Source organism: Sorex araneus, chromosome 10 (genome assembly GCF_027595985.1).
Source record: "Sorex araneus isolate mSorAra2 chromosome 10, mSorAra2.pri, whole genome shotgun sequence".
In the NCBI taxonomy this organism is placed as follows: Eukaryota; Metazoa; Chordata; class Mammalia; order Eulipotyphla; family Soricidae; genus Sorex; species Sorex araneus.
Genome location: NC_073311.1, coordinates 10318190 through 10462368, shown reverse-complemented (window position 1 = coordinate 10462368; position 144179 = coordinate 10318190). Strand labels below are relative to the sequence as shown.

At 40.3% G+C, this 144179-nt stretch overlaps 1 pseudogene; it reads left to right on the top strand.

Annotated features, from left to right (window-relative positions):
• The first annotated feature begins 34274 nt into the window (after positions 1-34274).
• LOC101540709 (mediator of RNA polymerase II transcription subunit 6-like) lies at positions 34275-134703 on the top strand (annotated as a pseudogene).
• Positions 134704-144179: the final 9476 nt, after the last annotated feature.

The window sequence follows — 144179 nt, the reverse complement described above, 5'->3', positions numbered from 1 at the left end:
TAAAGGCAATAATTATTTCCTTTTTCTTTTAGATTCTATTTTCTCATAAAATGCTGATTAATAATAATTATATGATGGCTATATCTCTAATGGAAACACACCAAATATTACACTTTTCCTTCTCAAAAGAAGCGACTTGGGGTTAGAAAACATCTTTTCTAAAGAACACTTGTAAATTCAAGCAAATACTCCAATCAGTATCTTAATTGCTCACTAATGTTATAAGAGTAAATTATTTTAAGTAATAAAAATGAAAGTCTACACATATTTATTTAGCACTTACTCTGTTACTGGTCTTGGGTTAGAGGAGGTGATACTCACCAGATTCACATTTGGTGGGACCATATATACAACTAAACTAAATACAAATCTAAATATAATTTATTCAGAGACAGGAGCCAGTTTTTTTTTTCTTTTAGACTTTGGTGCATACTAAGCAGTACTCTGGCTTACTCCTGACTTAGTGCTCAGAGCTTACTGCTGGTGGTACTCTGAAATGCTGAGAATTAAACTGAAGTCTGCTGCAGGGAAAGTAAATTCCTTAACCTCAGTACTATCTTTCCTACCTCTAAAGATTTTATCTATCCCATAAGGGAGGATGGAACGAACAAGGTGAGAGACTGTCTGAGTTCCTCATGTCAACCAAGACCATCCAGTTCCAGAAGGCTGAATCTGAACGTTGGACATGGGAGTCTCCCAGTGGGCACTTCCACAATGAAACTGACCACATCATATTCAACTGACGATTTTGCCTGACTGATGTCGCTGTTGTCCCAAAATTCCAAACAGGATCAGACCACCATCTCCTTCATGCAAAATTCTACTTCACGGAGCAGGGAGAAAGGGCTGCAAAGTTTAAGAAGAGATCTCCCATAATGACCACCAACTGGGAGCTCTTTAGCACTACTGCAACAATATAGTAAGATGCCATTGTTGACAACATCTATGAAGAATACGAGCACCTCCAAGATTGTGCAAGGAATGCAAAGAGACAGAAAGCCACAAAAAGTCACCTATCTTTGGAAACTCTTGAGCTCATTCGCCCACATGGTCTGTCTTGAGCCTCAGGCAATTACAAGCTAATGTCCGAGCTCAAAAGGCTGTGGAGAGAAGTGGTAAAGGAAGACCTCAAAGAGAGAAAAGCAGCAGTGTTGTCCGATGCAGCAGAAGCCAGGAAAAGTATTCTTGACACCCACCTGTCCTTCACCAACTATAAGACCAAGATGACTGCCCTCCAACGTCCTGATGGATCTATCACATCTTCCAAAAGGGCAATGGAAAAGGTTATCCATGACTTCTACTCGGATCTCTTTGATAGCCATGTCCACCTGCCCACATACCAAATTCCACAGGATGGATATGTCGTTCCCAGCGTTCTCCCTTCTGAAATCTGACACGCCATTTCATTAGTAAAGAAGTGTACAGCACCTGGTCCAGACAAGGTCAGACCTGAACACCTGAAGAATCTGCTGCCAGTACTCATCAATATGCTGGCTCAGCTCTTCACACACTACCTGTCTGGATGCAAAGTTCCATCCCAATGGAAAATCAGCAGGACCGTCCTGTTGTACAAGAAGGGAGACATCCACAACATCGGCAACTATCACCCAATCTGCTGTTGTCTGTCATCTATAAGGTATTCACTCGAGTCATCCTGAATAGGATTCACAGACCACTAGATGAAGGACAACCATGCTAGCAAGCTGGATTCCGAAAAGGATTCAGCACATTCGACCATATCCACACAGTGACCAAGCTCATTGAGGTCTCAAGAGAGTTCAAGATGCTGCTCTGTCTAACGTTCATTGATTCTGTTGAGACTGAAGCAGTCATCGAAGCCCTAGCCAAACAGGGCATTCAAACTCAGTACATCAAGATCTTCCGGGAGCTGTATTATGGATTCACCACCAGGATCTCAGCATTCTGCAAAGAAGTGATCATCGATGTAAAGAGAGGAATTCGGCAGGGCAACACCATTTCACCGAAACTCTTCAGTGACACCCTTGAGAATGTCATGCGACCACTGGAATGGGAAGGAATGGGAGTGAAGACAGATGGTCAGCAACTACACCACCTCTGCTTTGCTGATGACATCGTTTTAATAACACCAAACATTAGCCAAGTGGCACAAGTGTTGGCCAACTTCGACCATGAGTGTGGAAAGGTCAGACTGCAACTAAATCTCACCAAGATAATGTTCATGAAAAACGAACTAGTCCCTGATGTTCCATTTGCTCTCAATGGAATGAACATCTCCAAAACTCCAAATGCAACAGTTATATATACCTGGGTCAAGAACTCAACATGAGGAATGACTTGGTGCCAGAACTGTGCAGGAGGAAGAGAGCAGCGTGGAATGCCTTCAAGAGCGTCGAAGAAGTTGTTAAGAGGACGAAGAATCTCTGGCTCCGGGTACATCGTTTTGACTCTATCTTTCTTCCGGCACTAACATGCCTTAGAGACCTGGGCCTTACAAAAACAGGATGAGAATGCTATTCAGGTATCCCAAAGAGGAATTGAAAGAGCTAAGCTTGTAGTATCATGTTCCACCCAAGTGAGAGATGGAATCCAGAGTTCTGACCTCCATCAACGATCAAGAATCAGGGATGCTGACTGGGCACCAGCCCCGGCTGGGACTGCCCCGGTATCCCGCAGCTGTTTCAAGTTCAAAGCACATATTTTTTTTTTTTCCGCGCCAAAAGTTCATACCTTCTCAAAGGACCCACAAAATGTCAGAACGAGCGGCAACCAGAGACAGCTTTAGGATTTGGGGTTCCAGCAAGTGCTTGCACCCATGTATGGAGACTGTGAACTAAGCTTTTGCCCCACGCTGGCTAACGGAGGAAATATCCTTCCTTCTTGGTCTCTCTCCCCTCCGTGAGAAGGTGTGGTGTCCGACATTTTGTGGGTCCTTTGAGAAGGTATGAACTTTTGGCGCGGAAAAAAAAAAATGTGTGCTTTGAACTTGAAACAGCCTCGGGATACCGGGGCAGTCCCAGCCGGGGCCAGTGCTTGGCTCCGGTCAGGTTTCGGCCCAGGTGCCCATGCCTGTGCACAGCCGGTGGATGTGGAACGAGCGGGAACCAGAGACAGCTATAGGATTTGGGGTTCCAGCAAGTGCTTGCAACCATGTATGGAGACTGTGAACTAACTTTGGCTACATGCTGTTCCAGGAAGGGAAATGATTCATTTTCCAACTTAAATCTTCCTGGACTTAATTACTATAATACAGAAATTGTAAACCGTGTGGCCACTACTGCGGCCGCGCAACATTTTATCGCTTCATTCTCATAAGTGGAAAACTTTTTATCAAATATTTCCTTGTTAATAGAGCTGTATTCTTGGGGGATAAATTCCAACAAAAATAGTGAGTCTGTTTTGAAACTCTAACAACAATAGTGAGTTGTGTGTTGAAATCTGGAATGTAATCAAGGTAAAGAGAAAAGGAAGTGAAATTATCACTCACGCAGGGGGGGTTGGGGGTGAGGGGTGGGATGTATACTGTTTTTTTGTTTGTTTGTTTTTGCTTTTGTTTCTGTTTTGTTTTTGTTTTTATTGGTGGTGGAATAGGGGCACTGGTGAAGGGATGGGTGTTTGATCATTGTGTAACTGAGATATAAGCCTGAGAACTTTGTAACTTTCCACTTGGTGATTCAATAAAATAAATTAAAAAAACAAAAGAATCAAGGATGCTGTCTCATTTGCCAAGGTGTCAAAAATCAGATGGGCTGGACGACCTCTGGACTAGAGCTATTACTGACTGGATTCCACGAGACATCAAAAGACTGCATGGCTACAAGATGGTCAGACTTCTTCACCAAGACCCTGAATGAACGGTTTGAGGTTCTTCATGTTCCTGGAGCGAGCAGACGCCATTGTACTACACTAGCACATGACAGGGATGAATGGAGACGTTACTGGTGCCCACTAGAGCAAATAGATGAATAAGGGGATGACAAGTGATACAAATGGTAAGGGAGGATGTAATTATCGAAGAAAGCTGGCATTTGAACTAAAATCTTATCATGAGGAAGCTTCATACTTTCTATGTTATGGTTTAGATAATTAAACCAATAAAGAAACCAGGTAATATTTACATATTTTTAAATGTAGTTTTTTTATATTCAATTAATTGACTGCATGTATTTCTGAATTAGTTTTTGTGACAAAGTTATTAGAATCAGTCAAAATAATTATTGTATGCTATTATATTGGTATGGTCCTATCAGCATGATATCAGCATGATACTATCAGCAAGGTTGCTAAAATATAGGTTATTTTCCAAATATACTAAATCTGAACCTCCTGGTACTACAGTTAATGGTGTTCAATAAGGCTTCCATGTGATTCTGGTTTAAGTATCATTATATATTCAATTTAATTAGAGGTAAAACTCAACCATGTAGCGTGTACTATAGTTATAAATGTACCTGTCTTTTGTATGTGAAGCATTACAAGGCAGTATAATACCACCAAGACTCCCATTTTAGAGATGAGAAAATGTTGGCTTTAGAGAGGTTAATTTACTTGATTAAAATTCCCACAACTAATCACGATCATGATCATGAAATCCCGTTGATCGTCAAATTTCTTGAGCGGTCTCAGTAACCTCTCCATTCCTTCTATCCCTGAGATTTTAGAAGCCTCTCTCCACTTGGCCTTCTCAATGATGCTGCATTGGAGGCTCTTTCAGGGTCAAGGGAATGAGATCCAGCTGGTTACTGGCTTTTGCATATGAATACACCATGGGAAGCTTGTGAGGCTCTCCCACATGGGCAGGACACTCTCAGTAGCTTGTTAGTTTCTCCCAGAGGGAGAAGTAGGTTATAAAATATCGCTTCTGGGAGTTGCTTTTAAGTCTCTGGATGTTGGGTGTTAATGGTATTACATACACCTGGGTTCCTCTGCCAGTTCCTTCATGCATGAGGCTTGTCCGAACATGTGGAGAGGGGCCCTGAGCATGGCTGTGGCTAGGTTCCAGAGGTCTTCGGCCACCGGGAGTTCTGCTAGAAGTGGGGAGGGAAGCTGAAGCCCATCCCCTCCGAGGGGCCCCCGGGGAAGACAGCCAGGCATGCGGGTAAGAGACTCTCTGCCAACTAATAAACTCACACAACTAATAAATGGTGAAAACCAGTAATAAATGCTACTTACCTCCTTTTTTATTTCTTTTGTTTTTTTTTGGATCACACCCAGTGATGCTGAGGGTTACTCCTGGCAGTGCTTGGGGGACCATATGAGATGGGGTGGGGGGAAATTGAACCCCAAGGTGGCCTATCAGCAAACACCCTAGGGCTGTACTATCTCTCCAGTCCCCCTCTTTTTATTTTTATTTATTTATTTTTTTGCTACTTGCCTCTTTGAATATAACCAGATTATCTCAGCCCCAAGGAAATTACTTAAAGGTATATTTTTTTGCAAATTGACTATTTAAAGTTAAGTATTTTGGCTACTTAGAGTTAACTACTTGAATTTCCATTATAAACAAAAGTCAGGACTGGAGGGATGGTATAGGGGTTAAGGTGCTTTGCATCTGTCTGAATTCCTGACACTATTGTGTTCTCGAATATTCACAGCAAAGCCCTGGAGTCCTGAAAGCACCACTGGAGTGGCCCAAGTAATTTCCAACAACCCAGGGCTCAACCGCATCTTATCTTCAGGCATTTAACCACTGGAGAATCTCTAGGAGCAGCCCCCACTCCCTGAACACTGAGGCTCCCATCAAACAAAAGGGAAAAACTATGGTAATCAATCTCACTCCTGCACTCTGGACTGGCTGCTGGCAATTCAATTTATAGAGGGGGAAAAATGGGAAAAAGTGACTTCTGTACCTGACTTTCTCCTTCACTTCCCTGCAGTCCTCACACATCTTCCTTAGATTCCTGGGCCAGAAAACACCGGTGGACAGATCTAATCAGTTGCAGACAAATAACACCATAGCACTTACCAAGGCCATAGTTCAAATGTCACTTGGCTTCTTCCAAGCAGGCAAGTTAGAAGTGGGACAGCTGCTTAAGATAATAATCCATTTGCTACCATTACATTAGCACAAACCACTTTTGCAAATAAACAATTAGGATTTAGCCAAGCGCAGAGAGAAAAACTAGCAACACATTTATTCTCTCACTTTGGCTAACTACCTTATGCCTAAAGTGGGCTGATTGACAGGAAGTTGGGAACACTCATTCTTGCAGTCCTCTGCATAGTTAAGAAAGCATCAAGGCCTGAAATGAGCCAGCCCAATTCAATCCTAAAATAATTCCAGGAACTAAGGATACTGAACTTTTTATCTTTAAACAGTGCTATGGAAAGTGCCATTAGATGGCCTGCCATGATTGCTACCAATTGCTACCAATTGTTTCGCAAACAAAATGAGGAGTGCAGTTTTTCCCCTTAGCTGAGTACCCCAAGAGATAGCAACAGTCCTGTTGTAGAACACTGTCCAGAAGATATTTGGGATGCATTTGCAAAATATTATGTGGGCATATTTGGATACAGTCTTTGTTATCAGAGGGTTGGCACTGTAACTTTTTAAGTTTATTTTTATTAATATTGACAGCCTTAGTTTCTAATAACGCAAAAGGACATGGAATCAGACTTTGACTATTATTCCTTTAATAATGAGAACCCTGAGTTCAAAAGCTAAAATTTTAAACACACCAAAGTTAATACAAAAAATCAATGGGTAAACCAATGGCATAATAAGCACAACTTTAAAATTCAGCATTGAATTTTCATTCAATGAAATCACTGTTAGACAGATTTCAGTGTTTGTGCAATATAAACAAATAATGAATAACATTCATATAATTTTATTATCAAAAGTTTCCCCCTCATACTTAGTTTTTTTAAATTTTTAAGTTATTTTATTTACTTATTTTACGAGCTGGAGTGATAGCACAGCGATTGGACCTTCGCCTTTCATGCGGCCAATCCATGTTCAATTCCTCTGCCCCTCTTGGAGAGCCCAGCATACTGAGAGTATGGAGCCCGCACAGCAGAGCCTGGCAAGCTACCCGTGCGTATTGGATATGCCAAAAATAGTAACAATAAGTCTCTCAATGAGAGACATTACTGGTGCCCGCTCAAACAAATCGATGAGCAACGGGATGATGGTGACAGTGACTTATTTTACATTAATAGCATTTTTTTTATGCTTCCAGTACTGCTCTGCCCTGCCCACCATCACGTTTGCCATGATGCCACAACCATGATCTCAAAGTCCCTTTCCTCTCTCCCCCCAGGACGTTCCCTCCCTTGGCATCCTTGGATCAGGGTTCTATTAACCATATCTCAGAGTTTGTTTCCACTGGGGGTTGTCTAATCCTTGTTTCTTTATACTCTACACACGAATAAATAATCCAGTATTTTTCTTACTAACTCTTTCTTAACCCACTTCATTTAACATGACTTCCTCCAATTCTATGTCTCATAGCTGAGTAATATTCCATTGAGTGTGTGGTGTGTGTGTGTGTGTATGTTTGTGTGTGTGTGTGTGTGTGTGTGTGATGTGTGTATGTCACAGTTTCTGTATCTACAAATCTGTTTTTGGCCTTAGCCATTCATGTTGTTTCTGGATGTGGCTATTGTAAACAGTTCAGTGATGAACATAGGTGTGCCTATATTCTTCTGGGTTAAAGCTCTTTTGTTCTTGGGGTAGATGTCACAGAGCAGAAACACAGGATCATGTAGAAGTTCTACTCTGAATTTTTTTTACAAGTATCCAAACTATTGTAAGGGGCTTAACTAAGCAACATTTTCTACCAGCAATAAATGATAGTACCTTTCTCACCATATCCTCACCTGTACTTTTTGATGTATATCATTTTAGCTCATATGAGGTATTTTATTTCATTTGTCATTTTGATTAACATTTCCTGGTAATCAGGGTAATCAGTGCCTGTTGGCTAATTTTATGTCATCTTTATCTGTGCATGTCCATGCATCTCCTCTTCCCATTTTTCTCATGGGGTTGATTTTTAGTTATTATTGAGTTTTGAGAGTCTTTTATATATTTATGTCTTGAATGTGTTCTGAATTTATGTCTTGAATATCAGTACTTTTCATTTACCTTTTTTAATTACGTAAGTTTTGCCCAGGTACGGTATGTGTATGTGCAGGTACACCTCACTTCAGTAATAAAAAATTAATGTGTCTGTATTAACAGAGTTATAAAGTGACTGTCCCACAATTCTGGAAATGTGATGAAAATGCCCTGTTAACTAAAGTAAATCATTTCTGCATTTGGAAAAAATGAAGAACTTTATTTATTTGTTTGTTTGTTTTTAAGTTTCAGGACTGTGTTGGGGAAGAAAGCAGACAGAGAATATTCAGCAGCTTCTTGTGATTAAATACAGACTTTCTCTTATAAATTTTTGACAACCAGAATATCTTTAAAAGAGCAGAAATTTACATCTGAAGTAAGTTAGGGAAAGACAAAACACTTCTCTCCAGATAATTTCCAACATACTGACTGATTGAAGGCTGCACTATACTTTGGAGGTCTGAGACCAAATGTATGGTAGGTGTGAGCAAAATGCAACCTTTCATATTAGAAATTAACTTTCATAAAACGTGGTAAAACAATGTTCAACTCAGTGTCTGGTTGTAAATAGCCTGGACTATTTATCAGCATGTCTTCAACAAAAGCTGGAATTTTAAATTGGGTGGGGAACATTTTAGAACTTTATGTGAAATGGAAAAGTGTTTTTGTTTTTGTTTCCAGGAAGAAAGTCATTGTGAGAGTTTACTTCTGGCCAGTAGAATTTCTTTCTCATTCTTTTTTATTTATTTATTTATTTATTTTTGGTCTATAATTTCTTGATTTCCTCCAAAGATAACTCTAACAACTTTTCTGTTAGACTTCTTCACCTAACCTTTGTTGTTCCTGCTTATAATGCAATACATTATTTTTTGTAGAAGACCAAGCTTAATATTCATTTGTAACCCTTATGCTATTTAAAAGCTACTGTTTCAGTAGCCAGCAAAACCAATGATGTAGGTAGCCCTTCAGCAATCTCTGGTCAACAAAAGAAATGAGCTGATTGGCTAGGAGCAGAAAACTGTTTGCCCAGATGGATCAAGAGCTTGCCAAGATGGGAGTATTTTTCTGGGAAGTATTCAGCATGGCTGTCCTGTCTGGTCTGTCTCTATTCCATTGTTCCCAGCCTCCTCCACACTAATGCCTTGGATTGAGACTGGCTATGCACCCCCTAAGTACTAATACTAAGAGTTGACTTAGTGATAGGACCTAGAGGAAATGCAGGCCCCCGCTGTTCTTTAGCAATGTCCTTGCATAAGAACAAATGTGGATTATTACTTTTATAATGTTGATGTCAGTGGGCCCCACGGGTGACTTAAATGAAGTGGGGAGGAGAAAGACGGTCACTTTCTCCCCAACTGCCTCTACCACCCGGGACCCAGAGTTACTGGGTTCTTGTCTCGCTCTCGGAAAAGAATTTCAGGAGTAGACAAGCAGTGAAGTAAGTAGATTTTATTTAGAGGTTTCTGAGGGAAGGAGGAAGGGATAAGTGGGAGAGAGAATAGTGAAAATAACGCGCTCAAGAGAGAACGCGGGCTTCTCCAAGGGTGGAGGAAGCCCCTACACATAACCAAGCTCTAGACACAAAAGTATGAAAGCATAAAAGTACACATCTCAAGGGGTGGGATGCGGGCGACACATGTGCTTGGGCGACACGTGTGCTCGGCCACGTGGGCGCAAGCAGCACATGGGCTCAGGCAGCATATGCGTGCACTTCCTTTGTTCAAGGTGTCTTTCATAGGGTTTCTTCAACCTGCCCCCACATGGGGTTTCCTTCCAGGTAAAAGTTTGTTGCTAAGGTTACCAGGGAGGTTGGGAGTGGTGATGGCCTTCTTTGGGGAACTTCCTGGGGAGGATCCATTATCCTCAGGGTCTGCTGATGGTTTCCTCGGGGTCTTTTGTTTTCTTGAATCTGCAAGTCTTAAGAGTCTCCTTCCCAGAGACTTGGTTAAATCTCAATTTTCATTTCTATGGGCCTTTCCCTACCTACCTGCCTACATCAGTGTCAGCTCAGTAGAGACTGCATTGCTACAAAACACACAGACACAGACACACACACACAGACACACACACACACACACACACACACACACACACACACACACAGACTGTGAAGGACTGGCCCAGGAATTCCAGGACAGGCCACAAGAATCTATTTAGCTTTCTTAAGATTTTTTTTACAGGAACCTGCATTGTAAAATAACTTGTCTATCTGTCCCTGAGCAAGGAATTTGGAACCAGGCACCCTGGGTTGCAAAAAGGGTGGTGGTCAGACCAGATAACCAGATGCATATCATAAGGCCTATATCACAAGACCCATGTCACAAGACCCTGGACTGCCCCCAGAACCAGGACATTCCTGAATATTGGCGCTAATACTGATCTCTAAAACCATAGGCTAAGGAGTAATGTCCTTTTAAATGGATTGGTTAAGAAAGTTTACAATGTTACAAATCTATTGGCTATGAAATGCGCGGGCTCTGCTGTAACGGCCGGAGAAGGCCTATATAAGCTCTCCTTTGGAGAAGCTTGGGGTCTTTGCCCAACCTGCTGGACCTGCATGTCCGCATTGGCGGCTGGACCCTGGTTAGCCAGTCTCACAATAAACCCTGCTTGCTGTTTGCAGTCTCTGGAGTCTCTTTGTCGTTATAGGGAGATTTCGATCCGTGCCCTAACAGAGACAGTAAATTATAACTTCTCTTCTACTTTTACTAGTTCCTCCCAATAGTGTGTGATATGTCTAGGCTGATGGGTTGTTGGGTGGGATTCTCAGAGAAGCTCTTGTTTAGAAAGGAGATGTGTTCTTACCTTTTCTACTTTCTTTTTTCCTGGAACTCAAGGTAATTGTGAAAATAGAAACTATAGACTCAGGAGGATGTGGGATGAAAATAGAAAGATTCTCAATTCTTGATGATTTTTGAGCACATTACCAGTCCCAGGCTTTCTATCTTCAAACTTATGTGAAGATAAATGTATCTATATCTTTTTAAAGGTGTTTTTATGTTTTATTGTTGTTGCTGTTGTTAAATGCAATTGAGCCTGGTGTATTGCAAAAGACACTCATGTACATAATCAAGAGTAGCTAAATCCTGACCTTTACTAACCCATCACCTTTACTCCTTTCTAAACAACCACCCTTAGCCTAATCCCCAATGGTTACTCTCTTTCTGGTTTCTAATCTCTCTTTGGTTTATCACAGGAGAATTAGAAGGACCCCAAACTGCCAACATCACCGAACATAGGCATCCAGTATTTGTAAAACCTGAACCTTTCTTTGCATGTAGAATCCAAAGAGCAGTAGTCAATATTCTCTGCTGGTTTTAAGTAAAACGATAAAAAAAAATCACTTCTATTTTCACAAGGAGGAACAAATAAAGCTGAGTTTTTTAAAAAAGCATGTGTCTTCTTAATGGTGTCTCTAAAAAGACAGTTTTGGTAGAAATTCCTTCTTCCTTGAATTAAGAATGGAATATGGAAAAGAAGAGAGAATTTCTCTAGGTAAAGTTTATCCTGTTTATCCTGTGCTTTTACTTTCACATCAGTCTTCAATGGTTTGTCATTTCTACTTCTCTATTATTTTATTTTATTGTTTTTTTCTTTCCCATCCCACCCCTTTTAAAAATTACTTTTAAGAGAGAGAAGGAATGAATAGATGACTTTTAGATCCTGAGTCTTTTTCAGCAATACATGTAATTCATCTTTAGCTGTCTTTTAGCTGGTAATTCTGAGGTTCCATTAATCCATGCAGGAAGACATGTTCTTTACATGATGAAAGAATAATGTTCTCTACCATGTAGTGAGGTGCAGGAATGACGTCAAGAACTCAGGTTGGAGGGGCCAGAATGATAGTATGGTGGGTAGGGTTTTGCTTTGCAGGTAGGCAATCTAGGTTGGATCCCAGCATTCCATACGGTCCTCTAAACACGGCTAGGAGTAATTCCTGAGAGCAGAGCCAGGAGTAACCCCTGAGCATCGCTGGGTGTGACCTCCAAAATAAAACAAAACAAAAAGTCAGGTATGTGAATAGACTATGTCACCCTGCTTACATTTTACTCTGTAAGAATCCTAGACTGGCATGCATCAAATCATAAATGAACATATATATTCTTTTGTTATTTACATATGTATTTCATTTATTTTATTTTACAATGACTAAAGTATAGAAAGTAACAATTTGCAGAGGCCAGAACTCAGGATTCCTACCCTGTTCGTCTCTTCCATAAAAGGGTAAATAAATACTGACTTTCCAGAAAATGAAGTTAGGTACCTTGTCCACAGATGTCAGAATTTTATTCATCCTGTCTATTATCTTTAAAGAAAACTGATGGAAATGGATTTAGATCTTCTTGGTCGCAGCAAAATTGATTTGAACAGACCTCTCGTAAGCACTATTTATTTTTCTTCCAAGTCAGATGACGGATGTTCTGCATTATTTTCTAAAAGATTTGTCAGAGTTGACAATTTTGTCAGGATTATCTATTTTGAAAATGGAATTTAATAGTTCTTCATAATGATTGGAGTAAGCGTCTAGAGCTTATATTTCAAAGCAGTGTGTGCATATGTGCCTGTGTGTAGGAAGGTGTGTGTGTGTGTGTGTGTGTGTGTGTGTGTGTGTTGTGTGTCCCAGGCTTTGTGCCTATGGGTGATGAACCATGACTTTAATCAGTTAGTGCCGTGTGCACCAAATGAGACACTCCATGTCTAAGAAACAGTTTCTTACCCAAATGTCTAAGATTCAAACCACCACATTATGGCTCTTTAAAGCTTCATTAGTGTGCTATATTGCCTGGATTTGTTATCTTGCATTTCACTTCATGTGTTGCTGGGAAACACATACTCTCAACAACATACTCAGGTTTTTTCAAAATGTGGACGGTGTTCTTATATTATTGCTGGTGAGGAAAAATAAGCAGCAAAATGTAGTCAGATGACTCCTTGTAGATCCACTACAACCTTTGTAAAAACTGAAGCTCATTTTTCTTGAGTTTTAGCTTATTATAATGTGTTGAGTCAGCAATTAATTGACTTTTTTCACATACTTGTTCTTAATTTTTATTCTATCTCATATGCCATAAACCACCCTTTCAACTGTGAAATGTGGGGTTATTTTCCATATGTACACAAAATTGTACAATGACCGTTACTATCAAATTCCAGAGCATTTTAATCACCTCAGAAAAGTAGCCCATTACTTTTTAGATCTATTGCTGTTATTTTCAAAGTATAGGACAGAATACCGAGTTAAATTTTAGAAGAGCCACTTCAGTATTTGTATCATGTGAGTGAATGTTTGTAAACTGAACACCAAAAAAGAGGAGAGTCAGCCAGCTACCATAATCAAGTATTGTGACAGATAAAGGAAAGGAATGTAAGATACCTTGTCACTTACCAAGAATAATTACAGAATATAAAGCAATCGTTATTACAATTAAAATTTTAAAAACAAAAAAAAGAAAAGTAGCCCAAGGGGCTGAGGAAATATAGCTCAAGTAGTGTATATATAGCTCAAGTGGTAGAGCCACTATCTGTTCATGAGAATCATTAGTTCCTCAGAGTTTTCCTCACATCCTCATATCAGTGTGTGACCTTGAACCTTTTGGGCAGGTATGGCTAGAAATTGCCCTCGGTTCCCTGAGCTCCTCTCAGGTTGCCTTTTACAAAGAAAGTAAGACCCATACTTACTAGCATCTTCTTTTAACCCTAGCAATTATTAATCTTACTGTCTTTGTTGGTTTGTCTATTCTGGACATTTCATATGAATGAAATCATATAGTACGTGTCATTTACTGCCTTTCACAAAGTTTCTTTCACAGAGTCTATTTTTTTTTGTGGTGAATGCTTAATTCATCTTTATAGCTGAAAAAATTTCATTGTATGGATATACCACACTCAATTTGTTAATTCATTTGGCAGTTTATATTTTGGGGCTTCTCTAAATGTTTCTATGTACATATTTTGCGTGTGTGAAGTTTTCAGTTCTCTTCTGTATATGTCTGGGGTAAGATTGCTGAGCTATATAGAATGAATGTGTTTAATATTTCTTTCTTTTTTTGTGGTGGGGTGGCGCTTGAACCACTCACATGGCAGTGGTCAGGGACTATTCCTAGCTCTGTGCTCAGGGGTTACTCCTAGCATGCTTGGAGGACCCTGTGTGGTGCCAGGGATAGAACTGGGCCAGCTGAGTGTGAGGCAAGTGCCTTAACCCTTATATTACTTCTCTGGCCTTGTGTTTAACTTTGTAAGGAATTTCTGTAATTTTTTACAAAGAGGTATCATCGTTTTATGTCCCCAGAGCAGTATGTATGAGGCTTCCATTTTCTCCACATCCCTGTAAACAATTGTTGTTGTCACTGTAGTTATATTAACTGTACTAGTAGTCAATGTGGTACTAAAGATTTTTTAACAACACAACGAGATGGATTTTGAGGACTTGGGACACTTTCTAAGCCTGGCTTCAGTGTTTCCCAGAAAAGGAATCTTTGTCCTTACTAGACTTCCCTCATTTCATTAATCTGTCCCTTCTCTGTGACTGACTTTCTGTAGTTTATGCTTAGTAGGAGAGAAACGAAGGCTTGAGGCTTCACATGAAAAAGAAGTTTGGGGGAGTTTTATTTTCAGTGCACACAGAAAATTTTCCAGTTTTAAGCTCCAATTAAACTGAAACTCTTTCTGTGGTTTACATCCATCTCAACGAACTTAGAATCACTGTCTTCTCCATCTATTCTAGGGTATTCTTTACTTCCCTGTTCGAGGCATTACATTTTAATAGTGATACTCTATACTAAGTATAGTCATAGTTCTTATTATGCATTCTATGATTTAATCCCTATAACAACTCTGTGATGCAAGATGTGACTGACTCAGAAGTTTTGGTGCTAAGGAAATTGAAGATGAAGAGTTCATTTTCTTTGGCCATACAGTAAAGTAGGACTGACTGGGGAGAAGGTGTAATGGAGGACTCGTCTGCTCTAGTATTTATTTTTTCTTGACTTCTTCACAGGCTCTGAAAGTTTGGAGGACTCACTTAGACTGGAAAATGCTGAAAAGTGATTTTTTTATTCCCCCTCCCTCAAATGTCACAATAATTCCTGAGGGAATTAGAGAGCTAAGTAGGTTTAGGATGACTTGGTTTTATTTAATTATAATTTTAATTATTCCATTAGGCCATTTATATCTCTGGAGTGAATTCTCTCTTTTTTAAATTTTTTTCTGATAATTAGAGAATACCCTTAAAATTTTTTTTCATAATTTGAGCAAGATCTGATCCACTGGGTCAGTTCAGGTCAATTAAGTTTGAGGTTATTGGCCTGGCAGATGAAAATAAGCAAGGCTAATCTCATGCACATAACCTGACAATCATAATTTTTTTTAACCTGTGAAGCAGAATCCAGAATTGTCGTTTTTTTTAAGTGAAGAATGGCTTGTCTGAAATAAAATATTATACTCACCACACATTCTATGCTTTCGCTGGTTTGTAAAATGCATTGTCAGAATAAATGGTGATGTTAGGGTGGACTCTGAATTTTATGTCAGACTGGAATTAAATGAAAAAGAAACTAAAAACTCCAACATTCCAGTAGGAAAGCAAAGGAGCCTTTATTTTTACGATTATTTTTAACAATTCCAACCTGCCCATCCACCCCAAACCCACCCTCTAAAGAGAAAAAAGGAAGAATTTTAATATGTGAGGAATGTAGTCATTACCATTTTGCATGTACCAAAAGGTCTACTATTCCTCCTCAGTTTTTGATTCTTCTTACTTGCAAAACTAGAAAGAAATGCATTCTTGACCCAATTAAGAAATAGGAAAAGGGTAACAGATTTTTTTTTTATACTTATTCTTTATAAGAGGCGTGTGTGTGTGTGTGTGTGCTCATACACTTTGAAAATTTTAGGGGAAAGTAGAAAATAATAGAAAGTTAATTTAATTTGGTATGCTATAATAGCTAACCTCTGAGTACAAACTTGACGTTTTTATGAGTAACAGTTTACTAAGTAGACAAACATGAGCTCAAATAAATGAACCCATTAATTTTTTAAGTCATTTAGCTCAGATTTTTGCTCATAACTCTATTTCCTTTAAAAATTATTCTTTTTGGAAAGGGTATAATCAAGGGAATTTAAAAATGCTCCCTTTAACACTACGAGTTCATATAACATTAGGGAGAAATGTTTTTCTGAGTTTTAAGAAATACTTTTTTAAAAAATACAGTTAAGGGGTTGGAGTGATAGCACAGCGGGTAGGGCGTTTGCCTTGCACGAGGCCAACCGGGGTTTGATTCCCAGCATCCCATATGGTCCCCCGAGCACCGCCAGGAGTAATTCCTGAGTGCATAAGCCAGGAGTAACCCCTGAGCATCACCGGGTGTGACCCAAAAAGCAAAATAATAAAAAAAAATACAGTTAATTAACAGAGTTTCAGATATTTCTTCTCTGACAAGTTTAACATTAAACAAAAAATATTACTTTAACTCAAACAAAATTTTAAAAAATAGAGGCTCTCAACGTCTCCTAGAATGTTAAGATTCATATTTCTTCTTTCCTGCATATGGTGTGTGACCAATACTCAGATGCTTCTTGTAACTAGAATGTTTTTAAAACAAAATTAACATGAATTGCTTTCTGTTAATTTTGAAATTGTCAATGACTGAGACATTTGGAAGTGTATTCAACTCAGAAATATATATACATATGTATATTCTTATTCCTACACATTTAATTGTCTATCATGGAGCTATAAAATCCATCAATTAAACTTATTTCAAAATATATTTTATATTTTAGGCAGAGAGTCTCTTGCCCACACTTATGGCTGTCTTCCCCGGGGCCCCTCGAAGGGCATGGGCTCCAGCTTATCTCCCCACCTGAGCAGAGCTCCCAGCGGCCAAAGACCACCAGAACCTAGCCACAGCCATGCTCAAGGTCCCTCTCCACATGTTTGGACAAGCCTCACACATGAAGGTACCGGCAGAGGAATCCAGGTGTGTGTAATCCCATCAATGCCCAACAACCAGAGACTTAAAAGCAAGCTCCCAGATATCTTATAACCTACTTTTCCTTCTGGGAGAAACTCGAAAGCTACTGAGAGTTTCCTGCCCACATGGGACAGCCTCACAAGCTTCCCATGGTGTATCCGTGTGCGAAAGCCAGTAACCAGCTGAATCTCATTGCCCTGACCCTGAAAGAGCCTCCAATGCGTCATCATTGGGAAGGTCGAGAAGAGAGAGGCTTCTAAAATCTCAGGGATAGGACGAATGTAGAGGCTACTGAGACTGCTCGAGCAACTTGAGGATCAACAGGATTTCGTGATCGTGATCATGATTTTATTTATTTATTTATTTGCTTTTTGGGTCACACCCAGCGATGCACAGGGGTTACTCCTGGCTCATGCACTCAGGAATTACTCCTGGAAGTGCTTGGGGGACCATATGGGATGCTGGGAATCGAACCCGGGTCGACTGCGTGCAAGGCAAACGCCCTACCCGCTGTGCTATTGCTCCAGCCCCCGTGATCATGAGTTTTTAGTAAAATAATACATTTTATTTATTTATTAAGTATGCAGGCCTGGGGTTGGAGCGAGCACAGCGGGTACGGTGTTTGCCTTGCATGTGGCCAACCGGGATTTGATCCCCAGCATCCCATATGGTTCCCAGAGCACCTCCAGGAGTAATTACTGAGTGCACGCATGAGCAAGGAGCAACCCTTGTGCATCGCGGGGTGTCACCCAAAAAGCAAAAAAAAAAAAAAAAAGTATGCAAGCCAGACTGTACATTCTTCCTTTGTTCCTCTACTAAAATTCTTTCAGTTTCTTTCTTATCAATATATAAGCAAAGTCTCTGAGGCAGGTAATTTAAATGAAAAGAGTCAAAAAAATCTAAAATAAATCCAAGTCCTGTTATTTGCTTATTTTGTGATTATAGATAAATAAATTACAAGACTCCTCTAAGGTAAAATTTCATCTATAAAACTGAGAAAGTGCTTGATATTTGTTATTACTCTTAGCCATTAGTTTAATTTTCTAAATGAAAGTTTATGACCATAATTCTTTTAGAATCAATAGTTACTTGAAAAATTAAATATACCAGTAATTTCCCTCTGGTCATTGCTCTTGTGTCCCATCTATTAATTCATCATTTATATCAATATTTGTCAGTGTTTAAACAAATTATAATCATCCTTCCTCAAAGAGATTTTTAACATTTTGTTGTACAATATTGACATTTTTCTGCTTCACATCATTTTTGGAAGTGGGTGACTAATGAACAAAACGAATATTGATAAATCCTTGCAAAACAAATTGACCCCATTGTTTCAGAGAGCTGAGCTTGGACAATCAACATAGTTTTTCAGAGCTCTAAGAAAGGTCTATGGAGAGTTTGTTTCAGAAATTCTCCAAAGGAATAAGAAATACTAAGAAAAGGCAAGAGAGAGAGTCCAATAGCTGCCTACTAGCCAAGTGAAAGTGACCCATGAGTAAGAGGCTAAACTTCAAGGTAAGAATGCAGTGTCCTTGAAGCTGTGGGTCAATTCATGAAATGTCTGTGACGCTACCTGACAACAGCTGGGCATTCGCAAGAAATATGGCTACTGGAAAGCTCAGAAAAGGGCTCTGGGAAAAGGCACTGAAGTTGCTCGCTGCACAGGACACCTCATCCAGCAAGACCAGGTGAGGGAAGTGTTTGTCTGAACACAAAGGACTGTCTCTTGTGAGGATTAGAAGCCTACTGCCCAACAAAAATCATACTGCCTCCCAGCTTGATTCTGGTATAGAATTATTTCAGTCACCTAAAATAATAATATTCTTTGTGGGCCACTAAGATACTATGAAATATTTGTTCCAAGTAAATGGTGTGGACTTAGCAAATGTTTAATGAATATATTTATCCATTTATTCTTTTAAGACTAGTTATGAAGCCTATTTTTATCCTGTTTCTATTTAAAGAATAGGGTATAGAAATAGATAGATAATCCCTTTAGCCATAGTATTTATTTTCTAGGATGAAGGTCCAAACAGTAAACATGTAAAGAAACAAGCACAGGGGCTGGAGCAATAGCACAGTGGGTAGGGCATTTGCCTTACACGAGGCTTACCCAGGTTCGATTCCCAGCATTCCATATGGTCCCCCAAGCACTGTCAAGAGTGATTCCTGAATACAAAGCAAGGAGTAACCCCTGAGCATCACCACGTGTGTGACCTAAAAAGAAAAGAAATAAAAGAAACAAGCAGAAAAATATCAGATGTCAAGTGCTATAGATAGGCTTATCTTCTGTGATACTTGAGATAGAGTAGACAGGGTCTTTGAGGTCTTGGAGACCTGAGTTGTAAGGATTATCCATCCACCCAGAGATCCATGAGAAGAGAACCTGGATCATGCTCAATAACATATACTATTTTCTTATTTATTATCTTTTGAATACTTCTCATTAAAGTACACTACGCAAGAACGCTTCGTTCAAAATTACTATTGTTCATGTTCTGATTTCAAGCAATGTGTTAGATGATAAGGATATAAAAATATCAGCTCTGTCTTCAAGAGATTGACATAATGTAGAGTCTAACTTATAAAGAATCACAATAAAATGTAAAAACTGTAAATCATTTAGGTAAAGTGAACATTTAAATAATATTGTTACATCTAATATATGGCTACTAAATTTCTATCCAACTCTGTGTAATTTTCTACTTCTTAAACCAATTGTTTCAATGATGATAGTTTCAGCTCCTTGGCTAATTCTTATTCTTACACATTTAATTGTCTATCACGGAACTATAAAATCCATCAATTAAACTTATTTTATTCAATTATTTATTTATTTATTTATTTATTTGCTTTTTGGGTCACACCCGGCGATGCACAGGGGTTACTCCTGGCTCGTGCACTCAGGAATTACTCCTGATGGTGCTCGGGGGACCATATGGGATGCTGGGAATTGAACCTGGGTCGGCCGCATGCAAGGCAAACACCCTACCCGCTGTGCTATCGCTCCAGCCCCTAAACTTATTTTAAAATAATGTTTCTTTTCTATCCATTTTGAATTTTTATCTTAAGTGTTCATGAAATCTTGTCGAGTTCTTTCCAGATCTACTGATATTATGTTTTTGATCTTTCCTTTTGTTAATGTGATATGTCATATTAATTGATTTGTGATGTCAAGCCATTTTTGCAACCTTGTAATAAATTCCACTTGATTGTGATTTATGATTTTTTTGGTCAAAAATTCTGTTTACTATTATTTTGTCAACATGGCCATGTTTTATAATTTGTGCGTTTATGTGATCCCATTGTCTAGTTTTATTAAATTTTAAAAATTGTCCCCACATTATTGAGTTTTTATGATTTACAATACTTTTAATCATAGTTTCATGCATATATCATTCCAACATTACACCCCCACCAGTGTCTGCTTCCCTCCGCCAATGTTTCAAAGACCCCTACTACTTCTTCCACCTCATAAGCTCAGTTTTGTAGACCAATTCTCCAGTACTATTGTCTTTGATTATTGTCTTTGTTGCTCCCTTACTATATATCATATTTCATATATACATAGGAAGAAAATGAGATTCAACTTTTAATGGTCTTTTGAACTCATAAAATATTTATTTATAGTTTAATTTCTAAGTGTTTGAGTCTTCCCCTACTTTTGTTTGTGATTAAATTCAAATTCTATTTTCAATGCATTGTATTTTGAGAGAAGAGTTGATACAGTTTCTATTTCTTGATGTTATGAAGATACATTTTATGACCCAGTATATGATCTATCTTAGAGAATGTCCACGTGCACTAAAGAAAAATGAGATAAATGGCTCTTATATGTCTCCTAGACCCAAATATAGAACTACAAATGATCCTGAAGAGCCAAAGTAACTCTAAAGGAGCAAATAAAAATAATAATTAAGAATGATATCATGCTCCTCACCATGAAATGAATAAGGAGAGCCAAAACAGAATAGTCCTAGAATAAAAAGACACAAAGAATTGAGCACTCAGTAATAAGTCCATATATAAATATGCAGCAAATTTATGACAAATGAGCCAGAACATGAGAAGGAAAAATGAAAGCCTCTTTCATAAATGGTGCTGGGAAAACTAGATAGCTACATGCAAAATAATGAAATGGATTACTGCTTTATATCATACACAAACACTAATTTAAAGTGAATCTAGAGGGGCTGGAGTGATAGCATAGCGGGTAGGGTGTTTGCCTTGCACGCGGCCGACCCGGATTCGATTCCCAGCATCCCATATGGTCCCCTGAGCAGCGCCAGGGGTAATTCCTGAGTGCAGAGTCAGGAGTGACCCCTGTGCATCGCCGGGTGTGACCCCCCAAAAAAAAAGCAAATAAATAAATAAATAAAAATAAAGTGAATCTAGAAACTTAATACCTAACATCATAAAACATATAGAAGAAAGCATAAATTATATGCTTCTTGGCATTAGCCTTAGAGTTGTTTTGGGCTTTTCAGGAACAAGATAAAGTATGCAATTAAAATTCAAAAATATATATGTACCACCTGTATTAATTGCAGTTTTATTACTGCAATGCCATGATATAACCTGAATGCCCACTATAAATGAGAAATAACCTGAATGCCCACTAATGAACGAGTGAATAAATAGATGCTAGACATACAAAAAGAACTATGTTTTTAAGAAATGAAATTTTGATATACACAAAGGACCATTTAAAAAATAAAATTTAGCTATAAATAAAACTTTAAAATTTGATATCCTAAAGGGTAATTGTACGTTATATGAAATGTCAGACAAAGACAAATGCTTTATGATTTAATTCATAGGAGGGAGATAAAACAATAAAATAAGACAAAATAAGAGCAAAAATCTTATAAGAATGAGGTTATTGTAAGAACAAAATAATTATTATGAGAAAGTACATAGGGTAGAGATAGGCAAAAAGAACGAATTTGGGATGGAGACTTTTGATGGTGATCATACTGTAGTATCTTCAGATGTCAAGTAATATTTTAGCACTAATGGAACTGAAACAACTTTCAGATGATATTTATGAAAAGGAAGAAAACTACTTCCACTGCCATAATACTTCTTTCCCAGTGCCTGTAATTTTCACACAGTGGTGAGATGATTTGGATCATGTAAATGGGAAGGCATCTACATGGTAGAAGACAGTAGAAGAATATGATAGAACAATATCTCTATATTTGTGAAAAAAAATTCAAGACCTGAACCACTGATTTAAGATGGTTATTTGAGAGAAAAGTAAATTTCTGTTTTGTTTGAGTCACTGCTATTTGGGATCTCAGTCAGAGTAATGGGCCATTATTCTAGGTGGAGGAGGAATGGGTTATCAGAATGACTTAGAAGGATTCAGATGGTGACTGCAGAGAGGAGAGAGTCCAGGCACGGATAATAGAGTGAGGAAGATTACCTAGCTATGCAGTTAATTGGGTTTTCCTCTTAAAGATTCTAAATGTTAATAAGCCCTACCTAGGCTATGAATTCTTATAAAATGTTGTAATTTAATCATCAAATAACAATAAATCTTTATGATAGGTCTGACAGGTATCTTCAGATTTCATAGGCTTTCTGTCCTGGACTGGAGGAATAGTTTATTGGGCTGGAGCTCTAACCTTGCTTGCAGGAAGTTCAGCCTAATCCCCATCACTGATGGTCTTCCAAGAACCACCTAGAACCCCTGCAAACACCACTTACAGTGACCCCCCCAACCACTAAGTCCAGTGGCCTATGAACACTGCTGTATGTACCCCCACCTCCACCAATTATTCTAGTATGCCTCTATATGAAGAGGGCTTAAAATGAAGTACTTTTCAAACTTGTAAATGGGTTCTTTTATCCTAAAATTTCCAGTATTCATTATTATTAATGTTCCAGGGAACACAGTTTGGGAAACATGATCTAGTGCCTGTTAGAGTTGAAGAAATAATTCAGTCCTATATGAAATTTTAATATGAGATAACATCAAATAAAAATAACTTGCAAACTGGTGAAGGGGTAATTCCATAAACAAACCATGTAAAAGCATCTTGTATATAGCAAGGAGCAAATAAATATTAGTTTCTTTTCTTTAAATAATGTGGTTAAAATTGTTTTTAGGTGTTTATTATAGCACATCTCCTAATTTCAACTGTCTCATGTTGAACAAGCCTAAGATTCTATCTGGATTTCCACTTGACTTTTGAAACCAGCATAAGTTTCATGAGAGGGCACACCGCCCTATAAACAGATGGATGTGAACACACAGGTGCCAGAATCCAGCACGGCTACAGTTCATGTAGAATGTGAAAATAGTTGACAGTTCTTATGACTTGTCATCTGCTCCTAGTGATAACTAAGCCTATCGGAAATAAGAAGCAAATTCTGAAATACACAAATATTTATTCAGTCATGAGCAGGAAAAATGTTACATTTCCCCCCCTGTTTGCAGCAGGAACTTTTAAATGTTGTGTATTCAAACACACTATCAATGGGCATATGGTATAAAATCGCTTTTTATGTTTATTGATAAAATATTACCAATCTAAGTTGTCATTTTACAGAAATAGCTATGCTTTTTCTAGTTTATGCTTTCTTTTTTGAGATTTATTCATTTATTTAGGTTTTTGGTCCACAGACAGTGATGCTCAGGGGTCACTCCTGGCTCTGCACTCAGAATTACTCCTAGTGTTGCTCAGGGAATCATATGGGATGGCAGGGATTGAATCTAGGTCATCCCACATGCAAGGCAAGCACCCTACCACTGTACAATCTCTTCTGTCCCAGTTTTTGCCTTCTTAACTTAAATTCAGCAGTCACTTCTCAAATAAATAGGCAGAGATTAATAAATATATAGTAATCACATTTATAAGATACAAGGATGGAATAACATATGACATGAGGAAAACAATTAGGATGTTCATTTTAGTGCTATTTATAATAGAAAAAAATGGAAATGCTTAAATGATTAACAAAGGGCTGGGTTTGACTCCCCAAATGAAACAAAAAAGAAAAATAAAGTAGTACTGGTATATATCTCCAAACTATATCATGCACCTGATAATATTATAGCACTGCACTGTCGTCCATTGTTCATCGATTTGCTTGAGCAGGCACCAGTAAGGTCTTCATTGTGAGACTGTTCTTACTGTTTTTGGCATATCGAATATGCCAAAGGTAGCTTGTCAGGCTTTGCTGTGCAGGTGGGATACTCTCAGTAGCTTGCCAGGCTCTCCGAGAGGAATAAAGGAATGGAACCCAGGTTGGTCGTGTGCAAGGCAAACGTCCTACCTGCTGTGCTATCACTCCAGTCTAGGAAAATAGTTTTAAAAATTCAGGGCCAGGGAGATAGTTCTAAGGGCTGAGCATATGCTTTGCATTCAGGAGGCCCAGGTTTGATCTCTGGTACCACATGGTCCCATGAACACCAAGCCCAGAGTAACCCTTAAGCACTGCCAGATATGCCGACTCTCTTAAAAAAATAAAGGAAATGGGGAAATTATGATGATATTTTGCCATGAAAAATAAAGCAAATGTTTATAATAAAAATGTTTCTATCAATATTAAGCTAGACTGGGGCGCTCTTGGTTCAGTATTCACAATCTGCTACTACCTCTAATCCATACCATCCTGTCCTTTCACTGGGCTTTAGCTATTGCAGCCTAACTGGCCTTCCTGATTCTGCCTCTTGTTCTACTTCAGTTGGATCTTCCTTTTTATTGTTTTCTGGTTTAGAGAACACACCAGTGGTTCTCGGGGTTTTGTTCCAGCCTATGCTCAGGGATCACTCCTGCTGGGCTTGGGGGACCCTACAATAGGCTAGGTATCGAACATGGACCAGCCGCCCGCAAGGCAAGCACCTTAACTCCTGTGATCTCTCTCCACCCGAGTCAGGGCTTCTGTTTCCTGTCCTCTCCCTTCCCACTGTTCTTGTGGTTGGTATTATTGTTGCAATGACTGGGAGTTACACACACCCCTGACTGTGGTGCTACAACATTTCAGCCACACTGTTTTCTGATCCTCCACACTTGGTCATGGTGCTCACCATGGTTGAGTTTTCTTTTGGGAGAGAAGGGTTGGTGACACCCAGCGGTACTCAGAGACAACTTCTAGCTGTGCTCAGGTAGTGTGAGAAGATATTTTTTACAGAAATCTAAGTTTTGTATTTACAAAGTCATTGACTTTTTAAAAATAAGAAACTGTCTTCATGAGAGTTATAACGCCCATTTATCAATTTAATCCATCAGTTGGTGTTTGTTGATTGCTCCCTCAACCTGTCAATTTCCTTTGTCTCCTGATCAGACTCTGACTTGTAAATATTGTCTTTCTCTTCCCCTTACTGTTCTTTGCATGGTTAGTTATTTCAGAGCAATTGCTTTTTGTATGGATGCAGAGAGTTTCTTGCCCGCATGCCTGGCTTTCTTACCCGGGGCCCCTCGGAGGGGATGGGCTCCAGCTTCCCTCCCCACCCCGAGCAGAGCTCCCGGCATCCAAAGACTACCTGAGCCTAGCTGGAGCCATGCTCGAGATCCCTCTCCACATGTTCAGACAGGCCTCATGCATGACGGTACCAGCAGAGGACCAGGTGTGTGTAATCCCATCACAACATCCAGAGAGAGATTTAAAAGCAAGCTCCCAGAAGCGATATCTTGTAGCCTACTTCTCCCTCTGGGAGAAACTGGCAAGTTTCTGAGAGTTTCCTGCCCACATGGGACAGCCTTACAAGCTTCCCATGGTGTATTCAGATGCTAAATCCAGTAACAAGCTGGATCTCATTCCCCTGACCTTGAAGTGTCCCCAGTGCGAGATCACTGGGAGGGCTGAGTTGAGATAGACTTCTAAGATCTCAGGGAAAGGATGAAATGAGAGGTTACTGAGCCTTCCCGAGAAATCATTGATTAACGGGATTTTGTGATTCATGATTCATGATGGATACAGGAAGGCAATTAAAAAGACAAACCTGTGACTTGGGAGATTATTGACTCCAGATAATATTATCTCCTGGACATCTGCTCTCTCGACTTAAGCCTCAGTTGCCCTTACTTCCTAGATCCCCAAAAGCAGGCTCCCAACCAGGGACTGGATGGACCCAGGGCAAGCAGTGAGCTATGACCTATCTTGGCATTGAAATGGGCCTGGCCAAAGTGCCATAATGCTTAACTGTAAGTTAAGACCTTGGTCATGGACAAATTCTGTCATGATCCAAAAACTAATAACTAGATTTGGACCCTGCTGGGGTTAGGAATGATTAACCTGGCCTGAACACTGTAGACTGAATCTGTAGTGAGATGTTCCCAGGAGAGTCACCCTACAAGCCTAAAAGTGTCCATATAGAATGTGTAGACATAGAGGGAAGCTAGAGTGAGGACAAATATGGTAGCTAAAACATTTCTAGAAATGTGGAAGTCAGTCTGATCACCTCACTCTTTGCACTTCCCACAGTTGTAAACATAAGAATTCACATGATGAGGCCAGAATGAAAGCACAGCGAGTAGGGCTAGATAGTGCACTAGGTTCTGTCCCCAGTATCCCATATGGTCCCTCAAGCACTGCCAGGAATAATCACTGAGTGCAGATTCAGAATCAAGCATCACCAGGTGTGGCCCAAACACAAACATCAAAAGTAAGTTCACATGAAGCTTCAGCTCTGCTCAAAGCTACTGGGTCCATGTTAGCCTTTGTGCAGGATAAATTTAAGCATTGCAATGGCCAAAGCTCACAGTGCTCTGCAGCAGGTGAATCGGTTAATCCTCCCGTGATCCATGTTTTTAATCAAGATAGTTAGGTTTCCAGGTGGGTCCCTATTTCTCAAGATTGGAGTTAGTCTCCCTGACCACTCTCCCTCCTTTGAAGCGTACTGCTAGGAAGGAAAGTACTTGTTAAGTACCAGGTCTGGTTGTGTTGCTCTCAAAGCAAAAGATTTTATGAAACTTAAAAACACGTGGGGATAAGTTTTACTTCTACCTAACACTTGTGACTGACTTTTTGTATCCTAAAGCTGGTAACTAACAACTTCACTGCACAAATTCTCAGGTAATGGATTCCCAACAGCTGGAGCCAGAGAGATAACACAGGAGGTAAAGCACTTAAACGTGGCCAACCCCGATGCAATCATGGAGCACATACAGTGTCCTGAGCTCTGTTCGGGTCACTCCCGAGCACAGAGCTAAGAGCAGCCAGAGTGCCACGGGGTGCCTGCGATCCATACACAAAAGCATCCCAGGAGGAAAAATGATGGGAATCTTGACTTCTCCTTTTCCTAGCTAAAGGAAATGGACCACATCAACGTTTTCAAACTCAAGGGACTGCAATTTGAGTGTCGCACTGTGTAACTCTGTATGTTGTAGTATGCTATATATGTTTATAAATGAAAAACTTCAATTTTTTCCTCCGTATACATACTCACACTTCACTTCTGATATCTGTTAGTCTACAAGTGTACTTCCCCTCATCAAGAAATTCTTCAGTTCTCAAATTAAGAGTGTGGATGATATCAACCTATATTAAATGTTGGATATTAGAATACAAACCCAAGAGTGTCTGAACATGGGAAAGGGGGTGGGAAGTGAATGTCAGGAACATGGGAACTCGTAGGTGGGTGGCCATGCGGTCTTTTGACATCCCATGGAATCCAGTCGGTAACAGCTCTAGTCCAGCGGTCGCTACAATTTGCATTACGTGTCCAGCACATCTGATTTTTGACTCCTTGGCAAACGAGGCAGCATCCCTGATTCTTGATCATCGATGGAGGTCGGAACTCTGGATTCTCTTTTTCACTTGAGTGAGACGTGATACTCCAAGCATAGCTCTTTCAATTCCTCTTTGGGAAACTTGAACAGTGTTCTCGTCTTGTTTTCATAGGGCCCAGGTCTCTGAGGCATATGTTAGTGCAGGAAGAACTGTGGAGTCAAAAAGATGTGCCAAGAGCTGAAGGTTCTTCATCCTTTTAACAACTTTTTTAATGCTCTTGAAGGCATTCCACGCCACTCCCTTCCTCCTGAGCAGCTCTGGTGCCATCTATGAGATGCTCTGACTTCTTTGTCAAGACCCTAAATGAACGGTTTGATGCTCGTGTTCCTGGAGTAAGCAGACACCATTGGGCTACAATAGCATGCAACAAGGATGAATGGAGGTGTTACTGGCACCCGCTTGAGCAAACCAATGAACAATGGGATGACAGTGCTACATAACAGTGCTAATTTAGGTGTTTTAGGTTTTTTTTTTTTTTAAAAAAAAAAGCCCTAAGAGTCCTGCTTCAGTTTTACTTTCTAATGCTTGTCTGCTAACACTGTTCCCACTGGGAACAAGAAGTATGTCCCTGTTCTCTGCAAGCAGAGGCTGAGCAGCTCATTCTTGTCACATCTAAGAGCTAGAGATGCTCTATGACAGCAGAGGTCCAGATCTGTGCTGAAATGAAGTCTCCAGCTGCACAGGGGCCCTATTTCAGCAGTTATTTTGGTTGTGTTGTTTGGGGGTGTTTTTCACTATTGTTATTAGTTTTGTTTGTGGCTGTTTGGGGGCTGGTTTATTGGCAGGGCGGGGGACAATACACCCAGCAATGCTTAGGGCTTACTCCTGGTAGTGCTCAGGGGACCATATAGGATGTTGGGATTGAACCTGGTCAGATGCGTTCTGGATGCTCTTCCTTGCAACAGGATCAGGAAGTCTCACAGCACAGCATTTTATAGTCCCTGAAGCAGCACTAGAGGCCCTGCCGACTGTCCCACGTTTGAAGGACTCAAACCTGATGGGTATGTTTCTTCTTTTATCTGTACCCTCCCTCTGCAACGCCATTGAATCTTTTGGGGCATCACAGGATGTGAAACAGGAAAGGCTGCCAAGGATCGGGCCAGTCAGCCGGACCCCGTGCTTTAGGAAAGAGCAGAACACCCTGTCCAGATATTTTGCTGTTCGAAGTCTAGGGTGGACCAAGACCAGAGTGTTTTGACCACAGTGCCACCTCACCTGGCAATGCGTGCAGAGCCGTGAAGGAGGCAGATGGATGAGGTGTCCCCTCCCCTCCCACTCAGCACGCATGGTCATCACACCAGAGGGGCCTGGAATTCTCCAGGCTCTGCTGCCTCCGCCATACACGGGAGTGTATGAACCGGCCTTCCCCACAGGGGAGGTAAACAAGAGTGGGATTCCCGAGGAGTGCCCAGGAGGGAGCTTTGAACACCTGTGGTGTGGCCCACCCATGCCCCCAAGTCAAGCTGGGGAAGCTGGACCCGGAATGAGGGCTGCTGGCGCCCTCCTTCTAGTGGCTAGTTGCTAGTTGCTGAGAAGGCGCAGGGCCTCGGGTAGAAGCTGATCCTGCCTGGGAGTGGGGTCAGGGTCTCGCCTTCCCAGGCCTGCCGTGGCGCTCTGCCTTTGGAAACCTCCTGAAATCCTCCCCAAGGCCTCCCTGCGGCTTCCCGACGAGCTTCCTAACCCTCACTCCTGACCCGTCAAGGTGGGTGAGCACCTCGCCCGGAGCTGTTCAGAGTCAAGGGGGCTGGTCAAGCACATCTACAAGCCAAGGGCGCTGTGTGGTGCCCCTGGACACAGCCCGAGAAGGTCCCACCAGGGAGCGTGTGTGGCCTGGCCCTGGAGCCACTTACCCACGAACTTTCCATCCATCATCGTAATGAACATCAGCCCTCCTGAGCCTAGGTACCGGAGGGATGTTTTCTAATATGTTAATTTTCAGAATGAGTCTAGTCCACAAGAACAAAACATGCTTAGCCAAAGTCCACGGAGCCACTGAGATTTGGAAGTGGAAGAAAAAGCTATCCACAGATGCCGACTTTAAGATTGTCTTCCTTCCCGCACCTGTCCTGTCCAGAGTCAGTGCCACTGGGAGGGTGCAGGGGAGTCTTTTGTTTCCTGTTGTTCCTGTGGGGGCCACACCCACTGCTCCGGGGACACTGCAGTACTGGGGATTGAACCCAAGCCTTTTGAGGGGTCGGCTGTGCTCTGCCCTCGGGCCATCCCATCATGGCACCTTTTCTTGGGGCAATCAGCTGTGTTTGGGACATTGGTCCCATTCCTGTGTGGCTTGTGTGACTTGAGCTCATAGAGGTCTCAGGGAAGGTCGCAGATGGGCCAGGTGGGGGTTATGTGGAGCGGGTTTCTGAGGGTGTGTGTGGGGGGCGGTTACACCTCTCATTCTTCTCTGTTACTATAGCTGAGGATTCTGTCACTATAGCTGTGGGACCACCGCAGGCCACAGCCCAGTGGGATTGGAGCCTCATTTACCAGTACAAGATAGAAGATAAGAACGTGTCCCTGTTTGCCAAAGGTGTGTCCCCTGCTGTTCTGTCACTTCTCTTGGGGGCTACTGAAACTGCCCTGGACAGCCTGGCTTAATTTTTTTTTTTTTTGCTCTTTGGGTCACACCCAGCAATGCACAGGAATTACTACTGGTGGTACCCAGCGGACCATACGGGATGCTGGGAATTGAACCCGAGTTGGCCTCGTGCAAGGCAAACACCCTATCTGCTGTGCTATCGCTCCAGCCCCTGGACAGTCTGTTTTCAAAGGTTAATTATAATCAACCAAGTAGGGTGAATGTAGACGTGGGAAACCAGGAGGGACCGGGTGCTCAGAGTAAGCCGGAAATGGTGACTTAGTTCTCCGAGTACTGCTCAGAAGTCACCGCAAGGGATCTGCTGTCCCGGCCCTGCTGAGATCCAACACTGCATGTTGAGCCCTGTGGAAAGGACCCTCGGATCCTGCCAGGCCTTGGCCCAAGTGGTGGTCTTTGATAACTGCTTCTCGGGGCCAGAGTGAGTTTGACTGTGCAGTCTGAGGAACATCGCCTGGCCTGAATCCACAGTGACAAGACAGTGATGGCTCCTCACAGAGAAGGAACCATGTGGCCACCCTGGATGGTCTCCCCTAACTTTCACCGTCACGCTACAAAAGGTCTTTTCCCTTCCGTCCAGTGAGGAAGGGGATGCAGAGCGATGGGAAGCAGCAAAGGCCAGAGAGCGGGCTGTCCCCTGGGACTTGGTGCATGCTTGCGCCCCATGACTGGCTGTGTTGGAGGAAGGCTCTGACCCGGTTCACAGGCTCTGACTTCTCTAGTCTCTAGGGGACCTGGCCCCCATGTGCTCATGACGACTGAGCCATCAGAGCCTGGCTCCCGACAGCTGTCCCACGAGGCCCCAGAGAGTGACTGGAGGGAATGATCTTTCTGCCATGCATGGGCGGAGTCTCTACCCTAAAGGAGAGTTGGTGTGTGTGGTGCTGAGGATGCACTGAGGGCCTTGTGGCCCTACAGCAAGTGTCATTTATATCTTAGTGAATCTAGTTGGAAAAATAAAATGAAAAAGTGGCTCGTTTGTGGTGACTATGAAGTTTCATGTTAAAGTTTTTATAACTTGAAATATTGGTAAAGGGGAAAAGTTCATTCTTTGTTTTCCCCCAATCCTAGTGCTTCTGTTACTGTCTGGGAAGAATGGAGTAACCCAGTGAAACTGATCTGGTTCTCAAAATGTGCAGACCTCTCTTTAAAACTTGAAAATTGGGGGCTGGAGTGATAGCACAATGTCTTGCATGCGGTCGACCCAGGTTCGATTCCCAGCATTCCATATGGTCCCCTGTGCACCGCCAGGGTTAATTCCTGAGTGCCGAGCCAGGAGTAACCCCTGTGCATCACCGGGTGTGACCCAAATAGCAAAAAAAAAAAAAAAAAAAAAAGAATTGAAAATTGTGAGTGTAGAATGAGAGAAAGGGTTTACTCAGGAATCTAGTTTGTCCTTTTCCTCTTTCATGGGCTTATCTGGCAACACTTGGGGGACCTTGAGGTGCGGGCCATGAGCCCGGGTCTCTGGATTGAACACTAGCCCTTCCTGCCGGATATGGAACCAGGACGGCCTGTCTGGAGATCAAAGGGTCAGCCTGGAGCTCTCTCCCTCTTGCCCGTGCGTCTTTCTTTATTCTCCAGTGTTGATATTCCCTGCAGAGGAGCTTCGTGTGCACGTGTTTCTTTTGTTTGTTTGGGGGCCACGCCTGGCTGTCCTCAGAGTTTCCTCCTGGCTCTACTCTCAGGAATCACTCCTGACGGCGCTTGGGGGATCCTAGGGGATGCCTGAGATCTAACCCAGGTTGGCCACATGCAAGGCAAGCACTGTACTACCTGTCCACACCTGAGTTTCAGTTTGGAATAACAAAGATGCCACCAGAGTTTCCTTCATATGAATTTGGCTATGTTTCTTCACAAGCGTTGTAAATGTTCCTAAGAAGTTTTGTGTCTCAAAGGACCAGCATTTTAGTGTCATATTCAACGTTCCTTTGCTCTTCTCTTGGTATTTGGTTCAGTTCTAATCATTCTAAATAATATTACAAATAAAATTTTTGTAAAAAGTATAACCGAACTCTCCCAGGGCTGGGACTTTGTACAGGATGCCAGGGATCGAGCCCTGGTCAGGCACATGCAAGTAAAGGACCCTATGCACTGTCCTGTCACTCCGGTCCTTAAATTAGAATTTGTGAATGCTGACAAAAGACTTGGCCATTTCAGTGGACTCAGCACCAATGGTTAAGACAGATCAAACAAAAAATAAAATGGACTCTTTCCCATTCACACAATCAAGTCTTAAATCAAGTCTTAAATCAAATATTAATCATGATGTGGATTCATGCTGGCTAGAAAGCATGTTCTAGGAAAGAAGGGTGTGAAGACAGGCACATCGCTGAGTGTCAAGTCTGCCCAAATTCCAGGCAGTGTATCAACAAAAAATGAGTTGGTGAGAACCAAGTTCAGACTTCAGAGAATCAAGAAAAGTCAGGAAAGAGCCAGTTTCTGGACAGAACCAGCAGGACCTTACCTGGGGATACAGGCCATGGCACAAGGAAGGGGGAGTTGGAAAACAAGATGGCCGTTAGAGCAGAGGGACCTCAAGCAAGGGGCCTGGAGAAGGAAGTATCAGTTGGCAACACGGTGGGGGAGGGGCCTTGGGCACCAGACCCAGTGGAACCCTGTGGGATTCTCCCCTCCTTTGTGATGCAGGCGATGCTATATAAGCCCGAGCCCCTCGCTCACACCTCAGTTGCCTCAGGCAGCTTGCCGGCAACATGATGGGAGTTGTTCTATGGACTCTGTTCATTTTGTATGATAGTTCTACTGAGCAACTCTTGTGCTCTGTCCTGGAGTTGCTGGGTATTCACCCCACTACCCTTTTCCTTAGCATTCTTACGTCTGTTATTCATCTGATCCTATATGACGCCATTGAATCTTATATTGACTTCCGCCAAAAGAACATCAGAACGGTAGGAGCCAATTGCAGCGCCTGAGTGAGTGGGTGGTGGTGGCGCGGGCTGGTCCTCCTCACACGGCACAGAATGAGCTTGCTTGCTTCAGAGGAAACCTTAGTTGGGGGGTCTGAGGAGGGAGCACCTCACTCTCCTAGGAAGGCAGACTGCAGGGCGGAGATTCGGGCGAGACAGGGCTCCCCTGAATCTCACAGGCGATTGGGAGGGGCGGCAGGTTCCCAACTCGGAACCCCCAACTCCTACAATGACCCAGAGCCGGCTTCCCTTTCTGGAGACTTTTAAGTTCTCCCAAGAAACAAATCTCCCAGAGTGACCCTTGGGGTTAGGAGGGCGGCATCAGCCTCCCTCCGTGTCAGCTGTGAGAAGGGCAGAGGAGGGATCGGGGTCCTGGCCCGGAACCCTGGACTGCCAGGTTGCCCCGGGACAGGCCCATAGTTGTTCACAGAAGGAAACCGAAAGAGCAGGATCGAGGCAAAGCATTTGGTCACATGGAATGATGAATCCAGGGCACAACCCCCCTGCTTGTAGCAGGACTTCTGTTGGTTTAGGGTCCTGGTGTCTGAGTTGGAGAGGAGTGAAAACCTGGTCCCAAATGCTCATTGACTTTTGTCTTCTCAGCGTCCATATAGGATCAGAAGAAGAAGGACTACTGCCCTAAGATGTGAGATTCTGCCTTTGAGCTGCACCCTCCGGGGTGACCCCCCCATTCCCTGCAGTCCCAGGGCCCTGGTCTCTGAGGGGGGCTGCTGCTTCCACAGACCCTCCCTGGAAGCAGGGCCTCAGACAGCTGCTGAGGGGAGGCAGTCACAAGTGGACCGAGGCCGGGGGGACGAGGCGAGGGGTGCGGCCCTCTGGGTGGCCACGGGAGACGAGAGGAGACAGACTGGAGCTCTGAGTTGGGCAGAATGCGGGGGGTTGGCGGAGATGGGATTCCCCTGGCTCTCCCGCAGCTCTCCCAGGGCCGCTCCTTCGTGAACAGACGCCATGTCTCGGGTTCCTAGGTGCGAACTGTGGCCTCAGCTCTGCGGAAATGAGGAGACCCTGGACCAGCCTGCACCTGGACAGGTGACTGTCTCTGTGTCTCTTTGCCACCCCGTCTGAGGAGGAGTGTCGCTGGCCTGCTCTGGGCGGGCGGGGCAGGCACGGGGACAGGGATGGGAGGACAGGCCTCGGGGAGGCTGAGGGGCAGAGTGGGAAGTCAGGGCTGGAGACAGTGGGAAAGGGGGAGGCTTCCGGGGCCCCCACTCCTGCCCTCCCCAGCCAAGGGCGAAGGCCCTCCAGGCCCTGTTGGCTCCTCCCCATCTCCGTCCTTCCTGTTTTCTGCAGATCCCGCACCCTGGATGGGGATCACCTCACCTCTGAGGACAGCCGGTGCAGACCCAGCCAGGCCCGGAGCCACGCCATGTTTCAGCGGGGCTCGGCGGTTCCACACCGTGCGGCGTCCTGTCCTTCCTTTTATGTTGCGACATGGGACTGGGTGTCTGTCGTTTTGCCTGTTGGGCCTGCAGCCTCCGCCCGAGGTCTGGCGCCCTTTCCTGTGGCCCAGCGTCCCACGCCTGCCCGCTCAGTGATCCGCACTCTCACCCCCGTGTGGGGCCTGAGGAACAACTACCTGGGACCAGCCCCTCCAGGGCCTCCTGGACCACTAGCCCCCCCTCCCTCCGAGCCTGTGCCCCTCGACACAGAGGTGAGGGCTCCAAGCAGGGAGCAGCTCCCAGAGTCCGGGACCCGTAATATGACCCCACGGGGCCTGAGAAATGTCTTAAGAAGACTAATGAGGCCCCGGCGCCCAAGCACTAGGGGACAGACACCCCGCGTGGGCCCGCTAAACCGAGCCCTAAGATGTTGCCTGCCCTGCATCTATCGCAGGCCTGACCCGTAGAGCTGCTCAGAGTGGGCCTTCCCGGACACAAAACTCCCTCTTTCGAGGGAGCACTCCAACCCCTGCCCCTCCCTGAGAGCTGCGGTCACAATAAGCACAGAAGACAGGCCGACACCCCTCACCCCCATCCCCGACTGTCCCCTCATTAAATAATGTTAAATCCTCAAGAATTGTTCTGTCTGCTGTGTTGGGGGTTGGCGGCAGAGTTACTGGGAGCCTGATCTCAGGGAAAGGAAGGAGTTTGTTCAACACTTAGAAAGGAACTCGTGGGGGCTGGAGTGATAGCACAGCGGGTAGGGGATTTGCCTTGCATACGGCTGACTGGGTTCAATTCCCAGTATCCAATAGGGTCCCCTGAGCACCTCTAGGAGTAATTCCTGAGTGCCTGAGTGCAGAGCCAGGAGTAAACCCCCTGTGCATCGCCAGGTCTAACCCAAAAAGCAAAAAAAAAAAAAAAAAAGACAAAAAGACGGGGGGTGGAGCAATAGCACAGCTGGTAGGGCGTTTGCCTTGAAAGGCTGACCCTGGTTCAATTCCCAACATCCCATAGAGTCCCTTGAGCACCGCCAGGAGTAATACCTGAGTGCAGAGCCAGGAGTAACCCCTGTGTATCGCCAGGTGTAACACATAAATAAAAGGAAAAAAAAAAGGCGGCCCATTCCCAGAGCTCATGGGAATCAAGAAGAATCACCACCAACAGGAGTGCAAGCTCTCAAAAGCACACGTGCAAACAACCAAAGGAGTGTCAGCCTCAGTGAAGCCACATCTGAATATGGAAGCACAGCATCCTGGTGTGTGGCCCTGGCAAACACCACAGCTGCGAAAGTGTGAGCACCATATTCATGTATGCACAAACCCTGGTCAGCACAACAACATTAAGGACAATAATGAAGGAGGGAGGGAGGGAAGGAGGGAGGGAGGGAGGGAGGGAGGGAGGGAGGGAGGGAGGGAAGGAAGGAAGGAAGGAAGGAAGGAGGGAGGGAGGGAGGGAAGGAGGGAGGGAAGGAGGGGAGGAAGGAAGGAAGGAGGGAATGAAGGAGGGAAGGAAGGAAGGAGGGAATGAAGGAGGGAAGGAGGGAATGAAGGAGGGAAGGAAGGAAGGAAGGAAGGAAGGAAGGAAGGAAGGAAGGAAGGAAGGAAGGAAGGAAAGAAGGAAGGAAGGAAGGAAGGGAGGAGGGAGGGAAGGAGGGAAGGAAGGGAAGGAAGGAGAGAAGGAAGGAAGGATGGAAGGAAGGAAGGAAGGAAGGAAGGAAGGAAGGAAGGAAGGAAGGAAGGAAGAAGGGTGGGAGTGAGGGAGGAAGGAAGGAAGGAAGGAAGGAAGGAAGGAAGGAAGGAAGGAAGGAAGGAAGGAAGGAAGGAAAGAAGGAAGGAAAGAAGGAAGGTGGGAGTGAGGGAGGAAGGAAGGAAGGAAGGAAGGAAGGAAGGAAGGAAGGAAGGAAGGAAGGAAGGAAGGAAGGAAGGAAGGAAGGTGGGAGTCAGGAAGGAAGGAAGGAAGGAAGGAAGGAAGGAAGGAAGGAAGGAAGGAAGGAAGGAAGGAAGGAAGGAAGGAAGGAAGGAAGGTGGGAGTCAGGAAGGAAGGAAGGAATGAAGGAAGGAAGGAAGGTGGGAGTGAGGGAGGAAGGAAGGAAGGAAGGAAGGTGAGAGTGAGGGAGGAAGGAAGGAAGGAGGGTGGAAGTGAGAAAGGAAGGAAGGAAAGAAGGAAGGAAGGAAGGAAGGAAGGAAGGAAGGAAGGAAGGAAGGAAGGAAGGAAGGAAGGAAGGAGGGTGGAAGTGAGAAAGGAAGGAAGGAAAGAAGGAAGGAAGGAAGGAAGGAAGGAAGGAAGGAAGGAAGGAAGGAAGGAGGGTGGAAGTGAGAAAGGAAGGAAGGAAAGAAGGAAGGAAGGAAGGAAGGAAGGAAGGAAGGAAGGAAGGAAGGAAGGAAGGAAGGAAGGAAGGAAGGAAGGAGGAAATCTTCAGTTCCCTATATAAACCAGTTAGGTGTTTTACAATTCAGTTTAGTTTCATTCCTATCTTTTTGGAGATAGCATCAGAGGTCACGATAATAGCTCAATACTGTCCTTAATTTAGATGCCAATTGCAAGCCCAGGTTATTGCAAGAGCTTCTGATCAATTGGCTATAAATCTGGAAGTATTCCCATAAACCGTTCCTTGGATTAGATTAATTTGATAGAATAATTCATACATGTCTGGAAAATAAACTACCAGTTTATCATAAAAGGCATACCACTAAAGCAGAGACTGAAACATGACTGAAACAGCATGACTGAAACCCAACCAAGAATGACTTTGTAACTGTGTATCTCATGGTGATTCAATAAAAAAAACCCAAAAAACGAAAAGAAATTGCAGCTAGCAGTACACACACACACACACACACACACACACACACACACACACACACACCACAACACGCCCATAAAGCAGTTTACAAAGAATGTTCCTCAGATTAGTATTAATAAGCACGTTCATTAGTATCACTAAGCATATCAATATTCTCATACATGCATGCTAACACATGCATACATATACATCACTTACACAAACTGAAACTAAAAATTGTTTTGCTGCTTAAGTACTATTTGTTATCATTTTTCTTTCATACAGAGTGAAACGCTCCAGCTTCTTTCACTATATCAATGAATGAAATGAGGGTGAAAAAAGAAGTGATTAATTTGATTGCACTAGGGAAGAAGCTCATGAAGAAAAGTACTTGTGGGAACTTAAATGGTGTGAATACTAATTCTCGAGCAAGTGTCTAAGTTGCATGGTGGACCGCTTCCTTGGAAGCCTACTCAGGAAGTCCATAACAATTTAAGAGGCGAATTGACTGCAGGCAGAACAAAACCTGTAAAATCAGAATCTTGTGACGTTGGCTCTGAGTGTGTTTGATCTGGCAGGCATGTTTTCCATGAGTCACTGAGTCCCATATAGCACTTACAGGATCAAATGGCAGTATAAATTGGATCAACAGTTAAAGTCCTAATTCTCCCCATGACCAATGTGAGAAAAAGTAACTCAATTTAAACCCTTCTTAGAAAAGAAAAAAAATGCTTTGTGCAGAATACTTGAAGAAAAAAAATGTTAATCACAACCCCATGCCAAATATTGCTACAATTTTTTTTCCAACTGCACAGCTAATTCTATGCTGGCAAAATCCAAGGGTTTTTTTTTCATTATTTTTGGTTTATATTAGCAAAGGAGTTCTTAGATGCAAGGGAAATAATACACAGAGATGTCACGCCACACTTGACACTGTAAAGGGGTGAAAAGGTTTTCCCCACAGCTGTCAGTTTCAGAAGCTTTTCATTTGAAGCGCACAGCTCTGCAGAGAGAAGTGGCAGGCAACCCTCTTAGCCTTGGAATGTCTTCATTAGTAACAGCAGTGAAAATTTGCCTGGCAGAATAAGAGTACAAAAAAATGGTTAACTTTATAAGCTGGGGTCTTCATGTAACTACCCTCTATCTTTTGATAGAACTAGAGGGAACTCTGTAGCAGTGGGACTTTATATGTTGGGAGGGAAAGGAGAAGCTTCCTTGTCTTTTCGGCTTGTTACTTACTTCAGACATCCCCGTCTTTCTGCGTTTCTTCACTCCCTTTAACGAGTATGAGTTCTTGCCTATCTAACAACATGCCAAACAGACAGCACAGATGATACGGGTGCTGTCTCCAGGTCGAGGCAATGAGAAGTCCACTGCATCTTAAGTGCCAGGAGATAGAGGACATTTTCTGAAAATTAGTAGCAAGATGTCCTGACATTCAATGAGACACTGATTCTGTGTCATGATAATAGGCACAATGAAAAATTTCAGGGATTTTTTAAATCTAGGTGTGAGAAACATCAGTTTATGTCAAGTTAACCCATTTTCTTTCTAGGTAGGTTTTCTGCAGTCTTTAGTAAGATGATTATATCATAAAGCCTCAAGTTAGAAGGAAAATAGTGTCAGCTGAGCCATAGTACAGTGGGTAGGGGCCTTGCCTTACACACAGTCAACCCGGGTTTTTATCCAGGCACCCCTGAGCCTCACCAGGAGTGATCCCTGAGCACAGAGCCTGAAAGTAAGCCCTGAGCACTGCTGGGTGTGGCCCCCAAACCAAAAATCAACAAAACAAAAAATAGTGTTTCTGAGTTTATTTTACCCAAAATAATTTATTATGGTTCTCAAGAAGTCTGTGAATAATCAATTTTGGGAAAAGGCCTTAAGGAGTCAGTTAATGTCAGCCTTTTAAGGGAAGAGATAAATTAGGAGGTTGAGGGTCACACCTGGTAGTGCTCGGGGGCTACTCCTGGCTCTATGCTCAGGGGTTATTTCAGTGATACTGGGGGGACCATATAGTGCCTGTCGAACCCCAGCTTTCCACATGCAAAACACACAGTACATTGAGTTACCTCTCAGTCCTAACCTGTCAGCTTTTATGTCTAATGAACATGTTTCTTCAAAAGCCTGATAACTTTCAGGAAATGTTTGCTAACTTGTCTATCTTACCAAAAGTCCACATTCTTGATGAGTAGTTTAAATGAAATACTGTTTCATAGAGAAATAGTTTCATCCTTGAGTCTTTTCAAAATATGGAAGCCAAGGTCATTCACATTGAGCTGTAACAGAGATAGGCTGCAAGTTTATGCAACTCCACACCTTCCAGGTAAGAATTCTCCCTGTTCTCCATATATATGTAAAAGACAAAAATGCAAGTACGCAAAAGCTGTTATTGTAGGAATAGAGCTATAATCATATCTAAAATGTGAAAGAAAGTTTTAAAAGGCATTTTCTGGTGATTATGACATCCTACAAGTTAAGGATGACAATCCAAATGGCTCTGTGGGTGATGGTTGGTGGCCCAGAAAATCCTGGTTTCTGTTTGCTGTCAATGAGTGAGTACACACAGCATTTGCATGCAGCAAAGCATTGCCTAAGTTCACATATGTGTAAGTGTGTGCAAGTTCGCACAACTCTGGATTGGAGAGGAGTGAGGAGACCTCAGAGAAGCTGAAATAAAAGACGTTATTTCCTCAAAGTCTTCGAGGCTAAGAGTATCACAGGGACAGAAATTCTTTTGAAGATTCCTTCATCACACTTTATAGGATCTGTGTTTTCAAATGATCACAAAGTACGGATGCTCAGATTTAGTCCTGTGGCTTTTTGCCTTGTGATAGAGAACTCTCCACGACATCTTGTATTACTGCATCTGGGAAAATGTGACAGACAGATATTCTTTTTAGGGGTATAGGCTCACTTAGTAATATTTTGAAGAGATGAGATGAATTTGATAGGCGGCTCAGGATAAATATGAAGAATAAGTATTCTTGAGTTATCCTGGCTGAGTCTGAACCTAAACTCTGTGCCTGAGAATGGGTTACTTATTTGTCAGTTTCCTCATCTGAAAAATGGGAAAGATAATTTCAGAATAGACCATTTAAACAGAATAGTTAGAAACTAACCTGCTTCCAAGATCACAGGCTATGGCCTATGCAATAAAAAGTAATAAATAAAGGCTGGGGCACATGTTAAAGTACATGCTTAGCTTTTCCTCCTTCCTAGGAGGGGACTGGCAAGAATCAGTCCCACTAGTTGCCCCACAGCACCACCCACTCCATTCCCCACCACCTCCTCTGGCTTATCAGAATAAAATTCTTGGCTCTGGCATGCATAGGCCAAGGAAGTCTACACTTAGTATTCACAATTCTCTCTGGTCAGGTGCCTTAAAGTTCAGTAGACCTGTGGAGAATACTGAAGAAGTTAGCAAACAACTCTGAGAAGTAAGTTTAGTAGGGAAGCTGCTTTGGTGCATAGAGAGGATTGTATTGCGCAAAGAAAAATCTAGAATCTCACTTTTCTATAGTCTTCTGTGGCAGAGACTACTTACACCAACCAATCATCTAGTTCTCTTTTTCCTGAGCACCTGGATTTACCAGTGTCCTTCGTACCAGACTGGCCACATGACCAAATTCTAGCCAGTGGTTCAGGAGTGATTAGAATGTGGGTCACTTTCAGTTGAGGTCCACACATATGGTCTAGCTCCCTTTATGTCCTTCATAAAAGCAAAATTCCTTTCCACAGGTTGATGAGGAAGAGAAACAAAGAAGCTAGGATGAAATTATTGTGTAAGAAGAGCCTCGTGCACCCTTACCTGCAAGGGACACAAGAGCATAAATGAGAAATTCTCCTCTCATTGCTCTTCATTATTATTTAGGGTGTTTTTTTTAATTACAGAAGATGGTGCTAGCATTTACCTAATAAACAAGCTTATTAAGTCACATTAATGAAAATCCATGGAAGACTAGTACCTACCATGGTATACTCCTCTTTAAATTTAAAGTGTCTGTCACACACTACAGAAATATTCATTTGGCATGACCAAAGGCTTCTCTCCCTGTAGTCACACTGCTTGGGACCCAAACATAACCCAAAGTCACTTTATCTACTTGCCATGAAAGATGACTGCTCTAGGACTGGACGTGCATGGAGTTTATACACTGCAGAGATTCTGAAAGAAACGGGCCTAGTGTAAGAAAAAAGGGAGTCATGCAATTTTGCTGTTATGTGGATAAACCTGAAGCATTTCATGCTGAGTGAAGTTATTCAGCAGGAGAGGGTCAGACAAAAATGGTTTCTCTCATATGCGGGATATAAAGAAATAAAGCAGGGGAATAACAAATGCCGAAGTCAAGGAAACACTGAGGAAGAGAGCTGTTTGCAGTAGGAAGCTTGCCACTGGGGGCAGACTGGAGACTTCAGGAATGGGTGCATTATAAGTTTGGTGGAGAGAAGTGGTCGCTCTGAAGGAGACTGCCAGCTGAAAGGTGTAAAGTGCTTTGCAATAGAGGCAGGCTTGTGGGGGGAGGGGAAACCTGGAACATTGGTGGAGTACACCAAGTAGTCACTGGTGAAGGCATTGGTATTGGAACATTGTATTACTAAAACTCAATCATGAATAATTTTGTAATTTTGAAATTCACGGTGATTTAATTTTAAAAAAAAAAAGAAAGAAAGAAATGGGCCAGGGATGCAGCTCAGTGGTAGATCATTGTCCCGAGGCACAAGAAGGCAGAGGTGGTCCCCCCTCACACACTACCCCACATGCTGTAAGATCCTGGTACCACTGCTGTTGGGATCCCTGGTGCCACAACAAGTATGTTCTCCATCACACAGAAATGAAGTGACTTATACACAATGACTAAGTCTGAAGAACTACAATAAAGTATGTGGTCCCCAGCCATGGCTTCAAAAACAATAGAAGGTGAAGGGGGAAATAATTTTTGTAAAAGTCTTTAATAAAAGAAAACAATTAGAACAATGATAACTATGGACATAGATAAGGGTAATTAGATATAACCAGGAAGCTCTGAAGTATTTATCTCTGGAGAATGCTTTTCCAATGTGACAAAAATATTTGAGGTCTGATAACTAAGATTCCTTATTATAGAATTCTTGGCAAAGTACTCCTGATCTGTGTGTGTCTTCTTTTGCTGTTTCTCACCTTCAATCCCATTAGAAGCATAGTCATTCTGTAGTTGTATTTTTGCATTTAATCAGGATATCACTCTGTGTGTGTTAGTGTGTGTGAGTGTGTGTGTATGTTCATCTCTATAGTCCCTTAGGTTGCAGTTGTAAAATGGAAGCTGAAGAAACCTTTCTAAGGCTTCCAAAGAGGACCAAGATTAGTCCTCTTTGTACTCTCTTACTATTGGGTTATAGAGAAGAATGAGGTCGGCACTTTATCTCACAAATCATGAATCACCAAATCCTGTTAATCACCGATTTCTCTGGCCGGGCTCAGTAACATCTCATTTTGTCCTTTCCCTGAGATCTTAGAAGTCCATCTCAACTCCGCCCTCCTAACAATGTTGCACTGGGGGCTCTTCAGGGTCAGGGGAATGAGATCCAGGTTGTTACTGGATTTTGCATATGAATACACCATGGGAAGCTTGCAAGGCTGTCCCATGTGGGCAGGAAACTCTCAGAAGATTGCCAGTTTCTCCCAGAGGGAGAAGTGGGCTAAAGATATCACTTCTGAGAGCTTGCTTTTAAGTCTCTCTCTGGATGTTGGCCATTGATGGGATTACACACACCTGGGTTCCTCTGCCGGTACCTTCATGCATGAGGCCTGTCTGAAGGTGTAGAGAGGAGCCTCCAGCATGGCTGCAGCTAGGTTCCGGTGGTCTTCGGCCACCGGGAGCTCTGCTCGGGGTGGGGAGGAAAGCTGGAGCCCATCCCCCCGGAGGGGCCCCGGGGAAGACAGCCAAGCAAGAGACTCTCTAGAGACATAAAGTTTTGAAGCACTGTAGTAAACATGGACAGGCAAGCACATAAACATCCAAGTTATTGTGGGGTGTTAGATACAACTTTAAGAAAAGGCACAAAGTCTGTGAGGAAATAAGGGAAGACTCCCTGTAGGAGGTTGCAGTTGAACTGGTAATGGAAGTCTTCCAGTAAGGAGAAATGTCATAGCAAAGAAATAAAAAATCTGAATTAGGGTTCATCACAAGTTGTAACTATTTTGTGAGTCAAAGACGGGTGTTGATGTGAGAGAAAGGAGGGAGGAAAACCATTTTGCCATGAGGGTTGTTTAATAAAGAGCACCTGCATGGTTGCTGGCTAGAGTTGTGGCAACAAAGAACCCACACTGGGTGGCTTTAACAGCAGAATTTTATTGTCTCTAGGGGCGGGAAACCCATGAGCAAGGTGTTGGCAGGGTTGGCTCTTTCTGAAGCTGTGAGAGAAAGTGCATTCCATGCTTCTCTCCTCACTTCTGGTGGGTTGCCTGAAATTTTGGGTGTTCCTTGGTTTATGGGAACGTCACCCTGATTTCTGTGTATCAGTATCTCAATCCCTCCCTACTTTTGAAAGGACATGAGTTATATTGAAATCAGATCCAAAGAATGATTTGACTTAACACGAGTGTGTCTGTAAAAGACCGTTTCTGCAAAGTAGGTCACATTCTGAGGTACTTGCAGTTAGAAATTCAGAATAAGAATGTGGTGGGTGATACAATTCAATTTGCATTAAAAAAAGCATGGACCAGAAAAATCAAAAGAGAACAGCAGTGTTGCAGCAGAGCTGGAGGAGGGGGTTAGCAAAGTTCTTGTTCCTTGAGGGCCAGGAAAGGCACCAAACCCTATTTCTGCCCTTTGTATTTTATTACCTTCTCTTGATTTGCAAGCAAAGGCTAATACTGCTTCCCCACAGAATTGCTTTGAGGATTAAATGTGATTATGCACAGATAGTCTTAGCACACAGCAGGCAGTCAATAAATAAAAAATAAATCGCATTAAAAACCTGAATTTTTCACATGAGACTGACATCGTAACATGCACTCACTACCTAATGCCAAATGAGTTCTAGATGGCAGGGACTCACTTCCTAAATACACATCACTGAGAAGCTGACACCTTGGGAGGCTGCTCTTGGCTCCCACCATGTGTGGAGCTCATTAAATTCTATATTCAGGCCACGTGACTAAAAGCCCTTGGGAATGCACAAGTACAAAGAGTGTGAATTACGGCTGTGAAACAGGATTTCAAAATATTCCCCTCTTGTACTATTTGTGGAAATTAAACATCTGATTTGACACCTCATGAATCTTTTTCTCCAGGTTGTTTGGTTTGGAGTTAACATGCTAACTGATCTGCCCAGGAGAGCAAACAAAAGCCCTGCATTGCTCTGTACATTTAGCTGGTGGGTTATCCAAAAGGAAGCTCCTTCTTTATCATTCCTACCACGGAAGAGATACTAAGAGCTTTCATTTCATGTAAGCACTGTGGTGATTTCCCTCAAAATATGCATTTTTTTTGATATTTGTGAAACACACTCTAACGATGCTTAAAAGCATCTCCATCATGGTTTGTGAGTTCTTCAGTCTGAGTCTGGATTTTTTTTAAGCTCCTCCAGCCTCCAAGCTCTGGCATGACCAGCATTTTTTACTTCCAAAACAGCTTGATTATATCTTCTATCAATCCCAATCCTTTTTGTTGTGAGAGTAGAACCACTGTTTTGCTGTGCTTGTTCTTAACGACTCCAAGCAGCCTGTTTGAAATAAAAGGAAAATTCCAGGCACTGCCAATCATCTCCAGTTACTCTCCTCATTGCTGCTGGGATCAACAGTCTAGAGAGGAACACGCACAGGAAAACCTTCATGCTGGCTGCTTCAGTTCTAAGTTTCTGAGTCACAGAACATCAGGCCAAAGAAAGATGTCAACCAATGTTTTTGAGTTTCTCCTCTCTCTTCCTTCGGTCCCAATCTCAAAGACCTCATCCCCTTTTGCCTGGATTTTCACAATAACTTTGAAACAGTCTCTCCTCCTTTATGTCAGTATCTGTTCATTTCAACTCCTAAGGACCGGACTTTACCTTGGGCTTATGAACCTCCACTGATCTCCATTGCTTCAACTATGAAATCCAATATCCTTATCTTCTGAGGTCTTCAAATCGGTTCCCACACTACATTCACCATGCTCTTGCTCTTTCAGAACACTTAGTATATTATTTGCTCTCGTCAAATAAAACTCTTTTCTGTGGACATATCTACCATGCAGTGTGCTGTGCTAATTCTCTTCCGTGAGTAGGAGGCAGTTCCCCATCTCCCTCGGGGCTCTGCCTTTCTCCTCTCAGACCCTTTCATGAAGACCCTGTGCATTCCCATGAGACCACCTTTAGGCCTCTTTGGGGGCTCACTCCACATTACACTTCATATCCTACTTGTGTGTCTATCTCCTGGGCTCCCTTCTGCATTGTGAGCTCCAGGATAGAGGCATATGTTATTCCTACCACCAACTGTCTGGCTTCATACACATGCAACCAGCACCAAGTCTGGGTCTGAGAGACTTAATGCCAGGCCGTGGGAAGGCGTGGGACAAGGAAGTTTTATAAGAGAATTTTCCAACATCTCAGCAAGTTTTTACATATTGTGTCTGCTGAGTTTTCTCAGCTGAAATTAATCTGGAAACAGGAGTTTACAGAGCAAATTACTTTCATATGAATTCAGACTTGCAGCTAATGCATAAAGTGAAACCTCAAAAATCTTCATTGTGCATTGTCAGTCCTGTACAACCTTCAACTGTATGTTTATAAGCAACCCTTCCGTGCCTATCAGCCAGATAATTTGCCACCCTGTGACAACCCCCTTTTGCTTTCTCTCGTATATTCATAGCACAGTCCCCGTGGTAATAAAATCTTAGTTTGAAAGCAAAGGCAGGTATGCAGGGAAGGATGGGAGGTGAGTAGTGTCTGACTTTTCGTGCTGTTTCTTCAACTTATTTATGCCCATTTGGTTCTGTTTTGATAGATTAAAATGATTTCAATAAATCTGATTGTTTCCCAAAAGCTCTGCTAAAGTGCATTTAAAGATAACTCATAACTGTTGTTGTTCTGGGCCCAGAAATGTACTCATATTTGGCTCCCATGGTTTTTCCCGAAAAAATTTAGAAGGGTCTGGTTTTGCTCGTGTTTTTTGATGAGAGCAACTGGGTTCCCCAGAATAGAGGCTAAGAAGAGCAGCAAAATAAAGCAAGGACCTGAGGTGCTACTCTTCTGAGACAATGAGTATACAAGTTCATGTGCACATGTGTGTGTTGTGTGTGTTAATACTAAGAAGTGTATGAGGTTGTATGGCTGGAAGGAGAATTTGGCAAGGATGAAATAGTGGGTGATGAGTTAACATCTATCGATGGAGAAAGGAAGTGATCCTCAACTGGGATAAGAGCAAGATCTGGACTCTGGATGACTAATGACTCCACAAACATGACTAATACAATCAACATGACTGATTGATTGTACTTTTCCACACACTGCTTTTCCACAATACCCCCAGATGGCATATTTAGCATTATGACTTTCTTTTCTTCTTAATATTTATCTTAGTCTTCAACATTATCACTTAAATCTATGGTCCTGGAAAAAATAATAAAGGTTCACAATATAATTTGTGTATTTTTCCCCTCTACTTTTCTTTTTTACTCTCTTCCAATACTCAGGAGGTATTCTATCTAGAAAATGTCAAAATTTTCTTTTTTGTTCATGTTCTGTGCTTCCTCTTTACCTCCTTGAGATATATTTTAGTGTCTAAATTAGTGAATCATTAATTGTAACTTCAACTCCTAATATAGTTGTTGGATATGTTTTTTCATATAGAAAATGTGAAGTGGATAAAGTCTAGGTACCCTGGTACTTCCTGACATTTCTGAGCTCCCCTTTACAGCAAGGCTTCCTAAACATTGAATTTATCTCTTACTAGTTGTTAAATGTTTGATTTAAACATATTTTTCTCTGATCCCTCCCATCTCAATCTCTTCAGTGGTTAAAAGTGTTTGAGGCCCGATTACATGGCCTGGAAGCATCACAATAATGTGTCCCCAGGAGTACCCCATCTTTCATCTCATTTTCTCCTGAATTCTCTCCCAATCTCAGTGTTATTCAACACATTTCCTTCTGTGATATATTCTATTTGGACAAATTTTGTGTGTACGTATGTGTGTGTCAGGGAGAGAGAGAGAGAAGAAGAAGAAGAAGAAAAGAGAAAGATCAGAGAGAGAGAGAGAGAGAAAGCAGAGAGAGTTACAGAATGATAGATGATATAGGCAGAAAGGGAGAAAATGAGGCACTCTTGTATCCTTTAAATTGGACCATATCCAATATCATGCCACCTCACTTCAAAATCTGGCTTAGGAGGGGCCAGAGTGAGAGTAGAGTGGGTAGGGCACTTGCCTAATCAACTAAGGGTGGAAACAAGTAAAATAAAAAGTACGAGAGAAAGGTAGCTCATACTGTCTCCCACCCACGTGCAGACAGACGGCAGGGATAACTGGCAGTAGGATAATGACCAGCAAGTACTCAGCGGCAAGCAGTGGGGCACCAGTGACCGTGCAGAAGACCTCAGCTTTGCAGACCACAGACATTCAGACCCACCCTGAGAAGACAGGGCATTCCCAGGTCATTCAGCAGCTCACACTGGCTGGACAGTGTAACCAACAGTGAGGCAGCAGTGAGACAAAAAAAAATCACTAGACAGTGCCTTGTGACCCACAACTGGTAATAGCAAACTTCTGAGTTGAGATGAACAGACCATGGACACAGGGAGAAAGGAAGATGGTTGAGATGGGTGAGGAGAGATAAGCAATTGGCCTGCTCTCCCAGAGGCTGAGGTTCCTGTTTCTGTGGCTGCTGTAGACCAACATGAGCTCTTAAGAGCTGCCACACCAGAGTCATCCTGTGGCTCTACAGTAATCTTAACCCACATCCACAAGAATCCCGCAGTCAGCCGGCACCCACTGCATCATCAGGTAGCCCAGATGGTGAGAACACGACTGCCCCTCTGCTCAGCTCACTTAGACCTCATCAGGAGGGTGTTTGGGGTGGGAACTGCTGAAAGTCTGCCATAGGCACCTAAATGGCATGGATACTAGCATGCTACCATGCTACATGGCATGAATGCACTCAGATCCAACCAGTCCCATGGGGCAGCTGTCAAGCTGCACCTACCTGCCACTTGACCAGGAAGCCTTGGGAATGTTCCTACCTCCCAAGTTTGGGGACAGCCACGATTCTCAGACTGAAGTGAGGATTTGCTCTTTGCAAGAAAGGGAAAAATCAGTCCTGACCTCCACCCAAATTCCCCAGGTTTACTGTAAAAAAATTTCAGGAGGGGAAAAGTGCCTGCCACAGAGGGAGGCTGGAAGGCTGGAGGGAAACTGGGGGCATTGGTGGAGGGTAGTGCGCACTAGTGAAAGAGTCAGTGGTTGAAACAATATACACCTAAATCTAGACCATAAATATATTTGTTACTTTGGAGTTCATAGTGATACAAAAAATAAGTGTTTAAGAGAGAAGAATGAATTTCAGAAAATAATAGTGAAGTAAATAAACAAAAACAAACAAAATAACCCTCAACCTTGTTAAAAGGAGAGAGAGAAAAGGACAATTCAAGAGAGAACACAGGCTCTCCAGAGATAGGAGAGAGCCTGGGTCAGCTTTTGAGAAGGGATTACAAATGGGTTTTCCCCAAATCCTCTTGGTTCAATCCCGAGCATTCCTCCATATGGTACCCTGTGCACCACCAGAAGTAATTCCTGAGTGCAGAGCCAGAACTAGCCTTTGAGCATCACCAGTGTGGCCCCAAAACCAAATAAATAAAATATGGTATGGGAAAGCCACTATGTGAATATAGTGGAACTAACTGCCTTAGAGTCCCAAGCAGAGAACACAGTGAAGGAGTAAATATATGGTTATTGTCAGTCACATGAAAGGCAAGTAGCCTTTTTGCTGTACAATCTCTCTAGTTCCCTCATTTTCTAAAATTTAGTAGATTTGAAAAGTCTTTTCCTATAAAGTTATGTGAATTTTGAAGATACCAGAGGTTTTTGTTAAGAAGCCATCACTTGAGTTCCCAGCAAAGCTTATAAAACACTAAATCTATTTCACTTCAAATGGCATGAAGCAATTGTTTATTTGTTAGTTTTGCATGAATCTTTATAATTGATGTTCTGAGAAATTTCTCTAAGATTAATCAGGGGAAGTCATGGAGCTGTGGGTATGTCAGTCTGACTAGGTTAAATTTTGAAAACCGTAGCAGCAAAATCTAAGTTAAGGGTAGCACTGTAGCACTGTCCTCCCATTGTTCATTGATTTTGCTCAAGTGGTAACCAGTAACGTCTCCATTGTGAGACTTGTTGTTATTGTTTTTGGCATATCAAATACGATATTGGAAATTAGTAGGTCAGAATTAAAGATGCTCACAGGAGAGCCTTATTTTATTACTTACATCTCTTCGATCTCAAGCTCCCTGCATCCAAAAAATTTAAATCTAAGAGTAGAACAATGAAAGTGATTCTTTCCTTTCAGTATAATTTTTCACCACAAAAATTTATAATTTTAATGACCATTTTTTAAAATAAAATTGTGCCTTTGGTAGGTAAACTTTACCCCAAATAGTATTTCACACAGTGCATCTAGCCTTTCACAGTAATTGCACATCCAATATCTCATTTTGTCCTTACAAAATCATCTAAGATAGATTTTCTCATTCCTATGAGAATAGGGCTAGAATCTAGGTTTTTCTGATTGCCCATTTGTGTTACTTCACTGGCTCATAAAGAAAAGCAAAAGGGAAGAGTAATGACTGACAAATCTTTACAGATGTGAATTTGCTCAGGTTGATAGGATGTCACTGGTGCAAATGAGTAATTTAGGGGTTCAAATGCAATTTCTTTTTAACTTATAAGTAATTTCTAATAATATTTTATAGTCCAATATAGTAATTAATAACTACTTAAATTTCTTTAATAAAACTTATACAATCATTTTGACACCTTTACATAAATAAATGCTACATTTGCAGTCTTACTGGGTAATACTAATTAACTATCAATAAAATATTAATTTATCACTTAACATTTCTTCAGATTTTTACTAGAATTACTTTATTAGACTATTTTAAACTCTTAATGTACAACACAAAGGATAGGGCAGACACAGAATGACTGCACTCACTTGTAGGATATAAAAAAAAACATAGTACGAGACTAATACTCAAGGACAGTTGAAACAAGAGCCAGGAGAACTGGTTCATGGTTGGAGTCTTGCACAAGGTGGGGCAGGTGTCAGGATAGAGAAGAGACGACTATGACAATGATAGTTGGAAATGATCACTCTGGACAAGAACTGAGTCCTGAAAGTAGGTAAAGGGATACACAATGTAACCTTTAAGTGTCCTTATTGAAAACTATAGTGTCCAGAAGAAAAGAGAGAGAGAAGGAAGAGGTGGAGAAGGATGAGGAGGAGAAGAAGAATGAGGAGGAGGAAGAGAAGAAGGAGGAGGAGGAGAAGAAGGAGGAGGTGGACAAGGAGGAGGAGAAGGAGGAGGAGGAGGAAGAGAAGAAGAAGAAGAAGAAGAAGAAGAAGAAGAAGAAGAAGAAGAAGAAGAAGAAGAAGAAGAAGAAGAAGAAGAAGAAGAAGAAGAAGAAGAAGAAGAAGAAGAAGAAGAAGAAGGAGAAGAAGAAGAAGGAGGAGGAGGAGGAGGAGGAGGAGGAGGAGGAGGAGGAGGAAGTGGAAAAGGAGGAGGAGGAGGAGGAGGAGGAGGAAGAGAAGAAGAAGAAGAAGAAGAAGAAGAAGAAGAAGAAGAAGAAGAAGAAGAAGAAGAAGAAGAAGAAGAAGAAGAAGAAGAAGAAGAAGAAGAAGAAGAAGAAGAAGAAGAAGAAGAAGGAGAAGAAGAAGAAGGAGGAGGAGGAGGAGGAAGAGAAGGAGGAAGAGGGAGAGGAAGAGGGAGAGGAAGAGGAAGAGGAGGAGGAGACAGATTTCAGTAACTGCAATAACTGCAGTAACATTACTGCTCATTGATTTGCTTGAGTGGGCACCAGTTTCGTCTCCAGTAACGTCTCCATTGTGAGACTTTTTGTTACTGTTTTTATCATATCGAATATGCTACAGGTAATTTGCCAGGCTCTGCTGTTTGGGGGAGATACTCTCGGTAGCTTGCCAGGCTCTCCGAGAGAGGCAGAGGAATCGAACCCAGGTCGGCCACGTGCAAGGCAAATGCCCTACCCACTGTGCTATCGCTCCAGCCCATCACATCAATATAAAAGCAATATTACAATAAAAGAACGTGTTTTCCTACTGCCTACTTGGAAAAAGGCTATTTCTGGATCTGAAAATAAATTCTTGGTGTTGGGATTGTGGCCCAGTGAAGGAGCACTTAACTTGCATATGTGAGGACCTAAATTCAAGTCAATGCACTAGATAGTCCACACCCTCCAGCCCCCACCCCCATCACTGCCAGTAACAATTCTCAACACCATCACCAAGCCTGGAGCAGTCAGATATGGCCACTAACCCAAAACTAAAAACAGATTTAAAAAATAATGTAGCCCCCACTCAAGAGTTAAGTTGGATCTATGTCCTAAGGTGTGGCAATGCTTAAAGAGTTCTAATGTGTGCAGGCTAGATTATTCCCAGCCACAGGAAGGAAGGAGGCTGACCATGAATTAAGCCACTTATGGCTGGAACCTGCAGAAACCCTAAACTGGGAATGAGTGAGGATATATTCACTGCATATCTGTGACCCTGAAGAGCTGGTTGTTATGAGGGTAGAGGTGGGTGAACATTGAGGTACAGCAGTTATGAGAGTTATTTGTTTGGAATTGCTGAATCCAGGTGTCCTTGTAGCACCTCCCAGTATTACAATAAATGGAATGATTTCTTTCCATGTATATGGAATTATTGTTAGTATTGGCCATGCATGGTATCATTCTTTTGTCTGCTTTCAGAAGCCTGTTTCTAACTTGAAAATCCATAGGCCCAATTCCTTCAAAGCCTACTTCCCTTTTTATATAGAACAATGGGAAGAGCAAATCTATATACTCAAAAAAGGTGAAACTGATCATCAGCTCATCAAACCATCACAAAGCATCTGCTGAGTGTATGCACACTTTTAAGGACACAGTTTGACTTGCACAGCATATATATATGAATGATTCAGTAAAATTTCACTGAATGTAAGATATAAACAATAAATACATTAATTCTCTAAGTATCTGTGCACTATTTATTAATTAAAACTTAAATATGGACTCCTTTTAATAATTGCCTGCTTTCATAATATAAGGACTATTGACTGCGGTTTACCAAGAAAGCTTCCCAAGAGATATGCCGTATATTATAGAATTATGCTGTTCAATATAGCATCTGCTTGTCACATTAAAATGTGGGCAGAATGCATTAAAAGGCACTATAAAAATAAAATACATGCTAAATTTTGAATTGCCTAATTAATAATGTTTTTCATTTGTCATGTATTGAAATGATAGTGTTTTAGATATACTGTTAAGTTAAAGATATTGCTAAAATAAATTTTACTTATTTCTTTTTTTTTTCAAATAAAATATGACAACTAGGACTTTTTTATTGCACCTATGATTGGCAATATTGTTTTTGGAGAGAGCTACTATAGAACAAACATTTTTAAAGGGTATAATTGAGAATAGAGAGATAGTACAGTGGGCAAGGCACAGCCTTGCATGCAGTTGACACAGGTTCAATTCCTGATACCCCTATAGTCCCCTTAACCCACTAGGAGTGATCCCGAGCACAGAACCAAGAATAAATCCTGAGCAGAGTTCAGTGTGGCCAAAGAGGAGGGGAAAGTGAAGGGAGAATTTACTACATAGTTTTAGTGTAATTTTATAATAAAACTGAAAATTTCTTTTCTCATCCTTCTGCTGTAAGTTATAAGGTAAGACCTCATTTCTTCTCTTGGTACTGTAGTGATATTAATAAAGGAAAAATTACTAAAGTCGGGTAGTAGTATAAAAGTAATAGCACACAATATGTAGAATACACAGAATGTTGAGTAGGTTAGACATTTAAGAACTGAAAGCAAAAATAAATTAAGATGATTTAAAGAAAACTGGTAAAAATAATTAAGATGATTTAGAGAAAACTGAACAGTGGGGAGTAAGCCTGTCAGAACAGAGATTACCAGCAACCAAAAAGTTAATTCTGAGTATATGTCTTAAAGGGAGGGATGGTATTTGGAAAAAATGTTCGTAGGTATGTGTTAATCTTTTAACATCTTAAACTTCTTCAATGCTCTTTTCAAGCAAGATGAACCATAAAGAGGTACTTTTCAGAAGTCTCATTTTTAACGTACTATCAAAGTCCTGATAAAACTATTATTTAGGGCCAGAGAGACAGCACAGAGGTTAAGGCAGCTTGCTGAGAATCACTGGTGGAGTCTCATGCATTCTAATTTGGAAACTGCTAGAGAGAATACTAACGATCTATCTGATAATGTTCTATTCAACAATTCCAATACATTTGGATCACATAGCGATAATTGTGACTCGTCCAATTATCCTTTTAACCACTGAAAATTTGATCTTGATTACTTTGGGAGGAGCTTCCCAAGCTGTGCTGAGGGTGCCTGAAGCCAAGTCTGTCAATTCTTAGTCAACCAGGCTAAGAATTGGGGGTTCAATACAAGAGCTGGTGGTACTGCTCTTGCCCTATGGTTTCAGGGCCCACTGGACTGCTCCCATAGTAGTGGAACCACCAGAGTCACACTTGGTGGTGCTCAGGGCCTCTAAGGCTACATCCAGCGATGCTAGGAAGTATGGCATAAAATGCCTAGGATTGAACCTGGGTTGAGTGCGTGCAAAGCATTTACCCTGACCCCTGTACTCTCTCCCAAGCCTCCCTAACTACTTTTAATTAATAGTTGATGAAAGAAATAGCTATGTAAAATATATGTAAAGTATAGTTGAAAAACTGGATACTTTCCATTGATTTTCTCATACATTTTTGTCTTTTAGATTTATATCAATAATTTGTCCTCATTTTTGAGTAGATAAAAATGTTGCTCTCTTTAAAAACCCAGTCTTTTCTTCTGCTGAAGATTCCCGTGACACTTCTCTTTTTGCCTTGGGTAATCATAAGCTTAGAATTAATTTAGTACTTAATTGTGATAATAGCTTAATTTCTGCTTCTTGATAAAAATTATCTTTCTTTGGCTCCTGACTGCTTTTTATTTTTATTTGAGAGACCCTGGTACGTAATTATAGTGGTGATGCTTACTGATCTGGGGACCATGCTTAGCTAGTCTTAACAAAAGTAACACCACCAACCTTCTAACCCCTATTCAACCAAAAATAACAGAAGGGAAAGCTTTTTTATGCTGTAGTTCAGCTGTTGATTGATTTTCCTGATGACTTGCATTGGGGGCATCAGAAGCAAGACAGTATTTATTTATTTATTTATTCATTCATTCATTCATTTATTTATTTATTGAATCACTGTGAGATACAGTTACAAAACTTTTGTGATTGGGTTTCAGTCATAAAATGTTCCAACAGCCATATTTCCACCAGTGTACATCTCCCACCATCACCAATATCCCCCACATCCTTCCTGTCATCACCATCCCCCAACCTTTCTTCTCTCTCTCTCTCTCTCTTTTTCTCTCTCTCTCTCCTCTCTCTCCTCTCTCTCTCTCTCTCTCTCTCCATACACACACTCTCTTTCCTTTTGGGCATTATGGTTTGCAATACAGATACTGAGAGACCATCATGTTTGGTCCTTTATCCACTTTCAGCACACATCTCCCATCCATAGCGATTCCTTCCAACTACCAGTGTCATAATGGGCAAGACAGTATTTAACACATTAAAAGACATCTGAACACAATTTAACCTTAGTTCTAGGAGAAGGAAAAACAAACTTTTTGTTCTCTAAGAAAGGTCTTTTCTGGGCTAATCAAAACAGGGAAGAATTATCAAATGAGAAAGATGGCATTTATAAAACCACTACATGCAAAGCCCCGTTTTGTAACAATATTTTATATAAAGTACTGAGTAGCACAATGTTCATCCAAACTGCCTCTCCAGGATGACTTCCATTCTCTGTCACTCATTGCTGCAAGCATACACCGGACCCTAATGTTCTCCAGCTGTGCCCACCTCATTCTAGTCTCAGGGCCTTTACAAAACCTCTGAATTTTCCTTGAAGGAGTCTTACGGAGATGCATGTTTATTTCTTGTTATTATTCAAGTTTCAGTTCAAGTAACCATCAGAGAAAATTTTGATGTCAACCCATTTGAAGAAGCTCTCGACCTTTGGTCCTTCTTGAGCAAGATCCTCTTGTACTATTCACTACCCTTATCACTATCTGAAATGATACCCATTCATTTTCTTTAGAATGAAAGCCAGCTGATATTAAAGTTGTCTTTTCATCTCTCTTCCTAGCATCTAGAACAAGGCGAGGTGCACAGACAGATGTCAGAAACATTTGTTAATACTTTTATCTATTCATTCACTAATATCTTATATAGATTTCCCCCTAAAAACAGGCTCTTACCTAGTTTGTTTACTTACAGGAGCCTTCAGGATAGACTTCTGTGGTATAGGAAGGAGGCACAATTTGACTGAGTGAGAAGTTGAGTAGTAATGTTAACAAGGCTTCCATCAACCCACCCCAAGAATCTCTGGAACTGGCACAGCTCTTCAGAGTTGTTCCACCAAGAGACAAGAGGACTGTGTCTTCACAAATGAATCTGCAGAGATGGTTCTGGACTTTGCAATAGGCCATTTTCATCGGGCCACTCCAGACAGGGGCAGGTGCCATTCCTCTGCCTGCCCCCGAGGAATCCCGGCAGCCGCCATCTTCTAGAACTCAGCGAAGAGCTCCAGGTACGGGATGGTGGTGGCGAGAAACACCAGGCCTCACTGGACAGGGGAGAAGTGGCCCTTCTTCTTCCCCCTGCCCCGATGGGACTCTGAGATGACACCCACATCCAGCCACCATCTGCTTAAGCTCCCACACAGCATGATCCAGAGACACACAAACATATCTCCAACCTGAGCAACTTGCTGCAGTGATCTCTCCAGATCCTAATTATTAAAACTTTAAAATTCCTAGAGCACGTGGCTGCTCTTGTGGCCGCACAACATTATATTGTGTTCATAACAAGCAATACAAAGCACATTGTCTAGCATTGCCTTTTCTGCAGGTATGAGTAGTGTGGCTCCGGTCTCAAAATATTGAAGGTAACCAAAGTAGAGAAAGAGTGTGTTGTGTAAATTCTCTGCCACAAAGACAGGTGTGGAATGCAGTGGGGGTGGGGATACTGGGGATTTTGGTGGTAGAAAACATGCACTGGTGAAGGGATGACTGTTTGATGATTGTATGATCAAATCTCAAACATGAAAGATTTGTTACTGTACTTCACAGTGAATCAATAAAAAGGTGGGGGAGGGGAAAGAGGACCGTGTCTTTAGATCTATGGAATGTAGAAGAAATCTTAAGTCACTCAGTTTCTAGGTGAGACTCAACCAAATATAGTCAGTCACCAACATGTGGCAGAGAAAGGGGGAGTGAGGGGGTATGAAACTGTGTATCACTTCATTCACCATAGTTCAATATTACTATATGCCAAGGGCAATTCTGGCTTTTAGAGAATTTTGTCCCTTACATTTGCCTTTGCCCAATGCTCAATTTATCTATTATTCTAGATAGAAAAACACTTATTTTCAGGCATCCTGGGCTTTGAAGTATGTTTTCTTTTAGTACCATGATTAAGTTCTCCCTCTTTCTGAAAAACTTGCTTTATTTTATTTGTCCATTTCTTTTTTGCTTACTTTTGGGCCACACCCAGTGATGCTCAGGGATTACTCCTGACCCTAGCTATCCTCAGGAATCACTCCTGGTAGTATTTTGGGGACCATATAGGATGCTGAGGATTGAACCCAGGTAAATGCTTTACCTGCTATATTATCTCCCCAGCACCTGTTTTTCTGATTTTTATTCAGGCATTTTGATTTATAATACTGTTATTAAGCATTTCAGGCATGCAACATTCTCACATCACATTCACCATGCTAACACTGATTCACCATGTTAGTGTCCCTCACCAGTGCCCCAAGGTCCCCTGCTATCCTCCCAACCTTTCTGTTGGCAGATTGTCAGGGTATACTACCATGGGCCAGTTGTTATTTTATTACTGTTTCTTTATATTTTACGCATGACAGAGACCATTTGGTATTTGTCTCTTTCTCTCTGATTGATTTCACTCAGCAGGATATCCTCTACTTTCATCCACACTGCAGAAAATTGCCTGATTTCCTCTTTCCTTATAGCTGAATAGTATTGTTATGTGTATCTATACACAGTTCCTTATCCACTCATTGGCTCTTGGGCACTTGAGTTGTTTCTAAATCTTGGCTATTTTAAATAGTGGGTGCTAAAAAGTCAAGTTGCTGGGTCATACAGAATCTCAATTCTTAATGTTTTTGTGGGTCATGACATGGTATTCAGGGATTACTACTGGCTCTGTGTCAAGGATCACTTTCGATGTTGCTCAGGAGATGCTGTGCTGTATGGGGAATTGAACCAGGGTTTACTACATGCAAGACAAGAGCTTTAATCCCTATACTATCAATCCAGCCCCTATTATTTTTTTTTTAATATTTCACACTGTTTTCCATAGAGTCTGAAGCAGGTAGCATGCCCACAGTGGATGAAGGTTCCTTTTATCTTAACACTTCCTCTGGTATGAGTTGAAAAATCTGCTTTAAAATTTGTGTGTTACGGATCACTCATTCTAAGGGACACTAGGCAAACAACATAGGTAGCTGTTATGTCAGGTCAAATGTGTCTCCTTGAAGAGTGACCACTCATGTAAGACTCTTTGAAGTCCTACCAAAGAGATACATATTTTTACTGTTTGAGCAACTATTTCTCAAACTCATTTAACCTCTAGCACTATTGTTACTTTTGTTTGTGATACAATTCATTTTGTATAACTGTTCCTTAGAACAGTAAAGTCATAGCCAAGAGTATTCTCTTAATGTCTGCCTCCTCAGCTTGTCTTCATTGTTTATCTTGGTTCATCGTGCCATCTTGTCTCTGCCATTTCAATTGGTTTCTATAAACATTTATCAGATTATTGGGATACCTTATTCTTAAGAGAGTGAGTATAATAGTGATTGCCAGTGGGTGGGTCAGGGCAGAAAGATGTTCAAAGAATTCAATTTTCTAGCTATACAGTGAATAAAACATGAATATTTAATATATAATTAAATAATATTTATTTAATTACTATTATATTTAATTAAATATTATACAATAGATAATTATATACAGCATAGAAACTAATGAATAATACTGCACAATGTACTTAGGTAGTTTAAATATTATTACTATATGAATAGTAACTTGGGGGTTTCATGAGATGACTTAATGACTTAAAGTGTTTGCCCAGTAAGTGAAAAATTGTGAGTCAGACGATGCTGTGTTGAGGCAAGCCATATAGCTCTACTGTTTAGGGAACACAGAGGAAAAAACACCAAAATGGAGCTCAATGGCTTAGCAAGCAGTCAGTGTAGTATGAGATCTTGAGCTTAATCCCCAGCACCATACATTGATATTACGATCACGATATCCCGTTAATCACTGATTTCTCAGGCAGGCTCAGTAACATCTCATTTCGTCCTTTCCTTGAGATCTTAAAAGTCTATCTTGACTCGGCCCTCCTATAAGGATGTTGCACTGGGGGCTCTTCAGAGTCAGGGGAATGAGATCCAGCTTGTTACTGGATTTTGCATATGAATATACCATAGGAAGCTTGCAAGGCTGTCCCATGTGGGCAGGAAACTCTCAGAGGATTGCCAATTTCTCCCAGAGGGAGAAGTCAGCTATAGATATCTTCTGGGAGCTTGCTTTTAAGTCTCTCTCTGGATGTTGGCCATTTATGGGATTACACACACCTGGATTCCTCTGCTGGTACCTTCATGCATGAGGCCTGTCTGAACGTGTGGAGAGGGGCCTCCAGCATGGCTGCAGCTAGGTTCCGGTGGTCTTCCATACATACACCACAGAATCCTGATTACACAGTGGCCTAGGATCCCTGGTGGAGAGAATATAACAATTAAAAAGGTGATAGTGCTAACTAACTTTATTGTGCTAAATGTTTTGTGATACATAGGTATCAGATCATCAACACCGTCAGCATACATGATACATATCAATCATGTTTCAAAAATACTGTGTAATTGGGGGCAAATAGTTCATCCTATTCCTTTCCTTGCTGAGGATGTTTCCTGCGCCAACACATCTAAAAACCTTGCACAACACAGTAAATTTTGTGTCAAAGTTCCTAAGTTCTATTGCTATTACTCACTTCTGCTTATCTAATCAGTATGTCACCCTCAACAAAAGGCTGCTTTATTTCTTCCTTTGAAAATATTATATCTGCTACTATTCTCTGACCGATTATGTTCTGTCACTGTCACTGTCATCCTGGTTTTTTTTTTTAATTCTTTTATTGAAACACCATGTGGAAAGTTACAAAGCTTTCAGGTTTAAGTCTCAGTTATACAATGCTCAAACACCCATCCCTTCACCAGAGTCACTGTCATCCTGTTGCTCATTGATTTGCTCAATCAGGCACCAGTAATGTCTCCATTGTGAGACTTGTTACTGTTTTTGGCATATTGAATATACCACGGGGAGCTTGCCAGGGTCTGCTGTGTGGGTAAGATACTCTCTGTAGCTTGCCGGACTCTCCAAGAGGATCAGAGGAATTGAACCCGGGTCGGCCGCATGCAAGGGAAATGCCCTACCCACTGTGCTAATTTCAAATATCTCCTTCTGCACATTTTCATTTCTTGTTGACATTTTATGTCTTCAATATACCGATACTTATCTAATTATTTTAAGAAACATTTTAAGACAGAGTGGTATTAGTGCCTCTCATATAGTAGGTACTTTATTTTTTAAGAATTTTTATGTAGGGGTCAGAGAGATTGTGCAGGAGGTAACTCACTTGCTTTGCATGCCACTGACTTGGGTTCAATCCACAACACAATCAGGTCTCCTTATTACACACAAGGCAAGAGCTTTAATCCCAATACCCTATACTATCAATCCAACCCCTAAACACATAACCAGAAGTAATCCCTCAGAACCACTGGGTGTGACCCAATCCTACTCCCTAAAAGAAGAAAATCTATGTAAATGACTAATATTATGTTAGAAGAGCAACAATTAAAAGATGATGTTATACTTGCCATCAATTAACATCAATTAACAACTCATGGCATACAAAATACTTAAAGTAGAAAGGGAAAAGATGATCTGGTCCCATTACCTCTTTTTTAAAGATAACCTAAAGGGAGGATAGTAACATTAAATAAATCATCTAAAGTCACATATGTTGTCAAAGTGTTTTTGGAACAGAAGTTCAAGCTACCCGATTCTTAAACCCACACATATTTAACTTCCCTGGCTAATCCTAAACAAGTAGGTGAATATGCGAACCACGACTACTTAATCATTACAGGGGCAGAAAAGACATTGGGAGGTGATGGATAATATAAAAATTTTAGATAGTCATAAAGCACAGTTTATGTTACAGTTTTCAGAGGGAGTTAAGGACTATGAAATCTCAGACCAAAGAACCGAGACAAAAAAGATGGACAGTGGGGGTAGCGTAAGCAATTAATTTGGTAGATACCAAAGAAGGCAACTGTTTGGGAATGAGACAATATATGGTATGTTGGAAGGAAACACACAGGCAATGTAGCTAGAGATAAGAAATATAGCTAACAGACAGTCTGTCCTGCTTGTGTGCCTCAGGCACATTCTAATATGTCAGGAAATGAAACTTTCATTTCTCCCACTAGAACCTATAACTTGAAGCCTGGAAAGAGTTCTGTAATTATGACACTAAACATTTTCTAAAGAGAGAGAAGCAGTCTTCCATGCACGGCCATGTTATTATCACAAAGAGACTGGCTATGCATGTTTTGTTTTCCAAGAATTAAGCTGGTTCACAGTTCCACTTCTAACTTGGCTATCAGGCACTCTTTTTGGTTACTGATGATTACTTATGTGATTATCTGGCAGCTAATTTAGCTGCTTCGGGTAAAGTGTCCTTCCTGTTGTCTTAAAATTAGCTGGTGGTAGCAACCTTCAGGAATTAATGCCTGCTGGAAATTAAATTCTGATGAGTACTTAAGAATGGAAGTATTCCAGGAGAGCAAAGCCCTGAAGAGGTTAGATGTGCATGTGTACTGTAAGAGTGACCTGTTGTATATTTTTTTGGCAGGCACAATCAGTCTCCAAGGCTGCCATCGAACACAATTGTATTGGCTTTGAGGGTTGTTATTGATTATATTGAATGTTGTCAACAGCAATGGTCTCTCATCAGCAGAAAAGTCCTGAGGCAATCCAAAAACACTTATCAACACACTTACATAAAGCCAACGTGAGAAAGATTTTCAAATTGGAAATGTCTATTTGGTGTCATTGTTTCCAGACTTAGTCCTTTCTTACGATGCCAGATGACAAATGATGCAGCTGCCCTTCCCTTCTTCCACTGGACACATGTACAAACTAAGGAGACAGGAGCAGTTGTTATGTATGCCATTTGGATTCCCCATCTCATTGGCTCAGGAAACTGCTCCTTTTTATGTGTCAGATCTCAGATGACACGGGAAAGTTGTTTTAAAAATAGTCCCTGCCTGGTAATGAGTAAGTTCCGTTGTCCCAGGTGGCCAAGTGTTGGTTTCAGTTGAAAAAATAACCAAACCCTCAGCATTTTATAAATGGTGTTAAGAAAAGGTGTGGCATTTGAATCTGATTGTTGAGATGTGGAATTCCAGAAAAACGAGGCATTTTGAGTAACAACATGAAGTCAAAGTAAACAATCTACCAGTCTTTTATTTAATAAGTTCTAGCAATAGAGCAAAAATTCACTGGAAAGCTCTCTGTTTGCTGCCTCCACACATACCCTATTTCTGAACTCTCCCTCTCTCTCTCTCTTTCTCTCTCTCTCTCCTCATACACTATGGTGTTCAGGGTTTACTCCTGACTCTGTGCTCAGGGATCCCTCCTGATAAGGTTCTGTAAGCCATATGGCGTGCCACAGATGCAGCCTGATATCAGCTTTATGCAACAAGCATCCTGCCCACTACCCACTATATTATCTTTCAGGCCTCTCTTTCCCCCTTTTTTCAATGTATATGACCACTCAGATAAGATATATAGATTTAAAAGCCAAAACACAGACAAGTTGATTCAGTTCTCCTACACTGGTTCTTGATATGACACATAGGTACAAGCTGTAATCTCGTGGCTCCTATATGTCAATGAATGTTTCTTGATTGTCATCATTTCCGGGCACATTCACAGTATACTTACAATGCTATACTTCATGTAAAGGTTTTAAATTTCAGCATCTGGTTTCCTATCTTTTTGCCTCTGTGATTGGGTTTTTGTACCTAATTGCTGGCCGTTAGAGGAGTCTTTTGTTAACGGGATTCAGTTATGATCTTCTATTCATTTCAGAACCGAAGATATTCCCTTAAACTCAGAACACATCATGGAAATCCTAAAAACTCTCCTAAGACCTCCACCTATTGTCCAACACTTTGTTCTTCTGCTTGACACTTCCAACTCAGTAGGGCCCCCTGATCTACTCAGTGGTCAGTCTCTACTTGACCCTGACCAACATCTACCAAGTCTCCATCTCACAGGTCAAGACTGTGGGAAATCAATTCTTCCTTTATTTTAACTGTTTTTTCATAAGCAACTTTTGACTTTACATAGCACTTTCAATATTTATTTATACATTCAAATAATTTGTGTTTTTATTTTGTTTTGGGGGTACATGCACATGTGCTCAGGGCTCACTCCTGGCTTTGTGCCCAGGGATCACTCTGGGCACTTGTGCTCAGGAAGATATGGGGTTCTAAGGATCAAATTTGGGTCAGCCATGTGCAAGAGCCTTGCCTGCTATGTCTCCTACTTCTACATTTGATTTTTATATTATGTAAAAGAGTAAAGTTGCCAGTGAAGGTGTGGGGGTGGGATATGTGCCTCTTCCTTTGAGCAAGCTTACAGTCTAAGGTCACACACTATATAATAATATCTCATATTTGTATAATATAGTTTTAGTGTTTAGAAAAGAGCTTAACTATATTGACTCTTTATCCTTTAAACTGTCAGATTAATTGACTTTCCATATTCAAGACCACAACTATTCCAAAGGACTCATGAAACTAGCTCTCCCATGATGTAATTCATATTCATACTGGAAAGAAATCTTATAAAAGTAATGAATGTGGGAAAGCCTTCAGCCAGAATCATCACCTTTTTCAACATGCAAGAATTTGTACAAGGGAGAAATGCTATAAATGTTTCACTGCCTTAGCAAACTGGTTTTTTGACCTATATTAGCTGGTGAATTTTCTATTTAAGGAGACCTCCAGTTAGAACCATTTGGGGTTTTAATATTAGGTTAATCTCTTTCAAATGGAGACAATGTACAATACATGCTTTTGAAAAATAATTGACAAAACAGTTTAGCACAAAGTTACTTAGCCTGTTAAAAATCCAGTGGGATCACAAAATATTTTTAACACATTTTTGAAAAAGCTGACACATGGTGAATATACACTATGATCAGATAAGGTGTAGCTTTGCCATTGGAAACTATTAAAATACTTAAAAATTATTCTGTTGTCTATATGGTCAATTGAAAGCAATTTTTGAGGATTTTGAGAAAAGTTGTCAATGAAAGCTAGTATCACATCAAGAAAGGTGTGATAGCAATATGGTCTGTGGTGCTACATTTTTAAATTTGCTTTATGTAATTAAATAATTAGAAATTTTTGCAAATTTGTCCATTTTTTGTCCCATGAAACCTAATAAAAAGTCTCTAGAGTTAGGAAAAGTTAAAAAAGAATGGCTTGAAGCCTATTATTTAAAACTACCTGATAATAAACTTTTAGCTTTAATTGAGCCAAAACAGAACATTAAGAGCACCTTTGTACTGACAGGGATCACAGGACCCCAAGTAATAATACTAGTTGGTAGAGACGATTCAATGGAGCCCTCTCTGAAATCCCACACATCTTTCTCTTCATTATGCTAAAATATACACCCCTATAATGTTTCTCTGTCCTTTTCTATAAATGCAAGATATGTCTGTTACATGTTCCTCAAATGCACGTGCTCATTATCCTTCGTCATTAATATGCATGCGTTTCCTAAAAATAGAAACCCTACTACAATTTTGACTGTTCTGTCATCCAAACACTGCTGGACATAAAATCAGATCTCCACTTTCTCTCTTCTATTTAGACTTTCCAACTTACTTTTTTCATTCCAATAAAGCCCTACTTTTCTATTCAGTTGTTTCAGTGGTTTTTTTTGGGGGGGGGATGGGCAGGGAATGATAGCTAAAGTCTTATATGAGGCATTATGCTATAATTAGAGATATATTTTTATATTTCATGCTGGGTGTGCGACACATAGACACACACACACAAATACACACACACACACGATTCTCAAGCTTAGAAGACAGACAGAAAGGAGTAAAACAGGGACACCCAGATCAAAACATGTCCTGCTTCTTGACAACCTGGAAATGCTCAGATCTCTGAAGATAACTGAAGCTGACTTGCCAAAAATAAGAAAAATATAACTGGCTAATAAACAGATACATTTATAGAAGAAGCATGTTAAAGTCACAAATCCCCTTATTGCTTAGTTGTACATGTGATAAAATTCAAATTATGAAATCATACAATGAATTATTTAGAATTTCTTTTTTTTTTGCTTTTTGGGTCACACCTGGCGATGCACAGGGGTTACTCCTGGCTCTGCACTCAGGAATCACCCCTGGCCATGCTCAGGGGACCATATGGGATGCTGGAATTTGAACCAGGGTCGGCCGCGTGCAAGGCAAACGCCCTACCCGCTGTGCTATCTCTCCAGCCCCTAGAATTTCTATTTTTCAGTTTTTGTGCAAGTAAGTCATTCAGGCTGGATGTGTTAAGGAAATGCCTAATCAAATTTCTTTTAAAAAGTGGTATTGGTCAAAGTACAAACTTTGCTAAAAAGAATCAAGAATTAGGAGAGTTAATGATTTCATTGAATACTGTAGATTCAATGTAAAAAAAATCTATTTTTCTTCCCAAAAATGTAAACCTGGTTCAAATTAAAGAGAAATTTAAAGAGGTGCTAACTCCCCCCAGAATAATTTGCCTTGTAATTGATAGCAATTCTCTGTCAGAAGAGGTACCTTAGTTGTTCAGAGCATTTTTCTTGCCCCACTTCACTTTTTTTTTTTTTTTTTTTTTTGCTTTTTGGGTCACACCTGGCGGTGCACAGGGGTTACTCCTGGCTCTGCACTCAGAAATCACTCCCTGGCGGTGCTCAGGGGACCATATGGGATGCTGGGAATCGAACCCGGGTCGGCCGCGTGCAAGGCAAACGCCCTACTTGCTGTGCTATCGCTCCAGCCCCCCACTTCACTTTCTTTCTCTGTTGTTACAGTTGCATGAGAAAGAAGTAAGCTTGGGAAATTAACGCTTCATGATTTTCTACTACATCCCATCTATTGAGATTCATATTAAGGCTGTTGTTTCCTTTTAGATTTATGTTGTGTAGGTATGATTGTGCCTGTTTTGCATAGGAGAGAAGTGGAACTGAACAAGTTTTAGTAATTTCCTCAAAGCCACAAAATTCATCAAAGTCCACTCGCCTTTTGTCACCTCGAGGTACATAGTGCTGGTGATGCACACACAGACAAAAATCTAAAAACTAGACAGTGATCTAGAGGGGCCAGAGGGATAGTACAGCGGGTAAGGTGTCTGCCTTGCACGTGGTCGACCCAGGTTCCATCCCTGGCATCCCATATTGTCCCCCAAGCACCACTAGGTGTAATTCCTGAATACAGTCAGGAGTAACCTCTGAACACTTCCAGGTGTGACCTCAAAATTAAAACACAATAAACAAAAAAATGTGGTGGACTAGATACCTGTGCTCTCATCAGGGATTATACATTCTTTTTGAAAAGACAAAAAAATAAATAAGTAAACAGATAAGGAAAATGGATCATGTGTTATGTGTGCCATAAAGAAAATAAAACTTATATATATATATACATATATATATATATATATATATGAGAAGGGGGAAAAGAATTAGAAAGTGAGTTCAGAGATGATGCTGGGGAGGGCTTCTGGACCAATACCTGTACAAAGAGAGGAAAGTGGGCCTTGGGGGAAAAAGGAGAAGAAAGTTTTAGGTAAAGAACCAACAAGGCTCCTGTCCTGAGGCAGAAATAACTTCATTTACTTCAGAAACATAAATGCAAGTGTAAAAACGTTACCCAAAACTTAGCAGTTGAACTTGGCAGAGACTTATCAAGACATTGTCAAATCATACAAAGCTGTTGCAACATAAGCACATCTATCAAGGTATTCATTAAATTTAACAAAGAGAACTAGGTGATTGTCATGGCATAATGGGAAAATTTCATTTTCCCAAACATAAAACCCATTTATAATTTTTAGGAAAACAGACTCTTAGGAACTAGAAATATGAAGAATTTTATTAACTTAATATAGGATAAGTACGGTTAATGTCTTTAGCAAACATCTTTCATACAAGGGAGAAATATATATTAGAGTCAATTTGGTTTAAAATAGCATTATTAGGGGCCAGAGTGATAGCACAGCGGGTAGGGCGTTTGCCTTGCACGCGGCCGACCCGGGTTCGATCCCTGGCATCCCATATGGTCCGCCAGGAGTAATTCCTGAGTGCAGAGCCAGGAGTAACCCCTGAGCATCGTTGGGTGAGACCCAAAAAAGCAAAAACAAAAAATAGCATTATCAAATCTAATGTTATTTGACATTATCTTGATGACCCCTGCCAATAAAATAAGGCAAAAGGAATGACATGTGACTATCAAAAAAGGAAAAGACAGATTTTGGTGCACAATATGATTATCTGTCTTGGAAGTTTCAAACAATTGATTTATATTCTAGTACAACTTAAGTTTATCAAGTATGCAGAAACTGCAGTCAGCATGCTTAAAAAGCAACAGCATTGCTTCTTTTAATGGTAAAACAGTTAACATGAAATATACCCTCTTAAAATTTTAATGTTATATATTTTGTTGGCAACATTGTACAGAAGATCTCTAGGGTTCATTCAACTTACTTGACTGAAACTTTATGATCATTGATTAATAACTCCCTTCCTCCCCATCACAGATCACCACCATTCACTCTTTGTTTCTATCATTTGGAAGCCTTTAGATTCCTCACCTAAATATAGCAATGCAGTATTTGTCTTTCTATGACTGGCTTACTTGACTTAGAAAAATGTCTTCAAGGTTCATAGAAGTCACAAACTGCACATTTCTTTCTTTTGTAGAATGAATAATATTCCATTTTAGTTATGTATCATATCTCCCTTATCTATTGATGGATATCAGATTGCTTCCACATCTTGTCTATTATAAATAGTGCTGCAATAAACATAGGGGTGCTATTGTTTTATGTTCACCATCAAAAACCATAAGAACTCACAATTAAAAAAATCGAATTAAAAATATTTACAGTAGCTAAAAAGTTCCTAAGAGTAAACTTAATAAATATACTGGGACATCATAGAAAAAGCTGTAAAAGTATACTGAAGGAAGAAAAAACAATGGACTGGATAATGGAGAAAGGCATTCATGTAAGAACTTAATATTAAAAGATCAAGGTTCTTCCTAAATTTGTCTTCTAACATAGTGCCTTTCCAACTAAAAGTCCTACAGTATTACTCATAGAAAAGACTATGTGTAAAAGTTTTCGATATTATTTTCAAAATACAATATAAAGTAAAATAACTAATACAGGTGATTTGGGCATAGAATAGAATAAATAGAACCATGGAACAGACTCAAAGGTCCAAATGGATCGACGCAGTATAGTGCTACATATATGATTTTAGTCTTGATTTTAGAGTTTCAGTTCAGAGGAGAAGGTATAAACATTTTAGTAATGGTGTTGGGATAACTTGTTCCATTCACAAGAGTAAGTTCTTTATGGGTTATGTTATGCATCCGCACCTGTGTCTGCATGCACTAAACTCTACACTTTACCTGAGAAATATATATGTATATGTATATATGTGTGTGTGCGTGTATGTTGTGTACAGAGAACCTTGTGAAAGGACATTCATTTCATGGTTATTTTCAAATTGAAATATCAGAAACAACGCAATTGCTAAAATCATAAAATAAATTAAGTAATATCCAAATATAAAATGCATTGCAATAAAAAATTAAAGTTTATTCATATAAAATCACATTGAAAGAATCTAGTCATGTTTTTAAGAGTAAAATAAAAATCATAGAAAGTTTCCAGTAATATAGGTTTACATAAATATTTCCACACAAGACTCTGATTATGTCTTTCTATATGTATATTTACTATATATTATTTTTTTGTATTATTGATATATTTTTAAAATAAATTCAAATTATTTCGTATATTTTAATGTATGAATGTATATTTAATGTATTTAACATATGCATATTTTGATGTGTAATATATTAAATAAAATTTAATATTTATGAATTTAGCAAGAATAGTTTTTGAATTTAGTAAGTACTTCTTTTTTTGGGGGGGGTCACACCCAGCAATGCACAGGGATTACTCCTGGCTCATGCACTCAGGAATAATTCCTGGCGGTGCTCGGGAGACCATATGGGATGCTGGGAATCGAACCCAGTTCAGCTGCGTGCAAGGCAAATGCCCTACCCGCTGTGCTATCATTCCAGCCCAAAATTTAGTAAGTACTTCTTGATGTTATGAAAAATAGTACTTCAGCCCATGTTCTGTGACTCTTCTGACTTCTTTCTTAATAATTTCTTAATTCAGAGAAATTATTAGTTTTCAAATAGATATCTCTTCATTCTAGCCTGCAAATGATATGATGCTCATTTTATTTCTTTATCAGTTTATTAGGTCAAGAGCACTTTTGTCCAATATGTTTCTTCCAAGTTCTCACATTTAAGAAATAGAACAATTAATTTTTACTGTCTGGCATATTCATTATATTGCTTCTTTTTCTGCAAATAAGCTTAAGGAATTTATAGTTCTTTGGTTTTGCAGAACCCTGTATGACATTATTGTGTTCCCAGGTGTTAATCAAGATTTCTAGAACCTTCTTTTGCTCTTTGTTATATCTTCCATGACAAAGCCTTTAAATTCTAGTAAAGTACATAGTTAGCCTGCTCTTGTAATTTTCAGTTGAACTTTAAATAACATCTAAAATTTATCTTTTTAAATTTATTTCATTCTTTAATTAGTGAATCACCATGAGGGTACAGATACAGATTCACACATGTTAGAAATTGTTTTTCCCTCATACAATGTTTACAAACACATCCCTCCACCAGTGCCCGTTCTCCATCACCAATAAACCCAGTATCCTTCCCCCCGCCCTCGCCAATCCCATCTCTCACCCCACCCCACCCTGCCTCTGTGGCAGGGTACTCCCTTTTATCTCTCTCTCTCCTATTGGGTGTTGTGGTTTGTAATAGGGGTATTGAGTGGCCATTGTGTTCAGTCTCTAGTCTACTTTCAGCACACATCTCAGAGACAGACATAGAAAGATTGCACTCATCTATGGAATATAAAATAACAGAATAGGAGACTAATATCCAAGAATAGTAGAAATAAGTACCAGTAGGTTGGCTCCATGGCTTGGAAGCTGGTTTCACATGCTGGGGGAAAAGGCAGCTCAGATAGAGAAGGGAACATCTAAAATTTAAATGTCAAACACTGAGCTCTTGCTTCACACCGTCCTTAAATGCTCTTCCTGAGCATACCCCATTCAAGCAGCACTTGACGGTTACTTGCGCCAAAATTTTTAGAGTCATCTTTAAGTTCTCTCTTTCCTTCAAACACCTTATCAAGTTACCAGGAAATATTGACTTATAAATATGCTCTTAATCTGATTCCTTTCTAACCAACTCCCTGGTGGTTTAAATCTCTGCCTCTCTCACCTGCCCCCTGCCCTGGTGTCATTTTTACTTACACAGTTTTGCAGAATTTCTCACTAATGCTTAGTGGCCACAGGGCCCCCACCCCAGCGGTGGTTATGGACCACCAGGCTTGCTTCTGGTGATGCTCGAATGTCCATGCAGTGCAGGAAATTAAACTTGGGCCTCATGCATACAGGACTTGTCCTTCACCCCGTTGAGCTATTTCTCTGGTTTTCTCTACTCCTACTCTTTCCTAACTTTTGGAGGTTGTCCACCAAACAACAGCTGAGAGCCTCTTTTAAAATATAAGCCTGAAAAATGTTTTCATAAAACAAAATGTGAATTTGATTTGTTTCATTTCTCTGATTAAATAACTTCCTCAGTTTGCCATACACCTTGAACACAACTAATAAAATTTTTGGAATCCAAGACTGTGACTTGGTTCCTAACTCTTTGTAAGTTAATTTCTTTGTCAGTTTACTGGGTCAAGAGCACTTTTTGTCCAATGTGTTTCTTCCAAGTTCTCACATTTAAGAAATTGTAAGAGATGTTCATTTTTATTTTATTCTTTCCTCTCTTATTTCCTCTGCCTACTTTCCCTGCCACACTGATAATGTTCCCCTAACTTTTTCTCAACAGATCATTATAAGTATGCTTCTGCTTCAGAGCCTTTGCCCTGGTTATTTCAAGTCTGAAAAACAATCCCAAAATATTACTGCGTCTAACTTCCTTACTAACCTCCTCAGAGAGAAAGTTTGTGGACACTAAAATGAGACACCAGACCAAGTATGTCCAGCCTCTGGGTCTTCCATGCACTGCTGGGAGGCCCCATCAAAGTAGGACAGACTTTTACTATCTTCTTTCCCATTTTATTATATTTTCCTAAGTTTTAAATTATAACTCTGTCAATTATCCATTTCTCTAGAAGACTTGAAACTCTTAGAAACAGAATCCTCAATCATCTTATTCATTGTAGTACCCCAAGACCCAGTACATGGATGAGTTTTTGACAGCATTCAAACACTGTATCACTGTATTACTGTCATCCTGTTGCTCATCGATTAGCTCAAGCAGGCACCAGTAACGTCTCCAAGTGAGCCAGGTTCAATTCCTCCGTCCCTCTCGGGGAGCCCGGCAAGCTACTGAGAGTATCTTGCCCGCACAGCAGAGCCTAGCAAGTTACCCGTGGCGTATTTGATATGCCAAAACCAGTACCAATAAGACAGCATTTAATAATAACTAAAAATGAATAAGCATGTTTTATTATATATAAATTATCTCATAAGGGTTTTAAGAAGATCCCTAATTGAAAAGTTGAGATAAAAGGATAGAATTAAATGAATTAAAACAATAATTGACTGTAATTCTCAAAACAAAATTTAAAATATTAACCTATTAAAAGTAGGGCTTTCTGAGACTTAAGCCTGAAAGCTTTGTAACTTTCCACATGGTGATTCAATAAAAAAATAAAATTAAATAAGTAAATAAATAAAAACTCTTAAAAAAATAAAAGTAGGGCATCTAGTTGTAATGCCTGATTTCATTTAGTGAAAGTCTATTTTTTAATTATATGACTGAAATTTTGATATGCGGAAATATAATATTTCATATAAATCTACTTACATACTTGAATGTTTTCTGAGTTGCAGACACTGTACTAGTTTGTACATAAATTATCCCACTAAATCCTTGTGGGCAAGTGCTGTAAGAGCCTCATGATGAGGAAAATGTGACTTAGAAACACTATTTATATACAAGGAATTAAATGATATTTCTTGAGTTTGAACCCAAATTAGTTCTAGCATCCTTTAGAACTAATCCCTATTAGAGACTGAAATAAAAAAAAACCATTAAAATTGTCAATGAGATAAACACCAAATTGCTAATTTATGTAAAGTGCTAGAGATTCCAGAATATTTTAACTATATTGTGTCTCTTGCTTCCTTTATTCCTTCTACCAGATGGGGTGGGTCATGATACCACGTCAAGCACAAGAACACCCTTTGTTTCTACCCAATTTCTTTCATGTTGATTAGCTGTGTTTTATAATTCAGAGAGTATTTCAGCATATTTTATCAAACAATTGTTCTTAGTCTCTACAAAAGGAGGACTGGAGCGCTAGCACAGCGGGTAGGGTATTTGCTTTGCTCGAGGCCAACCCGGGTTCTATTCCTCCATCCCTCTCGGAGAACCTGGCAAGCTACTGAGAGTATCCAGCCCTCATGGCAGAGCCTGGCAAGCTCACCGTGGCGTATTCAATATGCCAAAAACAGTAACAACAAGTCTCACAATGGAGATGTTACTGGTGCCCGCTTGAGCAAATCGATGTACAATGGGGCGACTGTGCTACATTGCAGTGCTACTCTACAAAAGGACATGCTTTCTTCTTAAATTTGTTTTAAATATAAAGGGGTTTATGAGCTCTCCCAAATCTGTGTTACAAATTCATTATACAAGGAATCACCCATGTAAAAGTTGAATATATACAACAGTTTGGGGGATCTTGATCTATCTGATTGCTACTCAAATCTCTCCAGGTACCTTTCTCTAAAGCAGTTATGTAAGGGAAAAGACAGGAGTCCTAATACAATTTAATGATTTTCCTGTGACTGCTGCTCAGAACTGACATCTGTCTATACTATAATCATGAATAATTTTCAACCCAGAAATGTTTTTCCCAAACACAGATCCAGCTCTCCCTCTTTACTACATTTTGATTTTCCTAGTACTCTCTATATTTTTCCTTATATATGGCCTTCTCAAGCATTGCCTTCTTGGTTTCTCCTTTTTAATTTTAAATCTCTCACATATGACATTTCCAGTCTCTCATATTTAGCTACATATTCTCCGACCTGACTGTGTTTTGTCTTGAAATAAGCTCTTTCCAGCAGTGTATTGCCTTGCACTTACATAGCATTAAGGTTCTTTCCATACTTAATTTAACCGAATCTTTCCTGAGCACTACTATGAGGGAGACACTGTCATCTAAATTTGAGGGGAAAATATTATTGAGCCTTGCTCCATGTCCCACACTACCCAGAAAGTGGAAATTCAAATGCCGAGTTTTGCTTTTCATTTCACCACAGACTACAGACTGCTGTATTACTCATTAGTTGCAGGAGAATATATTAAGATTTATGCTGTCTATCATGGTAGCTAGTGGTCACATGTGACTACTTAAATTTCAATTAATTAAAATGAAACAAAATCAAACATTCAGTTCCTTAGTAACATTAGCTGAGGGTTAAGTGACTGTAAACACATTTTGAAAGCCACTACTGAATTGGACAGTGTAGATATTGAAAATTTTAATCCTTGCAAAATGTACCATTGGATAGTACTGAGAGAAAAGAAGAATTTCCATCATACTGGCTTTCTATCTGCAATGTTGGAAAACACTGTACAGTGTATCCCCAGGAGATATAAATCAACATCAGTTTCATTGCTCTCCAATCTGGAAAGATGATCAAAATTACAGATTACTAACTCATTTATTCTCAAATGACTCCATAGCACTTAGAGATAGATTAACTCCTGATGTGTCCATTGGGGATCCTTGTTATTGGTAAATCAAATAATCAGGAAAGGTGAACTGACTCCAGGGCATACTAGTATTGACATTCTTTTATTTAATTATTGCAGAAACTGAAGTAACTCTTCAAAGCCACACAGAGTCACATGGCAGATCCAATAATAAAATAGGAGACTCCAGATTCCCTATCATGTGCTCTCCTTTCTAAGCCATGCAGCCTTACTGATGTCTTGAGTGGTTGTCACCTACCCAAGTCTATTTGAGATACTAATGAGGAATGTGAGTTGGGAAGCAGTTTCTTCCTTCTCTCTGCCCGCCTTTCATTAAAAATGGAGAGCTGTTTGTCTAGGGCCGTGCCAGAAAGAAACAGACAAATGAGGCTCTTAGGATAGCTGGCCAACAGGATTACACAGCCTTGGCTTAGATAATGAGACTATGTCTCATACCACACTTCACGCAACTTGCTCCAGAATCTGTCAGCTGAGAGCACTTGCCACACCACCGTTCTTTGTTAACCACCACCTGCAGCCCCCATCTCCTCTCCTTGGAGTTCTAAAGAAGTGCGAATTGGGTAGCTGCAGAAGCATCCTTATCTTGTCTACTACATCACAAAGCAACAGCTGGTGTAAAAATATAACCCTTGTAACTTTTTTGAACAGCATTGGACCGCTCCTAAAGAGACCTGAGGAAGTTCCGGGGCATGCTGTAATTCACAGCTGCTATCCCAAGGAGCATTTTCCTTCCTTGAGGTTTAGGGGGTAGTGATCTTCTTCTAGTGCTATTTTTTTTTTCCTCTAGGACCCACCTATATGTGAACTGCAGGGAACTTGCTCCCTCTAGTCTTCAAAATTTGCATGTGGCTTCATGTGAAATTCAATGGCTTTGGGGAATAATCCCTTGAAGCTACTTCTCATTACTTCTATAAGAAAAACTTAGATTCCCCAAGCTGAAGGCAGAGGCCAGAAACAGTTGTTGCCACTTCTGATGTGATCTTTCACTTATAAAGAATGATTATGGGGGAAAACGGATTATGGCTCTCCTGAACATAAAGCAGAGTGAATAGTTAGTAGTGTGAATTCAACAGCTGCCTTTGTTCATTTCTATCTTATGAATCTGATGAACAGGAACAGGAATGCATTGTTTTAAGTAAACAGCCCATTTTCAGAAGGGACCTTAATGCAGGGAATAAAGTGGAGCTTGGGTCCAGCTGAGCTCTAGAATCAGCAACACCATCTGTCAAGGCTGGCCCCTTCGCCCTCAGCCTCTGGCTCCTGGGGTCCAGCTGACAGACAGAGATCATTAGCTGGCTTGTGCACAAGGTCACCCCACTGGGACGGGTCACCTTGTGTCTTTGGGGTGCTTTATTTCCTTCAGTTCTCAATTCTAATCCCATGGAAAGAAAATTGAATCCTAGTTTTTAAGATGAAATGATGACAGTGTGCAATCTGTCGGCTCCTTGCTGGTAGCCAAGCAGGTTGGCAAAATTTAAAAAGAAAAGGGAAATCTGATCCAACCTCTCCCCCTCCAGTCCACAGGGATCAGACACAGGGGGAAACCTGTGTCCAGCCCATTTAATTGCAAACACCTCAATGCAAACATCTCAAAGATGCTTCCTACCTTCACAGTGCTATGTGGATTAATGAATAGGCATCGAGAGTTCATAGATTCTGGCCAACTTGCAGTGGAAATGAGAGACAGGAGCCAATGGGGAATCAAAGAAAGAGACTCAAAGGGCTGATGAGTCTTGGCAGGGTCCAAACAAGAAACCACTAAGAGCACAGAGAGCAAATGCAGCTACAAGAGAACACTCTGCCCCCAACGTTTTAAAACCAGTCATCTGTTTTAACACCTCATTTGGGGGCTCAGACTTCCTTTCACTGTTTTTTCCACAGCTTTCCCTTAACCTACTTAATCTTATGAGCTCTACACGTTTTCCTCTTTCTCTAGAGGCAGCTGTCACCTGCTAATCTTCTGCACTGATGGATACCCAGGCCCCTTAGCTTCCTGACCCCCATGTCGAACTCACTTTTTTTTCTTTCTCATCTTGCTTTCCTCGGGCTTTCTCAGGAGTGACAGTGACCTAGTTCAGGACTTGACTGTAGATGAGTTCTGTCAAGGACTTTTTATTAGTCAGGTCTCAATGTCATCAATATTCTCTTTAGAGATAACTCAATTAATTCTCTTGAACTAGGAATACACATTTTGGGCAGTGACATAATTATAAATTCAACTGCATTTCAATTTAAAAGGAGAATATTTGTTAGAGCCTAAAAATATAAAATGGAAAATCTTCTAGATTTTACTTAAGTGAAGAATGAGGGCAAATATAGTCCACTCATTGAGAACAACTTCAAACTCCAAATTGGTGCAAATACCTTTGCATGGGAAATGTTTCCACATAGGATTCATCCTGTTAATGGGTGGATTTCAATGCAAAGGATCTTACCGTTTTCCACCTGTGGAGTATTTTGGAAATATCCAAAATGCAATGAGGGCTTGACCTTCTCTGCTCTCTCCTCAGTCATTTGAGGAGGCTGGAGGAAATCACCGAATGCGGATTGAGGTCTCAAATGTCTTAACCTTTGAATCTCAGCTTTCACTTCATCATAAATGGTATAGTTCCTGTTCCCCTCTGTTGCCTCCTCGTGGTTATTTAGCGCTTTAGCAATGCACTCCACGTTTCTTCTCTGCCCTTTCCCCTCCCATTGGGATACGTAACCTCAGTACTGATTTCACTGAGTGGTGTTTAGACATTTATCTCCCTCAGACCCAGCTCCATTGCTACAATAAACAGGTGTCTGTGCACTTGTTCTCATCTGCTTCCCAGTCCCAGTCCTCAGTAGAAGGATTTGTTCCCTGCCACCTGCTTTCTTCAGCACTGGGGGCATCAGGATCTGCTCATCACTTTCCATAGGCTCCCTCCTCTCAACCTATAAGTGTTTTGTTGTTGTTGTTGTTATTTTTTGCCCATTTTAGATTTCCATCTTTCACCTGAGTTTGTCCAGTTGTTTCCTCCCTGCTGTTAAAAATATGGAGGCCTCCCCCTCACTTTCTCAACATCAAGTGCTTTCTAATTCTCCACTAAGCTAAAGCTTCAGTTTTAGCTCACAGACTTGCATAAGAGAAAATATACAAGTTTGTCTACAACATAAGAATTCCACATGAAAACAATATGGACTGCTTCTTAAAAAATTAGAAATTGAGCTCCCATTTGACTCAGCAATACCACTTCTGGGAGTATATCCCGGAGAGGCAAAAGAATATAGTCGAAATGACATCTGCACTTGTATGTTCATTGCAGCACTATTTACAATAGCTAGAATCTGGAAAAAACCCGAGTGCCCGAGAATAGATGACTGGTTAAAGAAACTTTGGTACATCTACACAATGGAATACTATGCAGCTGTTAGAAAAGATGAAGTCATGAACTTTGCATTTAAGTGGATCAGCATGGAAAGTATCATGCTAAGTGAAATGAGTCAGAAAGAGAGAGACAGACATAGAAAGATTGCACTCATCTGCGGAATATAAAACAACAGAATGGGAAACTAACACCCAAGAATAGTAGAAATAAGTACCAGAAGGTTTGCTCCACGGTTTGGAAGCCGGCCTCACATGCTGGGGGAAAACGCAGCTCAAATAGAGAAGGGAACACCAAGTAAATGTGGTTGGAGGACCCGTTCAGGATGGGAGATGCGTGCTGAAAGTAGACTATAGATTGAAAACTATGGCCACCCAATACCTCTATTGCAAACCACAACACCCAAAAGGACAGAGAGAACAAAAGGGAATGCCCTGCCACAGAGGCGGGGTGGGGTGGGGGGGATGGGATGGGTGGGGGGATGGGATGGGTGGGTGGGAAGGATACTGGGATCATCGGTGGTGGAGAATGGACACTGGTCGAGGGCTGGGTACTTGAGCATTGTATGACTGAAACACAAGCACAAAAATGTGTAAATCTGTAACTGTACCCTCAGGGTGATTCACTAATAAAAAAATAACAATTTTTTTAAAAAGAAAAAAAAGAATTCCACATGAAAACCCCCAAACACAAACCTGTGGTGTGTTCCAAGTTGATAAACATGTCTTTCCCTTACTTTCAATGATTTTCTTCCTTTGACTAAATCCCCTGCCCCAGAAACCTGTGTATGTACCCAGATTCCTTTCTGGTAGCCCACTGCCCTCCTTCAAGTATCTTATATCAGACCCCATCTCACTTTCCATGACCCTTGGCACAACTGAGGCCCTCACTGTATCTTTTTGATAATTGTTCCAGTGTCCCAACTATTGTTCTTGTCTTTACTCCAAATAACCCTTCACCAGGCTTCTAACAAAGTATTCAAAACAACAGTATTATCATTTCCTTATTAATTTTATCTAGGCAGGATGCAGAGAGGTCAAGCGATTTGGCCAAACTCTAAAATATGAGTGAGAACCTGACTCTTCCAATGAAGAAAAACTGAGTGAAAAACTGTGGTCCTAACCATTTGTCAACCCTGCCCCTGAGAGTGAAAATGAATTACACCTGAACTGCACTTACTGCCTCTCTCTCTGCCAAATATTCCACAAGACTTCCTGATTTTGGTTTGCCATCATTTAGAATTAGACAACCACAGAATAATGTATCAAATCCACCTTTATTGAGCCCATTCCTATTTGAGTCTAGACATACCTAGAGACACATACAGACCAGTACAGCAGTTTTCCTACAAAACGCTGTCTTGTCAAATCCAACAAACTCACTGCTGCTTAAAAGAAAAAATAGTAAAATATAAACTCTAGTGAGGCAACTACCTGACTCAATTTTTTCTCTACTGAAAGCATCACAGATAAATTTATTCACTCTTAAAAAAGTAAACTAAGAAAAATGTATGTATCTCTCCAAAAATTGTTTCAAGGTTAAAACTAAAATTACAGTTCAAAGATGTATTTAGATTATTTGTACCTATGGCTACCTTTTATATGGGCTCATGAGTTTTCATTTGCTCTTTTAAATAACACTGTAGAAGGAAGGAATTTTCATCCTTTATTTTATGAGGTTATATGCTGAGCTTTAAAAACTTGTTCTGAGTTGGTTGGATGGGGGAAGCAAAATTTGAATCTAATTTTCTCATATTAAGATCCAAGCTGTTCTACTTTTCAGCCTCTCAGAGATCCCAATATACTTTTTGAAAAAATATTCATAGATGCAAATACTAAGAGTTCCTATGTACACTTCAGCTGTTTCCTTTAATGCTAACGTTTTTCATTATAAAATAATTATCAATTGTAAGCTAACACTTAGACATTATTAATGAAACTCCAATCCTTCTTTATTGAAATTGCACCTTTTCTGTCTTTTGTAATGGTTTTCATCTGTTCCATCTAGTTCAGGACACTACACTGCATTGCATTCAGTCATCACATCACCTTTGATCTCCTCCAGTTTGTGATATTTCCTCGGACTTCCTTTGGTGTTTATTACCTTGACATCTTAAAGCAGCACTGTCACGTATTTTGTAGATGTTGTATTTTTGATATTCAAAACTGTCACTTTTCTGCTTTTAGCATGTCATGCCTCACCTGTTTGATTTGTGTAGATCTATCTAAAAAGCAATGCTATTTTTCTCTTTTGTTTTTTGAATAGAAAAGATAGTACATTTCTTCTTGACCCCATTAGAGACCCTAACTTCTTTCAAATGTTTTTTACAAATGTTTTTGCTGTTTTTTGCAGAGTCTTGATGCTTATCCTTAAGGAATATCATATCTATATTCATATTTCTAGATACTGGATTCTTAATTTCCAAAAGAGTAAGTAAACTGAAATTAGTGTTAAAAAGATGATGATGATATGGATAAAATAAAGGTGAGAGTCTGTTTCACAGAATCATAGAATAGTGTGGGAAATCGTGCTCTTAATATAAACGCCAAGGTTGGAATAGTTACCTTTTAAAAAATAGTTTAGTTTAGATAATAAAGGACTGTAAATGTGTGCCCAGTTAGGAACATCTTAGTGACATACAGAACCCTGACTTCAATGCCATAAAGTAAAAGGTGCTTGTTGATTTTTTGTTACCCTATGGCCACAACTATGTAAATATCCCTGTCTTTGCTCTTAATATACCTGCTCACTGTTCTTAATGTACCTATTAGTGGAAACAATAGCTCCATGTCTGAAGCAGAGGACCAAAGGTAGGGGAGCAGAAAATGTTCAATAAATGGCCAGATTATCTCCTTTTTTGGATTATTTAGGCTAACTGACAACCTTGACAAGCACAGTACCTGTCTGCCCATCCTTTGTGACTGACTGTGCTACAGAGAGAGATCAAAGGTGCCAATCCAGATTTATTGGATTTATTGTGGTAAACCTCCACAGAGTAGTAGCAATGGCAAAAGGATATTAAATTCTAAGAAATAAAAGTTTCTTAAAATTTATAAATACTATAATAGATATTTTTAATGAACAAGAGATGTAACATACCACATTACCTTGTCCCAGATTCAGTAATTCTGTATTGCCAATCACTTTTGACTTGAGGAATGCTGAAGGCTAGATTGTGCATTTTATTTAGTGTATTTACTGCTCATAACAAAATAATAAAGTAACATCCAGGCCCTCCCCTTCAATACCTCTTACACAGTAAGTACTTGGTAAATACTCATTTCTTTCAAGAGAATGCTTTCCTGGAGCATAATAAGTGTCAGCAGTTTTCTTTCTTTTTTTTTTTTTTTGCTTTTTGGGTCACACCCAGCGATGCTCAGGGGTCACTCCTGGCTCTGCACTCAGGAATTACCCCTGGCCGTACTCAGGGGACCATATGGGATGCTGGGAATCGAACCCAGGTCGGCCGGGAGCAAGGCAATCGCCCTACCCGCTGTGCTATCGCTCTAGCCCAAGTGTCAGTAGTTTTCTAATGGTCTCATTTACCATATTAAATTCTTATCATCACCCCATTTTACAGTCGAGGGTTTTGAGGTTCAAAGAGGTTAGGAGGGTTGCAAGGGATACACGACACAAGTGGTTTATTGCCTGGGATTTAAACCTGGAAGTCTAGCAACTGTACGCATTCATTTGACTATGATGTTTCAGTTTTTATTTGTGCAGACTAATCTGAGAAGTTATTGTTTGCACATAGTAAATTCTCAGTACTATTGAATTTTTAATAATTTAACCCTTACTTTTAGAAATATTCCTATAGTGTGTCACTTTTTTTCCTCATACATATAACATTATTTATTTATATCAGTGAGTTGTGCCAAACTTTGTGTTTTGCTAGCCTATTTTTACTTTACTTTTCACAGAATGGCCCATTGTGATGAAATATTGATGAGTTATTTTCCCACCATCTTGGTTTATCAGTTTCCTTTGTCACTGCCAATTCTCGACAGATTCTTCTCACTACTTTCAGCTGCCTGACTCTAACAATGTCCTTTCTCACATGGCTACCAGATTATAATCTTCTATTAGAATTATATCTATAATAAAGTTAAAGAAAGACAGAAGAGTTCCCTATGGTCTCTTCTATGAGCTCCGAGCATTCAAGAATATCCGATTTGTGACATGAATCTGAGTGCTCAGATCACTAATGTCCCACATTACACTACCTCTCTGCAGTGTACATACAATATTAAATATATAAAAGCCCTCTCCCTCCAAACTGCGCATAATATAAACTTAGGAAACATAGTTTTATCTCAAGAGATTGCCTACCTTGAGTTCAATAAGAACTAGACCTTCTTTTAAAGCTCTTCACATTAAGTCATTATAGGCATCTATGTACTAGTGGCTCAGAGTCTAAATCAGGTTTTCAGCTGCCAGTGTCAGTGGAGAGTCAGTCCGCAGGTGCCAAAAGGTTGGAAACATCTGGTTGAAGTAACAATGGAAACAAAAAGCTGGGGAGATTGTACACAGGACTGAAGTGCTAGATGTTCAATCCCTGATCCCCTGAGGCACACAAAAAATAAAAAAGAAGAAAAATTTAAATGCAAACACAATAAATTTTACCATTGATAGCTCCGTGACCATCATGTGAGAATTGGGGCACAATGTTTTTCTTTAACCTGAGAAAATTCTCCTCTGGGGCAAATATTCTAATTGAATGTGGCACTGGGGTCTCTGAGTGGGCTGTGAATTAGCAAGATGTGGTGACCTGAGAGGCACAGAGGAAACCATCTCTGACAGAGATCTGTTTTCCACCCTCTGGTCTAAATCTTTATCAATGAAACCAAGAGGTGTTTTGGCTTATTTTATTATTTCATCTTCTCCAGAACTGAAATGATACCAAGCATCTTATGATAAATTACGTTCTTGTTCCAAGCTCGCCCTAGTGAAAACAGAGGATTCTTCTTTTTGTGCCGGGTGCGTGTACAGAGGAGGAAGTGCTGTCAGTGGCTGTTTTAGATGTAGTGCTTTTGGAAGAGAGTAGCTGGAGTCTGACCAAGGTGTTTGTTTTTGACTCTCAAATCTTCCATGGTCTTTGGCACAGATTCCCTTGGTGGCATCCCAAAGCATCCGCAGAGGAGAGGAAGCCCAGCCAGGTACCACTAGGGAAATTCCACAGAGACAAATTGTTTCCATAGCTTAGAATTTTTTTTTCCACACAAGCTCTCAACAAACCTGCAGCTGGTTGCTCATCATTCAGAGAGAGAGACTGTTCCATAAGGGAGAGTCCTCGGTCCTCAGGCTGTAAAACAGAAAACTCACAATATGGCTTTTATTGATTAGATGCCTGGTAACTATTATATTCTTCTATAAATGGCACAAAAGAGCTCCCAAGAGACTTAGTTCATCAATGATAAAATATTGTCATTAATTATGTGATTAGCAAATTTTTAGTCTGAAATTTAATCAGTTTATCAAAATTCAAAAATATCAAATTAAGAAATGATCCTGTGTTTCAGTTCTATGACTATATATTTCTTACTCATTAATAATCCATACAGTCCTCCCAAATTTGATAAATAAATTATTATTCATTCTTTAATTATATTTAACTAATTTATTTCCAAGTGCATCGCCATTATTGTGCATACCATATGATTGAAGAGGTATTCAACTTTGACACTGAATTATCGTCAAGGCGGTTTGCTGAAGGATGAATTATTAATATTCACGATAAATCAGCATACCAGGCAAGTTTCCAGCATGGCTTTTTAAAGCAATAAGAAATATAACTGATGCTTTTCAGAAACAGCAGTATGGTTCAAGATACTACCCATCAATTGGCCCTGATTTTATGTGTGATAGTACACAACTATGAGAAAGTCCAGATTATGTCTAGTTTGTTTGATTGGGGGCAACATCATGTGGTGGTCAGGATTTATTTACTCCTGGATCTGTACTCAGAGATCACTCCTAGTGAAACTCTGGGGACCACATGGGACCACATAGGGTACTAGAGATGAAACAAACCCAGCTTTACCACATGCACGCAAGCATTCTACTCGCTGTCCAATCAACTCCAGACTCTTTTAGAGGTCGTTATTCAAAAAATAGTCACTGTTCATCCAAGGACAGTAGATACAAGGGCCAGGGGGATTACCCCATAGCTGGAAGCCTGCTTCATGAGTGGAGGGGAGAAGGCAGATGGAATAGAGAAGGGATCACTAAGAAAATGATGGCTAGAGGAACCAGTTGGGATGGGAGATGCATGCCGAAAGTAGATAATGGACCAAACATGATGACCTCTCAGTGTCTGTGTTGCAAGCTATAATGCCCAAAAGTAGAGAGACAGTATGGGGAATATTGTCTGCCATAGAGGCAGGGGGAGGGTGGGAAATGGGGAGTATACCTGGGATATTGGTAATGGGGAATATGCACTGGTGGAGGGATGGGTGTTTGATCATTGTGAGATTGTAACCCAAACATGGAAGCTTGTGACTATCTCACGGTGATTCAATAAAATTTTTAAAAATTAAAAAAAAGTCACTGTCACTGTCATCCCGTTATTTATCGATTTGCTTGAGCGGGCACCAGTAATATCTCCATTGTGAGACTTGTTACTATTTTTGGCATATCAAATATGCCACGAGGAGCTTGCCAGTCACTGCTGTGCGGGTGGGATACTCTCGGTAGCTTGCCGGGCTCCCAGAGAGCGATGGAGGAATTGAACCCAGGTGGGCCACATTCAAGGCAAATGCTCTCCCTGCTGTGTAACCAGTAATTTCTAAAAGTAGCACTGACCACATATCAATAACCAATTAAGGCATTGCTTGCTGCTGCCTGCTTATACCCTGCATCCCTCAATTAGCCTGGAGAATTGGATCCTATTTGAATAACAATAGAAGGGAATTATCCTGCCCATTGATTTTATTTTTCTTTTCTTTTCTTTTCTTTTCTTTTCTTTTCTTTTCTTTTTTCTTGTCTTCTCTTCTCTTCTCTTCTCTTTTCTTCTCTTCTCTTTTATTCTCTTTTCTTGTCTTCTCTTCTCTTCTCTTCTCTTTTCTTTTCTTTTCTTTTCTTTTCTTTTCTTTTCTTTCCTTTTTAAGCAGCTGACCTGGGGAGCAAAAATGTTTCTCTCAAAGCTCTCAAATTTCTCTTTCTTTTTTCCTTTTTGGTTTTTGGGCCACACTCAGTGGTGCTCAAGGCTTACTCCTGGCTCCATGATCAGGAATTATTTTTGGCAGGGCTCAGGGACCATATAGGATTGCCCGGGTATGCTGCATGCAAGGCAAAAGTCTTGACTGTTATACTATGTCTCTAGCCTCTCAAAGGTTCCCTTTCATAGTGGTATCTGAATAAGGAAGATGTATTGCCTGTTACTCACAATACAATGAGTTGTACTTAGAATATGGTCCATTTCTAGAGGTCTCTGGGATGAAACTTGGTACCTCACATATACTAAGCATGTGCTTTGCTATTTTGAGTCATATTACCTACCCCAATATAATGGCTTTTTAAGAGCAATTGACCTAAGAAAAGAAAATCACATTCTCTAATTAATAAATGCATAAAGTGCACTAGTTTAAAGTTTTTAAAAAATTGCTTAAAGCACTTTTCCATGATTTTCTCTTTTTACTTTCTTCTCCCAGCTTTGATTGTCTTCCTTCTCTTATTGTCCCACAAACTCACTCACTCATTTCTCCTAACCTGTATTCAGGTTACAAGCATTTTATTCTGGTTGGTCTTCATCAGATTCTTACCTAAGGATTTGAACCAGATAACCAATACAGTGCCTGGTTTGTCTGTTCCCCTTTAGACAGAAGTAGAGAAACTCTTGCCAGCAGATTATGCTGAAGCCTGGAAGTAAGAAGGTAGCATAAATTTCTCTCTTCATTTTCAGCTCTAACAGGTGCCTCTATTGTAGCTGGATTGTAGTCTTTCTCAAAAGAAAGACTAAGGATATGGGGCGGGGGTGGAGGGAGTAGTTGAAGGATGAAGGATGGAAAGCTGAGAGGTATGGGAGGGAAAAAAGAGATGAATTAGGGACCTGATTGTAGTTGGTAGGGTGCTTGCTTCATGCAAGCCTAACTTGAGTTAAAACCTCAGCACCCCATAGGGTTCCCCAAGTCTGCCAGGAATTAATCCTGTGCAGAGGCAGGAATAACCCTTGATCACCACTGGATATGGTCCAAAATCAAAAACAAAAAAAAGAAAAATTACTCATTGCTGCCAGTGCTGAAGGCCTACTTGAATTTAAGCTCTTCAAATGCATGAGTTCATTTAATTCCATGACAGCTCTGCAGAGAAGTACCCATCCGCATTAAAAAGACAAAGTTTGTGAGACTCAGAGAGTTTGAGCAACTAGTTCTGGGAAATCTAGCATATTACCTAATTATAACCTAGCCCTCAGTCAACCTGGAGAACTCAGTGGATTTTCCTAAGCCTGAATGTTTGAGTCTACCTCAAATCCAGAATTTGAAACCAAGTCTCCATGTATGACTCATAGCAGAGAAGCTTCCATCATTCCTAGCTGACTTCAGAGAGGTTGTGTGAGTTCAAATTAGGTTCATGGCGCACTCTCATCCTCTCCTCTCCTCCCCATGGAGCCATTCAGGTGAAATAAAAGTTTTTCAGTGCCTCTAGAGAGGAACCTAGGAGTCTGACTATCAGTGAATACACTGAGTTTTCTGGAAAGGCAAAGCAGCACTTCCAAATATGAGGTATCCATCTACCTAGAAGTTGCTGACATTTAAATACAAAGACAGCTTTGTTGCTCGCTGCCAAAGACATATTTTTAATGACCGTTTGGGGGCTTTTAAAAAACTATGTCTAATAAATTATAATTGATCCAGTAACTATTTTTAGAAGCTATATACGAGATGACGGTTGATGGCTATATTTAAAGTAAAAATTAAAATATTATGATGTATGCTTGGTCTCATACCACCAAGAACCCGAGAGTACCACCATCATACAATAAATAAATAAAATAAAAACAGCTACCCTAGGTGCTAGGAGGCAGTACAGCAGTTAGGACACATGCTTAGCATGTATCTGACCTGGCTTCGATTCTGGCATCACATGGTTACTGGAATATTGTCCTGTGCAGCCCTGGAGTCCTTCAACATCATTGGGTATGACCCTAGGGAGCCCCAGCACCAATGAGATGACCCAGATACCCAGGGCACCATGGGGCTCAAACTGTATCACATCCCTAGGACCTTGCAGTGAACCTCCAATTTAATTGTCTAGAATAACCCAGGATCTCCTGAACACCACTTGGGAGGTACCCCAAACAAAGAGTTACAACCTAGTACAAATTGTGATTTAATATCACTTCTAATTACACTGTAATATAGTATTATGGCTCCATTTAAGATTTAAGAAAGAAAGAAAGAAAGAAAGAAAGAAAGAAAGAAAGAAAGAAAGAAAGAAAGAAAGAAAGAAAGAAAGAAAGAAAGAAAGAAAGAAAGAAAGAAAGAAAGAAAGAAAGAAGGAAGGAAGGAAGGAAGGAAGGAAGGAAGGAAGGAAGGAAGGAAGGAAGGAAGGAAAGAAAGAAAGAAAGAAAGAAAGAAAGAAAGAAAGAAAGAAAGAAAGAAAGAAAGAAAGAAGGAAAGAAAGAAGGAAAGAAAGAAAGAAGGAAAGAAGGAAAGAAAGAAAGAAAGTCAATTCTCCACAACCAGAGAGATAGCGCAAAGGTTAAGGCATTCTCCTTACATGCAGCCCACCCTGATTCGATCCTCAACACCACATATGCTCCCCTGAGCCCAGATCTTAGAACTGCCCCTGAGCTCCAGGGTGTGTGGTCCAAAAATTCTCAAAAGACAAGAAAAATCAAGGTTCAGAGGAATTACGGAACTGCCCCAAATCAAACAGCTGAGAAGTAACTGGATGCTGTGTCTCTGAGCACCCAAACCACAGACTCTTCATTCTGTCGCAGCTGCTCCTCTCGGTGCCTGCCAGCTTGGAAAGAAGCCTGGTAAATAGGCTCTGAGCATCCATGCCTGGGAACAATCTGATTCCCACCCATGATTAAACTGAATAATTGAAAATCCTCTGCTTCCTTTTGATACTAGATTTGATTGCAAACCGTCTTGGCCTCATTTTTAATATTAATAAGCTCTCAATGGCTCCCCATTACCCAAATGCTTTTGTTGAATGTAAATGATTCTACCAGTTCACGTTACTCAGCCTTATTTTTTCCTATTTTTTCCTGACCATCATTTCACTAAACCTTTGCACCACCAAAACACGTATTATTTATTAAACTCTAAATGCTTGCCCACACCTGATTTTTGCCCTGTGCAACCTGAAAACCACTGCTTAAGATTTACTTCTTTGGTTGTCTAGACAATTCACATTGAAATGCCTGCTTCCGGCTTCTGTCAGCACAGTTAATTTGGTAATAAAACAGGCTAATAAGAGAGGAAATTTTCATCTGATCCTCTGATACCTTCTTTGACCATATCTTCTGATATCAAAAATCACTGAAGTCATATAGTAAGTCACATCCCAAGTAAAGGTTGGGACAGAGTGTTTTTTTCCTTTCCTGCAAACCTCACCTCAGCCTGAAGACTTAGTTTTCTGAAATCCTGGTAGTAAGGACTAATCTCTAGGCCCACGAATATTAAGTGGAAGTAGGTGCAGTTTGCTGGCTGCTTTGGTAAAGCTGGCAGGACCATAGTATGTGTGTCAAGCAGGAACCCAGGCAGATTTTGCCGATCCTGACCTCCCTATACATTCTTCTCTACTTCAGGACCTTGATATATATTCAAAACTTAGAATGCTGCTTAACTTTTAAAAAATTATATATGCCAGTTAAAGAGAGTCTCCTGTTATATTCTTCACATCACCTATGTAACTCTAAATATACAGCTTAGCAGATAGCTGGCATTATCTTGGCCATGGCTTCCCTAAGCACAGTGCATCATCACACCTGTCACTGAGACTGTCCTTATAACAAAGGCAACCTGGACTAGAACTAACTCGCTGCTGACCCTTTAACTTGGAGGAAAGTCACGGTCATTTTATTGATTTAGTGTTTACTTTCATTTGACTTGAATGTGAATGGAAAGGGAAGTGGGACAAGATAGGCAGGGTGCTTGCCTAGCACATGGCTGACCCTGGTATGATCCACGACATTCCAGAATGACCCTGAACATAGAGCCAGAAGTAAGCTCTGAGCACCACTGAACGAAGCTGCCCAATTTTTGGTGGGGGGAGGTCACATCGGCAATGCTCAGGGGTTACTCCTGGATCTGCACTCAGGAATTACTCCTGGCAGGGCTCAGGAACCATATAGGATGCCAAGGATAGAACCTGAGATCCCTTTGTGCCAGGCAAATGCCTACATGCTATTCTATTGCTCTGGTCAACACCCCCCCCCACATACACTCAATTTTTTTTTAAGAATGAAATGTGACTTGGAAGTATGCCATTCTCACACTGGTCTGTATGTATTTGTGTAGGCAACTAAAGAGATCAAGAGGAAAATCAAATTTTGGATTGAAAGAATATCTTTAAACTGATAGTTCTGTCTAATGCATGGTCTGCCTGAGAAAATTTCTTTCTTTTTTAAATTTTCCTCCTGGGTCACATCCAGCAATGCTCAGGGGTTACTTCTGGCTCTGTACTCAGGAATTACTCCTGGCAGGGCTAGGGAACCATATAGGATGGTTAGAACCGAGGATAGAACCTGGGTTCGCTGCGTGCAATGCAAACACCCTACTTGCTGTGCTATCCCTATGACCCCTGAGAGAATTTCTTAGCTTCAGGAGCCACATGGGTTATAGAACTACACTACACCATTGTCACTGTAAACAAACCAGATATAGTGCTTTCTTAATGTTCTCAGCATTTTGTTTCTCAACCTGTTCATGAGTTACTGGTGGGAAACAGCCCAACTACTGAAGGATGATCACCTCATTTGCCCAAGACTCGATGACTCCAAAATTCTTTTCATCTTGGATAAATAATTTTTTAAAAGTAGAATTGCAAACCTATTCCCTCAAAAAGAGAAAGATATATCCTTCCCAAAAGCCATTTGTCCATAACCCATTACTGTAAATCTCCTCTGGAAAATGAGAACAAGAGCCTTCATGGACGCGCCAACTAATTATAATCATTACCTCAAGTAACACACCTTTTGTGACAAGGGCCAATGCTGTCAGACACTTAGACTTAAGTTCCATGCTTTTCATTTTAGTACAAATTACTCTCCCATTCCCTTTGACAAATGTCCCAATTTTCATCTCAAACTTGCTCTTAGAATGAGCATGTAATTATCTGGTCTTGTTTACAGCAACAAAGGTCAGGTTCTTTAGCAGATATTAATAATCACTGTGCTGAAATCATTCTCCCAGCTCACCCCACACGCTGAGCTTTGCCCTGTTTTCAACCTTGTGAAAATTTCATGGTGCCCATTCTGTGCCCAACCAACTTTGTAGACCTGCATATCCATGGTGATAACCATTCTCTGCACAATTTCCTCTTATTAAACCCAATCATTATGTATTAAAACGACATCACCTTGTTCTATTAGGGTTAACAGAGTCTGTCAGAGCAATAAAGAAAAATCTGACTTTTTGAACCTCTCCTGGCTTGAGAGCCTGAAAGAGCACGCATGAGAGACAAGTTACAGCGACTCATGAAGATTATAGCAGTCTGCCATCCCTGAGGTCAGGTTTAAGAAGCAAAGTGGAAAAAACCTTTTGTTTTGTTTTTTTATACACAATACAGCACCAAGATAATGCAATCTCAAACTGGCTATTTCAGATCTGAAGTGAAGCTAGCTTTTTCAATTTTTAAACTATTGTTATTTTGGGGATAGAGCGGGGGTTCCCTAAGCAGTGTTCAAAGGACCCAGGGATCAGTCCATGAGACACTCTACCAACCCCACTGGTGGTTCAGGGCTAGGGCTGAAGGGTGTGGTATTGTACAAGTCCTGAACTATTGCTTTGTGATCCCTGGGACCACCAATATCACCCCACTGGTGATTTGGGGCCTTCCAGGGCCACACTGGATCATCCTAAGGAATACTTTCTCAGGAAGATCAAATCCAAGTTGGGTAGACATAAGGTATGCACCCTAATGACTATACTATCTTCCCAGCCCCTGTCACCACATTTTAAACTGATAAATAATTGCTTCACGTATTCTAGACACTGTAAAAAAGTATTAACTACTTAACATTCATAACAATACCATGAGGTAGCTATTATTGTTTCTATTATACAGATAGAGAAGATGAGACTCTGGAACTAAATAATTGGCTCTAGGTGATGCAACTATTAAATGGTAGAAATAGGATTTGAACCCAGAGAGATTGGACCTAGATGGCCAGGGTACCCATGAAATGTTTCTGTCTTTCAGATCTAGTTCTTAATGGCCAGGGTCTGTCCATGTTATATGATTCTGGCAAGGAGAAAACATTGGCCAAATCTTACTTGATTTGGGGTTCAGTATATAATTAAGAGCATAATTTGTGATTGATCCAGCACATGGGCAAATATTTGAGAAAAAAATAATCTTATTATTTCAACAACCTTATGAGGTAGAATTTTAAAATAGGTGTTCCTCTATTTTAGTCAGAAAAATTAACTAAAATACCTACTTAAGAGGATAGAAAGTTTGAGGTTTGATTTGCTGTGATTGTGGAAAAGACAAATAATAGTTCTGATTCAACCACGGTGGCCCCACATCAGAGATTTTTTAACTGCAGGATTCTCACAGTCTTTAATATGTTAATGCACTTTATAAGAATATACTGTGAATTAATTATTTCATGCTAAAATTCATTTTTGTAAGACACTTTATGGTAATCATTTTCTATGAAGCACATTTTATTGTTATTATTTTGATTTTGAGCCACACCTTGCAGTGCACAATGCTTACTCCTGACTCTGTGTTTCAGGGATCACTCCTAGTGGTGCCCAGGGGGCCACATGGGGTACTGGAGATCAAACCTAGGTTGGCTTCATGCAAGGCAAAAGCCCTACATGCTGTCCTATTGCTCTGACACCTGAAATACATATTTGAAAATGCTACTATTGAGATCCATTTTAGAAATGCCACTAGAGGTTCTCAGCAAAATAAGTGGTCCAGAAAATACCATTGTTTCATTATTTTCTTTAGGGCAAAGGCCAGAGAGTGCAGAAAGGGAGATGACAACTCACTTGAGTTTGGATTTTTATCAGCAATGTGTCAGAACCACAAAAAAGTATTCAGTCAAAAGTAATTTGAAGCATAAGACTGCTGTAATACAGACTCTGTATTTAATTAGTATCTAAAATTGTGTAGTCAGAATTACTTCTTTAGATCTTATAAGCTATTTGTATGCGTATCTGTGAGTCTATGTCACAAATACCTAATGATGTTTTACACTCCTTACTACATTGCTATTTTTATGAGTATTCATTCATATATTTCATTGATCAATTTGAACCAGGCATTCAAAATTGGAAAGGTGGCAGGGATTGTCCTGAGCAATATGCAGGGGGACACCTTGGGGGTGACTACTGATGATGTTACTACAAAAGTGGACTTATTCCTGAGCCCATGAGTTCTTGAGAATCCTATGAAAGATTTACAACAATTCAGATGCTTAAAGAAGTTAAAGCTTTAACAACAATGAGATATCATCTCACACCACAGAGACTGGCCCACATCCCAAAAAACAAAAGCAACCAGTGTTGGAGTGGATGTGGGGAGAAAGGGACTCTCCTTCACTGCTGGTGGGAATGCCGACTGGTTCAGCCCCTTTGGAAAACAATATGAACGATTCTCAAAAAGTTAGAAATTGAACTCCCATTTGACCCAGCAATACCACTCCTGGGGATATATCCCGGAGAGGCAAAAAGGTATCGTAGAGATGACATCTGCATTTCCATGTTCATTGCCGCTCTGTTTACAATAGCCACAATATGGAAAAAACCAGAGTGCCCGAAAACAGATGATTGGCTAAAGAAACTCTGGTATATCTACACAATGGAATACTACGTAGCTGTCAGGAAACATGAAGTCATGAAATTTGCATATAAGTGGATCAACATAGAAAGTATCATGCTGAGTGAAATGAGTCAGAAAGAAAGAGACAGACATAGAAAGATCGCACTCATATGTGGAATATAAAGTAGCTGAGAGGTACAAGCTTACAATGTTGCGATGTCTGGCAGATATTTCTCTGGATTTATTTACTAAAATACTAAAATACAGAAATCCAAAACTGTGAGGCTGCTAGTGCGGCCTCCTGACCTCATATCTCTTCATTCTCAGCAATGGAAAAAAATTACCAAATGCTTTCTTTTCAGTAGGTCGACTTTAGGGGGGAGAAACTCCAAATCAATAATAGTGAATTTTTTGTTGAAATATTGAATGTAATCAAAGTAAAGTGAAAGTAAAGTGAAATTTACCAGTTACACATGCGGGGTGGGGGGCTGGGGATTTGGTGGGGAGGGGGGAGGTATACCGTGGTTCTTGGTGGTGGAATATGTGCACTGGTGAAGGGATGGGTGTTTGAGCATTGTATAACCGAGACTTAAACCTGAAAGCTTTGTAACTTTCCACATGGTGATTCAATAAAAGAATAAAATAAAAAAAATGAAATAACAAAAAAAAAAAGAAAGAAAGGAGAGAGAGGCACCAGAGCTATATAGTACAGTAGGATAGGGTATAGAAGGTATGCCACCTTGTGTGTGGCCGACTTGTGTTTGTTTCCTGGCACACTATATGGTCCCTCAAGCCTGCTATGAGTGATTTCTGAGCACAGAGCCAGGAGTAAGCTCTGAGCAACATTGGGTGTGGCCCTAAAACAAAAACAAAAGTAGACATAAGAATAGCACACATCCAGCACTGGTGAAGGGATGGGTGTTCGAGCATTGTATAACTGAGACTTGAACCTGAAAGCTTTGTAACTTTCCACATGGTGATTCAATAAAAGAATTAATTAATTAAAAAAATAAAAATAAAACTATCTTGATTTAAAAAAAAAAAAGAATGGCACACATCCAAAAGAACAAGAACAACCAGTGCTGGCATGAATGTGGGGATAAAGGGACTCTCATTCATTGTTGGTGGCCAGTCTTTGTGATGTGAGATGATATCTTGTGGTTGCTTTGATTCGCATGTCAGATAATTAGTGATGTAGAGTTCTTTTCCATGTGCCTTTGGCCATTTGTATTTCTTCTTTGAGAAGGTTTCTCTTTATTTATTCTTTTCATTTTTTGATGGTGTTTTATAGTTTTATTTTGTAAAGTTCTACCATTATGTATGTATTTTGGGATATTAACTCCCTGGGTAAATGATTTTTCTCATTCAAAAAAAAAAAAGAAGTTAAAGCTTTTTGTGCAGAGTAAATCTATGAGTCGGGGTCCCTCCCTACTGTCCCTGCCTCTTCTTTCTCTTCTTTCATCTGTGTATGATGTCACCCATCTTATCCCTTGATACCTGGTCCAGATTATAATGGCCTTGTCCTGTCCATGGGCCATCTGCCTGCCTTGAGTACACTGTGGCCTGATCTCATCCCTACATCATTGTCTGTATAGTGTATGCACTCCTGATCAGAAATACTCAGCTTAAAACCGTAATCTGAGTTCCCTTGCCGGGGCTTGGTGCTCTGTAGCCTATTGCTGGGCCTCTCTAAGGCTCTAAGGTTGCACCTCAGTGGCTCCCTGTAAAATACATGTGCCAGGGGTGGCCGGATGGCTCTCCCTATCGGCTGCACCCAGGGTTTGGGGTGGGGTGGGGGGTGCCTGTCCCAGGCTGCTTGCCCAGGCAGGGTGGTTCATGGGTCAGATAAAAGTGGAAACGAGGGCCAAGCTGGTTGATTGATCAGTTGCTGTTTATTCCATTCTCTCCACGTGTCTGTTCCAGTCTCTCTGAACTCCACATTCTAGTCTCACACTGTCCCTCATTCCTGTCTCCTCCTGTCTCTCATAGCTCCTCATTCCTCCATCCCAGCTCTCTAGATTCTGTTCTTCAGACCCAGCAAAATCAACATAAGAAAGCCCTTCCTGACTGCCCACAAGCAAAATACCTCTTAAGGTGTTTTTCTCCTTTCCTCAGTCCAAAAACTCCATCAACATCTTAATACTAGTTATTTTTGAATGGACACAGTAAAAGATACATTGAGGCTTGTGGGGAGCTCTCTAGGAAACATCTTGCCACAGACTCAGACTACAGTGCTCAGACCAGATTAATCATTCCTAACCCTAGCAGGGTCCAAATCAAGTTATTACTTTTTGGATCATGACAGCATTTGTTCACGACCAAGCTCTTAACTTATAGTTAAGCATTAGGCACTTTGACCAGGCCCATCTCGATGCCAGGATAGCACACAACTCATTGCTTGCCCTGGGTCCGTCCCGTCCCTCATCAGGACCCTGCTTTTGGGGGTGCTAAAAAGTAATGGCAGCTGAGGTTTAGGTCTAGAGAACGGATGCCCAGGTGGAAAATGTCATGTAGAGTCAAATGACTCCCAGGTTACAAAAGTATAGCATTTACTACTGTCTTCCTGTGCCCATACAAAAAGGACATTGCTCTGCATAAACTGTGCAAAGGACTTAAGGAGAAGAGAAAAACAATATTTACAAGTCAACAGAGCACAAAAAAAGAAGTTACAAATAAACACAGAGGAAAGGGAGCACTGTGATGGGAACAACCCAATAAACCTAAACTACCTGAAGCTATGTTATTCTACAGCTCCATGCTTCCTTGGCTTTCTGGCCACATGCACATAGGTGTGGACGTCTGCTGTCCTGCCGTCTGTCTGAGTGTAGATGAGGGGGCAAAGAGAATATTGCCTGGCTGGGGACTTTATCTCTTACTATCTTCCATCTCCAGCCACCCTCTTAATTATATTTTGATTAGATACCTTTTTGGCAGAGTCTCTTGCCCCTGTGCCTGGCTGTCTTCACCAGGGCCCCTCAGAGGGGGTAGGTTGAGTTTCCCTCCCTGCCCGGAGCAGAGCCCCCGAAGCTGAAGACCTCCGGAACCCAGCCACAGCCACGCTCAAGGCCCCTCTCCACACGTTTGGACGAGCCTCATGCATGAAGGAACCAACAGAGGAACCCAGGTGTGCAGGATTTGGGGCTGAGATCTCCAAGTCTGCTCAGATTGGGACGGGGCCTCTTCCACCCAGATTTCCCATTTTCCAGTAGCTAGGCGGTTATACCCAGAAACTGCCCCCAGGGACGTGTAATCTGATCAATGGCCAACATCCAAAGACTATAAAACCAAGCTCCCAGAAGATGTCTTACAGCCAGTTCTCCCTTTCCGAGAAACTGGCAAGCTACCGAGTTTCCTGACCACATAGGAGAGCCTGGCAAATTCCCCATGGCGTATTCATATGCCAAAATCAGTAACAATGATGGGTCTCATTCTCCTGACCCTGAAAGAGCCTCCAATGTGGCACTGTTGGGAAGGACAAGAAAAAAGAGACTTCTAAAATCTCAGGGCTAGGACGAATGGAGACATTACCGAGACTGCTCGAGAAAATTGACGAACAATGGGATGATTATAATGATAATGATGACCTTTTTGGCAGGTAAGACTTAAATCGACCAATTAAATTAACCACCTCGAGCAAATCGATGAACAATGGGATAACAGTGCTACAGTGCAGTGCTACAGTTTACCTGGTGTTCCATCCTTCCACTCTCACTGTAGCAGTGATATTTGACCCACTAGGCCTATGACTAGATCTAAGGATACAGGGCTGTTCAGATGCTCTGATGCTGGGGGCCACCAGCATGGAGCTAACAGGCCAGGTCTCATCCTGCATTGTTTGGTAAGCCATATGGTGTTGGGGATCAAACCCATATAAGGCAAACGCAACTCATGTGTCCTAACCACTGTGTGATCTCCTAGCTCCTGACATTCTCAATTTTAAAAAAAATAAATCATCCTGGGGCTAGAGCAATAGCACAGCGGGTAGGGCATTTGCCTTGCATGCGGCCAACCCGGGTTCGATTCCCAGCATCCCATATGGTCCCCTGAGCACCGCCAGGAATAATTCCTGAGTGCAGAGTTAGGAGTAACCCCTGTGCATTGCCAAGTGTGACCCAAAAAGAATAAATAAATAAATAAATAAATAAATAAATAAATAAATAAATAAATAAATCATCCACTGGATTTTACAGTGATCAAATAAGATAATGTATGCACTGCACTGCACTGTCATCCCGTTTTTCATCGATTTGCTCAAGCGGGCACCCATAACGTCCCCACTGTTTTTGGCATATAAAATATGCCACAGGTAGCTTGCCAGGCTCTGCCTTGCAGGCAAGATACTCTTGGTAGCTTGCCGGGCTCTTCGAGTGGGGCAGAGGAATAGAACCCAGGTCGGCCACGTGCAACTCCCTTCTCCCTGTGCTATTGCTCCAGTCCAAGATAATGTATGAAACATTATTATTATTAGCCAAAACACTAATATAAATTCAAGTTAATTCAAAAGTTTTAGAATTTAAAATTTTGATTTAACTATACTATAACCAACTCTAATTCAGAAATTTGATTTAAACATTGCCCCATTACAGGCAGAAGAGATAGCTCAAGGTCTGAGAACATACATTGCATGAAGGAGGCCCAGATTTCATCCCTGCCATTGCATGGTCCCCTGAGCACTGTCAGGAGCTACCTCCAAACTCAGAGCCAGGAGTAGCCTCTAAACTCCAATGGATATGACCCTCCTTGTCCCCAGAAGTGGTCCTTACTTTATAACTCTGATCTTCTAACTCTGTTAAGATTCTCAACAACAATATTACAGCAGGCTTGAAATGAAAAAAGCTCTTCCCCATTTTAATTTGAAAACTTGAATCAGTATATTCTCATGCTTAGAACATTTCTTGCCATTTGATTCTTTCTGTTGCCCTCACTCACTCCTAAAACACATCTCTGATTTCCTCACATGGATTTTAGCCTCCTCTAACTATCGCAGGAAAAGAAATGGGAGGCCCCCCTAGTAATAGCTATTGGAATAAACACTGTCTGGAACCTGCACCAGCTATACCCAAAGGCATGAAGGCTTTTGGGTCACAACACCCATCTGAGGAGAAAGAAAAAAAATCCTTAAAATGCAGTTCCAGGACCAGGACAGCTAAAAATTTCAGGAGAGGACATTCTAGTAAACAATGCATATGTTTTATTGCCTCTTATTACCTTGCATCTGAAGTTTCATTGATCCAGAGATTTTGCACTTGGTAACATTATATAAGACAGTAACAAAAGTCCATTCAATTTCAAGGGTGTTGAAATATGAAACACACTAGCTGATAAGAATGTTAAAATTTCACTTTAAGATGGGCAAGTACTAATTCATTAGTCAGTATTTTGTTATACAGCCAGAGGGTAACCTCAAAGATGTCTGTAGCACTGTCGTCTCGTTATTCATCTATTCGCTCCATTGGGTACCAGTAACGTCTTCATTGTGAGACTTGTTGTTACTGTTTTTGGCATATCGAATATGCCATGGGTAGCTTGCCAGGCTCTGCCATGCGGGAGGAATACTCTCAGTAGCTTGCCAGGCTCTCTGAGAGGGATGGAGGAATAGAACCCTGGTCATGCAAGGCAAACGCCCTACCCACTGTGCTATCGTTCCAGTCCGGCTCTGAACTTCAAAGATAAAGAAACAAAATCTTTTATTTGTGTGTGTGTGCTGGGGATTTAATCCAGAGCCATACACAAGGAAATCATGTGCTCTGCCACTGGGCCACGTCCCTGGCTCATCTCTGTTTTGAAACTGGAGATATTGTTGCTAGTTGGAAGTGCTGGTATGCGGAAGAGTCCCATTCCTGGCCGATGCTTCCTTCAGCCCTTTCAACAGCCACAGTAACTCTCCTGTTCACCAACTTTCTAGACACCTGAGATTTAGTGAGTGCTGCTTCCAACATTCTCTCATCTGATTCTAATGAGTTGTTTTTCTCACTTCATTTATGGCCATATCATTGATTAGTTACCTTCTAAGAATGTGTATAAAATGGGGGATCAGAAATTAAACGTGTACTTCTTTAATGTACTTCCCTGGCAATTTCAACAGAAAATCGTAAAGGAGTATTTCCGTGTACCTCTGTGAGCACAAATAGTTACCTCACAATCATTGTTTTTTATTAATTCATATAAATGATAATTGTATTTGCCCATTTATTTTATCAATTTATAATTGTACAATATTTTTTAATTATTTATTTTTTTGAACCATGTGGAAAGTTACAAAGTTTTCAGGCTTATGTCTCAGTTATACAATGCTCGAACACCCGTCCCTTCACCAGTGCCCATATTCCACCACCAAAATCCCCAGTATAACTCCCACCCCCACCCGCCCACCCCCGCCTGTGTAACTGATAAATTTCACTTCATTTTCTCTTTACCTTGATTACATTCCATATTTCAACACAAAACTCACTATTGTTGTTGGAGTCCCCCCCCCAAAAAAAAACCCAGCTCTACTGACAAGGAAGCATTTGACAATTAGTTTTCCATTGCTGAGAATGAAGAGATATGAAGTCGCGCAGCCGCTACTGTGGCCACGCAGTTTAGGATTTCTGTATTTTAGTATTTTCGTAATTAAGCCCAGGGAGATTTATGTTAGAAATTGCATCATTTCCCTTCCTGGGGCAGTATCGGACAATGGCTTAGTTCACAGTCTAGAGACATGGCTGCAGGCAGTTGCTGGGACCAAAAGTAGTCTAGCTGGCCTCTGGATCGTGGTTGATTAGCAGCAAAGCGGCCACACAAAAGTGTGGCCACCGGGGTTGAATCTCAGTGGAGCATGCGCCGGTATTGGCCCCGGCCCAAGACTCCTCACAATCATTTTTAAGATGTTCAGCTAACTGGTGCTGGGCTAAGAATTACATTAAAACAAAACAAAAATTAGGACCTAGAAGATAGGAAAATAGCTCAATAAGCTGGAGTGCTGGTTTGCAGGTAAAAGCCCCAAGTGTGATCCCTGGCATTGTGTGGTTCCCGGCATACCACTGGATACAGTATCCCCTCAAAAAAATCAAAGAGAAGAAGCAATACGACAGGATTTCAGTCCCATCATTCTTCCTTTCACCATTCATGGATGCCTCCTCACTCTGCATTTCTGGTTTGGCAGCAATTTCTACAGGGAAGGAGAATGTTAGCAGAATATAATGGGGTCCTCAAAGTAGTGGAAAATAATGTTTTTCTCTTTCATATCAGCGTTACAAATATCTATATAGCTTTTAGGGGGGGTTGCTTTTATTTTTACTTTCTAGGAATTCAAATAGGATAACATCAACATTTAGTGAAAAAGATGATGATTTCTCTTTGAGGTGCTTAACAAAGGGAAGAGGGGCAAAGGGAAAGAATATTAATTCTTAAGTATTTTCTACTTTTTTAGTAAGGAAACATTGTTTTCCCTGTTCCCTACACAAGAAGAGAATAGATCTTGGTAAATTATGGCACTAAATTGTGAATTCTAAAATTAACTCATCATTACCTTACTCGAACTGGAGCGATAGCACAGCGGGTAGGGCATTTGCCTTGCACGCAGCCAACTGGGTTCAATTCCTCCGTCTCTCTTGAAGAGCCTGGCAAGCTACCCATGGCATATCCAATGTGCCAAAATCAGTAATAACAAGTCTCACAATGGAAACGTTACTGGTGCCCGCTCCAGCAAATTGATGAACGGGATGACAGTGCTACAGTGCAGTCACCTTATTCTGGTTTGAATCTGAGAAATGAATACCATACAATTTCAGATTTCTGGATTAGTTTAATCAGTCACTGCTTTCTATGGGCTTGAGTCTGGGATATTTATGGGTAAATTATCTAGACCTATGTATTAATAATTTAGTGCTGATAAATAATAGCCCATAAATTTATTGGGGGAACCCCCAAACATTTATATCTCCAGTCTCAGTGGCTCAAGAATCAAGTGAAGTTTCAGTGACTCTGACTCAAGATTTTTGGGGAGGTTTATAGTCAGGTACTAATCAGGGTTGAGGACTCATCTGAAGGCTTGATTGGGAACAACCTGCTTCCAAGTTCACACCTATGGTGGATGGCAGCATTCTAACCTGGGGGCTAAGTTCTTCACTTGCTTTCTTCCCTCTGTTCTTTACATGGTGATCTTCTCTATACAGGAAAGATTACAGTAACAGGGGGAAACTATTACCCCCCTCCCACACACACATACACATACCCTTGCCAGAATAAATGCTCTGAGAGACTCACAGATCAAAGGAATAAGCACAGTAAAACATAATTATTTCATAATCCAATCTTGGAATGGCATTGCATCCTTTTCGGTTATTTGATTTTTGTTTGTTATGTTCTAGAAGCCAGTCATTGGGTCTAGTTTGCTTTTACGGGAAACTGGGGGTGCAATAAATAGCGGGAGGCAGGGTTCATGGGAGACAATCTTAAAAGCTTCTTCCCTCTGTTTCAATTCCTTTTGTGTAAGGAGCCTACACTTTTGAAAGCTGTAATTTTTGGTTCTAAGAATATTCCTAGCGTCATTCCCTGGACTGTGAGCATCATGAATTAGGACTGTTTCTTTTACCTTTATGTTCTAGATACCACCAGAGTCCAGTTTAGAGTGAGTATTCTTGTATTTCATACATTCAACAAAGATTTACTGATAACCTACTATGTGTCACAACTTATTGCAATGCTAAGGAGGTGACAGTGACTATGATAAATTAAGATTTTCAGTACTATTTGGAAGTGACACTGTAGAGGGCAAAGGCAGATAATTCACAAATAAAAATAAATGGAAATGATACACAGAGATAAGTAATGTTCCAAACTAGAAAAAATATTTAAAATCTACACTATAATCATCATTTACATAACGCTATTTTATGAAGACCTATATAAATCTGTAAGAAAAGGTTGAACATGCTAGAAAATAATTTTCAATAAAAAGTTGATAGAAACAGGTTTAGTACCACTACTTGCCTAAGATCTAGAGATTAAAATACTTTACTAATTTCAAATAGCTGTTGCCATTGTTATTCATAGGAAAAGCTCTGTTGTTAACAGTTTGGGAAACTGGGACTTCTCACCAACACTCCAAGGGAGGGAACATTGATTTTTCTTTTCTGTATGGTCCTGTGGCAAGATGTATCCAAATCCAAAAATAAATGCATAGCTCTTTTGATTCAGGAAAAGTGAAACTAAAGGTTAACCTCGTGGGCTGTTGAGTTTCTGCCTGGGGTGATGGAGTTGCAGGCTGATCTGCTTAGACTCCCTGATGAAGTTCTTTGTGAGCTTAGCAGGAGTTAATAGGGCCATCAGGGGATAGTTCTGAAGTGCTGCAAGCAAAGGTGAGCAGACAGTTTCTTGGGGGCTGAAACCACAGGGTATACTGTAGGGAATGTGAGAGAGGCAGTGAGAGAGAAAGGCGTGATTCCCAGGTTTTTCTCCTGGGCTGCTGAAGGATGGCAAACCATCACCAAGAAAGGAAAAATTCTTGCATTATAATAATCATGGTTAATCATGGAAAAATCATGGATTTCCAAGCCCTTTGGCCTTTTGGCTCACCCTGGTGATGTCTAAACTAGCTGATGGTCAGCTGTTCCACACATTAGGCCCTGGTTGCCTCCTTTTTCTTTTATTTTTTGTTCTAGAAATGAAAACTGAACTAATTCTAAAATAGGGCCATAAGCAGGTTGGTACATTTTTGTGTGTTAACATTAAACAAATGAGTATGTTAGTACATAATTGCCTGTATATTCAAATACACACACACACACACACACACACACACAAACAAGTGTTCCTACCTGCTCCTCAAGATCCTCATTCATACCATCTCTGGGCCAGGCTCTGCTCTCAAACACGAGACCTCTTCATTTTCGTATCATGAGTGTTTCTCAGAATAAAACTAAGTTCAAAGCAGCATTTTTCTTCTTTACCAGCCTGGTTAGTTGCTCCCCAGATCCTTCCTTCCTTCCTTCCTTCCTTCCTTCCTTCCTTCCTTCCTTCCTTCCTTCCTTCCTTCCTTCCTTCCTTCCTTCCTTCCTTCCTTCCTTCCTTCCTTCCTTCCTTCCTTCCTTCCTTCCTTCCTTCCTTCCTTCCTTCCTTCCTTCTTCCTTCCTTCCTTCCTTCCTTCCTTCCTTCCTTCCTTACTTCCTTCCTTCCCTCCTTCCTTCCTTCCCTCCCTCCCTCCCTCCCTCCCTCCCTCCTTCCTTCCTTCCTTCCTTCCTTCCTTCCTTCCTCTTTCCTTCCTTCTCTCTTTCTTGCTCCTTCCTTTCTTCCTTCCTCCCTTTTTTTCTGTGCTCTCTCTCTCTCTCTCTCTCTCTCTCTCTCTCTCCCTCCTCTTTCTTTCTCTCTCTCACACTCACATTTAGAAGGACTCAGCTGGAATCAGAAAGACTCAGCTGGAATCAGAAAGTTAAAAATGCTACCTTTAAAGGAACAGACTTAGGGAGGATGAGACTCCTGGTGGCTAGAGTTTCCAATCTTTACTGTTCTGTACCTTAAATAACTCAATAACTCTAAAATCTTTTAGAAGAAACCCGTTCACATTCTCTGACATTTCTAGGTATGACCTTTAGAATCGTACTTCTATTCTTAAATTTATTTCTTTATGTTTTCCTTGATACATTTGATTAGACCCGGAGTTATCTATATGAGAAGTTTAAGGTTTGGTTTAATTTGCAATTAGATTCTAAACAATTATTAACTTAAAAAAGTATTTCATGCTTTCTAGTTAATTTTGTGTCAGTTTGATAAGTTCTACATTTTGGGGTAATGGATCTGTTTCATCTATATTTTTAACTTTTGTGGCATTATTTTTTATAGTATCTATATGACTTTTTCAATAACTGCAGTTTCTTTAGTCAAGGTTTTCTATTTTATTTGCCTTTGTCTTGCTTTCTTGCTTTCATTTCCCTGTTCATTTTTCTATCTATTTGACATATCAATGTCAAACCATCAGGTTAGTTCATTTTTTATGAACTTATTTTCCACTAGAAAATACATTTTATTTTAGGCCTTGGAGTGTTCGTGAATTACTATTTGAATTGCATCCTACAAGTTTGAGGATGCAATATTTTGTTAGCATTTTGTTCAAAATATTTTCTGAGTTTCAGTATAATTTATCCCTTGACTCATAAAGAATTTATTTATAATGCATATTTTAAGCTCCCAATATGTATAGATTTGACATTTTATCTTTTCATTAATTTAGGTGAATCATTTTATTGTGGTCAGGAAGTAATTTTGAGTTTAGTCTTCCAATGCTGTTAGTTTTGTCCCTGTTCTAGGTCATTCCCCCTATCACAGCCCACTGGGTGCGCTGGTCAGTGTTTGGATGCTGTAACATGATGGTTCTCTGTGCAGTGGGAGCCACCAGAGCAGCCCTGGTAGTGCTCAGAGGCTACCAAAGCCACATCCACCATAACTCGGGGTGGAATGCTGTACTGTGGATTAAAGCTGGAGTTTTATGAGTACAAAGATAGTCCCCTGATCATTGAGCTTGCTCCCTGGCCCCTGATGCTTTCTTAAAAGAAACTATTATGAAGTTGCTTTTAGATGTTGTTCTAAGTTGTCTGTGTGTTTAACTTTTTCAAAAGATTAAGTTTCTAATCATGTTTTATAATTGTCCATATTTCACTAATTTTTGTTTCATATGCATTTATTTTTAGGGAAAATGTGTTGTTCCTGTGTAGGAAATCTGCTTCTCCCTGATTGCTTTTTAGCTTTCTGCAATTTTACCATACAGATTTGGATTTAATTTCATATGTCCCCTTGTTGTTCATTGGATTTTTTTTATAATTTCAGTCTTCAAAAATTTCTGAGCAATTCTAAGTCATTTTCTCTACGTTGCCCTTGCCTTATTTCTAGTTTCTCTCTTCCACATGAAAATAATTCCCTTTCTCTCTAAGTTGAATGTCTCTCTCTAAGACATTTTATGCTTTGTTCTTTATTTTTTACTTATTAGCCTATCATTTCCATTTGGGGATTTTTTATGCTTCCCTGTGTATAATTTCTTTTAATCTATACTAGCTTTAACTATTTTATTTTTGTTTTTAAAACTGTTCACTCAAATAAATTTTTATTAAATATTTTGCTCTAGAATATCTATTATTATTTTATTTGAGACTCCTAATTTCTCCCTCCCATTTTTATGTCAATTATGTATATCTTTAGTACACCAGTTGTTTTTATCTAATAATGTATGCCTGAATATTCCAATATCTGAAGTACTTGAGTATGTTTCTGCTGTAGGTTATTTTTCATGAATCTTACTCTTGGTCTTTTTTTCTATCAATGTTCCTTCCCTTGTATTAAAAAAATATATATTGTAGGAACAATTTGAGGCATAATGTGAAGTTAACTTCTTTTAAAGAAGATTTGTATTTGCTTCAAGCAGTACATTCTCCCATCCTGTTTTTTCCTGTAGTGGAAATACCAATTTTGATTACTTTATGTTTAAGTATTACTCTTTGTGGACAGAGAACATTATCACTGTCTGTTTTGAAACCATTTACAAAGTCACTACTTATTAAGTCAATATGTATTAAGCATTAGTGATAGAACCAGAGGCACTCAATATCGAAGGTACGTAGGGCAGAAAAACATTTCTTTATATGGTGCTTCAGAACTAAGTTAAAATAACATTCTTTTCAGAATATGTTTCCAAATGATTTCACTAAAAATTGACATAAGAATAGTCTCTCTTGTAAGAGTCTGTAGCTGAGAATGGAAACAAATACTTCCTGATGGAGAGAAAGAGAACTTACTTATACAACAATATGTAGCTCACAGGGCATTGCAGAATCTAGGAATAAGATACGGAATCTAGGAATAAGTGTTTTCCCACAAGAGAAAGAATTCTGAAAGCCTCCACAGCATAGTTTTCCTGCTCCCAGAGGACATACTTTCATTTTGTCCTTCTGTCATGTTCTCCCATTCTGTGACCCTAACTTCTGACTGTCCAATTCACTAAACCTTTGATGTGAGGCTGCCTTAGCCAAAGAAGAAACTAGGAAGGAAGAATCTGGCATTTTCTTGTAGGTTCTGTATTTCCCACACTGGTTCTGTTTCTGTGTTTGTTTCCCAATAAGATAAAGATCTTCCTAAACATGGTAAAGTAGTGAAATTAATAGACCACCAAAATAAAAATCAAGTACCTATTTATCATTTGCTGAAAGTGAAGTCTCTACCAGCCTTAGTGCTTTGGACACATAATTTTGTATAATGTTTATAAAAAACTTAATGCCATATAGCAGAGGAGGAAGTTCTGTAATATAGGATTCAGAGAGTTAAATGTATCCCTTGGTCCTGTATGCAGGATATTACAGAGCTGAGTTCGTATTTTATTTATTTATTTATTTTGTATCGGGGTTACTGCCAGCATATCTATAGTTAGGAGTCATCCCTGCGGTGTTTTGGGGATCACATAGTGCCCTGGATAGAGGCCAAGCCACACAAAGCAAAACACGTACTCATCCCATTGAGCCATCTCTCTGGTCCAGAGCTGTTATTTTAAAGCATAGCAATCTTGCTGCAGAGTTCATTTTTTAATTACTTTTTAAAATTTAATTTTATTGAATCACTGTGAGATAGTTACAAGCTTTCATGTTTGGGTTATAATCACACAATGATCAAACACCCATCCCTCCACCAGTGCACATTCCCCACCACTGATATCCCTGGAATACCTCCCCTTTACCACTCTCCCGCTGTCTCCATGGCAGACAATATTCCCCATACTCTCTCTCTATTTGGGGGCATTATGGCTTGCAACAAGACACTGAGAGGTCATCATGTTTGGTCTATTATCTACTTTCAGCACACATCTCCCATCCTGACTGATTCCTCCAGCCATCATTTTCTTAGTGATCCTTCTCTATTCCATCTGCCTTCTCCCCTCCATTCATGAAGCACCTTCCAGCTATGGGGCAATCCCCCTGGCCCTTGTATCTACTGTCTTTGGGTTTCAGCCTCATGTGATAGTCTTCTATACTCCACAAATGAGTGCAGTCCTTCTATGTCTGTCCCTCTATTTCTGACTCATTTCACTTAGCATGATACTCTCAATGTCTATCCATTTATAAGCAAATTTCATGACTTCATCTCTCCTAACAGCTTCATAGTATTCCATTGTGTGGATGAACCAAAGTTTCTTTATTTTTTTTTTGATCTCACTAATTTGTTTTTTTTTTTTAATTTTATTAGTTCACCATGTGGAAAGTTACAAAGCTTTCAGGTTTAAGTCTCAGTTATACAATGCTCAAACACCCGTCCCTTCACCAGTGCACATATTCCACCACCAAGAATCATAATATACCTCCCCCCTTCCCCCCACCTCCCCAGCCCTCCACCCCGCATGTGTAACTGGTAAATTTCACTTTACTTTCACTTTACTTTGATTACATTCAATATTTCAATAAAAAAATTTCACTATTATTGATTTGGAGTTTCTCCCCCCTAAAGTCGATCTGCTGAAAAGAAAGCATTTGGTAATTTGTTTTCCATTGCTGAGAATGAAGAGATATGAGGTCCGGAGGCCGCACTAGCAGCAGCATAGTTTTGGATTTCTGTATTTTAGTAACTAAGTCTAGTGAAATGTCTGCCAGGAATCACAACATTGTAAGCTTGTACCTTTCAGCTACTTTATATTCCACATATGAGTGCGATCTTTCTATGTGAACCAAAGTTTCTTTAACCAGTCATCTGTTCTAGGGAACTTGGGTTGTTTCCAGATTTTGGCTATTGTGAACAGTGCTGCAATGAACATATTGGTACAGATGTCATTTCCGTTGTGCGTTTTTGCATCCTTGGGATATATTCTCAGAAGTGGTATTGTGAGATCATATGGAAGCTCAATATCAAGTTTTTGAAGGACTGTCCATATTGTTTTCCAGAAAGGCTGGACCAGTCAGCATTCCCACCAACAGTGAAATAGTGTCCCTTTTTCCCACATCCATGCCAGCACTGGTTGCTTTTGTTCTTTTGAATGTGTACCAGTCTCTGTGGTATGAGATGATAATTCATTGTTGTTTTGATTTGCATCTCCCTGTTAACTAACGATGTGGAGCATTTTTTCAGGTGCTTTAGGCCATTTGTATTTCTTTTTTGAGAAAACTTCTGTTCATTTCTTCTCTCATTTTTTTATGGGGTTGGAGGTTTTTTCTTATACTATTCCACTAGTGTCTTATATATCCTGGATATTAATCCATTATCAGATGGTATTGAGTACATATTCTTTCCCATTCTGTGGACTCTTTCTGTATTTTGGTCACTGTTTCTTTTTTTTTTTTTGAAAATACAATCTTTCAATAGCAATTTTATTAAGAGAAAATGGATGAGAATTAAAGCAACTTGTTATTTTTATTGCTCATATTTTAATGTGCTGAATCAAATATTGTATCTTATATCATAATTCTATTTAATTTTTAAAATAGTAATGCTTGGGTTTTTTGTTGCTATTAGTATTTTTTTCTTTTATTTTTTTTATTTTTATTTTTTTTATTTTTAAATTTATTTATTTTTAATTAGAGAATAACCGTGAGGGTACAGTTACAGATTTATACACTTTTGTACTTATACTTCCCTCATACAAAGTTCGGGAACCCATCCCTTCACCAGTGTCCATTCTCCATCACCCGTAAACCCAGCGTCCCTCCCACCCTCCCCAATCCCATCTCCCCCCCACCCCACCCTGCCACTGTGGCAGGGCATTCCCTTCTGTTCTCTCTCTCTAATTAGCTGTTGTGGTTTGCAATAAAGGTGTTGAGTGGCCGCTGTGCTCAGTCTCTAGCCCTCATTCAGCCCACAACTCCCTTCCCCCACATGGCCTTCGACTACAATGTAGTTGGTGATCGCTTCTCTGAATTGCCCTTTCCCCAGAACGTGAGGCCAGCCTCGAAGCCATGGAGTCAACCTCCTGGTACTTATTTCTACAGTTCTTGGGTGTTAGTCTCCCACTCTGTTATTCTATATACCCTAGATGAGTGCAATCTTTCTATGTCTGTCTCTCTCTTTCTGACTCATTTCACTCAGCATGAAACATTTCATGCCCATCCACTTAACTACAAAATTCTTGACCTCCTTTTTTCTGACAGCTGCATAGTATTCCATTGTATAGATGTACCAAAGTTTCCTCAACCAGTCATCCGTTCTAGGGCATTCGGGTTTTTTCCAGATTCTGGCTATTATAAACAGTGCTGCGATGAACATACATGTGCAGATGTTGTTTCGATTGTACTTTTTTGCCTCTCTGGGATATATTCTCAGCAGTGGTATTGCTGGGTCAAATGGGAATTCAATATCTAATTTTTTGAGAATCGTCCAAATTGTTTTCCAGAAGGGCTGAACCAGTCGGCATTCCCACCAGCAGTGTAGAAGGGTCCCTTTCTCCCCACATCCTCTCCAACAGCCGTTGCTTTTGTTTTTTTTGGATGTGTGCTAGTCTCTGTGGTGTGAGGTGGTATCTCGTGGTTGTTTTGATCTGCATCTCTCTGATGATTAGTGATGCAGAGCACTTTTTCATGTGCCTTTTGGCTATTCGTATTTCTTCCTTGGTAAAGTTTCTGTTCATTTCTTCGCCCCATTTTTTGATGGGGTTGGATGTTTTCTTCTTGTAGAGTTCAACCAGTGCTTTATATACCATTGATATCAACCCCTTATCTGATGGGTATTGTGTAAATATCCTTTCCCATTCTGTGGATAGTCTTTGTATTCTGGTCACTGTATCTTTTGCGGTGCAGAAGCTTTTTAGTTTAATGTAGTCCCATTTGTTGATCTCTGTTTTTACTAGATTTCTTAGTTCTGTGTCACCTTTGAAGATACCTTTATCTTCAATATAGTGGAGGGTTTTGCCAACCTTGTCTTCAATGTACCTTATGGTTTGTGGTCTAATGTTGAGGTCTTTAATCCATTTTGATCTGACTTTTGTGCATGGTGTCAGGTCAAGGTCTAAGCCCATTTTTTTGCATGGGGTTGTCCAGTTGTGCCAGCACCATTTGTTAAAGAGACTTTCCTTGCTCCACTTCACATCTCTTGCTCCCTTATCGAAGATTAGATGGTCATACATTTGGGGTTGTGTATAGGGATATTCCACCCTGTTCCATTGGTCTACGGCTCTACCTTTGTTCCAGTACCATGCTGTTTTAATTGTTACTGCTTTGTAGTAAAGTTTGAGGTTGGGGAGGGTGATGCCTCCCATCGTCTTTTTCCCAAGAATTGTTTTAGCTATCCTTGGACGTTTGTTGTTCCATATGAATTTTTGGACTGCTTGATCTGTTTCTTTGAAGAATGCCATGGGTATCCTTACAGGGATTGTGTTGAATCTGTATAATGCTTTGGGGAGTATTGCCATTTTGACAATATTGATTCTACCTATCCATGAGCAAGGTATATGTTTCCATTTTCTCATATCCTCTTTTATTTCATGGAGTAGCGTTTTATAGTTTTCTTTGTAGAGGTCTTTTACATCCTTGGTTAGGCTGATTCCGAGGTACTTGATTTTCTGGGGCACAATTGTGAATGGGATTGCTTTTTTCGTGTCCCTTTCCTCTGCCTCATTGTTTGTATATAGGAAAGCCATGGATTTTTGGGTATTGATTTTGTAGCCTGCAACTTTACTGTATAAGTCTATTGTTTCTAAGAGTTTCTTAGTAGAGGCTTTGGGCTCCTCTAGATATAGTATCATATCATCTGCAAATAGTGAGAGTTTGATTTCTTCCTTTCCTATCTGGATGTCCTTAATCTCTTTTTCTTGTCTAACAGCTATCGCAAGTACTTCCAGTACTATATTGAAGAGAAGTGGTGAGAGCGGGCATCCTTGTCTTGTGCCTGATCTTAGAGGAAAGGCCCTTAGTTTTTCTCCATTGTGGATAATGCTTGCCGTAGCCTTGTGGTAGATGTGTTCTTTAACAATGTTTTAAGAGGTTGTCTTCTTGATTTTCTTAATGTAAATTAGCAACAAGTTTTCAGAAATGACAATTTAATCCATGATATCTTCCCCTCACACTCAGGCACTGTGCTTACCTGCTACAACCTCCTAGGTATTGGGCAAAGAGCATGTGGTCTAGGGTAAAAAGAAAGAACAGATATGATGTTTAAGGTAGATTTTAGTCCTTATCCAATTGACACCTTTTCAAGGAAGCCTCTTACACATTTGCTGAGCTCAAGAATCAGGAAAGGATGACTTACCACCTAAGATGTAGCTATGAATACTGCAAGTTGAAAAAGTAAAGCTGTTTTTATCAGTCTGGGACTTCTCAACCAAACTGGAAAAAGTAGCAGAAAAATATGATGGTACAGACATAAAGAAAGGCAGGAAAAGGGAACTTTCTGGGGGCTAGAATAACTAAAGATGTAACCCAAGTGTCCTAATACTGAAGTCCTTGAAATGACTTTTCAGTTACATGGCTCTGTGAGAGAGCGAATCTGCATATCAGGAATCTCAGATGGATCCAATGGAAATAGGAAGAGGAAACTGAAATGGAATGAGGAACATGAAATTTTAAAGGAAACTGTCATGTTGGTGAAAAGAGAAACAAAAGCAATAGTATTCTCATGCATAGAAACATATGAAAATATCTGCCAGGCTAGAGAAATAGTCCGGGGATAAGGTGTTTGCAGTGCATGCGGCTAACCTGGGTTCAGTCCTTGCACAGCATACAGTGCCCTGAGCACTGCCAGGAACTATCCTTGAGTATAGTGATTTTAAGCACCACTGAATGTTGCCCAAATCTTCAGTCCTCCTAGAAAAAAAAAGAAAACATTTGAAACATCATTAGTATAACACATGATTTTATTTAATTGCTATTTGAATATACATAGCACTGTAGCACTGTTGTCCTGTTGTTCACTGATTTGCTCAAGCGGACACCTGTAACGTCTCCATTGTGAGAGTTGTTACTGTTTTTGGCATATCAAATACACCACGAGTAGCTTGCCAGGCTCTGCCTTGCAGGCGGGATACTCTAGGTCGCTTGCCGGGCTCTCTGAGAAGGATGAAGGAATCGAACCCGGGTCGACCCCATGCAAGGCAAACACCCTACCTGCTGTGTTATTGTCCAGTCTTTGAATATACACTATTACAAAATTTTGACAGAACGGTCTGAGTAGAATTGAGCTTATTGCCACTGAAACATTGATTTAGGTGCTTCTGACTTTTGAGGGTGCATAGTTTCTTTCTTTTTTTTTTCTTTTTGGATCACACCCGGCTATACACAGCACAGGGGTTACTCCTGGCTCATGCACTCAGGAATTACTCCTGGCGGTGCTCAGGGGACCAAATGGGATGCTGGTAATCGAACCTGGGTCAGCCACATGCAAGGCAAATGCCCTACCCGCTGTGCTGTTGCTCCAGCCCCAAGGGTGCATAGTTTCTTGTAGCTGGTGCTCTAAGAATAATTTTTCATCTAGTTTCCCTAAGAAGGTAATTTTACTTCTTTGTACTTTTATAAGGCTTCAGGTTTTGTTCCAGAGTATTAAAAAAGAAAAGCCTGCCAAATAGAGTCACCGCCACATAACCTTGGAAGAAAAGAATATCTCTGAGAACAGAATTCACCATGTAACTATTTTTGCCCAAAGAAACCCTCTTAAATGTATATTGTGCAAGAACCTTTCTGGGCTCTGCTTCAAACTAAATTGGCCTGGATTTTCATACTGTGTGCTGACAAGTGTTTAAAGTTAGATGATAAATCAGAAGTTGTATCCCTGGAGAAGCTATCAGTGCAACAAAGATACTCTCTCCCATCCCACCTCAGAACAAGCATTTTTCCAAACATGTGCTTGCTATGAATAGAGATCACCTATTGAAATTGAAGTCAGTCACATAAAAACCATTCCACTCTCTTTTACATTCCTTTTCTATGTCCCAACCTGTGTGACATTATAAAACACAACCAGACATCTCCAGGGCGTTTTCTTAATCAGAGTGGATTTTGTCTTTTCCAGCTAAGTTCAGCAGCCTCTACTATATCAATAAACTTATCTCCACATCTCCTGATAAACAGTGAAACTCTAGCCATAAAATTTCACACTGCTCACAGTTATACTTCCTATCACTGGGTTAAGATGAGCAGGGATGAAGAAGAAAAATTCCCAACATAATTCCTCAGACATTCTCGAGGGACTAACTATATTAATACTCAGCATGGCAGGAAACCAGCAAACCCAATGGGGAAGAGATATAGAAAGAAGACCAAGTTCAATGAGCAAAAAACACATTAGGTAATGCTCAACCAACACCAACCAGCTCTGTGGTCCTTCCGTGACACCATGGTAAGGATGTTTAATGAGCTCAAAGTGATGATGGTACAGGTAATCAAAAAAGCACAAAAATTATGAGAATGGAAATGAGAAAACTATGATCATAAATAATTAAAATGAAGAGTATGTTATGTTAAAAAAATTAACTCGGGGGCTGGAGCAATAGTACAGCAGATAGGGCATTTGCCTTGCATGCGGCTGACCCGGGTTTGATCCCCAGCATCCCATATGATCCCCCAAGCACTGCCAGGAATAATTCCTTAATGCAGAACCAGGAGCAACCCCTGTGCATCGCTGGTGTGACCCAAAAAGCAATAAATAAATAAATAACTCAATAGAAGATCTGAGTAGCAGAATAAAAGTGGTTGAGAAAAAGATAGAAGAGCTCTAAAATAAGATGAGATAAACCTCGAAAAACAAAAGATGAAGAAGTCTGTAAAGAAATAAATAGCACACTACAGAACTATGTGATAAATTCAAGAGGAACAATATAAAAATCAGTTGAGTTTCTGAAGAATAGGAAGACAAATTTGATGAGAAAACTATAGTTAAAAAAAATCATTCATAAGAATTTCCCCGAGTTGATGAAGTCAGGTACCCAGATCTAAGGGGCCTGAAAGGTTCCAGTGAAAACTCCAACACACATAGCACTCATTGTACTCTAAATGAGAAATACCAAATTCAGAGGAGACAATACTGAAATCAACAAGATCAAGAAATAAAGTTTGGGGACTGGAGTGATAGTACAGTGGGTAGGGTATTTTCTTTGCATGTGGCTGACTGAATTTGATCCCCAGCACTCCTTATAATTCCCCAAGCACTGTCAGTAATTATTTCTGAGTGGTAGAGCTGGGAGTAACCCCTGAGCATTGCTGGATGTGACCCAAACACCAAAACAAATAAATGAATAAATAAATAAATAGATTTTTATTCAAAAGAAAACCCATAAGATTTACAACAGCTCTATAAAATGAGACTCTAAAAGCCATAAGAGAATGGAGAAATATATTTTTTAAAAACTCAATGAAATGAACATATCACCATAAATACTCTATCAGCTAGATATCATTCAGAGAAAAACATCCTACTCCTTTCTTGAGTGACAAAGTTTATTTAAGGAAAAAGAAACAAAAGTATCCCTCACTCTTTTTCTAGAAATTTAATATAAATGAACTTCCATTCATGCAAACTGAATGCTAGAGAAGGCGCAAACTCTCTAGTTCACAAAATAGCTGAGCTTCCAGTTATACAATCGATTTAACCAAGACATTATATTCAGTTGAATATAATATTCAGCAAATAAAGTATCTTATTTCTACTAGATTACAAGTAGCCTATCAACTTTGTACACTCTGTCTCCACAAGATACCTAAAACAATACATTTTTTATTATATTTAATTGTATTGGTAATGACCTTTTATGTGTAATACTAGTAAACCACAAGAGAAATGACTGTATGTCTTCACCAAGTCACATGTAAAGGCAACACAAAATAGTCTGCATAACTTAAAAATTTATATATATATACACACATATATATATATATACTCACTATTCATAGAGTATTAGAGTTTAGTGTCAAGCATTCATGACCCAAAAATTTTCCAGAGGCTTGCTTTTCAAGCCCATATTCTCCCTTGAACATGTACCTTGCTTACTTGTCTCTCTATCTCTTTGTTTTATCTGGTCTGGAGAAGTCCGTGTTCTCTCTTAAAGATGTATTTACATATTTTCTCTCTTCCCCTTACATCTTCTAAATCAGTTTCAATAAAAATTATATTGTTTCGCTAAAAAAAAATCCTGAGGCCCTTCTGGGATTGGTTTTCACTTCCTCTTGTCAAAGTTCTATATCATAGCTATTTTTTTAAAAAAACAAACTAGCAAACCGTTGTCCTTGAAAAGGCACAGGAACATGTGACTAGAAAGTGGGTTTTCTTGGCAATGAAGCTCCTTAGGCAGAGAAAGATGTCCGTGAGCACAGAATAGAGAACAACTTCAAAGAGAGGGAGTAGGGGGTCTGATTTTATGCCCAGCAAAGATATAGTGACATAACAGTTTGTACATATTCTAGTAATCTTTCAAGAAACTCATTCATATTCATGAAGGAGAATGTTAAACATGTACAATTGAGGAATGAGCATTGAATATGTGTTGCATGTATCAAAAAATGACAGAGAATTGGCATGGTGATTTTAGAAGGTGATGAAGAGCAAGGAGGCAAGGACGCTGCCACTACTCAGCCAGGGGTCTGAGTCCTGCTCTGTGCAAAAGCATACTGAGAATTGTGCTTTGACCCAAATGAGTCACTAGATGCAACTGGACAGCTTCTCCCGGAAAGACGTTGTCACATATAAGCTGCAGCCAGTCTGCTTTAGCCTTTCCAACCTTATAGTGTCTTTCTCAAGTTTTTAGGGAGAAGATAGAAGGGGTAAAGCTGCAAAAAACTTCAGCAAAACAAACCGCCAATTTTTTTTCTATTCTTTTATTTCCTCTACCATATGCTCAACTTGAAATACTTTATTTTCTGCTCCCATTCAATCAATCTCTCAAGGAGAAAATTCACCTCTGTAATGCAGTTTCATTTCTCATCTTGGTCATTTTAAAACTGACAATCATCAACCTGGAGGGGGGAAGAGGGTAATTCAAGAACTAATAACATTCACGGTAATCCTTTTTTCCAAAATAAAGCTTTGTTTTTGTGTTCCTGTTTATTTCTTTTAAAACTTAAAAAGCAAATTAGGAAATGAAAAATCTACATTAGAGATTTTTAGCAATTTTTTTACTCAAAAGAAGTTCTAAGGGACTGGAGAGGGCAGGTTATTGCCTTACACATGGCTGACCGGGTTCAATCCTTGGCAGCACATATGATCCCTGGAACACGGTCAGAAGTGCTCCCTGCGTGCAGAACTGAGAGGAGACTATGAGCAATTCTGGGTGTGGCCCACTCTTCTCCTAAAATGAAAAGTTCTGACACAAAATATGGATAGTTACAGGAGATATTTTTATATAGTGTTTGAACAAGCGCTTTTTAATTTTATGTTTTGCCCTTTTAAGTTTCCATCAATCTAATAAGCAAAGAATTGTCAGAGTGAACCTGAAAACATTTTATTTATTTATTTATTTAATCAATTTATTTGTTGAATCACCGTGAAAGCAGTTACAAAGCTTTTGGGTTTAAGTTTCGGTCATGCAATGATGAAATACCCATCCCTTCACCAGTGCACATTTTCCACCATCCAAAACCCCAGTATACCCCCCATCCCACACCCTCCCCCTACCTGTGTGGCGGATGATTTCCACATTACTCTCTCTCTGCTTTGATTACATTCAATATTTCGACACCAGACCCGCCATTACTATTTAGGATTTTACCCCAACACTCAGATCTGCTGAAAAGGCAACATTAGATAGTTTGTTTTCAATTGTTGATTAGGAACTGTGGCCGCGTGATTTTGGAATTCTGAAATTTTAATAATTAAATCTGGAGGGATTTCTGTCAAAAGCTACTGGGTTCCAAGATTTGTTTCTGAGTCTCTGGGATCATGGCCGTTAAGCAGCTAGTTCAGGAGGCAAAGAGGCCACTCAGGGTCTCGCTGGGGCCGGGGAGGGAAGGGCTAGCTCCATCCCCATCCCATGAGGCCCCGCGTGTCGCCCATACTGACTGTACATTGGCCTCTGGAAGATGGCCAAGCCGCCAGGGGGAACAGGTGGGTTGGCACCTTTTCTCACCTGGGGTGGCTCAGGCCCTGTAACCTAATGCGAAATCTGGAGGCATTTCTGCCAAAAGCTGCTGGAGAACCTGAAAACATTTTAAAGCCCTGTATCAACTTGTGTGTGGGGGGATGGAATAAAGAAAATTACACTTGGATATGTTTTTGTTAGGGCTGGAGTGATAGCACAGCAGATAGGGCGTTTGCCTTGCATGCGGCCGACCCAGGTTTGATTCCTCCACCCTTGGAGAGCCCAGCAAGCTACCGAGAGTACCTCACCCGCCCGGCAGAGCCTGGCAAGCTACCCATGTTGTATCCAATATGCCAAAAAACAGTAACAAGTCTCACAATGGAGACTTTACTGGTGCCTGCTTGAGAAAATCGATGAGCAATGGGATGACAGTGATGTTTTTGTTTGTTTGGGGGCTACAACCAGCAATATTAAGGGGCTACTCCCAGCCCTGTTCTTGAGGATCACTTCTATTGGTACTAAGAATACCATGAAGTGCTGGGAATTGAACTTGGGCTTCCTACAAACAAGGTATTTGCTCAGCCCCTTCATTGAGCTATTTCCTCAAGCAAGGAAATGTATTTTAAGGCAAATTTTGTTAGACCTTTGACATGAAAAATGGGATAAATTATTTGCTTTTCTTAACTTGCTTGAATTTGAAACTTTGGCTCTGCACTTAAGGATCACTACTGTTGGTGCTCAGGGGACCATAGCAGTGTCGAGGATTGAACGGAGCTTGGCCACATGCAGAGAATACTAGCTCATCAACTATCTCTCCAACCCAGACCTAAAACATTTTTTCTCAACGTATCTTTATCAATATAAAGTTGCACCAAATGCTCTATTAGAAAATGATTCTCTAAAGCATTGTGTGCTACAGTGATATTACCAATCACTGCTTTTATGACTTATTGTATACATATATATGTACATATTTTATATGTACACACATATGTATATATAATGTTCCTAAAACCTTGGGGTTACATAATTATTATAACAGCAAATAACATTTACTGAGCATTAGTTACATATAACATAGTGTGTCACATATTTGCATACATACATGTAGTAAATACTTTACATACGTTATCCCATATAGTCCTCCTAAGATAAGCACAAAATAGAAGTTATTGTAATTTCCATGTTACAAATGAGGAAATTAAATCATGATAAGATATACAATTAAGAGATAGAAGTATAACTTAAACCTCTGCAGTTATACTTCTTTTTTAGAATACTTTTTTAGAATAAAGTCTTCTTTTTTAGAATACTAAACTAAACAGAATACTGCAAGTTTTGTTTGGCTAACTATGATTGGGGCTACATCAGATGGTAGCTTAAGGCTCTTCCTGTCTCTGGGTGTAGGAGTGATCTGTGATAGTACTTAGGGAATTATATGCAGTTCTGGGGTTCAAATCAGAGTTGGCTTCATTGGATGGACATGGCAACCTTGTTCCATCTCTCTGACCAAACATGATGTTTTTAACATGAATGAATGCGTCAGTTGGATTTGAGATTATGCAACTCCAGAGATAACTGTAGCACTGTAGCACTGTCATCCCGTTGTTCATCAATTTGCTCGAGCAGGCACCAGTAATGTCTCCATTGTGAGACTTGTTGTTACTGTTTTTGGCATATTGAATATGCCACAGTTAGCTTGCCAGGCTAATATTCTTGGTAGCTTGCCAGGCTCCCCAAGAGGGGCAGAGGAATCAAACCCGGGTCAGCCTCGTGCAAGGCAAACACCCTACCCGCTGTGTTATCGCTTTAGCCTCCGTAGATAACTAAGCACCTAAAATGAGCCACTTTTTTCTTTAAAGTTTTTTAGGTATTTAATTCTTACAATAGTCATAAAAGAAAAGTATTAAACTGTGCAAAAAAATTTTCCATTTAATATTGAATGTTTTGCCAAGAGAGAATATTTCACAAACCACTTCAGATGATTTTGCTCTCATACAATTCTAAAGTACAAACTAATGTCTTTCATGTTCCTATAAAGATTTATGTCTTTGAAAAAAATTCTGAACATTCAAACTGAGTTTAACTTAAATAAACCTTTCTTTCCAACCTACTCACAATGGTGATGTTACTGGTGCCCGCTCAAGCAAATTGATTAACAATGAGCTACAGTGGTACTAAATATTAACTTGAAGTCAAAGTAAATATTATACAGAGTAATATGCTTTGAATCTACTTAATTCTACATCCAAATGATGTTGTCTATTTTTCTTAACTATCTATAAATTGCATATATATGAAATTTAATATTAGAGCTGGAATCTCTTCTTTGCCTAAAGTCATTTCAATATAATAAAATGGCATAAAACACCTATATGACCTCAAATTAAAAGCCAGATCTCTAAGACTTTAAGGAAGTAGTAGCACAGAATCACAAACAAGAATAAACAGCAGGGGGTGTATACTGGTGAGATTGGTGGTGGGAAATGTGCACTGGTGGAGGGATGGGTGTTTGAACATTGTATGATTGTTACTCAAACCTGAAAGCTTGTATTCCAGGAAAAAAAGAAAAAAGAAAAAACAGCAAAGAAATGCTATAGAGGGACCAGAGCAATAGCAAAAAAGACAGGGCATTTGCCTTGCAGCAGCTGACGTCGGTTCAATCCCCCACATTCCATATGATCCCCCAAGCCTGCCAGGAATGATATCTGAGCACAGAGCCAGGAATAAGCGTCTGAGCACTGCTAGGTGTGGCCCAGGAAAATAAAATTCTTTAGAACTGGGCTTCTTAAACTTTTCTTTTCATGATCCTTTGAACCTCACGATTCAATAAGGATAAATGTGACCATAAACACTATGGATTCATTTTACATTTGACTTTTAATTAAGTTTTGGCCATTATATTCAGAAACCTTTTATTGTTGCCATTATTTTAGGAATATCCACATTCAGTTACCCCATCTGGGATTACAACCCACTGTATAAGACACACCAATTTGGATCAGGGTGTGATAAATAATAGTCAGTGAATGAGAAATTTCAACAAATTTCTGGATGATAGGAATTAGGTAGAAGATGTATCGCACCCTATATGAGACATGACAATAAAATGTATATAACTATTCATGATATCTGATAACAATATATGTATATATACTAACAAGAGGTGTTGCAGTGTGGAGAAACTTAGCTGAAAAGTTTGAATAGTCTCAAATTCAAAATTTGGATGATGGAAATATGGGCTGTCAACAATTTCTCTAATGTCTGTATACAGAAACTAAGGTCTACAATAATCATCCTCCATCCCATCTCTGTTTACAGAAGGCAGTCCACCAACAGAGGCTAGAAATTAAATGAACGGATAGCACAGAGAGGATAGACTGATTTGAAGCCTGCTTCTAGAGGTCAGGAAGAGAGCTGAAAGGACTATAGTGAATGAGCCAGACCCTAAATTCAAGCCTCAACACTGCATGGCTTGCTACCTGGGGGATTGCTTGGTGTGGTCTGGTGGCCCTGCGCACTGTTTAAGAGTCACCTACCTCCAAAAGTCTGTTTTTGAATCTTACTGTGTGACTTTGGTGAAGGTGATTTTAGCTCTCTGCACCTCTGATTTATATATATATATGTATATATATATGTATATATATATATGTGTGTGTGTGTATGTATATATATATTTATTTATTTATTTATTTTTAATTAGTGAATCACCGTAAGGGTACAGTTACAGATTTATACATTATTGTGCTCATGTTTCCCCCATACAAAGTTCGAGAACCCATCCCTTCACCAGTGCCCATTCTCTACCACCAGTAAACCCAGCATCTCTCCCACCCTCCCCAGTCCCGTCTCCCCCCACTCCACACTGTCACTATAGCAGGGTATTCCCTTTCGTTCTCTCGCTCTGATTAGGTGTTGTGGTTTGCAATAAAGGTGTTGAGTGCCCATTGTGTTCAGTCTCTAGTCTATATTCGGCCCGCATCTCCCTTTCCCCGCATGACCTCCGACCACATTTTACTTGGTGTTCCCTTCTCTGAGTTGCCCAGAATGAGAGACCAGCCTCCAAGCCATGGAGTCAACCTCCTGGTACTTATTTCTACTATTCTTGGGTGTTAGTCTCCTAGTCTATTATTCTATATTTCACAGATGAGTGCAATCTTTCTATGTCTGTCTCTCTCTTTCTGACTCATTTCACTTAGCATGATATTTTCCATGCTGATCCACTTATATGCAAACTTCATGACCTCATTTTTTTCTAACAGCTGCATAGTATTCCATTGTATAGATGTACCAAAGTTTTTTCAACCAGTCATCTGTTCTAGGGTACTCATTTTTTTTCCAGATTCTGGCTACTGTAAACAGTGCTGTGATGAACATATAAATGCAGATGTCATTTCAACTATACTTTTTTGCTTCTCTGGGATATATTCCCAGCAGTGGTATTGCTGGGTCAAATGGGAGCTCAATATCCAATTTTTTGAGAATCGTCCATATTGTTTTCCAAAAGGGCTGAACTAGTCGGCATTCCCACCAGCAGTGTAGAAGGGTCCCTTTCTCCCCACATACTCTCCAACACTGGTTGCTTTTGTTCTTTTGCATGTGTGCTAGTCTCTGTGGTGTGAGGTGGTATCTCATGGTTGTTTTGATCTGCATCTCCCTAATGATTAGTGATGTAGAGCACTTTTTCATGTGCCTTTTGGCCATTCGTATCTATCTATCTATCTATCTATCTATCTATCTATCTATCTATCTATATGTGTATATATATATATATTTCTTTTTTGGTGCATGAAAGAAATCATAATCATACTTAAGACAAGAGAATTTTTTGAGTAACAAATAAATTTAAATATGTGATATTCTTAAAACAATGCCTTAAGACAGGACTTCTTGATCTTTTACCACTCATGACCCCTTCTCTCCCCTTTTCACTCAAGAAATGCAACATAATGAGTATCACTAGAAAAGCCTTGAATTCATTACATGGTTTATTTTAAATTAATTTTTGATCACTGCATGTTCAGACCCATTTTACTATGCCAATTTGTTTTGCAATACACATTCAGTTATGTAATCACAGTTTAAGAAAAAAGACCTAATGATAAGCACATATCACTCATGAATAAACTCAGGAGAACATATGTGGTTTATGGTACTAGAATTGGAATTGGTGTCCAATTTAGCACCATTCTCATTCTGAAATTCAGGGAACTGTACCCAGCTTCGGATTCCTTGCTCAATTATCCTAAAATAATCCTCTCAGACACCTCCCTCCTCAACTTTATAGAACTTCTAGTCAGCTTTCTGACTAATGGACAGTGAAAGCATATCAGGAAATAGACCTATTAAGGTAATAGAAAAGTAACTCCACCCCAGTACTCATCCATTTGCTTTAAATAAAAAACAAAACCAAAGACTGCTAAGCAGAATTGAGTTGAACCATTATTTGTTTTGATATTCCAATTAAATAAGTATCTTTGACTTTATTAAAACATTTTAAATAACACTCTATACACTCTGTGTGTACAGTAAAATTATTTGGTTCATATGTATATTGGCACATGATGTCCACAATCAAGTTATCTGACACATGTTTCACCTCACAGAGTTGTCACACATTGGGTGTGACCCAAAAAGCAAAAAAAAAAAACAAAAAAGGAGTTGTAACATCTTTAAAAAAATTTGTGCAGGGAGGTGGTAGAAGATGGAGGGAACTGAGACGATGGTGGAGGGAAGTGAACACTTTGGTGGAGAGTGCAGTGTTGGAACATTGTATGCATGAAATTGTATCATTAACAATATTACAGATCGAAGTGCCTAAAAATTAATTAAAATCAAGATAGAAAAATAAACTCTAGAAAAATAAATTGGTCATACTGATGCACCCAAACTGGAGAAAATTCACGGGGCAAAAGAGATGGTGACAACAATGATATATGACATCCATCTCTGATTATAATTCTCAGAAAGATTTGAGACAATATTATACTTACCCAACATATGCACACATCCATATATATGAATGCATGCCATTAAAGAAGAAACCAAGAAACACAGAAAAAGGTTTATTGGATTAAAAACTATTTATAAAAATACTTAACAACCCCTCAAAATTAAAAATAATTACTCAAAAAAAATAAAAAAAAATAATTACCCCTCAAAATTTATGGAAAAAATAACTTTAATTAAAAAAAACATAGTGCTACATTGGTCCCAGAGAAATAGTACAGTGGATAAGTGCTTTTTCCGTCAATCTGAGTTTGATCCTCAGCCCTGTGTATGCTCCCCTAAGACTGTCAGGAGTAAAGACTGTCAGGAGTAGCCCCTGAACACAGACCCAGGAGTAAGCCCTAAGCACCACCAGGTGTGGCCCCAAACAAAACAAAACAAAACAGCTATATCTGTGTTTATGGCAGTACTTCATACATTAGACAAGATATAAAAACAATCCAAGTTTGTGCATGACAGATGAGAAGATAAACAAGTATACTATACATGGCCAGTAGAAAACTATGCAGTCCTAGAAAAAAGCTGAAACCATGCCGTGCCATTTGCTATAACTGGAATAAACCTGGAGGGTATCATATTAACACGCTGCCATCAATGCCACAAGTTATTTTAATTAAGCCACAACTGAGTGTGATTCACCAGTGGCATGTGCCGGTTCCTAGGCAAAATAAGTCAGAGGGATAAGGACAAGCACTTGATGATCTCACTTATCTGTGATCATCTGTGGAATAAAAAAACAGAGAAACACAACAAGGGAACAGACTGTGATGAGCAATGGAAAACCTTTGGTCCTGGATTACAAAGGTCCTTTGATTAGCAAGCAGTAGGGGACGAGAGAGGAGTTATTGAAGATCTGACTGGGAATGGCATAGCAGCAGTGGTAGGGAGTCATGGGTATGGTAGTGGGATTCAGTAACTTTGACCATCAACACTGTAAAACTTGAAGAGTATGGTAATCATATTATCTAAACTATTAAAAAAGAAAATTAATGCTAAAAGTTAAAATCAAGAAGTCTTCTATGATATGACAAGATGATGACAGGATGGAAAACTAGAAGCGGGGGCAGGGAGACAAATTATTTTGTACTTTTTCTTTGTTTTTCTTCTTTTGGGGAGAAGGCTTTGGATTTTGGACCACCCTGATGCTCAGACCTTACTCCTGGCTCAGTGCTCCTGGGTCACTGTTTGTGGGGTTTGAAGGATCATATGTGGTACAAGACAAGCACCTTCCCTGTTATAGCACCTCTCCAGCCCCTAAAAAATTAATTATTAAGAGTCCCACATAAAACTATAGTTGGCTCTAGGGAGAAAAATACTGCATAAAATGAATGGTACGTATGTACATATGTGAGAATCATGTCCCATAGCTGAGAACGGATTTAATGATTATGATTAAAATGGTCTGTGGACGCCAAGGAGAGAGGATAAACTTCACAGCGCTGACATTGTTAGGAAATTCAGGCTGTTAAGGCCTAGTCTTCAAGAGTAACTAAACGAACAACAAAGCAAACAGACTGAAATCAGCAACAGTGAATGCGAAGGACAATGCAGCAAAGCCTTCCAAGAACCATTCGCATATTGAGATTTATAGTAAATATAAAGATTGGTTAATGGTATGATCAATTTATGTGTTTCTCCTATATAGTTGGTCTTCTTCACCCACAGTTTCTGGACCATAGGTCTCCAAACCCTTGGCATTTCCTAACTGTTGAATGTGATAAAGGTGTCTCTTGCTATGTTAACGAGGTGACTTTTGAGCAGCCACCTAAGAATGGGGGCTGGTTGCCAGGAACACATGTCATGTGTTGAAAGGGTTGGAGCTTTCAGTTCCCCACCCCCAACTTCTAGGGAGGGGGAAGAGATGGAGGCTAATTAACCCTCAGTGGCCGAGGAAGTTGTTGAGAGAGGGCTGGAGACAGAATCAGACTCTTGCCTTGGATGTAGCCAACCATGTTTCCATCTGATACCATATATAATCTCCCAAGCACTACGAGGGGTCACTCGAGCAGGAATAGCCCTTGAGCACCATTGGTATAAACCAATACCATCTTCCCCCCTCCCAATCCCTCCGCCCTCCCCCCCCACCAAACACACACAAAAAATTGTTGTGGAGAGAGTTTCTGGGTTGATAAAAATGTAGATATTCAGGGGAAAGGGTGTTCCTGGAGATATCCTGGAATCTCCACCTGTTTTCTTGGTATGTCTCTCATCTGGCTGCCCCTGGCTTAAGCTTTTGTAATGAATCAGTGACCTAGAACCCAGGGGAAGAAGTTAGGGAACCTGCATCCTGTAGCCAGTGGGTGAGATGCACAACTAACAGCCTAGCTTGAGCGCGGAGTCCAGCCTCGAGGAGGGCTTGGGAGGCTGGGCTCTTCCCATGTGGACTCTTACACCTCTGGGGTTAGAAGAGGTCAGCACTGAGATGAAATCTCAGAACTCTGCTGCTAGCATCTGAGAATTGCTTACGGTGTGGAGAAACATAAAATTCACCCTAGAACCAGGCGTTGGGATCTTCCACACCATGCATGCTCTATCTTTGTAATAGATGGAGCTGGGTGTCTGACTTTTGTTTCCTAAACCACACATATTGAGACTCCATGGCAAAATGTAATGCTGATAGCAATATTATGTTTCTTCTGTTCTGGCCCACTTTAGCCACCTTTAAATTCCTCCCAAGTGTTTTAGGATTTCCCAGTGTGACCCAACAGTCCCTTTAGCTCTGAGAAGCAGCTATCATCCATTCTACCTCTCCAGCACATGTCCCTTTTGGGAAGCCTGTTCCTGTCAAGGTTGAGGTCAGGAGGAGGGGATGCCATTGATTATTTTTCAAGTAAGGCTGCCTTGCAGAGCACTTAATTTCACTGGCTATAGGACTGGAGAGATAGCACAGTGGGTAGGGCATTTGCCTTGCACACGACCGACCTCGGTTCAATTCCTCTGTTCCTCTTAGAGAGCCCAGCAAGCTACGAAAAGTATCCCCCCGCACGATAGAGCCTGGCAATATGCCCATGGCGTATTCAATATGTCAAAAACAGTAACAAGTCTGACAATGGAGATGTTACTGGTGCCCGCTCGAACAAACCAATGAATAATGGGAAAACAATGCTACAGTGCAATAGCAGTGTGAATGTGAATGTGAATCCAATGACATCTTAAGTATACAAATTTATTCATTTAAAAATTATTTTGGCACAGTGATTTACAAATCTGTACTAATAGACTTTGGGGCTCTTGATGATTCAATTGCAAACCCACCAAGAGTGTTCAGTGTCCCTTCATCAATAACCTAAGTTTTCATCCTTCTCCCTATCCTGTTTTGTCACTTGTCATCCTGTTGATCTTTGATATGCTCGAGTGGGCATCATTAAAGTCTCCAATTGACCCTGTCACGTGCTAGTGTAGCCCAACGGTATCTGCTCGCTCCTGGAACACGAAGAGCCTCAAACCCATTCATTCAGGGTTTTGACAAAGAAGTCTGACCATCTCATGGGTGGGTGGCCTCTCGGTCTTTTGATATCCCGTGGAATCCAGTCTATAATAGCTCTAGTCCAGCGGTCATCTCTAAATTGCATTACATTTCTGGCCCATCTGATTTTTGATGCCTTGGCAAACGATGTAGATCCCTGATTCTTGATGGTCGATGGAGGTCAGAACTCAGGATTCCTTCTCTCACTTGAGTGAAACGTGATACTCCAAGCATAGCTCTTTGAATTCCTCTTTGGGATACCCGAATAGCGTTTCTTGTCCTGTTTTCGTAAGGACCAGGCCTCTAGGGTGTATGTTAGTGCAGGAAGAACAGTGGAGTCGAAAAGATGTGCCTGGAGCTGAAGGTTCTTTGTCCTCTTAAGAACTTCTTCGATGCTCTTGAAGGTGTTCCATGTTGCTCTCTTTCTCCTGCACAGTTCTGGCGTCAAGTCATTCCTCATGTTGAATTATCAACCCAGGTACACATAGCTGCTGTATTCAAAGATGTTTGTTCCGTTGAGAATGAATGGAACATTAGAGACTAGTTCTTTTTTCATGAACATTGTCTTGGTGAGATTCATCTACAGTCAGACCTTTCCACACTCATGGTCGAAGTCAGCCAGCATTTGTGTCACTTGGCTAATGTTTGGTGTTATTAGAACAATGTCATCAGCAAAGCGGAGGTGGAGGTGGTGTAGTTGCCAACTGTCTATCTTCACTCCCATTCCTTCCCATTTCAGTCATCACAAGACGTTCTCAAGGGTGACACTGAAGAGTTTCGGTGAAATGTATCACCCTGCTGAACCCCTCTCTACATCAATGATCACTTCCTTGTAGAATGGTGAGATCCTGGTGATGAATCTGTAATATAGCTCTGGGAGGATCCTTATGTACTGAGTTTGAACACCCTCTTTGGCTAGGGCTTCGATGACCACTTCAGTCTCAACAGAATCGAAGGTCTTCTTTAAATCGATGAATGTTAGACAGAGCAGTATCTTGCACTCTCCTGAAACTTCAATGAGCTTGGTCACTGTGTGGATATGGTTGATAGTGCTGAATCATTTTCAGAACCCGGCTTGCTTGCATGGTTGTCCTTCATCTAGTGTTCTGCCTATTCTATTCAGGATGACTCGAGTGAACAACTTGTAGATGACGGACAACAGGCAGATTGGGCAATAGTTGCTGATGTTGTGGATGTCTCCCTTCTTGTACAACAGAACAGTTTGCTGGTTTTCCAGTGGAACGGAACCTTACATTCTGATAGGTAGTGGGTGAAGAGCCAATCCAGTGTATTGATGAGTACTGGCGGCAGATTCTTCAGGTGTTAATTGTTTACTGTCTGTCTTATTGTTTAAAATATACTTAACTGTAGTTTGGGTCATCTCCTTGCTATTGTATTGACTCTTTTTGTTTGTTCATTTGTGTGCTCAGGTCTTCCTCCTAGCTCTGCACTTGGGGATCACTCCTGGCAGGGTTCAGAGGACCATATGTGGTGCCGGAGATCCAACTTTCTGTGATGTTCAAGCATCAGGACAGTTTGCTCCCCCTGCCATCTCTGAATATGCACAGCTCATGGGCCTGCAGCCAATTCTAGTGTCTTTTTTTTCCTTCCAACAAGTTGTCCACCCAGGCAGGTGTCTAGATTCTTCTTTACTTCTCAAACTCTGTGAATAATCAGCCTTCTTGGCTCTGAATATGAGCTGCTGCCACCATGTCCCCTGGGTCCTGAGAGGCAATTTTGGGGACATATGTGGCTTCTGGCATGTCACTCCTCAACTAGAAGCTCTTCTGTCCAAATGACTCATCCCATCTGCAACTGCAGATGTAGGCCTGGAACTTGGGAGACCTGACCCTTCTCTAGAACTTAGAACCTAGGAAATCTGGTATGGAAGCTGCTAAAACTGGAGTCAGAGGGCTGGCTCCAGGCTACTTGGGGTGGCACTTCTGCTCCTCTCCTCTGAGGGTGTCAACCAACGTTGCTTCATTTATTTTAAGTGGAGTATAAATCTGGGGGATAATATAGCAGTTAGTGTGCATGCTAACATTTGCTAGACCTCAGTTCAATCATTGGCACCACATGATCTCCTGAGTATATTACTGGGTGCATGTAGGGCCCCCAAGCAATCACCAGCTTGGGCCCGGACCAGGTAATCTCTGGTCCTGCAGGGACTAAGCATCACCCTTCAGCGCCCTGCATTGAACTTGCTGGTTAGCTAGCCTAGAATTTCCATGGACCTGGATCCTTCTGGAGCATTGGTTAGGTGTTCCCAAAAGTAGATTGTTCTGTCCAGCTTGGAGATATAGACTGCTGTTTGATGACATTAGTATCTTCATCTAGTGCTTCCTTATTCTCTCTGGGACAAGGATTATTGGCTTTGGAGCAGGGAAAGAAAACGCCTTGCTTATATGTCATGCTCTCTCTAGACCTAGAGAATCTCAAAGACCTATTGCTTTCAACACCTCAGCTTTGATATGTCTAAGATAAAACAAAGATAAAAGACCAAGGCAGAAAAGAGCAAAGAAATACAAAGACACCAAAAAAAAAAAAAAAACCCCTTGCAAAAACTTTACATCTATCATAGTCTTGATAATCTATAGAATAGCTCTAGTTACATTTTTGGAACACTTATTGGTTGCCAAACATTCCTCTAAACCAGTGTTTCTCAACATTTTTCTGACTTAGCCCCCTTCAACCTTGATTTTTTTTTCCTGTGAGCCCTCTGTGCCACAGGTTGGCTCCCTAGTCTTGTGCTGTGGATCCCTGTTTGTGTGATTTTCACTTGTGACCTCCGTGGACTATCCTAGGGGTCCAAAGAGGGCCATATGGCCCAGACTGAGAAATGCTGCTCTAAGCCACTTCATGCATATTAATCCATTTAATCACCATAACAACCTAGGAGGCAGGAAGGATTTCATTCCTACTTCCCAGCTGAACAAATGAGCCTTGTGCAAATGAATGTAATCCAAGCCAGGTGAGTGAGGAAATCCATAGGAAAGGTGGAAATCCAGGGCAGCTGATGTGTCCAGAGCCTGCACCTCTGACTCGCCACTCCCAGACCGTCGTCCCGCAGCTGCTGCACTTCTCCTCCATCCTCTGGTAATACCAGGGGCAAAGGTCTAAGGGTTGAGTCAGAGACAGTTTGAGCAGCCTGTGAATCAGTAGCTACTGAGAATCTTTGTTATTCTTTATGGAAATTTAGCACTGTACCACTGTCGTCCTGATGTCTTCATTGTGAGACTTGTTGTTACTCTTTTTGGCATATCGAATACACCACGGGGAGCTTGCCAGGCTCTGCCGTGCAGGAGGGATACTCTCGTTAGCTTGCCGAGCTCTCTGAGAGGGACAGAGGAATTGAACCCGGGTCGGCCACGTGCAAGGCAAATGCCCTACCTGCTGTGCTATTGTTCCACCTAAGCAGTTCTCAGGGGACCAGAGCCACTTAAGTGCTAGTACACTTATTATTCTTGATTTTTTTTGCATTGGTTGGAGTTATTATTTGCTGTGTGAATTTTTCTTAGAGGGCAAGTCACTATTGCCCTGAAGGCCTGCCAGAGCCTCCAAGCTTCTCCATCAGGCCTGCTTTGATGGCTAATTCATTGTCACTGTCACTGTCATCCCATTGCCCATTGATTTGCTTGAGTGGGCACCAATAACGTCTCCATCTTGAGACTTGTTGATAGCTAATTAGAAAGGCAAAATATGAAAATCGAAGCCCACCACTCAATCAGTATGATTGTGAAACTTCAACCTGAACCTTACTGACTTTATTTCTAAAAAGGAGACAGTACTTACACAAGAGAATTATTAAATATGGGAAGTGCCTGGTATATAGAAAGCACAGAGGAAATAATTAGTTGACACCTCTCTCTTCTAAGTTTGTGGTGTGCATGCAGGTGTTTTCTAACCTGTTTCAATTGCTTCGTGTGAAATTAACTCCTAGGGGCCCCTTCATCTAGAATCAGTTGCACTGACCTTTTAAGCAATCCATTTTATAGCAATGGATGGAAAGATTCACATTTAGCAAAGTTTATTTTTCCTTCCTTCCTCCCTCCTTTCATTTCTTCCTTCCCTCCATCTCTCCTTCTCTTCTTCCTTCTTTACTCCCTTCCTCCCTTCTTTCTTTCTCTTTTCTTTCTTTCATCTATCTGTTCTTCTTTCTTTCCTTTGCTCTTTCTTCCTTTCTCATCCTTTCTTTCTTTCTTTCTTTCTTTCTTTCTTTCTTTCTTTCTTTCTCTCTCTCTCTCTCTCTCTCTTTCTTTCTTTCTTTCTTTCTTTCTTTCTTTCTTTCTTTCTCTCGTTCTTTTTGTCTTCCTTCCTTTCTTCCTCTCTTTCCTTTTCCACTCAAAAGTGGTCAGTGATTACTCCTGGCTCTGTCTTATTGTGGAAGTGCTTAGGGTCCATATGTTGTAGTATATCATTGGTTTGTCCTTTCGCCCTTGCTACAAGGAGCTTAGGTTTATTGGGTTACACCCATCACAGTGCTCCCAAGTCACTCCATTTCTTGGTTTATCTGTACCCACTTCTCTATGCTATCTCCCCCAACCAGTTAATCAGCTTTTTCCCCTAATCAGACTGTTAACTTGTAAGGCCAGATTCCTCTGAAATCTATGATTTTATATGTATGAGTGAAATATTATCTTTCTCCTCTCCTTGTGTCTTTTGAATAGTTTACTTTAAAATAATGTCCTTTTTGTATGGACAAAGGAAGACAGTTAATATTATACTTTGTAACTTGGGATTTAATTGGCTTCAAATATTATTCACGCCCAGGCATCTGCTTTCTCAACTTAAGCCTCAGTTGCTCTTAGTTCCTAGCACCCCAAAAGCAGGGTCCCAACGAAGGTCTAAAGGGACCCAGGGCAAGCTGTGAGCTACCCTGGCATCAAAATGGACCAGGCCAAAGTGCCAAAATACTCAATTATAAGTTGAGAGCAGATCATAAACAAGTGCTGTCATGATCCAATAATAACGACGAGACTAAGACCCTGCTAGGGATAGGAAAGACTAATCTGGCCTAAGCACTGAAGTCTGAGATCCAGATGGCCCCAGGAGAGCAATTCTATAAGCTTAATGTATCTCTTACTGTGTCCATACAAAATGATTAATATTATGAATGCTTATATGTTTGTTGGACAAATTGAGGAGAAACACACCAATGGGATTCCACTCTTGAGTGAGTATCCTGCTGAAAGAGAATTTGTCCTAGAAGCAGCATCCCCTGAAGGAAAGAACTTTACCCCTATTGATTGTGACCACACCTATGTGCAAGCCCCAACCCCTCATGCTGGGGGATTTAACTAGGCTGTAAAAGTGGGCGGGGATTCCCACATCCGGGGGATCCAGATCCAGATCCAGAGTGAGAAGGAGAATTAAGTAGCATGGAGGAGGAAGAAGCAGGAGGAGAATCAGAGGAGCATGGAGATGGGAATGGAATAAACTGCAACTGAGACCAACCAGCCTGGCTCCCATTCCTTCTTTCACCTGCCCATCATCATCGACTCCCCGTGGTGGGGGAAACGGCATGAGACTACTGAACGCAGGCAGTAGGAGAGACAGAGCCTGACGCTGCCCTGTTTTTGTGATGACAGGATATGTGATACCTGGGATATAACAGGGTCATGTGCAAGGCAAGTGCCTTAATCCCTGCATTATCTCTCCAGCCCAAGTGGTTCATAGTGAACATTTATGGTTCTGTTTACATAAATTTAGACATATATCTATACATATATGTTTATATATTTAACCGCACCCAAGTGCTGTGCTGACTGAATATTTGCAATCTTACGGAAAAAAGGAAATTATTGTGCCCATTTTATCTGAACAATCGCCATCACTGAGGATGAGAAAGGCTAAGTAATTAATCCAATAATCACAAAGCTAATAACTACAGAACTGGATTCTAAGCAGTGGGGTACCCATCAGAACCCAGAGCAACGACTATTTTAAAATAGTAATAGAACAGAAAGAGAAACTTAATTCTATACTCTTTTTACTTTCCAACAAATGGCATTCTAATCTAAGTCACATGTTCCATTAAGCCTCTTAATACAAAGGCAATGGCAATAATAATAATAATAATAAATTGAGCTTAGTAGGAATGTTTATTAGACCAAGAAAAAGAAAGTCCCATGATATTTTCTATTTTCCAGACATGCATAGAATTAGGTCAGGGGTTGGGAGAAGAATAACATTGATGACAAATTATTTAAATTTGTTATTTTAGCTTGCTTTTAAATTTCTATGCATGTATTTTATTCACTATACCTCTCCAATATAGTGATAAGGGATAGTCCCTAGTTTAATTTAAATATGAAAGTCAAGACTTCTAATTTGAATATTTGATACTTATTTATTCTCTACCATTGTTTGCTCTAATGCCAGTAGCATGCATTCTTTTACTGATTTCCCTTAGGGCTTCAGTTAACAAACATCCTGAGTGAGGGGAATCTTTGGAAATTAAAAAATAATAATCAAGATACAGCAGATAAGTATCACATCACTGCTCAGAAACTTTTATGGCCTTAGCAGAAGAGAATCTAACACCCACACCCTTTTATAGTCCTGATTAACAAGAAATCTTATCCAAGCAGATGGAGCATGAAAATTGCTGCCCCTTGGAATCAGTCGTCTAACTGAGTTTAATATTTCCATTTGATTTTCCACTGTTATTATTATTATTGCTGTTTTAACTTATGCATTACAGCCACAGCATATGCCTCTGGGTACAAGATGAAGGAAAATTTCAATTTTAGTGTTTGTCTTATTTGCACTTTACTTGAAGCAATTTGGTTTGCCACATGGAGTGAATAAAGCTGCTGTGTTATCCCCCACCCCCCCACCGCCAAAAAAAAAGAACACAATAACTATAATGGACTATGCATTCATTACTGAGTAGCTTTTTTTCTTCCATTATATTACATATAGGAGGGGTTAATTTAAAATTGAATTATGCCTAGTGAATTATGATGTACATTTAAAATCTAAACATATAACAGGGTTCCAGTTTCCCTACCAGTGCTTTCAAAACACATCGTGTTTTTTGTTGAATATTGTTCAGAATGCAATAAAAATTTGTTTATGTATACTAACTTTTTTCCAGAAGAATGTAAATTACAATATGACCTTTGATTCCCAGGAAGTATTCCTTATCACAAATACCCAAACTTCTTATTTTTTAGCTTTTGGGTCATACCCAGTGATGCTCAGTGATTACTCCCAAACTTTTTTTCTTGGAGACTAATTCTCTTGTCCTTTTTCCTTTTTTTTTTTTCTTAAACATTCTCTCCTCTATATTCTCAACTAATATCCAGCCATTGCTGAGCGCTTGACTTCGCCTGGATTCCATTGTAATAGACCCCTCAGAGCTCTTTTTGCTGATACCAAATATTGAATAACTCCCTAAGAAACTGAACATTATGCAGGAAGAGACAATTAATGGGGACTGTCTTGGTTTCAAGGCAATGAGATAATGTTGGAGAAGGAAGGCAATCATGAAACATGATCACGATCATGATCACGAAATCTCATTGTTCATCGATTTCTTGAGCGGGCTCAGTAACTTTTCCATTCATCCTATCCCTGAGAGTTTAGACGCTCTCTCCATTAGGCCTTCCTAACGGTGCGGTGCCGCGCATTGGAGGCTCTTTCAGGGTCAGGGGAATGAGATCCAGCTTATTACTGGATTTCACAGATGAATACACCATGGGAAGCTTGCAAGGCTGTCCCATGTGGGCAGGAAACTCTCGGTAGCTTGCTACTTTCTCCCAGAGGGAGAAGTAGGTTATAAGGTATCATGCTGCTACAGAGTGGCTGCACCCTTCTGGGAGCTTGCTTTTAAGTCTCTGGCCTTTGATGGAATTACACACACCTGGGTTCCTCTGCCGGTACCTTCATGTGTGAGGCTTGTCCCAACGTGTGGAGAGGGGCCTCGAGCATGGCTGTGGCTAGGCTCTGGTGGTCTTGGGTTGCCGGGAGCTCTGCTCGGGGCGGGGAGGGAAGCTGGAGCCCATCCCCTCCGAGGGGCCGGGGAAGACAGCCAGGCCTGCGGGCAAGAGACTCTTGCTTCCGGCTTCGGCGTTAGGCATAGTTTCTCACTCCCTCGCTTCCCCCCGTCCCTCTTTTTCCTCCCCCTGACTTCGAGGTTTCCTTTCCTCTTGGCCATCACCCTCGGCCCCTCAGGCGGGCCACCCGCTGCTCCCGCCGTCGCTGGAAGGAGCCGCAGGAGCGCTGGGGAACACGGCGGCCGTGGATATCCGAGATAATCTGCTGGGAATCTTTTGGGTTGACAGTGCACGGATCCCTATTTTGAACAGGGGAAGTGTCGTGGATTACTTTTCAGAAAGAAGTAATCCATTTTTGACAGGACGTGTAAAATGAGTGGTCAAAATGCACGGGCTAACGTTAGAACACTTAAATCAAATGGTTGGAGTGGAGTACATCCTTTCACGTGCTCAAGAACCCATTCTTTTTATAATTCGGAAACAACAGCGACAATCTCCTACCCAAGTTGTTCCAATGGCTGATTACTACATCATTGCTGGAGTAATCTATCAGGCACCAGACTTGGGATAAGTTACAAACTCTAGAGTGCTCATTGCAGTACATGGAATTCAGTCAGCTTTTGATAAAGAGCTATGTCATACTGTCGATACCATCTTTCCAAAGGGTATTTGATGGCACTTCAAAGATCATGAGGAGCAAGATAAAGTTAAACCTAAAGCCAAAAGGAAGGAAGAACCCAAGTTCTGTGTTTCAGAGACAACGTGTGGATGCTTTACTCCTAGGCCTTAGACAAAAATTTCCATCCAAATTTGTGGGTGGAAAATTTGGAGAAAAGCAAAAATATGGAGAAAAGCCTGTTCCAGTGGATCAGACAAGAAAGAGGCAGAAGCTATTCCTGAAACAGTAAAATCTGAGGAGAAGGAGATTGCGAAGAACACCCAACAGACAGTGAGCACTAAAGGCCCTCCTGAAAAACGAATCATGAAATAAACCATGATTATTTGAATCATCCATTTCATTTCTCTTCCTCCTGGGTAGTGAGGAACTATAAACAAAAACTTTAAGCATTTTTTTAAATCCAAAATTCCCTTAGACTTCCTAAGTACGAAGAAGCTTTGTAAGTACAAAGTGTGGTAACCTACATAATAGAGGGTAATACTAAAAGTAAAAAATTATTAAACTCCTTCTTCCTACTAGTCAGCATACATTATCAATATCACTATCATTAACATAGTGACCCTTTGTTAGGCCCATTACTGTTCCCATCTTGCTGTGGAGGAAACTGAAGCTGAAGGAAGATGTATAGCTTGTTCTGTGGGTGAGAAACTATAAAACTGTCAGCTTTAACATTCTAATTCAATTCTTTTTTTATAGCAATATAATTATTTATTTATTTATGTATTTATTTATTTATTTATTTTTAGTAAATTACCATGAGAGACACTATTACAAAGTTGTTCATGATCAGGTTTCAGTTATACTATCAATGTTCTAATACCATCCTTCCACCAGTGTACATTTTTCACTACCAATGTCCCTAGTTACTCTTTGGGCACCCCCACCCCCACCCCAACCTCTCTCTATGCTCTATGAATAGAAGACACTTCTCTCTGTCTCTGTCTCTGTCTGTCTGTCTATCTGTCTGTCTGTTTGTCTGTCTGTCTGTCTGTCTGTCTGTCTCTGTCTCTGTCTTTGTCTCTGTCTCTGTGTCTCTCTCTCTCTCATGGGCACTATGGTTTACAATACAGATACCGAGAGATTATCATGTTTGTTCCTTTGCCTAATTTAAGCATGCAGTTCTTATTCAGTGTGATCGTTTTCGTCTATCATTGTCACAGTGGTCCCTTCCTTATCCTCACTGCCTTGTCCCCCATCACTAGAAACAGGTTTCCAACCACGGACCAATCCTCTGGCCCTTGGATTTAAAAATTCACACTCTTGAAAACTGCCATACTGTCTTCCACCAGGACAATCTGGACACAGGAGGCTGAGTAGTCATCCACATCAACATCTATCCATTTACCTGCGACTTAAGGTGGACAGTGACAACGTGAATGCACACTTGGTAGTGCAGGCAGCCCATGCTTTTATATGCTTGTCAGAAGCAACTTACCGACTTCCTGGAAACTTCTTATCTGCTGGGTAAGAGACAAGCAAAAACAGATAGTAACTTAGATGACCACTTGGAGAATAAAATTAAAATAACTCCTGGTTTCCAAGAAAATGAAGGAGAAAGTCAAAGTGATTCAAGTGCTAATAAAATAAACTGGGAGGGAAATAAAATGAATTGTTTTGTTAGTTTTATGACCTTGTCTTTTTTTAGTGGCCTCTCTGAGCAGTGCTTGAATATTACCAGGACTGTACCTGGCAGTGCTTGTGAAGCCATGTGATGCCAAACACTGAATTCAGGGCCTCTCACATGCTAGGCATGTGCTCTATGACTTGAGCCATTCCCCTGGCCCCTTCAGACCTTGTTTTTAACCTCAGGGTGCCTAGCTCGGTGAAAGTGATACCAATAGCCCCCTAACCCCCGATCCCCGGGTCAGAATTAATGGAAAGAGGAAAATGGCTCCTTGTTTTTAATTTTTGATGCCTGTTAGTGTTCATTTGTAACTTCTGGGAAAATGAAAGCAACTCTGGATTTCTGGGGTTTTTTCCCCCTTTCCTCTGAACTTGCTTGGAAACCAGACAATTTTTGCCTATTCTCTCTCTAACCTCAGTTATTATTCAAAAACTATTGTCAAGTAGAGATCCAAATGAAAGTGTTTTGGTGCCAATCATTTCTGAAACACTGACTGAACAAGCCACAATCAAGTTAGTCCTGCCTGACATGGGGGGGGGGCGTGTTAAAAGATTAAAAGTTGACTGAACCTGGTTCACTACTAATCAATCTCCTGGTGGATTATAATAAGTACATAATTAATGGAACATAAAACAAAGTAAGACAAAGATAAATTGAGTCAAAGTGAAAAATATACATGGGGGTTTCTGCATCAGTGTTGCTTTGTGTAAATATATATTTTAGGTGGTGGTATTTCACCCCATTCTTCTAGCTTTACCACTCTGTTCCTTCAATTATTTCACCCTTCCTGGGCTTTTTTAAGAGTCACATTTCTCCTTCTAAGTCCTTTCACAGATGCACACTGAAATTATCACTTTCCTTCTTAGAACCACCTTTGTTCAAATCAAGCTACTAATGACACATTCTTGCCAATCGTTACTCTGTAGGTCCATCTGTCTTCTTGTCTGCTTGGGAAAATCCAAAAGTGTTTCTAGATCTTTAACAATCTTTAAGCCACATGGAGAGATGCATTTAAACTAGTTAATAAGACCACAGACTAAGGGCAAAGCATTAAGGTTGACTTTCATGTAGTCAATTACTGCCCTATATGTCAACTGTGCACCAGGGGGTTCTTAATGAGTTATGTAAGGACAGCCTTTGAAATGATTTGGCCTTTTCCCTTCCCGTTATCACTCAATGTCTATCTTTCTCTGCTAGAATGAGCAACTACAAAATGTAGGCGAGAACACAGCAGTAAAGAGAAAAGTTTGTTGATAGCAGAGACTTGAATGTCTTTTTCACTGTTGTATCTCCACTACTTAGCCAACAGCAGTACTAAATAACTATTTTCTGAGAGAGACAGACAGAGAGACAAATAGACACAGAGACAGGGACAAGTCTTGTATAATATAAACTCTAAGGTCCCAGGTCCCTTCATACTGAGAGTTTTAAGATCTGGTAAGAATAAGAAAACTTACATTAAAAAAAACTGCATTAAACCTATCAAGTTGCAGTGTTTTCTAACTCATCCTCTCTGTATATGTAAATCACAAAATGTACTGAGATCAAGTAAGGGAGAGCAGAATCGAGGCAATGGAAAGAATTTCCAAAGGCCATTTATTTTATCCCCAGTTGGCAACTAAATCATCCCATAAAAGGATGTAGAATGATATCATGGAAAGAGTGCGGTCCTTGGGATCAGACAGAGCTGGGTTTGAATTCCTCTTCTGCTGCTCACAAGTTACATGACCCTAGACGATTTAATAGTTTGGGGCTTCTGTTTTCTCTTTTATGAAATAAGAAAATGTCATAGAGGGGTTTTGAACTTTACACAGACTGACACAGAAGGTCCTCAAAAATATGCTCCATTTCTCCCCAGACAGCTATATGAACATAATTAAACATTTTTGTAAAGTATGTCTTTTCCTCCCTTAGGACATCAGCATCTAACACATTCCTAGCCTCTAATACTACAAATCTTATCATTCTGAGATTTAATTATTTTACTACTTTGTTTCCTGTTGGTTGAGTCTCAGTTGAAATTATTGCTACTGCCAAATTTCTATTTGTACAATCCTTCATAAACTTAAAATTTTTCATCAAGTCTTTGTGTGCAGGTTGTAAAACCCAACTTATATTTTGCCTTATTTGTCATAGCTTTTTGAAGAAAAGGAATTAAAAATAAAAACACTTAGTACATCATGAAATGTTAACCTGATTCAAGAGCAAGGCAAGTTTTCATTCCAGAAAGGTAGGACCAAAATTATTCATGAGGACTCTAACTGTAGAGGAGGTATATCAAAGCCAGAGGAAAAGGAAACATACATCATCTCCTTCTACTAAAGGAGGTTTAACTCTCTCCGATGATCTTTAAAATAGATGTTATGCAGCCAGTGAACTGGCAGGTGACTAGAAACAGAGGGATCTTTGCCTCTACTTGAAGTGTTCAGAAATGGACTAAAATTTTCTAGGCCGAGGACTGAGTCCTCATCCACAGAGACTCTCAGGAACCAGGATCATATCTGGCTTCTACTGCTGGCCAGAAGTCTCTGTCAAACAGAAATAGCCTTGCTACATAAAAACTGCAAGATTATGCAGGAATTTTTAAAAATGAATACACAGAGCATATAAAAGTTAAAACATAGGGGCTGGAGCGATAGCACAGCGGGTAGGACGTTTGCCTTGCACATGGCAGACCTGGGTTTGATTCCCAGCATTCCATATGGTCCTCCAAGCACCACCAGGAGTAATTCCTGAGTGCAGAGCCAGGAGTAACCCCTAAGCATCCCCGGATGTGACCCAAAAAGCAATAAATAAATAAATAAAAGTTAAAACAGAATCATATAAATATTTTTTCCATTCTTAAGGGGATGGTCTATTCCTTAAGAACATTTCCTTTCAACACTGATGGAGGGAAGTTGACACTGGAAGTGGGATTGGTATTGAAATATAATATCCCTAAAACTACCAGTAACTTTGTAAACCACAGTTTCATAATTAAATGTTTTACATTTACATTAAAGAAAGAATGTTTCCTCTTGTTTTATGGTAGTGGGTGTAGTATTGAAATAATATGCACATAAATCTCTCATTAACAGTATGTACATTACAATACTTACATAAAAATGGAGGTTTGAAGAATATTGCCCTCGTAAAACAAAGATAACCACTCTATTCTTAAAAAAAAACTATTGAAAAAGTATTTCAAAGGCCAATGCATTAAAAGAATTTCTGGATTAGAAACTACTCTTCCCTGGATCCAATTAAGAGTACTCAATAAGGTTTATTTTAAAAATTTGATTTGTCAGTGAGGAACAGATACTTCCTCGTATACTTCTACCTCCTGTGGCTAATTGACCACATGTACCCTGGAGCTGTCATTTCCCTTCATAGTTGACACTCATTCATGTAAATGTGGTAATGCACAGATTTTGAAAATGTATCAAGGAAATTTACCTAAAGCATATAATAATCCAAATGATTCAAGTCCTCTGTATTGTCATGTGGTAAAAATAACTACCATACGAGGCTGTGGGCAGTGTAAGGGGGATAATAGATAGAAGTCACTCACTGTAAGCATGGGACATAGGTAGATGCCAAATTAGTATTACTAGCCTAACATTATTGTTAATATTAACAATTATTTATTATCAGTGACATTGATTTAACTATTATTGCTATTACAAAGGCAATAGTAAAGAGAATATGTTTCTTTATCAGACAGGGCTGTTTAACTTTCAGTTCAGTTCAATGACTTTGAAAACATGAAATTTATGTTTATTTTTAAACCTCTCAAACCTTTAACTTTTTAATTTCCACAACTTGTATGCTTAGGGCATCTATCACAAAGGATTTTTAAGAGGATTTAATAATATTATTCATGTAAAAATTTAGTACAACTTGTGTTGTTTTTATTCATCCAATAAATGGTTTCATACATCAATGTATTCAACAGATATGAATTATCATTATCACTGTCACTGTCATCCCATTGCTCATCGATTTTCTCAAGCAGGCACCAGTAACATTTTCATTGTGAGACTTGTTACTGTTTTTGGCATATGGAATACACCACGGGTAGCTTGCCAAGCTCTCCGTGCGGGCGAGATACTCTTGGTAGTTTGCTCACTCTCCGAGAAGGGCGGAGAAATCGAACCCAGGTCAGTCACATGCAAGGCAAACACCCTACCTGCCTGTGCTATTGCTCCAGCCCATCGTTATCACTAACAATATGTATTAATTTTGTCTATTTCTCTCCAGGGATAATAGGTAAGTACATTAGTTATCAAGAAAAATACTTAATACAACACTGTCCAACAGTCAACCTCTGAATGTTTCAGGAAATTGTTCACTAACAAGTAAATTGGTGATTCAATTTGAGAATCAAATGAGTATCAAACTTTGAAAGAATAATTTAGTAGAGAAATTATAAATGTGGATAGAAGTATATAATTGGGGATCAGTTGAATATTTCTCAAATACAGGTCTTTCTTTTTCCTAAGACCTTGATATATCCTGGAGAAGTGGTGGTTGTAGGCATAAAATATTTTAAATGTTCCGCCTTTGCTTATGATATTCTCTCCTTCCTATGATGAGTCATTCCCTTATAGGATTAATCTTTTAAACATGAACTAATCATTTATTTTTTTATTTTTAGCTATAAACGTAGTTGGAAAAAATTATTTAAAATGCATTTTAAATGAAAAATAATTTTAGAGAATTGTTATGTACTTTTTTATTTTAAAAATATAGGCATTAAGACAAAGTCAGCTGAGTAGGTATAGATACGAAGGTTAAATTATTTTTTCTTTATAAATTACTTTCTTGCAACCCACAAAAATAAATTCAATAGATTGATTAACCAAGCCTGAGTCTGTATAAGCTACAAAAATTAATATATTTTGCTGTATACTACTGCAAATTCCTCAGTCCATAGAAACCCTATCACATCCTACTTTTCTGTGGCTCATCTTTCGCATATCATATAAGATAATGTGACCTGGTATTGATTTTATCAATCCAATTTTGAGAAATGTATTCAATTCATTGTTGAATGGGCTAGTAAATCCTGAAGTCACACAGAAACCTGAGCTAAAGTATGCATTTGCTTTTCTTCTCTCAACTGTAGCTCATTGTATGACCAAAGAGAAGACTTGGCTCCATAACTGTTCAAGACTCTTGAGATTTTCCCATCATATATTTTATCTTTGAAGCTCTAGACACTGTATAAAATAAATCACACTGCCCTCAGAGACAGAACTAATGAATAGGGGGCATTCATGATATTTTTAAGGTCCCAGGCAACACGTTATCCTAAGGTCATGAAAGGCTACCATTTAATTATAATTGTTCTGTTCTCACAATGATTTGCTTTTATTTGCGATAGAAAGATGACTGTCATGACCTCAGAAAGTGCACTGTCTCATAATAAAATAAAATACATAAAGGTATGCCAGTCTCTATTCCAAAATTTGCAAAACACATATAATGGTATAGATTTGATGAAGCAACTATGGCCAATCTCTGTGGACAGGAGAATATAAGACTTTGTGTGATCCACTTGGCTCAGACCCAATCTCTACACCAGGACTAAAGACTACCAGAGTTGCAAGTGACAGATTTCCCATTTAACATTTCAGGTGAACTGGATTATTGGACACAAAACTCAGAAATATCTACTACACTAGGGAGCTCAAACATGTATGGGAATGATTCAAATAGATAATATATTTGTGGGGTCTTATTTTATTTTTTAGCAGTGCTGGGGATTGGGCCCAGAACCTCATATGTGCAAGTCATGTGTTCTGATGCTGAGCTATTTCCCACATATCCAGTTCTCTTTATGGGATCCTTTAGCACCAAGAGGCTGCACTTCTGCAAAAAATAATTAATTCAGAAGATTCAGGGGGGAATTAAATAAATCGAAATATAATGTCAAAGAGAAGGGATAAAATGAGCAAAACTCCCATGACTGTCTTTGGAATCAGTTAAATGACCCTTTCGAGTAATACTCCTATTCTCCTAAGACTTGAATAAATAACCTACTACCCTCAATAATCTACTTCAATTTAACAGGCAAGATGAAAATTTTTTACATGCAGTTTTAAATCTCTAAAAAGGCTTTGGGTTTATGTGAAGCAGAAAGATGCAACCAGACTATAAAAAATTTTTCTGTTGTCTTATTTCAGTTTTAAAAGAGAGAAGAAAATACTGCTGTGATCTTTATGAGTGCATCAAGATAATTCAGAATTAAAAATTTGGCATTGGGGGCCAAAGAGATAGTAAAGCTGGCAGTGCATTTTCATTTAATGCAGTTCAATCCCCGGTACACCATAAGATCCCCTCAACCTCATCAGAAATGACTCCTGAGAATGGAGTTAGGGGTCAGCCTTGAGTGCTGTGGGGTGGAAAGAAAGAAGGAAAGAAAGAGAAAGAAGGAAAGAAAGAAAGAAAGGAAGGAAGGAAGGAAGGAAGGAAGGAAGGAAGGAAGGAAGGAAGGAAGGAAGGAAGGAAGGAAGGAAGGAAGGAAGGAAGGAAGGAAGGAAGGAAGGAAGAGAGAAAGAGAGAAAGAAAGAGAAAGAGAGAGAAAGAGAGAGAGGAAGGAAGGAAGGAAGGAAGGAAGGAAGGAAGAGAGAAAGAGAGAAAGAAAGAGAAAGAGAGAGAAAGAGAGAGAGGAAGGAAGGAAGGAAGGAAGGAAGGAAGGAAGGAAGGAAGGAAGGAAGGAAGGAAGGAAGGAAGGAAGGAAGGAAGGAAGGAAGGAAGGAAGGAAGGAAGAATGAGAAAGAGAAGGAATACAGAAAAAAGAAAAGAAGGAAGGAAGAAAGGAAAAAAGAAATAAAAAAGGAAAGAAGAAAGGAAGAAAGTTTTGCTTTGTCTTTTATTTCCAAATCTTCTCAAATTGTGATTACATAATAACACATTTTATTATACCTACAAGATACTAGATAATGTACAGCCTCCCATTTGATAATTAAATGACTATAAAGGCCACTTTTGCTTCTGTTTCATCTTGTTCTCCTGAAGCAAAGATTTGATAAAGCTTCTGATTCATTCAGTGTAGCCTGTTTCATCAAAAGCCAGAAATCCTTAATGTAAGTATGCTCTTTGAGTAGGCATTCATCCCCTTTTCAATTTTATAGGAATATAATTGTGCTTTCTTAGTGAGTTAGCCACTGAGGAATGATGAAAAGAATGACCTATTTCAAAGATTTGTGGCTCACTGTGGACACTGAGGGACAAAGTTGAAATGAAAGGTCACAATGAGATTGTCTTATTCTTCATGTTCTGACACAGATAGGAATAAAGGAAGACCTTGGGGAAAAACTTGGATAGGAAAAGAACTCTTTGTAAGTTATACGAAAAAGCAAGATAATGTGCACTTACAGTGTATAAGTATCCTCAGGAGTATTAAATATGGTTCCAAAACTGTGCTAGGAGAATTTAAAATAGTCTTTTGTTTTACTTTCCAGGGATCCCTGGTCAATGGAGGTGTCAGGATCATCTAGGTGCATACATGAGGACCACACCAGGGACTTAACTCACGACCTTGCACTTGTCATCCAAGTGCCTTAAACTATTGAGTCATTTTCTTAACCCCATATAATTATTTCTATATTTTTTTAATTCACTGTGATATATAAAGCTATTGATAAAAAAGAGTTCCAGTTATTTAATATTCCAACTCCAAAACGTGAGTTCATGCACCAAAAAAATGTTTCCCTCTCTCTAACCACCATGCATCCTTAGCAAAATAATTCTTTATTTGCTTATGATAGTTTGGGCCACATGTTTACACTAATGCTAACTCTTGTGTTTTTTTTTTGTTTTGTTTTGTTTTTTTTGCTTTTTGGGTCACACCCAGTGATGCTCAGGGCTCAGGGGTTACTCCTGGCTTTGCACTCAGGAATTGCTCCTGGCAGTGCTTGGGGGACCATATGGGATGCCGGGGATCGAACCCGGGTCGGCCGCGTGCAAGGCAAACGCCCTACCCGCTGTGCTATCGCTCCGGCCCCCACTCTTGTGGTTTTGATGTACATAATTACCTCAACACCACATCACTGAAATGACCAAGATCAGTGCCTTTATGTTATTACCAATCCACCTTTCCATTGCTCCCCCTACTCATTTCTCTTTTTCCTTAGCATTCTCATTGCTATAATTCAGGGCCGAGGGTAAATAGGAAAAT